This window comes from Hyla sarda, chromosome 5, assembly GCF_029499605.1.
Source record: "Hyla sarda isolate aHylSar1 chromosome 5, aHylSar1.hap1, whole genome shotgun sequence".
NCBI classification, from domain to species: domain Eukaryota; kingdom Metazoa; phylum Chordata; class Amphibia; order Anura; family Hylidae; genus Hyla; species Hyla sarda.
In genome coordinates this window covers 219,660,080-219,804,258 of record NC_079193.1, presented here as the reverse complement: position 1 = coordinate 219,804,258, position 144,179 = coordinate 219,660,080, and the positions used below count along the sequence as shown (strand labels likewise).

Here is a 144,179-nt window from a genome sequence, read left to right as displayed (position 1 = left end):
GCCCATGATGTGGCCTGCCATTGACAGCCAGCTACTGTTGCCTTTGTTTACAGTGGTATCCTAAACAACAAACCTTCACTGCCATGGACCGGAACCATAGGGTCTTTAGTGAGAAATCCAGGTTCTGTTTGCGTTTTGAGTATGAAAGCCTCAGGATGAGGCATCAATACTTCCTTTGCTATGGAGCGAAACAATGCCCCAGCTGCTGGTGTGGTGATCTGGGGAGCCATCACATACGACAGTCAGTCACCTATAGTAGTAAAAATAGGGACACTAACAACTTAGCGATACATGCGGGATATCCTGCAGCCATATGTGTTGCCTTTGACAGCAAGGCTTCCGTCTGGCATTTTTCAAAATAATGCTCGCCCACACACAGCCATAGTGTCCCATGAATGTCTCCACCAGATTGCAACACTTCCTTGGACTTGCCCAGCTCCATATTTATTGAAATCAAGCATTTATGGGACCAGGTGGGATACAAGCTTCAGCAACCTACAAATGTGCAACCTACAAAAAAAATACACCACTAGGGGTCCCCATACAATCCAGAATATCCTGTCCAGCATCATCTTTGTTCAAGCTTTAGAACAGGCAGGGACAAAGTCCAGTAAGTTAGGGTGAGTGTAGCACTCCTCTGCTCACTCCTTGTTACGCCTAGCGCTCCGGGTCCCCGCTCCTCCCCGGAGCGCTCACGGCGTCTCTCTCCCCGCAGCGCCCCGGTCAGTCCCGCTGACCGGGAGCGCTGCACTGTCATGGCCGTCGGGGATGCGATTCGCACAGCGGGACGCGCCCGCTCGCGAGTCGCATCCCAGGTCACTTACCCGTCCCGGTCCCCTGCTGTCATCTGCTGGCGCGCGCGGCTCCGCTCTCTAGGGCGCGCGCGCGCCAGCTCTCTGCGACTTAAAGGGCCAGCGCACCAATGATTGGTGTCTGGCCCAATTAGCTTAATTGGCTCCCATCTGCTCCCTGCCTTTATCTGACCTCCTCCCATGCACTCCCTTGCCGGATCTTGTTGCCTTGTGCCAGTGAAAGCGTTTAGTGTGTCCAAAGCCTGTGTACCTGAACTTCTGCTACCCATCCTGACTACGAACCTTGCCGCCTGCCCCCGACCTTCTGCTACGTCTGACCTTGCCTCTGCCTAGTCCTTCTGTCCCACGCCTTCTCAGCAGTCAGCGAGGTAGAGCCGTTGCTAGTGGATACGACCTGGTTGCTACTGCCGCAGCAAGACCATCCCGCTTTGCGGCGGGCTCTGGTGAAAACCAGTAGCCTCTTAGAACCGGTCCACTAGCACGGTCCACGCCAATCCCTCGCTGACACAGCGGATCCACAACCCGTAAGCCGAATCGTGACAGTAGATCCGGCCATGGATCCCGCTGAGGTGCCGCTGCCAAGTCTCGCTGATCTTCCCACGGTGGTCGCTCAGCAATCGCAGCAGATTGCCCAACAAGGACAGCAGCTGTCGCAGTTGACCGCCATGTTACAGCAAATTCTGCCTCTGCTACAGCAGCAACCATCTCCTCCGCCAGCTCCTGCACCTCCTCCGCAGCGAGTGGCCGCTCCTAACCTCCGCTTGTCCCTGCCGGACAAATTTGATGGGGACTCCAGACTCTGCCGTGGATTTTTGTCTCAGTGTTCCCTGCATATGGAGATGTTGTCAGACTTGTTTCCTACAGAACGGTCTAAGGTGGCGTTCGTAGTAAGCCTTCTTTCAGGAAAGGCCTTGTCTTGGGCCACACCGCTCTGGGACCGCAATGATCCTGCCACAGCCACAGTCCAGTCCTTCTTTGCTGAAGTCCGAAGTGTCTTTGAGGAACCTGCCCGAGCCTCTTCTGCTGAGACTGCCCTGCTGAACCTGGTCCAGGGTAATTCTTCCGTTGGCGAGTACGCCATACAATTCCGTATTTTTGCTTCTGAACTATCCTGGAATAATGAGGCTCTCTGCGCGACCTTTAAAAAAGGCCTATCCAGTCGCATCAAGGATGTGCTGGCCGCACGAGAGATTCCTGCCAACCTCCAAGAACTCATCCATTTGGCTACCCGCATTGACATGCGTTTTTCTGAGCGACACCAAGAGCTCCGCCAGGAAAAAGACTTAGATCTCTGGGCACCTCTCCCACAGCATCCTTTGCAGTCTATGCCTGGGCCTCCCGCCGAGGAGGCCATGCAAGTGGATCGGTCTCGCCTGACCCAGGAAGAGAGGAATCGCCGTAGAGAAGAAAATCTCTGTCTGTATTGTGCCAGTACCGAGCATTTCTTGGTGGATTGCCCTATCCGTCCTCCACGCCTGGGAAACGCACGCACGCACCCAGCTCACGTGGGTGTGGCATCTCTTGGTTCTAAGTCTTCTTCTCCACGTCTCACGGTGCCCGTGCGGATTTCTCCTACAGCCAACTCCTCCCTCTCAGCCGTGGCCTGCTTGGACTCTGGTGCCTCCGGGAATTTTATTTTGGAGTCCTTTGTTAATAAATTCAGCATCCCGGTGACCCGTCTCGCCAAACCGCTCTACATTTCCGCGGTCAACGGAGCCAGATTGGACTGCACCGTGCGTTACCGCACTGAACCCCTCCTGATGTCTATCGGACCCCACCACGAAAGGATTGAGTTCTTCATTCTCCCCAGTTGTACCTCTGAGGTCCTCCTCGGTCTGACATGGCTCCGGCTTCATTCCCCCACCCTTGATTGGACCACCGGGGAGATAAAGAACTGGGACTCTGCCTGCCATAGGAAGTGCCTCTCCCCCCCTCCCAGTCCCGTCAGGCAAACCTCTGTGCCTCCTCATGGCCCCCGTCCTGGTGTCACACTGCCCCGTGCCAGGCTTCGCCCTCTGCCCTCCCTCCCCATTCCCACTCCTGCTGTACTGCCTGCCGTTGAGGAAACCCTCCATTCTTTCCCGGTGTCCTCATCCCAGGGGAGGCAGTTGCCGGTCAAAGAAAAGGGGAGACCTAAGGGGGGGGGGTACTGTTACGCCTAGCGCTCCGGGTCCCCGCTCCTCCCCGGAGCGCTCACGGCGTCTCTCTCCCCGCAGCGCCCCGGTCAGTCCCGCTGACCGGGAGCGCTGCACTGTCATGGCCGTCGGGGATGCGATTCGCACAGCGGGACGCGCCCGCTCGCGAGTCGCATCCCAGGTCACTTACCCGTCCCGGTCCCCTGCTGTCATCTGCTGGCGCGCGCGGCTCCGCTCTCTAGGGCGCGCGCGCGCCAGCTCTCTGCGACTTAAAGGGCCAGCGCACCAATGATTGGTGCCTGGCCCAATTAGCTTAATTGGCTCCCATCTGCTTCCTGCCTTTATCTGACCTCCTCCCATGCACTCCCTTGCCGGATCTTGTTGCCTTGTGCCAGTGAAAGCGTTTAGTGTGTCCAAAGCCTGTGTACCTGAACTTCTGCTACCCATCCTGACTACGAACCTTGCCGCCTGCCCCCGACCTTCTGCTACGTCTGACCTTGCCTCTGCCTAGTCCTTCTGTCCCACGCCTTCTCAGCAGTCAGCGAGGTAGAGCCGTTGCTAGTGGATACGACCTGGTTGCTACTGCCGCAGCAAGACCATCCCGCTTTGCGGCGGGCTCTTAGAACCGGTCCACTAGCACGGTCCACGCCAATCCCTCGCTGACACAGCGGATCCACAACCCGTAAGCCGAATCGTGACACTCCTGTCCTATCAGACTCCTGTCTGAAAATAGAGAGGACAGGATTACAGAGAAGCCTGCAGTAATCGGATAAAGAGATCACAACATGGCAGACTCAGGGAGAAAGATGAGTCATGCAGAGTGAGGACACACTGCCTTCAAAGCACAGAATGACAAACCAAGTGAGCAACAGATAGAAGGTATTTGTAAGAGAAATATAGGTGCTATACACATAAAAAAATTATATATGCGTGATCAAGATTATGTACTGAGTAACAAAACTTTTTGGGGGGATATAACAGGTTTAAGCTCATGAGGTGTTTTGAAATTCTTGTTTTCACACATCGTATGTGTATGTATGTAAGGTTGCAGGAAACGTAAGTAATACTATAGATGGCATTCTCCACACTGCCTTTAGTTAAAGACATGACAAGGAACTTGCACAATTTACTTAGGTTAAAATGTTTTTAGTTAGGTAAGTTTATTTCCTTCTCTAAGGCCTCCTTTACATATATTCGACATTCAGCATCTTTTCACTGTAGAAAATGCTCCTGAGGGAAACTGATTCTAGAACAGATCCTATTCATTTGAATGGGACAGTTCATATTCATCCGGCGTCTCAGTTTGGACGCAAGATGGTTGGACAAACCGGACCAGCATCAGACAGGGGAATGCATCTTGCTGCATTCCCCTGCCTAGCATTTAGAAACAATGGATGCCACATGCTAAACAACTGATGATAACTAATGCTTGTTGTCATCAGTTGTGGCATCAGTTCCGTCGAGATTTGAGCTAAGGTTACATATGCCGGTGTGAAGTGGAAATTTGCGACCCATGCAGACTTGCGTCCGCTCCTCCTCTCAGTTCTGCGAAGGTTTCAGAAGCTAGAGCTGGGTGGAGCGAAGGCAGAGGAGGGGGAGAGAGCAGGTACACGCCCCCCTCATCTCCCCTCCCGGAGGACGCAGGTCTGCACGGGAGAGTCTGCACGGGAGAAAGAAGCCATGCCCCCTCATCTCCCCCTCCCGGAGGACGCAGGTCTGCAGGGGAGAAAGAAGCCTCGCCCCCCTCATCTCCCCCTCCCGGAGGATGCAAGTCTACATGGGAGAAAGAAGACAGAGCAAGGGAGAGAGGACGTACACGGCTCCTCATCTCCCCTCCCCCTGCTCTGCCTTCGGAGGATGCAGGTCTGCACAGGAGAAAAAAGACAGAGCAGGGGAGGATGACAAAGTTCACGGGCTGGGGATTTATAGACTGCAGGGGCTGGGGAATAAATCTTGGACTGGGGATGATTTGTGTGTGTGAAAGGGGGAGGGGGGACAGGACTCCTGAATGACACATGCTGGGAGTTGTAGTCCCTGTTATGTGTGTGTATGCTAGTGTTTCCCAACTAGGGAATGCTGGGAGTTGTAGTTCTGGAACACCTGGAGGCACCCTGGTTGGGAAACGCTGGTGTATGCCCTGTAGAGGTGTGGTGAACTACAACCCCCAGGAGACTACTGAGAGACAATAGAGGTGTTGGTGAACTACAATCCCCAGGAGACTACAGAGGCAGCTGCTGGTGTTATATCACAGACTGAAGACTCCTGACACAACATGCTGGGATTTGTAGTCTCTGTTGTGTATGCCCTATAGAGGTGTGGTGAACTACAACCCCCAGGAGACTACAGAGGCAGCATGCTGATGTTATACCACAGACTGAAGACTCCTGAATGACACATGTTGGGAGTTGTAGTCCCTGTTGTGTGTGTGTGTATGCCAGTGTATCCCAACCAAAGCTGAGTTATTTTGGTTTGATATGTATAACGCAGGTTTCCTCAAGCTGCAAAGGGGAAGACAAAATGCACGGGCTGGTTTCTGCTTTTTCATGGATGTTCATTAGCCCCATAAAGAGGACATAGAAATTCACGGGGTTTGCACAGGACATGACCATCACTGTATGAACCCTGTGCATTTCTATGTCAGCGTTAAGCACAAATGCACTGGGTTTATACAGGGAAGCAGAAATGCAAAGGGCTCATACAGGGACGTAGAAATGCATGGGGTTCATACAGAGAAGAAGAAATGTACGGGGTTCATACAGGGAAGCAGAGATGACTGGAATCAGACAGGGAAGCAGAAATGCACAGGGTTCATACAGGGAAGCAGAGATGCACGGGATTCATACATGGAAGCAGAAATGCACAGGGTTCATACAGGGAAGCAGAGATGCACGGGGTTCATACAGGGAAGCAGAGATGCACGGGGTTCATACAGGGAAGCAGAGATGCACGGGGTTCATACTGGGAAGCAGAGATGCACGGGGTTCATACAGGGAAGCAGAGATGCACGGGGTTCATACAGGGAAGCAGAGATGCACGGGGTTCATACAGGGAAGCAGAAATGTACGGGGTTCATACAGGGAAGCAGAAATACATGGGGATCATACAGGGAAGCAGAGATGACTGGAATCAGACAGGGAAGCAGAAATGCACAGGGTTCATACAGGGAAGCATAAATGCACGGGGTCTATACAGGGAAGCAGAAATGCATGGGGTTCATACAGGGTATCAGAAATGCAATGGGTTCATACAGGGAAGCAGAGATGCCCGGAATCATACAGGGAAGCAGAAATGCACAGGGTTCATATAGGGAAGCAGAGATGAACGGAGTTCATACAGGAAAGCAGAGATGCATAGGGTTCCTACAGGGAAGCAGAAATGCACGGGGTTCATACAGGGAAGCAGAAATGCACAGGGTTCATACAGGGAAGCAGATATGCATGGGGTTCATACAGGGAAGCATAGATGCTCGGGGTCTATACAGGGAAGCAGAAATGCACGGGGTCCATACAGGGAAGCATAAATGCACGGGTTCATACAGGGAAGCAGAAATGCATGGAGTTCATACAGGGAAGCATAAATGCACGGGGTTCATACAGGGAAGCAGAAATGCATTGGGTTCATACAGGGAAGCAGAGATGCCCGGAATCATACAGGGAAGCAGAAATGCACAGGGTTCATACAGGGAAGCAGAGATGAACGGAGTTCATACAGGAAAGCAGAGATGCACGGGGTTCATACAGGGAAGCAGAAATGCACAGAGTTCATACAGGGAAGCATAAATGCACGGGGTCTAAACAGGGAAGCAAAAATGCATGGGGTTCATACAGGTACGCAGAAATGCACTTGGTTCATACAGGAAAGCAGAGATGCCCGGAACCATACAGGGAAGCAGAAATGCACTGGGTACATACAGGGAAGCAGAAATGCACAGGGTTCATACAGGGAAGCAGAGATGCATGGGGTTCATACAGGGAAGCAGAGATGCATCGGGTTCATACAGGGAAGCAGAGATGCACGGGGTTCATACAGGGGAGCAGAGATGCACGAGGTTCATACAGGGAAGCAGAGATGAACAGGGTTCATATGGGGAAGCAGAGATGCACAGGGATCATACAGGGAAGCAGAGATGCACAGGGTTCCTACAGGGAAGCATAAATGCACAGGGTTCATACAGGGAAGCAGAGATGCACGGGGTTCATACAGGGAAGCAGAGATGAACAGGGTTCCTACAGGGAAGCAGAAATGCACGGGGTTCATACAGGGAAGCAGAAATGCACAGGTTCATACAGGGAAGCAGATATGCACGGGGTTCATACAGGGAATCAGAAATGCATGGGGTCCATACAGGGAAGCAGAAATGCACAGGGTTCATACAGGGAAGCAGAAATGTACGGGGTTCATACAGGGAAGAAGAAATGCACGGTGTTCATACAGGGAAGCAGAAATGCACGGGGTTCATACAGGGAAGCAGAGTTGCCCGGAAAAATACAGGAAAGCAGAAATGCACTGGGTTCATAAAGGGAAGCAGAAATGCACGGGGTTCATACAGGGAAGCAGAGATGCACGGGGTTCATACAGGGAAGCAGAGATACACGGGGTTCATGCAGGGAAGCAGAGATGAACGGAGTTCATACAGGAAAGCATAAATGCACTGGGTTCATACAGGGAAGCATAAATGCAACGGGTCTATACAGGGAAGCAGAAATGCACGGGGTTCATACAGGGAAGCAGAAATGCATGGAGTTCATACAGGGAAGCATAAATGCACGGGGTTCATACAGGGAAGCAGAAATGCACTGGGTTCATACAGGGAAGCAGAAATGCACATGGTTCATACAGGGAAGCAGAAATGCACTGGGTTCATACAGGGAAGCAGAGATGCCCGGAACCATAAAGGGTAGCAGAAATGCACTGGGTTCATACAGGGAAGAAGAAATGCACGGGGTTCATACAGGGAAGCAGAAATGCACGGGTTCATACAGGGAAGCAGAGATGCCCGGAATCATACAGGGAAGCAGAAATGCACTGGGTTCATACAAGGAAGCAGAAATGCACAGGGTTCATACAGGGAAGTAGAGATGCACGGGGTTCATACAGAAAAGCAGAAATGCACGGGGTTCATACAGGGAAGCAGAGATGCATGGGGTTCATACAGGGAAGCAGAAATGCACGGGGTCCATACAAGGAAGCAGAAATACACGGGGCTCATACAGGGAAGCAGAGATGCATGGGGTTCCTACAGGGAAGCAGAAATGCATGGGGTTCATACAGAGAAGCAGAGATGCCTGGAATCATAGAGGGAAGCAGAAATGCACAGGGTTCATACAGGGAAGCAAAGATGAACGGGGTTCATACAGGGAAGCAGAGATGCACGAGGTTCATACAGGGAAGCAGAAATGCATGTGGATCATACAGGGAAGCAGAGAGGCACTGGGTTCATACAGGGAAGCAGAGATGCCCAGAATCATACAGGGAAGCAGAAATGCACAAGGTTCATTCAGGGAAGCATAAATGCACGGCGCCTATACAGGGAAGCAGAAATGCAGGGGGTTTATACAGGGAAGCAGAAAAGCACTGGGTTAATACAGGGAAGCAGAAATGCACTTGGTTAATACTGGGAAGCAGAAATGCACAGGGTTCATACAGGGAAGCAGATATGCACGAGGTCCATACAGGGAAGCAGAAATACACGGGGTCCATACAGGCAAGCAGGAATGCACGGAGTTCATACAGGGAAGCAGAAATGCACAGGGTTCATACAGGGAAGAAGAAATGCACGGGGTTCATACAGGGAAGCAGAAATGCACGGGGTTCATACAGGGCAGCAGAAATGCACTGGGTTCATACAGGGAAGCAGAGATGCCCGGAATCATACAGGCAAGCAGAAATGCACAGGGTTCATACAGGGAAGCAGAAATGCACAGGGATTATACAGGGAAGCAGAGATGCACAGGGTTCATACAGGGAAGCAGAGATGCACGGGGTTCATACAGGGAAGCAGACATGCACAGGGTTCATACAGGGAAGCAGAGATGAACGGGGTTCATACAGGGAAGCAGAGATGCATGGGGTTCATACAGGGAAGAGGAGATGCACGGGGTTCATACAGGGAAGCAGAGATGCACGGCGTTCATACAGGGAAGCAGAGATGCACGGGGTTCCTACAGGGAAGCAGAAATATACAATGCACGGGGTTCATTCAGGGAAGAAGAAATGCACAGGGTTCATACAGGGAAGCAGAAATGCACGGGTTCATACAGGGAAGCAGAAATACACTGGGTTCATACAGGGTAGCAGAAATGCACTTGGTTCATACAGGGAAGCAGAGATGCCCGGAATCATACAGGGAAGCAGAAATGCACTGGGTTCATACAGGGAAGCAGAAATGCACGGGGTTCATACAGGGAAGTAGAGATGCACGGGGTTCATACAGGGAAGCAGAAATGCACGGGGTTCATACAGGGAAGCAGAGATGAATGGGGTTCATACAGGGAAGCAGAAATGCACAGGATTCATACAGGGAAGCAGAGATGCATGGGGTTCATACAGGGAAGCGGAAATGCATGGGGTCCATACAAGGAAGCAGAAATGCACGGGGCTCATACAGGGAAGCAGAGATGCACAGGGTTCATACAGGGAAGCAGAGATGCATGGGGTACATACAGGGAAGCAGAAATGCACGGGGTTCATACAGGGAAGCAGAGATGCCTGGAATCATACAGGGAAGCAGAAATGCACAGGGTTCATACAGGGAAGCAGAGATGCATGGGGTTCATACAGGGAAGCAGAGATGCACCAGGTTCATGCAGGGAAGCAGAAATGCATGGGGATCATACAGGGAAGCAGAGATGCACTGGGTTCATACAGCTAAGCAGAAATGCACAGGGTTCATACAGGGAAGAAGAAATGCACAGGGTTCATATAGGGAAGCAGAAATGCACGGGTTCATACAGGAAAGCAGAAATACACTGGGTTCATACAGGGTAGCAGAAATGCACTTGGTTCATACAGGGAAGCAGAGATGCTCGAAATCATACAGGGAAGCAGAGATGCACGAGGTTCATGCAGGGAAGCAGAAATGCATGGGGATCATACAGGGAAGCAGAGATGCACTGGGTTCATACAGGGAAGCAGAGATGCCCAGAATCATACAGGGAAGCAGAAATGCACAAGGTTCATTCAGGGAAGTATAAATGCACGGGGTCTATACAGGGAAGCAGAAATGCAGGGGGTTTATACAGGAAAGCAGAGATGCGCTGGGTTCATACAGGGAAGCAGAAATGCACAGGGTTCATACAGGGAAGCAGAAATGCACAGGGTTCATACAGGGAAGCAGATATGCATGGGGTCCATACAGGGAAGCAGAGATGCTCAGGGTCCATACAGGGAAGCAGAAATACACGGGGTCCATACAGGCAAGCAGGAATGTACGGGGTTCATAGAGGGAAGCAGAAATGCACAGGGTTCATACAGGGAAGCAGAGATGCCCGGAATCATACAGGCAAGCAGAAATGCACTGGGTTCATACAGGGAAGAAGAAATGCATGGGGTTCATACAGGGAAGCAGAGATGCTCGGGGTTCATACAGGGAAGCAAAGATGAACGGGGTTCATACAGGGAAGCAGAGATGCACAGGGTTCATAGAGGGAAGCAGAGATGCACGGGGTTCATACAGGAAAGCAGAGTTGCACAGGGTTCATACAGTTAATCAGAGATGAACGGGGTTCACACAGGGAAGCAGAGATGAACAGGGTTCATACAGGGAAGCAGAGATGCATGGGGTTCATACAGGGAAGCAGAGATGCGCGGGGTTCATACAGGGAAGCAGAGATGCGCGGGGTTCCTACAGGGAAGCAGAAATGTACAATGCACGGGGTTCATTCAGGGAAGCAGAAATGCACAGGGTTCATACAGGGAAGCAGAAATGCATGGGGTTCATACAGGGAAGCAGAAATGCACGGGGCTCATTCAGGGAAGCAGAGATACACGGGGTTCATACAGGGAAGAAGAAATGCACGGGGTCCATACAGGGAAGCAGAAATGCACGGGGCTCATTCAGGGAAGCAGAGATGCACGAGGTTAATACAGGGAAGAAGAAATGCACAAGGTTCATACAGGGAAGCAGAAATGCACTGGGCTCATACAGGGAAGCAGAGATGCACGGGGTTCATACAGGCAAGCAGAAATGCATGGGGTTCATACAGGGAAGCAGAGATGCACGGGGTTCATACAGGGAAGCAGAAATGCATGGGGTTCATACAGGGAAGCAGAGATGCACGGGGTTCATACAGGGAAGCAGAGATGCACGGGATTCATACAGCGAAGCAGAGATGCACGGGATTCATACAGGGAAGCAGAGATGCACGGGATTCATACAGCGAAGCAGAGATGCACGGGATTCATACAGGGAAGCAGAGATGCACAGGGTTTTACAGTGGTCTTCATGTCAGCGTTCATTGCACAGCAGCTTTGAGAGAAAATCATGTCAGGAGGGATGTAGGAGAAATAATACAGTAGCATGTAAATCTTCATCCAGGGGAAATTGAGAAGGACGGGAAAATTGATTTTGGCAGTGGCCGCCAATTGAAATCTACACTTGCAGAATTCTGCAAGTGAAGTTTTAGATTAAATCATTAACCTGTCTAGGACCACCAGTAACTGGGCAGTGAATGGAACGGGGTTCCTGCTGAAATCGTTCAGCAGGCATCCCTTGTCAATGCCTGGGGGGAGATTTGTGGCGATTCCAGGTCATATCGGACTCCGGTCACCCGGCAAATTAGCGTGTTCGGGGCTGTCCAAGACAGCTTCTATCACCCTGTGATAGGAGTGAGGTGGCAGGGGTGCCACCCCTCCTATCTCTGCTATTGGTCGGTCAGAAGCGACCGATCAATAGATTGGGTAGGTGGAGCGAGGTTAGCTCAGTTCATTTCCCCCGCTCTGCCCACCCACGGTAGTCTGGGCAGAGCGGGGGAACTGTGATATAAGCAGCGGTAGAGGTCCCTTACCAATTGCGGACGGCGATCCTCCTCTAGGTGTGGCGGGCAGTGATCGTGCTGTTGACGGGAGCCTGGAGGTGAGAAATTGCCTTGCAACATCTGGAGGGCCACAGTGCAGTGGTCTCTTGCATATCTACAACTTCCAGCATGCCCTTCGGCTATCAGTGTATGCTGGAAGTTGTAGTTTTGCCACAGCTGGAGGCACACTGGTGGGGAAACACCCAGTTAGGTAACAGAATCTAACTCGGTGCTTCCCCACCAGTGTGCCATCAGTGCATGCTGGGAGTTGTAGTTATGCAAGATCTGGATGGCCACAATTTAGAGACCACTGCACAGTGATCTCAAACCTGTGGCCCTCCAGATGTTGCTAGGCAAGATTGCGGCGACGGCTGCGGCTGTTGTAGAAGGGGGCCGGCGGGGGACTGGCCTCAGTCAGCGGGGGACAGGCGGCGGAGATGACCAGCACACTGCAGGCGGCATCGGCGGTGGCAGAGACAGGCAGCAGTGAAGATCTGGTAAGTTATCTTCACTGCTGCCTTGTAGTTTCAAAACTACAAAGGCTGTCTGGGCATGCTGAGAGTTGTAGTTTTGCAACATCTGGAGTGCTTCAGTTTGGATACCACTGTATAGTGGTCTCCAAACTGTGGACCTCCAGATGTTGCAAAACTACAACTCTCAGGATGCCCAGACAGTCCAAGCATGCTGAGCATTGTAGTTCTGCAACATCTGGCCCTTCAGATGCTGGGAGTTGTAGTTTTGCAATGTCTGGAAGTGCACAATTTGGAGACCTTTGTATAGTGGTCTCCAAACTGTAGCCCTCCAGATGTTGAAAAACCACAACTCCCAGCATGCCCAGACAGCCCAGGCATGCCGAGCGTTGTAGTTTGACACCATCTGAAAGGCCAGATGTTGCAGAACTACAACTCCCAGCATGCCTGGGCAGTCTGGGCATGCTTGGAGTTAAAGTTTTGCAACATCTGGAGGGCCACAGTTTTGAAACCACTACACAGTGGTCTTCAAACTGTTCTCCTCCAGTTGTTGCAAAACTACAACTCCCAGCATGCCCTTCGGCTGTCCAGGCATGAGGGAATTTGTAGTTCTGCAACAACTGGTGGCACACTGGTTGGGAATCACTGCCTGTTTCCTAACTCTGTGTTTCCCAACCTCTGTGCCTCCAGCTGGTGCAAAACTACAACTCCCAGCATGCACTGACAGACCATGCATTCTGGGAGTTGTAGTTTTGCAACAGCTGGAGGTACACTGGTGCGGAAACACTGCGGTAGTCTGTTACCTAACTCAGTGTTTTTCAGAACCAGTGTGCCTCCAGCTGTTGCATAACTACAACCCCATACTTACATACATACAAATCCCCCATGGTGCCAGAACAGTGGATTCCCCCCACAAGTGACCCCATTTTGGAAACTACACCCCTCACAGAATGTAATAAGGGGTGCAGTGAGCATTTACACCCCACTGGTGTTTGACAGATTTTTTTGAACAGTGGTCCATGAAAATGAAAAATTTTATTTTTCATTTGCACAGCCCACTGTTCCAAAGATCTGTAAAAAAAATTTAATTCTTAATTTTCACGTCGAAAAGGCTCACTGTACCCCTTGTTACGTACCTTGAGAGGTGTAGTTTTCCAAATAGTATGTCACATATTTTTTTTTCTATTCTGGCACCATGGGGCAGGGCCAGTTTTAGGCTTAGCGTGGCCCTTGGCAAAATCAAAAGTGGGGCCCCAAAAGTCGTAATAGTGCACTAACCAGATTTGCACATTTTTGGTTACTTCAAATACCATAAAAAATATCTAAAAAGCTATTGAAAAGTTCCATCAAAACAAAAATGGTACCGATAAAAACTACAAATCACAGTGCAAAAAATGACCCTCATACATCCCCATATACTGAAAAATAAAAGAGTAATAGGTATCAGAATAGTACAATTTTATATTTTTGTATAGTTCCCCCACATTAGGTTTTCAGCATAGTTCCCTCACATTAGAATGGCAGTATAATTCCCCCACATTATGTTGGCAGTACAGATCCCCCACATTAGGTTGTAGTTCCCCCACATTAGGTTGGCAGCATAGTTTCAACACATTAGGTTGGCAGTATAGTTCCCCCACATTAGGTTGGCAGTATGGTTCCCCCACATTAGGTTGTAGTTCCCCCCCATTAGGTTGGCAGTATAGGTCCCCCCACATTAGGTTGGCAGTATAGTTCCCCCACATTAGGTGCAGTATAGTTCCCCCACATTAGGTGCAGTATAGTTCCCCCACATTAGGTGCAGTATAGTTCCCCCACATTAGGTGCAGCATAGTTCCCCCACATTAGGTGCCCTGGGCAATTGCGCAGATTGCGCAGCCCTGCATGGGGGCTTCCTAAATGCAACATGCCCCCCAAAAACCATTTCAGCAACATTCGGTTGTCGCTCTTTCCCTTCTGACCACTCTAGTGCACCCACAGAGCACTTTACATCCACATATGGGGTATTTCCTTACTCGAGAGAAATGGGGTTACACATTTTTGGGGACATTTTCTCCTGTTACCCCATTGTGAAAATGAAAAATTTGGGGTAACACCAGCATTTTAGTGAAAAAAAAAATCAAATTTTTCATTTTCACGTCCAACTTTAATGAAAGTTCATCAATCACCTGTGGGGGTGTTAAAGCTCACTTTACCCCTTGTTACATTTCTTGAGGGGTGTAATTTCCCAAAAAGTGTGCCATGTGTTTTTTTTTTCTTTCTGTTCTGGTACCATGGGGGCTTTCTAAATGCAATATGCCCCCCAAAATCCATTTCAGCAAAATTCGCTCTCCAAAATCCCAATGTCATTCCTTCCCTTCTGAGCCCTGTAGTGCACTCGCAGAACACTTTAGTCCACATATGAGGTATTTGCTTACTCAAGAGAAATTAGGTTACAAATTTTTGGGGGCTTTTTCTCCTTTACCTCTTGTGAAAATGGAAAAAAAAAACGGTCTACACACGTTGAACATGTTGATGAAGATTTTGAATTTTCTCCTCCACTTTGCTGCTATTCCTGTGAAACCCCTAAAGGGTTAACAAACTTTATGAAGGTCATTTTGAATACTTTGCGGAGGACTGTTTTTATAATGGGGTCCATTATGGGGTATTTCCAACATAAAGACCCTCAAATTCACTTCAAAACTGAACTTGTCCCTGAAAAATTCTGATTTAGAAATTTTTGTAAAAAATGGAAAATTGCTGCTGAACTTTGAAGCCCTCTGATGTCTTCAAAAAGTAAAAACATGTCAACTTTATGATGCAAATATAAAGTAGATATATTGTATATGTGAATCAATACATAATTTATTTGGTATGTCTATTTTACTTACAAGCAGAAAGCTTCAAAGTTAGAAAAATGCTAAATCTTAAAATTTTTCATGAAATTTTGGAATTTTTCACCAAGAAATGATGCAAGTATTGACGAAAATTTACGACTATGTTAAAGTAGAATATGTCACGAAAAAACAATCTCGTCATCAAATTGTTAAGTAAAAGCATCCCAAAGTTATTAATGCTTAAAGTGACAGTGGTCAAATTTGCAAAAAATGCTCTGGTCCTTAAGGTCAAAATGGTCTGAGTCCTTAAGGGGTTAATGTGTATTATGTTTGTAAATTTTAAATATTTGCACATGTTCTGTTGGGGAGTGGCTCATGTGACTTCACTTTCCCTTCACTGTTTAAACAGGTTTTCTATACTGTTTTATAGCCATGAATAAGATCGTGTGTGGCGGTTGAAACGTGTTGGCTTCTGTTGTGTGGAGTAACCACATTGCCTGCATATTGTATCCGAAAAACTTGCTTTTATAATATTACCTTGTTTGACTACCTTCTTTTTCTTGTATTAAGGGCTTTCATGTGTCTTTTACTAAGAATTGGCATCCTTTGGACACTCTGACATAAAGGCCAGATTGGTGGAGTGTGCAGTGATGTTTGACCTTCGAAAAGTTTCTGCAATCTGCACACAGGATCTCAGCCAGAATGATCATTTGTTTCTTGCTAACTTCTCTTACCACCGACCTTCCCCCCCGATTCCTTAGTTTGGTAGGGGAGCTAGCTCTAGGAAGAGTCCTGTTGTTCCATTTCTTCTATTTATGGAGACCACTCCTCCAGATATGTGCCTTTTCACAAACCTGTTTCTGAGCTCTACAGGCAGTACATCCACCTCATGGTATGGTTTTTACTTTAATATGCATTATCACTTGTGATACCCTAAATGGAAAGTTCTGTCTCTTTCCTAACCAACAGAACTTACCACAGGTGACTCCAATCAAGGTGTAGAAACATCTCAATATAATCAAGAGAAATGGAGGCACCAGAGCTAAATGTCAAGTGTCCTAGCAAAGGGTCAGAGTACTGAAGAGTACTGTATGTTTATGTGAAATTTAAGTTTTTCCTTTTAAATAAATTAGCATTGCAATTATGTGGTTTTGATTGCAAAATAATAATGAAAAACATAATTTGTTTAATTTTAAAATATAAACATATAACTACATTTTAAGTAAGAATTTTATTCTCACTAGTGCAGCCTCAATTTATCAGTCTTAATTGTGTAGTCTCAAGCTTTTGGTCCATAAGTTGTAGTTTTTTAAAGGGGTATTCCGGGCAAAAATATCTTATCCCCTATCCAAAGTATAGGGGATAAGATGTCTGATCGCGGGGGACCCGCTGCTGGGACCCCCCCCGCAATCTCACTGTAGCACCCGCATTCTATGCGGGGCTGCGTCTCTAGTTTTGGAAACCTCTGGGCCATCATGCATGGCATTATGTCACGTCTCCAGTCCCGGAAACCCGGAGGTTTCCGAAATTAGAGACACAGCTCTGCATAGTGAGATTGCGGGGGGTCCCAGCAGCAGGCCTCGTGGGATAAGATGTTTTTGCCCGGAATACCCCTTTAAGGCAAGTAAAATATACTAAAGGTATTTTTAAAGGGTAGTCTTAAGTGTTATGAGAAAACAAAATAATTTATGTCAAACGTCAAATTCGGTCCCAGTTCAGTAACAAACTTGATCTGGTACAGCTCCATATAAAAGATAGGCCTAATGGATTTCCTGAGATTAGGTCATACATTACTGTTGTAGGCTGAGACACTGGCAAAAAATTTATCATGTGAATGTAAAATAGCCAGATGATAACCAAAAATGTACAAACTTGTAAAAATAGTTTCTGTTTAAGTGGGTTCACACAATGTTTTTTTTTTCTTTTTTTCTTTTTTTCTTTCTCATAATAAAAATTTTATTACATGTTTGACATACAAAGAAATATAACCGCAAGAAAATATACTTCTCCTTCCACAACTTGTGACAGTAATATGGGAATGGTGTGTTAGGCCTGGAAAAACCCTGGCTGGGGCGGTAGCATGTAATCGCGCTAACAACTTGCTACATCATACATGAGAGCCCCTCAAAATCCTGCTGAAAACAAAGTATCGTAGATCGCAAAAAAGTCAGCCTTGTGGGGGCGTAGCGGTGAGCAGAGAAGGGGGCACGAGTAAGGCTACACTAATCCACATATACATTCCCTAGGACTACGTTCAAAAAGAAAAGAAAAAAAAAGAAAACACTTTCTGATCGGCTAGGCAGAATAATGTTGAGGAAGGAGAGCAAGTGAAGTAGACAGGCGGAAAGAGTGACCGCAAGGAGAAAAGGGAATCACACTATGTTTTTGTCTCCATTACAGCACATTTATTTTTGCTTTATGCATAAACGTTCTCACTTAAGCTTTTATGGACTTTTTTTTTTATTTTACAATAATGTAAGTCAATGGGAAATCGATTCTGCTGTATTGCATATAGCAGCATTTGTTTTAGCATCCATTTTGGTATCCTTTTTTTTTTCTTTTCGAGCGCATGAAATTCAAATGTTAAACAAAACCAAAAACGAGTGTAAACACACCCTTACTGGTAAAACAAGGGTGGCCTAATTAAAATTCATCAATAAATCAATATAACAGACCACTTTGTAACAATTTTGATTATTTATAAAATAGAAGTATATAAACATTACATTTAATACACATAAACACAAATGACTATATAGTAAACAAACTGTAAATTAAATAATCATGGAAACAGATTGTCAACACAATTGACATAAATACCCAGTGATTTCAGCAAAATAAGAGTAATTTACAACAACAAAAGTTGCCACATTTTAATAGATTTCTGTTGCCTTTACAAAGTGCAGAATATTTTTTTTTAAATAGTTACTTTTGAAGCTTATCTGGAAAAGCTTCAACACAAGGAAAACAAGAAGTAGCAGTATAAAGATGTTTTAAAACTATAAAGTAAAAGCATACATATATATATATATATATATATATATATATACATATAATGCTTATATAATAATAGCATTATATATATTTTTGTCACAAACATTTAATTACAGAAAGCTTTAAAAAAACAAAAACACAAAAACTTAAAATGTTAGTTATGGAATGATCCATATGACCTCTTACTGATGCAGAACTCAAATGTCTAATGATAACCTCAATTGAGTTATGATTGATAACATAAGGTCCCACATTAAAAAGTACCTATTATTTTGACAAACTTCTGACATGTTTTAGTGAGATGATCAGTAGTAGTCTGGGGGCTGAGAGCCCTACCACATTAGGCTGTGCCCATAAAATTCTGCCTGGTGGCCTTCTATACACCTGTATACCACACACTCAACTTTCTGAGGAGAGCCAAGCAGAAATGAATGCACAAAATGACCAGGGACTGGTGGAGGTCTCAACATTCGAACCCCCTACAATTAAAAATTATGACATGCCACTTTGACACATCAGATATGTGTCAAAATGATAGAATTGCTTCTGTAAAAGAGTACCTATTACAGTACAAGGGTCCTCAACCCCCTCCAGTCTGCTTGAAGCAGCCAGAGATTGCTGGGAAGCCCAAAACAAGTCCGTGTCTACTGCGGACTTGCTGCTGCAGATTTCATGCTGATAAATCAATACAAATAAAAATCTACAGCAAATCTGCAGCTCATACAGTACTTATAAATGTGTCCTTTGGGTAGCGTCCAGCATACAGTATACGCAGCGTATAGCACGCTATGCAAAATCCACTGCTTGGTGGGAAATACGCTGCGTATTCTTCTAAGAGAAGACACACAGGGCTATCCAGCTGCAGCCCTGTGTGCGCAGTTTGGTTTGGAAATGGTGCCACGCATGACAGTCACTTTGTCTAGTTGGCCCCGACCCCAAACCTCACTGCGCACACAGAGAAATAAGGTTTGGGGTGGAGCCAGCCCTGTTAGATCAGCCCTATTGGATCTGGTTGGCTTATTTTACATTTTACTTTATTCAGGAATAAAGACGCTTTTAAACAATACAATTTCATGACATGTCATCCTGGCATACCGTAAAATGAAATGGTCTGTTAAGCCAAATATGTATGTTAATGAAATTGTCTTAGTAGGACAAACCATGCTCAGGACACAACAACATGGTGCCACTAACAAGCAGCTTATCTGGCAATCTCTGGCACGCCGTGTTTTGAATGGATCTGTACCTGTATGGTTGCTAGCTTGCTATGTAATACTACATTTTTCATACAGCAGCCACAACAGCAACTGCTGGCAGACAAAATCAGTTGTGGTTGTTGGGGGGGTCTGAGGCAACCCCTTTACAGACAGTAGGCAGACTACAGACTGTCATAGATCAGGCTTTTCAATATCACATGTCTTGAGATTGGCTTATGGCTTTATAAATAAAAAAAAATATACAAATCTATATCTCTTAACTTGGAATATTTTGCATAATCACAGCTATGTTTATACACACACACATACACGTTTTTCACGAATGAAGAGAAATGCATATAAATAAATCTATTTTGATAGTTCGCCTTCATAACACGTTAGTAAGTTGTTTCTGTCACAGTTGTAAGTTTATTCATTAGAGTTATATAAATATAAAACTAACAATTCACAGCCATAAAAGTAAGGTATGGAATCATATTGTGGGGAATTTGCCATTCATGCTACAATTTTGGGTTACTTAGTGCAATAATAGAACGGACAATAAAAAGACTAAGGGCCCATTCAGACTACAAACTCAATCAGTCAGCGCTAGGACCTCTTGGAAATGTGCTGTCTCCATTGACGGCAATGCAATGTATGCCCAGCTTATTCCGCTAGAAGAATAAGCACATTCATTTTTTCAGTGAAGTAAGGAATCCCATAAAATAACAATGAAAAGTTGCTGCACCAGAATATTAGGGCTGATTTATTTCTACTGGATTCCGCTGTGTGAATGGGGCCTAAGTTGTAGAGCACTGGACTTAGAGCTCTGAATTGTTTTGAACCAACCCAAAGTCCCCCAATAAAATGGTAATAGGCATTATCACTATGCCAGGTCTCTTCCTCAAAAGATAGACATGTGCTGACAGCAGGGGATTAGTTATAGACCTCTAGACATTCATTCACTACACTGAATTCCAGTTCCAGAAATAATGGCTGATCAGGTTAAAAATCTCCCAGGTCAGTGGAGGACATGATGGACTATTATTATTGTGGGCATGTTTTTTGAGAGTGCTATACTATGTTAGTTATGTAATAATAGACAGGGTCATATTTAGACTCAGTGGGGCCATAGGCACATATAGTATCCACGCACCATAAGTGAGTCAGGTTTAAGCTGCCCATACACTTTAGACATATCATACATTAAATTTTGAGCAGCGTGGAATACACTGCATATGCGTTACGTGTAACACTACAATAAATGTGAATGTATTCTGGTGGTTTTTCAAGTCCTAAAGAGAAGCTAATGAGCATAGAGCATGCTGCGTTTTAAAGAAAACGCCATGGACCCAGAAAATGCACCAAAAGTGAAGAGCAATGCCACAAAAAGCACTGCTTGTAGATTGTTTGTAGATATTGTTTTATATTTCACAATGGCTTTGAACAAATACTTGCCCTTAATAAAAATAAAAAAAAAGCCTTAAAGTAAAAGAAAGCATTTGTTTTCAAAATTACACAGTGACACAAGCAGTTTTTTTTCTTTATAAGGGATATATACATATACATATATATGTATACATAAAAGGGATGAGTATTTATCTCAGGCCTCTTACCCCAGCCAAGCCAGATACCCTGCTCTGTACTGACGAGTGGCAAAAACCATGAAACAGCTGTCTGCAGATGGGTAGAAACTTTCCTTTTGGGAAGTAGACTGGCTTGGCATAAATCCTGATTAGCTTTTCATATTCCTTAACAGGAGCTAAGCTGATACCAGGGAACACTACCTGAATAAGGTGGTGTAATGAGCTGCTTTGCATATTCCTATAAATATATACCGTATTTATTGGGGTATACCACGCACCGGCCTATAACACGCACCCTCATTTTACCAAGGATATTTGGGTAAAAAAAAGTTTTTTACCCAAATATCCATGATAAAATGAGGGTGCGTGTGTGCGTGTATACCCCGATATACCCCCAGGAAAGGCAGGGGGAGAGAGGCCGTCGCTGCCCGCTTCTCTCCCCCTGCCTTTCCTTGGGTCTAGAGCGCTGCTGTCGGCCCTTTTCACCCCCTGGTTATCGGCACCGTTCAGCGCATAGCAATGACGCCGGGGACGCACGACGGAGCCCTGGAGCAGCGCGGACCCGACTCAGGTAATTATGCCACCGGGGATGGGGGGAGGCAACGGGGCAGTGGCGCCGGCAATGGGTGCCGCTGCCCCTTCTCTCCCCCTGGCTGTCGGCGCCGCTTCTCTCTCCCTGGCTATCGGCGCCGGCACCGATAGTCAGGGGGACAGAACGGGCAGCGGCGCCGATAACCAGTGGGTGAAAAGGGCCGACAGCAGCGCTCTAGACCCCAGGAAAGGCAGGGGGAGAGAAGCGGGCAGCTACAGCCTCTCTCCCCCTGCCTTTCCTGGGGGTATATCGGCGTATAACACGCACACAGACTTTAGGCAAAAAATTTTAGCCTAAAAAGTGCGTGTTATACGCCGATAAATACGGTATATATATATATATATATATATATATATATATATATATATATATATATATATATATAGTGTGTAGATTATGGAATTGTTTTAACCATTTATTTTGTCATGGGGCCATTACTGATTTCCTCCTTACCTGGCAGCCTCTGGCTGCTTTGAGCTGAGGGCCGCTACTAATAACTGGCACAGAGCAATTTCTGATGCTGCTATTTAACCTTTTAAATGTAATTGTCAAAGTTGACAGCAACATTTAAACAACCTAAGTGTGCACAAGGTTATGTGTTACAAGCCCATTAGGGAAACTAAAACAGTGTAAAAAACAAAAAATCCAAAATATTTTTTTTAAATAAATCCTTCTTGAAATTCTAATTACATCCTTTAACTTTTCTACAAATATAAACATATAAAACAGAAACATATTTAGCATTGCCGTATGCCGAATTGTCTGAACTATCAAACTATAATGTTATTGGTTCTGCATGGCACATGGCATAAACAAAAAAAACAAAAAACATCACAATTGTGGTTTTATGGTCACATCACATCCCCTAATAAAATGGAATAAAATCAATCAAAAAGTCCTATCTACCCCAAAAATTTACAATTAAAAATACAGAACACGGCACAAAAATTTAAGCTCCATCGATGAAAAGCTTAAAAAGTCATAAGGGTCAGAATATGTTGATTTTTTTTTTTTTTACATCTGTCATTTTTCCCAAATGCAGTAAAACATAACAAAAACAATACAAATTGAGTAATGTTGTAATTGTACTGACAGATACAGATAACAGGTCAATTTTACTTCATAGCGAATGTCTTAAAAACAAACCCTCCCACATCACAGACAATTTTTGCAGTATATTTTAGGGTAAAATGAAGGGTGTCGCTACGAAGTAAAATTAATCTCACGAAAAACAAGCCCCCTATGGATCAGTAAAAATAAAAAGCATTATTGCTCTTAGAAGGAGAGGAGGAAAAAAGGAAAATTCAAAAATAAAAATTTTCTTGATTGTTAAGGGGTTAATTTGTGTACATGCAGATGATATTATGCAGAGAATATAAGAGCTATACTAATGATCATATATTTGCTGCTCTTCACAGAAATGCTATGAAGCTCTTGTTTGCACACTCACCTCTACTCTAGTTTGCACCATTTAAGGGGTTGTGCTCTGCCCTTACTTTCGGAGCTCCGCTCACAGCGTCCGGAAGTTCATTTCTCCGAACGCTGTGTGCGGCCTTCAGTGTTCGCGGCCGCTGGGTGTGACGTCACGCCCGGCCCCTCGTGACGTCTCGCCCGCCCCTTCGTGACATCTCGCCCGCCCCTCAATGAAAATCTATGGGAAGGGGGCGCGACCGCTGTCACGCCCCCTTCCCATAGACTTTCGTAGAGGGGGCGGGCATGATGTCACGAGGGGCCGGGCGTGACATCACGCCCGGCGGCCGTGAACACGGAAGCCCGCACACAGCGTTTGGAGTAATGAACTTCCGGACGCTGTGAGCAGAGCTCCGAAAGTCAGGGCAGGGCACAACCCCTTTAAGCTCAAGTTCACACATCGTTTTTTCAGCCACTTTATGTGACTGTTGCTTTTCATAGTTTTTTGAGGTACAAAAGACAGACAATAAAACAGAAGTATTTTTTCAGTTAATGGGGTACTCCACTGGAAAACTTTTTTTTTTTATTTCCTATATCAACTGGTGCCAGAAAGTTAAACAGATTTGTAAATTACTTCTATTAAAAAATCTTAATCCTTCCTGTACTTATTAGCTGCTGAATACTACAGAGGAAATTCTTTTCTTTTTGGAACACAGAGCTCTCATGCTGACATCATGAGCACAGTGTTCTCTGCTGACATCTCTGTCCATTTTAGGAACTGTCCAGAGCAGCATATGTTTGCTATGGGGATTTTCTCCTACCCAGGACAGTTCCTAAAATGGACAGAGATGTCAGCAGAGAGCACTGTCCTCGTGATTCAGCAGAGAGCTCTATGTTCCAAAAGGAAAAGAATTTCCTCTGTAGTATTCAGCAGCTAATAAGTACTGGAAGGATTAATATTTTTTTTTATAGAAGTAATTTACAAATCTGTTTAACTTTCTGGCACCAGTTGATAAAAAAAAATGTTTTCCACTGGAGTACCCCTTTAATATGTTCAATGCACACATTGTATTATTTAATAGTTGCTTATTTAGAAAAAGATGGCTGCCAAAAATGTAATTCTTTTTTGAGGATAAACAAGACTGAAAACTGTGTGTGAACATGGCTTGAACTGGAACATTAATTTACAAGCAATTTCTTCTTGCTTCTTTGTTGTGTCATTCCTAATATTGATTTGAAAACCTGAATTGTGACACTCATTTCTGCTTCTAAACTTGACCTTGTGGTGCAGAGGTCACATTTATAGCTAACAAAAACCACTGGAATTCTGACTATGAGGCTATATATACACACAGTATTTTTGGCCCTCATTTTGGTCTTTTTTTTTTTTTTTTACCATAACCAGCAGTGGGTCCAAACCACAGATAAAGGTGCCAACCTTTCAATTATATTTTTTGTGTTATTTTCTTCTGGTTTTGGTAATAATACTGACCAAAAAGGGGGATAAAATACTGGGTGTGCACCTAACTTATGGCCTAACTTCATCAAGGCTCTGTTCACATCACTGTCATAGCTCGTTTATCATGGAGTCATGACAACTATGCTCGATCCATTTTTAAACAGATACTGGTAAGTTTTGCCAGACACCTTAGACCTTAATGGGGGCTGTCAAAGTTCTGGTTTTGATGTCAAGAATTCCCCTGCCAGCTGCACTAGTCCCGCTATCAAGGTGGCAGAAAGTTTGACCTAGAAAGAATGTGAGATGTGTATTAAGTGTGTCTGTAGGAATGAATTAGGTTGCATCTATTTATAATACTGATTGTAGTCTGATACCAGGACACTACTCATTTCTATGTTGATGATAAAGACCACTGTTTACACATGGTGTCCACCACAATTCGGTCAGATGACACTCACTTCCTTTACATGTCAGATTAAATGAAACTAAAAGCATTTGTTACAGGCAACTGATGAGATTAGAATGATAATGTAACATGACAAATTGTAGCATGCAAACCACCATAAGATTCTCTGATACTGTCATTTTGTCATAATATATAGCATTTGTAGGTAAAGCTCTAATTTAATAAACATTGCAGAAGACTACAGAATACTTAAACTGTTAACTTGCTATTGTAGTTGTTTTACCTCGTAGTATAAAGAACATCTATCACAAGATTATATGCTTTATGTTAGGACACCTATAAGATATAGAAAATGTATCATCTTTTTAGGCTAATGCAGACAAGGACTCCTCTCGACAGTTCTTACTGGCAAAAAGAAGGTCATAATATGGCTCCTTTCATGTTTGGCCACATGAGCATTCAGCTGCATTTGGCCTAAATAAAGCACTAATTGGCTGATTTCACTTACAACATCGAGTGGCCATTTCCTTTCATACTTCAGTCACATGCTGCCGATTTCTTATGCGGGCACTTCTTTCTGGGTACAGTTGCACGTAATAATTTCTTTTTAACAGGGCATCTTCGAGAAATTAAGTAAGAACTGTACTACATGGCCCAAGCCTATTACATGGTATGATCTTTAGATCTTGTGGCCCTAATACATGAGCCAATGGCCAGTCATTTTTTTAGGTCAATATCAGCCCCTGTTTAATAGGGCATGAAAAAGTTGTGCCTTGTGATAGATACACTTTCTAAAAGCAGCAGTATCAGTGCATACAGTGCTCCATATTTGAGCACAACAGTGAAATTAATTTATGCAAATATATACAGTACAGTGCGTTCACTATATATGTACAAACCATAACATAACAGATTTATTTTGCCTAGATAGATGTTGACCTTCATGCTTGGTGATATTGCATTAAATACATTTGTATCAAAATATCTAGCAAGTAACAATTTTCATGTTACTGTACTTCCCCTTGTTTTACATGTTCTCATAGCACAATAAAGAAACTTTCCATGTAACCTCATGTTTCCTTTTGCCTCATGTTTCTTTTTAATATCTCTGCTTGCAGTCATTATAGGGGTTGTCCGACAAAATAAAAAGTGTATGTCTGGGTTGGCATTGGACTAAACATGGAAAAGAACACACCTCAGGAGGAATCAGCAGGATCTAACAGGCGTTCTTAGAACAAAGGAACTTTATTACCCATAATGCAACGTGTTTCGCGGGACATCCACTTCATCAGGCAGCAGGATGCTGTTCCTGACGTTATCACACTATGGAGCGCTGTGTCTCTTTTGTTTTAGTAAGCATGGAAAAGACAAATATCAGTGCCAAATATTTAAGGTAGCTTCCTATAGTAGACGGTAGAGGTTCTACCTATGTTGCATATTTTTCCTCAAGAGAGCATTGTCTGGCCTTTAGGGCTCTCTTTGATGACTTTGCAGTCTCCCCCAAGGAGACACATGATCTCCTCAGACTCATGGTCTAACAGATAAATAAAATTTTTAAAGACAGGACAACCCCTTTAAGCTTCTAAAAATCCCCCTGTAGTTTAGCCTTCAGATATAGTTAGCGTGTTTCACAGCGTTACTAGAATTACGGTCTGAGTGATTCTCAATAGACACTTCTTTGACCACAGTGTAAGGAGGACACAGATTGATGTACTATTTCCTTTACAATAATTTCACCTTAAATGGATCTTCCTTGCTCACCAGCAATGGCTTAATTTTTCTGTTCAAAAGGAAACGGTCACATAGAAATCTGCTATATAACTGCTAGCACAGTTAAGTAGCACCGATAACAAAAGAGTAAAGGTACTTGTAAGTAGCTTGTCTGTAGCCCCAATAGTGAAAAAAAATGTAATTGTCCATCTAAAGAGTCAAAGAGGCGTGTCAATGTCCAGGGCTCTCAAAGCTCTTGCAAAGTCCTGCGCATGCGCCATCAATCCATATTGCGGCGCACACTCGGTTAGCTTGTTGGCTGCCGCCGTGGCTGCACTGCACATGCGCGGTCTGAGAGCCTTGGCTGTCAATCAAAGATGTAGAGGGCAATGAAAGCAGGTGGGGAGAGGTGTTGCTCTGGACATGACTCTTCAGACAGCAAATTAAAGCATTTTTTCCATTATTGGGGTCACGGACAATCTAATTACAGGCATACATGCCTTTGATATATGCATTTAGGCTATGGTTTCACTCATGTCTGAAGGAAGTTGCTTGAAGATATCTGCTTCTTGCCCTCAAATTGCCTTTTAAGGACAGTTGTTAAAATAAAGATGTTTACTTTTTCATTGCCTTTCCATATCTATCAATTCTTCATGGTGTTTTTGTGTGCACAGTGTTCTGCTTACAAGTACCAGTCAGGCAGTGCGGTGACCTCACTCTGATTTAGAGCTCGCTCTCTGATCTTCAGTTCTAGGCATTCCACTGTCGGTGGGTAAGATTTCAATTGAAACTTGTTAGCAAATATGCTATTGGAATTCATTAACCACTGCAGGTCCCCTGTTCCATAGATGCAGATATCTCGTACATATTGGCCTAGGAGAGACAGTTAAAGATGTGGGTGAATATAAACATTTATTAGTAAATTCTTCAATTGTTACAAGTTGTACCCCCAGTTTTATGATCCCAGCATACTAAAAGTATATTTATCTGGCATAGAATTAAACATAATCCAATAATGTAGAGCTTATTTAGGCTGTGTTCACTTATTGCGTGTAATTAGTGGTACTGCAGCTAATTACCGTGTGCGCTTTTTGCCACGAATAGCTAAAATCACTGTAAAAATTGTGCCTAATCATAGTAAAATGTGCCATTTTAACAGCAATTTTGGTAATTCACAGCAAATAAAAATATGGTAATTATCTGCAGTACCATTTATAAGCCACAAAGTGTAAACACAGCCAGCTGGATGAGTTCACTGCCTGAAAGTCTGCATGTTATTGGTGAGAAAAATCTTTCCTATCCTTGCCAATTGAAATATATATTTTTTTAAATTATAGAAGATTTTTCAGCATTTTTTTCATGAAAAACATTCAGATTGTACCTGCAAAACTCTTTAACACATTGTTCTAACAAAGGAATTCCCCTACAAGGTAGAAAACGCCTGCAAAATGCTTTCCTAGAGGACCGCTACTCTTATTTCTACCTCAAAGCTTGGTCTATGTGAAGAGTAAGCATTTTATACATTTTTATTTTGGCTGATTTGTTGAGTGCTTTAACAATGTCCAGCATCTGTGTGCAGACACAGCAGAGTTCTGGCCATAAAATAAAGCTGGAGTTCTGCCAGGTTTTTCATTATTTTTGCATTGTTCTTCAGCATTTTTATAGCATTTTGTCCAGTGGCAAAGTGTTGTTTTGAAGTCTACAATACATTATGGAAGTTACAATAGTCAAAAAAAAATTTCCATGAGGCAATTTTGCTTGTGTTTTGATATTTTTAACACTTTAAGGAAGCACAGCATACATGTATACCTTACGCCTGCTCCCAGGCTATGAAACACACTCAGGAATTGAGAATGCATCATAGCGGGCTAGTCCTGGCTTCCATCAGCAGCTGGGACCCGTGGGTAATGTCAGACATCACTGATCAGGTTGCGGCATCTAAAAAGTAAAAAAAATCTGATCCAGGCAGCTCAGCAGAGCTGATCGGGACACCTGCAGTGAATTTGTGAGGACTCGATCAACTGAGAGGATGGAGGGAGGGTCCCTCCCAGGATGAAGGGAGGGTCCCTCCCGGGAGGGTCCCTCCCTGCCCCCGTCACGTCCGATCGATGCCTTAATGCTTCAGGAAGCCATGGCAGGCTGGAGCAATGGAGTGCCAATAACAATGATAAATGCTCTGCTATGGCATAGCATCGTTCAGTGTATGCAATCTAAAGATTGCACGTAATAGTCCACTATGGGTACTAAAAAATTTTGAAAAAAAGGTTGAAAAATGTTAATAAATGGGAATGAACCCCTTTCCTTAATAATAGTTTGCATCATCCCCCTTTTCCCATTTTTTTAAAATAAAAATTATGTAAACAAAAATATATGGTATTGCCATGTGCGTAAATGCCTGAACTATTAAAATATAATGTTAATTAAATGGCATTTACGTCAAAAGTCTATAAATGCATATTTAAGGTCAATTTATATATCATAAAAAAATTCATAAAAAGTGATCAAAAAGTCCTATTAAAACAAAAATGGTATCAATAAAAACTACAGATCATGGCACAAAGAATCCTCATTGGAAAAATAAAAGCTTTATAGGAGTCAAAAGAGGACAATTTTATACATACAAATTTTTGTATAAAACTGTTATAATTTTTTTTATAGTTGTAGAACAAAATAAAACCTATATAACTTGGGTATCGTTGCAATCGTATGGACCCACAAAATAAAGATAAAGAAGCTCCCAAAATTTACTAAATGGCATTTTTTTCCCAGTTTAATAATTTTTTCAATAGATTGGGTGGAAAATGAGTGATGTCTCAAAAAAAAGCCCTTGTATAGCTATTAGAATGCGAGAAGTAAAAAACAAAAGTGCGAAAATTAAAAATCCCTGCTTCCTAAACATCTTATCACCTATCCAAAGCATAGGGGAAAAGATGTCTGATCGTGGGTGTCCCGCCTCTGGGAACCCCTGCGATCTCTCCTGCAGCACCTCGTGTCATCTGCTGCACAGAGCGAACTTCGCTTCATGCCTGATGACTGGTGATGCAGGGGCCGGTGCATTGTGACGCCGCGGCCCCGGCCCCTCGGGACATCAAGCTCCCCCACCCCTCAATACAAGTTTATGGGCGTGGGCATGACGGCCACCACGCTTCCTCCCATAGAATTGTAATGAGGGGGCGGGGCATAATGTCATGAGGAGGCGGGGCCAGGATGTCACCATACCCCGGCCCCTGTATCGTCCATGATCAGGCATGGAGCAAAGTTTTCTCCATACAGCAGATGAGATGGAGTTCTGCAGGAGAGATCACGGGGTTTCCCAGCAGCGGGACCCCCGCAATTTAGATATAAGATGTCAAGGAGTGGAGTACCCCTTTAAGCTTCTCTGAAAACAATGCACATACAAATCTCTGCATGATAGAAAAATTACATATTAAATGTAGCAAATAGTAATAGCTGTATTCATGATGTTCTAGATCTTTCCAGGCAGTGGGATGCTTGTTAGACCTGTTTCTCTTTTCTGCATTATTGTCTTGTATGGCTGGGGGCAAATAATATAAGTGTTGTACCTGGGATATTGTTTTGTTTGTTCTATGCTAAGATGACTACAGGATGTATGAAATAAGACTCAGATCTTATCCCCATGATACAGGCTGACTATAAACACATCCGTAAGGTCTGTCATGAAGATACATTTGATAATTCCCTTGATGTCTACGCTGCTATGGAGATACAACAGCGCAATCTCAGCTGACGAAATACAATTTTCCCATTATTCATATTGTTTGGTTTCTCTCATTGTTTGTAAGCACAAGTGTTATACCTGTATATAAGCAGAAAATGTACAAGAGCTAAACTCTGCTGTGTTCAGAAGTTTTATCACAGTGATTTCTGTTTTTTTTTCTCTCACTCTAAAAAAGTCTATAGACCGATCTCCAGGTTATTTTTGATAAATTAAAATTAATGGACACCAGATAAAAATATAAAACACGTCAATTTATTGGTAGTAGATAAAATAAAATAGGCCTTAATCCTATAGGAGGTTTCCCAAATGCCTGAATATAGTAGCTATTTAAACACACACATAACGATAGCTGCCCATAAGAGATGCAAATAATGAATGCTTTTCAAAACCTATTTTTATATTGTAGAAATGTTTGACAATATGACTCTCTAATGATCTATTTGACCGTCTGATATACTGTTTATCTCAGGGACATATTATGATGGAGATAACTGATTTACTGTTGTGGTGCTTGTTTATGTTATTGACATTGTTTTTATATTGAAAGTTAGTAGTTCTCCAATTGTTTCATTTATGGCATCTACAAAAAACTCATTTAAAGGGGTACTACTGTGCTGACAACTTATCCCCTATCTAAAGGATAGGGGATAAGTTGCCTGATCGCGTGGAGTCCCGCCGCTGGGGACCCTTGCTCGCACGCAGTACCCTGCTCTCATCAGACCCCAGAGTGAACATCGCTCCGAATCTGATGACTGCAGATCACGAGGCTGGAGTATCATGACGTCACGGCTCCGCCCCATGTGACATCACGCCCCGCCCCCTCAATGTAAGTCTATGGCAAGCTGTCTCGCCCCTGCAATAGACTTGTATTGAGGGGGCGGAGCGTGATGTCACACTGGGGCGGAGCTGTGACATCACGATCACCGGTCCCATCATCAGACCAGGAGCGGATGTTCGCTCCAAGGCCTGATGAGAGTGGGGTGCTGCGTGCGAGAACGCGGGGGTCCCCAGCGGCAGGATCCCGCACGATCTGGCAACTTATCCCCTATCCTTTAGATAGGGGATAAGTTGTCAGCACGGTAGTACCCCTTTAAATCCATCCAGTCAGTACATTAATGAGCCATCCTGGTAGATGGTAAGTGGAGTAGTTATACCAATCATAACAACATCTACAAGGTTTGATTCCAAAATGATAGTCTATTCATCTTTCTAGGAACCGTGAGAAAATCCAAGAATGAAATGGTGTTTGGAGAATCAATAATACTTTATTACTTTACCATAATAGAAAGAACATACATTTAAAAACCATAAAATGCATATAGGGGGAGAATGGGACTAGTGGAAATCCAAACAGAAAGTGGGAGCATGAGTACAAAATGTGACCACAGTGGTAACAACTGTAATACAGTAAATCCAAGTACCATATACAGGGTATAGGTTGCATGCTGAAAAGTATAGGTAAATACGTACCAAAGGTAACGGCAAAATAATGCCCATGTCACGATGCCGGCTGGCAGGAGGTGGATCCTCTGTGCCAGAGAGGGATTGGCGTGGACCGTGCTAGTGGACCGGTTCTAAGTCACTACTGGTTTTCACCAGAGCCCGCCGCAAAGCGGGATGGTCTTGCTGCGGCGGTAGTGACCAGGTCGTATCCACTAGCAACGGCTCAACCTCTCTGACTGCTGAAGATAGGCGCGGTACAAGGGAGTAGACAGAAGCAAGGTCGGACGTAGCAGAAGGTCGGGGCAGGCAGCAAGGATCGTAGTCAGGGGCAACGGCAGGAGGTCTGGAACACAGGCTAGGAACACACAAGGAAACGCTTTCACTGGCACAATGGCAACAAGATCCGGCGAGGGAGTGCAGGGGAAGTGAGGTATACATAGGGAGTGCACAGGTGAACACACTGATTAGAACCACTGCGCCAATCAGCGGCGCAGTGGCCCTTTAAATCGCAGAGACCCGGCGCGCGCGCGCCCTAGGGAGCGGGGCCGCGCGTGCCGGGACAGGACCGACGGAGAGCGAGTCAGGTACGGGAGCCGGGGTGCGCATCGCGAGCGGGCGCCACCCGCATCGCGAATCGCATCCCGGCTGGAGGCGGTATCGCAGCGCACCCGGTCAGTGGATCTGACCGGGGCGCTGAGGGAGCGAGAGTGTAGCGAGCGCTCCGGGGAGGAGCGGGAACCCGGAGCGCTCGGCGTAACAGTACCCCCCCCTTGGGTCTCCCCCTCTTCTTGGAGCCTGAGAACCTGAGGACCAGATTTTTATCTAGGATATTGTCCTCAGGTTCCCAGGATCTCTCTTCAGGACCACAGCCCTCCCAGTCAACCAAAAAGAAGGTTTTTCCTCTGACCTTTTTGGAGGCCAGTATCTCCTTTACGGGAAAGATGTCTGAAGAACCGGAGACAGGAGTGGGAGAGATAAGTTTAGGAGAGAAACGGTTGATGATGAGTGGTTTAAGAAGAGAAACGTGAAAGGCATTAGGAATACGAAGAGAAGGAGGGAGAAGAAGTTTATAAGAGACAGGATTAATCTGGCACAACATTTTGAAAGGACCAAGATAGCGTGGTCCCAATTTGTAGCTGGGAACACGGAAGCGGACATATTTAGCGGAGAGCCATACCTTGTCTCCGGGAGAAAAAATGGGGGGAGCTCTTCTTCTCTTATCAGCAAACTTCTTCATGCGTGATGAAGCCTGTAAGAGAGAATTTTGGGTCTCTTTCCATATGGTGGAAAGATCACGAGATATTTCATCCACAGCGGGTACACCAGAGGGCAAGGGAGTAGGGAGGGGGGGAAGAGGGTGACGGCCGTACACCACGAAAAATGGGGATTTGGAAGAAGATTCAGAAACTCTGAAGTTATACGAGAATTCGGCCCATGGTAGAAGATCTGCCCAGTCATCCTGGCGGGAGGAAACAAAATGCCGTAAATAATCACCCAGGACCTGGTTAATTCTTTCTACTTGCCCATTGGATTGAGGATGATAAGCAGAAGAAAAGTTTAATTTAATCTTGAGTTGTTTACAGAGAGCCCTCCAGAATTTAGACACGAATTGGACGCCTCTATCCGAGACGATCTGCGTGGGCAACCCGTGAAGACGAAAAATGTGTACAAAAAATTGTTTTGCCAACTGAGGCGCAGAAGGAAGACCAGGAAGAGGGATGAAATGTGCCATCTTGGAGAATCGATCAACGACCACCCAAACAACAGTGTTGCCACGGGATGAGGGTAAGTCTGTAATAAAGTCCATACCAATCAGAGACCAAGGCTGTTCGGGAACAGGCAGAGGATGAAGAAGACCAGCGGGCTTCTGGCGAGGAGTCTTATCCCGGGCACAGACAGTGCAGGCTCGCACAAAATCCACAACATCCGTCTCCAGAGTCGGCCACCAATAGAAACGAGAGATGAGTTGCACGGATTTCTTGATGCCCGCATGACCTGCGAGATGGGAGGAGTGACCCCATTTGAGGATTCCGAGGCGTTGGCGTGGGGAGACGAAGGTCTTCCCTGGAGGAGTTTGCCTAATGGAGGCTGGAGAAGTGGAGATCAGGCAGTCAGGAGGAATGATGTGTTGCGGAGAGAGCTCTACTTCCGAGGCATCCGAGGAACGAGAGAGAGCATCGGCCCTAATGTTCTTATCGGCAGGCCGAAAGTGAATTTCAAAATTAAATCGGGCAAAGAACAGAGACCACCTGGCCTGGCGAGGATTCAGCCGTTGGGCAGACTGGAGATAGGAGAGGTTCTTGTGATCGGTGTAAATAATAACTGGAAATCTTGATCCCTCCAGCAGATGCCTCCATTCCTCAAGTGCTAATTTAATGGCTAGTAGCTCTCGATCCCCGATGGAGTAGTTCCTCTCCGCCGGAGAGAAGGTCTTAGAAAAAAAACCACAAGTAACAGCATGCCTGGAAGAATTTTTTTGTAGAAGGACCGCTCCAGCTCCTACTGAGGAGGCATCAACCTCCAATAGGAAGGGTTTAGATGGGTCAGGTCTGGAGAGCACGGGAGCTGAAGAAAAGGCAGACTTGAGCTGTTTAAAGGCATCTTCCGCTTGAGGAGACCATGACTTAGGATTGGCATTCTTTTTGGTTAAAGCCACGATAGGAGCCACAATGGTAGAAAAATGTGGAATAAATTGTCTGTAATAATTGGCGAACCCCAAAAAACGTTGGATAGCACGGAGTCCGGAGGGGCGTGGCCAATCTAAGACGGCAGAGAGTTTGTCTGGATCCATTTGTAGTCCCTGGCCAGAGACCAAGTATCCTAGGAAAGGAAGAGATTGACATTAAAACAGACATTTCTCCATTTTGGCATAAAGTTGATTGTCACGAAGTCTCTGAAGAACCATGCGGACATGCTGGCGGTGTTCTTCTAGGTTGGCAGAAAAAATCAGGATATCGTCCAGATACACAACAACACAGGAATATAAGAGATCACGAAAAATTTCATTAACAAAGTCTTGGAAGACGGCAGGGGCGTTGCACAGGCCAAAGGGCATGACCAGATACTCAAAGTGTCCATCTCTAGTGTTAAATGCCGTTTTCCATTCATCCCCCTCTCTGATGCGGATGAGATTATAAGCACCTCTTAAGTCCAGTTTGGTAAAGATGTGGGCACCTTGGAGGCGATCAAAGAGTTCAGAGATGAGAGGTAGAGGGTAGCGGTTCTTTACCGTGATTTTATTAAGACCGCGGTAGTCAATGCAAGGACGTAGGGAGCCATCTTTTTTGGACACAAAGAAAAATCCGGCTCCGGCAGGAGAGGAGGATTTGCGGATAAAGCCCTTTTTTAAATTTTCCTGGATGTACTCAGACATAGCAAGAGTCTCTGGGGCAGAGAGAGGATAAATTCTGCCCCGGGGTGGAGTAGTGCCCGGGAGGAGGTCAATAGGACAGTCATAAGGCCTGTGAGGAGGTAGAGTCTCAGCTTGTTTTTTGCAAAAAACATCCGCAAAGTCCATATAGGCCTTAGGGAGACCGGTTACAGGGGGAACCACAGGGTCACGGCAAGGAGTACTGGTAACCCTTTTAAGGCAGTCCTTGAAACAAGAGGGACCCCAACTCTTGATCTCCCCTGTGGACCAATCCAGGGTTGGGGAATGGTGTTGAAGCCAGGGTAGTCCAAGGAGAATTTCGGAAGTGCAATTGGAGAGGACCAAAAACTAAATTTTTTCGTGGTGAGGTCCGATGCACATTAGGAGGGGTTCCGTGCGGTAACGCACGGCACAGTCCAATCTTTCATTGTTAACGCAATTGATGTAGAGAGGTCTGGCGAGACTGGTCACTGGGATGTTGAACCTGTTGATGAGAGAGGCCAAAATAAAGTTTCCTGCAGATCCGGAGTCCAAGAAGGCCTTAGTGGAGAAGGAGAAGGTAGAGGCAGATATCCGCACAGGCACAGTAAGACGTGGAGAAGCAGAGTTGACATCAAGGACTGTTTCACCTTTGTGCGGAGTCAGCGTACGTCTTTCCAGGCGGGGAGGACGGATAGGACAATCCTTCAGGAAGTGTTCGGTACCGGCACAGTACAGGCAGAGATTCTCCATGCGGCGTCGTGTCCTCTCTTGAGGTGTCAGGCGAGACCGGTCAACTTGCATAGCCTCCACGGCGGAAGGCACAGGAACGGATTGCAGAGGACCAGAGGAGAGAGGAGCCGGGGAGAAAAAACGCCTCGTGCGAACAAAGTCCATATCCTGGCGGAGCTCCTGACGCCTTTCGGAAAAACGCATGTCAATGCGAGTGGCTAGATGAATGAGTTCATGTAGGTTAGCAGGAATTTCTCGTGCGGCCAGAACATCTTTAATGTTGCTGGATAGGCCTTTTTTAAAGGTCGCGCAGAGGGCCTCATTATTCCAGGAAAGTTCTGAAGCAAGAGTACGGAATTGCACGGCGTACTCGCCAACGGAAGAATTACCCTGGACCAGGTTCAGCAGGGCAGTCTCAGCAGAAGAGGCTCGGGCAGGTTCCTCAAAGACACTTCGAATTTCCGAGAAGAAGGAGTGTACAGAGGCAGTGACGGGGTCATTGCGGTCCCAGAGCGGTGTGGCCCATGACAGAGCTTTTCCAGACAGAAGGCTGACTACGAAAGCCACCTTAGACCTTTCAGTAGGAAACTGGTCCGACATCATCTCCAAGTGCAGGGAACATTGTGAAAGAAAGCCACGGCAAAACTTAGAGTCCCCATCAAATTTATCCGGCAAGGATAGTCGTAGGCCTGAGGCGGCCACTCGCTGCGGAGGAGGTGCAGGAGCTGGCGGAGGAGATGATTGCTGAAGCTGTGGTAGTAGCTGCTGTAGCATCACGGTCAGTTGAGACAGCTGGTGGCCTTGTTGCGCTATCTGTTGTGACTGCTGGGCGACCACCGTGGTGAGGTCGGCGACAACTGGCAGAGGAACTTCAGCGGGATCCATGGCCGGATCTACTGTCACGATGCCGGCTGGCAGGAGGTGGATCCTCTGTGCCAGAGAGGGATTGGCGTGGACCGTGCTAGTGGACCGGTTCTAAGTCACTACTGGTTTTCACCAGAGCCCGCCGCAAAGCGGGATGGTCTTGCTGCGGCGGTAGTGACCAGGTCGTATCCACTAGCAACGGCTCAACCTCTCTGACTGCTGAAGATAGGCGCGGTACAAGGGAGTAGACAGAAGCAAGGTCGGACGTAGCAGAAGGTCGGGGCAGGCAGCAAGGATCGTAGTCAGGGGCAACGGCAGGAGGTCTGGAACACAGGCTAGGAACACACAAGGAAACGCTTTCACTGGCACAATGGCAACAAGATCCGGCGAGGGAGTGCAGGGGAAGTGAGGTATACATAGGGAGTGCACAGGTGAACACACTGATTAGAACCACTGCGCCAATCAGCGGCGCAGTGGCCCTTTAAATCGCAGAGACCCGGCGCGCGCGCGCCCTAGGGAGCGGGGCCGCGCGCGCCGGGACAGGACCGACGGAGAGCGAGTCAGGTACGGGAGCCGGGGTGCGCATCGCGAGCGGGCGCCACCCGCATCGCGAATCGCATCCCGGCTGGAGGCGGTATCGCAGCGCACCCGGTCAGTGGATCTGACCGGGGCGCTGCGGGAGCGAGAGTGTAGCGAGCGCTCCGGGGAGGAGCGGGAACCCGGAGCGCTCGGCGTAACAGCCCAGAAGTGGAAAACAGAATAAATGGCAGACAGAGAGTATGTGCTTCACGTCTGAGCATGCAACCACACAATATAGTAAAGCGCACAGAGTAAAAAAATTTTTTGTTATTACTAAGTGGAACAGGTACAGATGGTGTGCTCCCACCACCCAACGTTTCGCTCACGGCTTCTTCCGGGGGTGTGGTCAAAATCGGGTATAGCCCTCATGTTTATGTAACTGAATAACCAATGATACTGCAGGATAATCATCAGCTGAAAAATAGAGGTACTTCCCTATGTATGTCACATGACCGGAACTGGAAGTGACCTCAGAGATCTATTTCACCTGAACATAGCTTTAAAATACAGGGTGGGCCATTTATATGGATACACCTTAATAAAATGGGAATGGTTGGTGACATTAACTTCCTGTTTGTGGCACATTAGTATTTGTGAGGGGGGAAACTTTTCAAGATGGGTGGTGACCATGGCGGCCATTTTGAAGTCGGCCATTTTGAATCCAACTTTTGTTTTTTCAGTAGGAAGAGGGTCATGTGACATATTCATAACTTTATTCATTCATGAGTTATTTACAAGTTTCTGACCACTTATCAAATGTGTTCAATGTGCTGCCCATTGTGTTGGATTGTCAATGCAACCATCTTCTCCCACTTGTTACGCCGAGCGCTCCGGGTCCCCGCTCGTCCCCGGAGCACATGCAGCGTTTACCTCCCTAGGGCACGCGCAGCCCCGCTCCCTAGGGCACGCGCGCGCCGGCTCTCTGCGATTTAAAGGGCCAGTGCGCCGCTGATTGGCGCCTGGCCCAAATTAGTGAAATCACATAGTTACATAGTTACATAGTTACATAGTTAGTATGGTTGAAAAAAGACATACGTCCATCAAGTCCAACCAATCACCTGTGCACTGCTCTATATCACCTCACTTCCCCTTCCCTGTATTGCCGAATCTTGTTGCCATTGTGCCAGTGAAAGCGTTCTTTGTTTGTCCCAAGCCAGTGTTCCAGACCTCCTGCCGTTGCCCCTGACTACGATCCTTGCTGCCTGCCCTGACCTTCTGCTACGTCCGACCTTGCTCTTGCCTAATCCCTTGTACCGCGCCTATCTCAGCAGTCAGTTGGGGTTGAGTCGCTATCGGGTGGAACGACCTGGGGGTTACCTGCCGCAGCAAGTCTATCCCGCTTTGCGGCGGGTTCTGGTGAATACCAGTAACCCCTTAGACTCCATTCCCCAGGTACGGCCCACGTCATCACCCCACTGACACAGAGGATCCACCACCAGTATCCTCACAGTACCCGGATCCTGACAGTAGATCCGGCCATGGATCCCGCTGAGGTCCCGCTGCCAGTTGTCGCTGACCTTACCACGGTGGTCGCCCAGCAGTCGCAACAGATAGTGCAACAAGGCCATCAGCTGTCTCAACTGACTGTTATGCTACAACAGCTTTTACCACAGCTACAGCAACCATCTCCTCCGCCGGCTCCTGCACCTCCTCCGCAGCGAGTGGCCGCTTCCAGCCTCCGCTTGTCCCTGCCGGACAAATTTGATGGGGACTCTAAACTATGCCGTGGTTTTCTCTCACAATGTTCCCTGTATTTGGAGATGATGTCGGACCAATTTCCCACTGAACGGTCAAAGGTGGCTTTCGTGGTTAGTCTCCTGTCTGGGAAGGCCTTGTCATGGGCCACACCGCTCTGAGACCGCAATGATCCTGTCACTGCCACTGTTCAGTCCTTCTTCGCTGTGGTTCGTAGTGTCTTCGAGGAACCAGCCCGAGCCTCTTTTGCCGAAACTGCCTTGCTGAACCTGGTCCAAGGAAATTCTTCTGTAGGCGAATACGCCATCCAATTTCGTACCCTCGCCTCTGAATTATCTTGGAACAACGAGGCCCTCTGCGCGACCTTTAAAAAAGGCCTATCCAGTAACATCAAGGATCCAGTAACATCAAGGACGAGAAATTACTGCCAACCTGCATGAACTTATCCATTTGGCCACCCGCATTGACATGCGTTTTTCCGAAAGATGCCAGGAGCTCCTTCAGGATATGGACTTTGTTCGCACTAGGCGATTTCTCTCCCTGGCTCCTCTCTTCTCTGGTCCACTGCAATCTGTTCCTGTGCCTTCTGCCGTGGAGGCTATGCAAGTAGACCGGTCTCGCCTGACCCTACAAGAGAGGACACGCCGCCGTAATGAGAACCTATGCCTGTACTGTGCCAGTACCGAACATTTCCTGAAGGATTGTCCTATCTGTCCTCCACGTCAGGAAAGACGCACTCCTATTCCACACAAAGGCGAGACACCTCTAGGTGTGAACTCTGCTTCTCCACGTCTTACTGTGCCTGTGCGGATTTCTTCTTCTGCTAACTCCTCCTTCTCAGCTGTGGCCTTCTTGGATTCAGGCTCTGCAGGAAATTTTATTTTGGCCTCTTTCGTTAACAGGTTCAACATCCCAGTGAATAGTCTCGCCAGACCTCTCTACATCGCTTCAGTTAATGGAGAAAAATTGGACTGTACTGTGCGTTACCGCACAGAACCCCTGTTAATGTGCATTGGACCTCATCACGAGAAAATTGAATTTCTGGTCCTCTCTAACTGCACTTCTGAAATTCTCCTCGGCCTGCCTTGGCTCCAACGCCATTCTCCTACCCTTGACTGGACCACCGGGGAGATCAAGAGCTGGGGTCCTTCTTGCCACAAAAAATGCCTCACGTCTGCTCCCAGTCCCGTCAGTCAAACATCAGTGACTCCTCCCATACCAGGTCTCCCCAAGGCCTATCAGGACTATGTCGATGTTTTTTGCAAAAAACAAGCAGAGACTTTGCCTCCTCACAGGCCTTATGACTGCCCTATTGATCTCCTTCCTGGCACTACTCCACCCCGGGGCAGGATCTACCCGCTTTCTGCTCCTGAGACTCAAGCCATGTCGGACTACATCCAAGAAAATTTAAAGAGGGGATTCATCCGCCTGTCTTCATCCCCTGCCGGAGCGGGGTTCTTCTTTGTCTCCAAAAAGGACGGTTCCTTACGCCCGTGCATCGATTACCGTGGTTTAAATAAGATCACTATATAAAAACGCTATCCCCTGCCTCTTATCTCGGAAATCTTTGACTGCCTACGTGGCGCTAACATCTTCACCAAATTGGATTTAAGAGGCGCATATAATCTCATCCGCATCAGGAAAGGGGATGAGTGGAAGACCGCATTTAATACCAGAGACGGACATTTTGAATATCTGGTTATGCCCTTTGGGCTCTGTAACGCCCATGCTGTCTTCCAGGACTTTGTGAATGAAATATTTCGGGATCTGTTATATACCTGTGTTGTGGTTTACTTGGACGACATTTTGATTTTTTCTTCTAGTCTCGAAGAACACCACCGCCATGTAAGTCTAGTGCTCCAGAGACTCTGTGACAATCAATTATTTGCCAAGATAGAGAAATGTCTCTTTGAATGCCAATCTCTCCCCTTTCTAGGTTTATTAGTCTCTGGCCAGGGACTTCAAATGGACCCAGACAAACTGTCAGCCGTGTTAGATTGGCCACGCCCCTCCGGACTCCAAGCTATCCAACGCTTCTTGGGCTTTGCCAATTACTACCGACAGTTTATTCCGCATTTTTCCACTATTGTGGCTCCAATTGTGGTCCTAACCAAGAAAAACGCCAACCCTAAGTCCTGGCCTCCCCAAGCGGATGAGGCATTCAATCGTCTCAAAACTGCCTTTTCTTCTGCTCCTGTACTCTCCAGACCTGATCCATCTAAACCCTTCTTGCTGGAGGTAGACGCCTCCTCGGTTGGAGCAGGAGCTCTACTCCTACAAAAAAACTCTTCTGGACATAACATTACTTGTGGTTTCTTTTCTAAGACCTTCTCTCCGGGGGAGAAAAATTACTGTCACGATGCCGGCTGGCAGGTAGTGGACCCTCTGTGCCAGAGAGGGATTGGCGTGGACCGTGCTAGTGGACCGGTTCTAAGCCACTACTGGTTTTCACCAGAGCCCGCCGCAAAGCGGGATGGTCTTGCTGCGGCGGTAGTGACCAGGTCGTATCCACTAGCAACGGCTCACCTCTCTGGCTGCTGAAGATAGGCGCGGTACAAGGGAGTAGGCAGAAGCAAGGTCGGACGTAGCAGAAGGTCGGGGCAGGCAGCAAGGATCGTAGTCAGGGGCAACGGCAGAAGGTCTGGAAACACAGGCAAGGAACACACAAGGAACGCTTTCACTGGCACTAAGGCAACAAGATCCGGCAAGGGAGTGCAAGGGAAGTGAGGTAATATAGGGAAGTGCACAGGTGAAAACCCTAATTGGAACCACTGCGCCAATCAGCGGCGCAGTGGCCCTTTAAATCGCAGAGACCCGGCGCGCGCGCGCCCTAGGGAGCGGGGCCGCGCGCGCCGGGACAGAACAGACGGGGAGCGAGTCAGGTAGGGGAGCCGGGGTGCGCATCGCGAGCGGGCGCTACCCGCATCGCGAATCGCATCCCGGCTGGCAGCGGGATCGCAGCGCCCCGGGTCAGAGGACGTGACCGGAGCGCTGCAGCGGAGGGAGTGAAGCGAGCGCTCCGGGGAGGAGCGGGGACCCGGAGCGCTCGGCGTAACAGTACCCCCCCCCTTGGGTCTCCCCCTCTTCTTGGAGCCTGAGAACCTGAGGAGCAGACTTTTGTCAAGGATGTTGTCCTCAGGTTCCCAGGATCTCTCTTCAGGACCACAACCCTCCCAGTCTACTAAAAAAAAATTTTTCCCTCTGACCTTTTTGGCAGCCAAAATTTCCTTGACCGAGAAGACGTCCGAGGAGCCGGAAACAGGAGTGGGAGGAACAGATTTGGGAGAAAAACGGTTGAGGATGAGTGGTTTGAGAAGAGAGACGTGAAAGGCATTAGGGATACGAAGAGAAGGAGGAAGAAGAAGTTTATAAGAGACAGGATTAATTTGACACAAAATTTTGAAAGGACCAAGATAGCGTGGTCCCAACTTGTAGCTAGGGACACGGAAGCGGACATATTTAGCGGAGAGCCATACCTTGTCTCCAGGGGAAAAAACGGGGGGAGCTCTTCTTTTCTTATCCGCGAACCTCTTCATGCGTGAAGAAGCCTGTAAGAGAGAATTTTGGGTCTCTCTCCATATAATGGAAAGGTCACGAGAAATTTCATCCACAGCGGGCAGACCAGAGGGCAAGGGGGTAGGGAGGGGGGGAAGAGGGTGACGGCCGTACACCACGAAAAATGGGGATTTGGAGGAAGATTCAGAGACCCTGAAGTTATACGAGAATTCGGCCCATGGAAGGAGATCTGCCCAGTCATCCTGGCGGGAGGAAACAAAATGTCGCAAATAATCACCCAGGATCTGGTTAATTCTTTCTACTTGTCCATTGGACTGGGGATGATATGCAGAGGAAAAATTTAATTTAATCTTGAGTTGTTTACAGAGAGCCCTCCAGAATTTAGACACGAATTGGACCCCTCTATCCGAGACAATCTGCGTAGGCAACCCGTGAAGACGAAAAATGTGTACAAAAAATTGTTTAGCCAACTGAGGCGCAGAAGGAAGACCAGGAAGAGGGATGAAATGTGCCATTTTGGAGAATCGATCAACGACCACCCAAATAACGGTGTTGCCACGGGAAGGGGGTAAATCAGTAATAAAATCCATACCAATCAGAGACCAAGGCTGTTCGGGGACAGGCAGAGGATGAAGAAAACCAGCGGGCTTCTGGCGAGGAGTCTTATCCCGGGCACAGATAGTGCAGGCTCGCACAAAGTCCCCAACATCCGTCTCCAGAGTCGGCCACCAATAGAAGCGGGAGATGAGTTGCACAGATTTCTTGATGCCCGCATGACCTGCGAGATGGGAGGAGTGACCCCATTTGAGGATTCCGAGGCGTTGGCGTGGAGAAACAAAGGTCTTTCCTGGAGGAGTCTGCCTGATGGAGGCAGGAGAAGTGGAGATCAGGCAGTCAGGTGGAATGATGTGTTGCGGAGGGAGATCAACTTCTGAGGCATCCGAGGAACGAGAGAGAGCATCGGCCCTAATGTTCTTATCGGCAGGACGAAAGTGAATCTCAAAATTAAATCGGGCAAAGAACAGAGACCACCGGGCCTGGCGAGGATTCAGCCGTTGGGCAGACTGGAGGTAGGAGAGGTTCTTGTGGTCGGTGTAGATAATAACAGGAAATCTTGATCCCTCCAGCAGATGCCTCCATTCCTCAAGTGCTAATTTAATGGCTAGAAGCTCTCGATCCCCGATGGAGTAGTTCCTCTCCGCTGGAGAGAAGGTCCTAGAGAAAAAACCACAAGTGACAGCATGCCCGGAAGAATTTTTTTGTAGAAGAACAGCTCCAGCTCCCACTGAGGAGGCATCAACCTCCAATAGGAAGGGTTTGGAAGGGTCAGGTCTGGAGAGCACGGGAGCCGAAGAAAAGGCAGACTTGAGTCGTTTAAAGGAGTCTTCTGCTTGAGGAGGCCAGGACTTGGGATCAGCATTTTTTTTGGTTAAAGCCACGATAGGAGCCACAATGGTAGAAAAATGTGGAATAAATTGCCTGTAATAATTGGCGAACCCCAAAAAGCGTTGGATAGCACGGAGTCCGGAGGGGCGTGGCCAATCTAAGACGGCAGAGAGTTTGTCTGGATCCATCTGTAGTCCCTGGCCAGAGACCAAATATCCTAGAAAAGGAAGAGATTGGCATTCAAACAGACATTTCTCAATTTTGGCATAGAGTTGGTTGTCACGAAGTCTCTGAAGAACCATACGGACATGCTGGCGGTGTTCTTCTAGATTGGCAGAAAAAATTAGGATATCGTCCAGATATACAACAACACAGGAGTATAACAGATCACGAAAAATTTCATTATTTACACAATTGATGTAGAGGGGTCTGGCGAGACTGGTCACCGGGATGTTGAACCTGTTGACGAGAGAGGCCAAAATAAAATTTCCTGCAGATCCAGAGTCCAAGAAGGCCACTGTAGAGAAGGAGAAGGCAGAGGCAGACATCCGCACAGGCACAGTAAGACGTGGAGAAGCAGAGTAGACATCAAGGACTGTCTCACCTTTGTGCGGAGTCAGCGTACGTCTTTCCAGGCGGGGAGGACGGATAGGACAATCCCTCAGGAAGTGTTCGGTACTAGCACAGTACAGGCAGAGGTTCTCCATACGGCGTCGTGTCCTCTCTTGAGGTGTCAGGCGAGACCGGTCGACCTGCATAGCCTCCACGGCGGGAGGCACAGGAACAGATTGCAGGGGACCAGAGGAGAGAGGAGCCGAGGAGACGAAACGCCTCGTGCGAACAGAGTCCATATCTTGGCGGAGTTCCTGACGCCTTTCAGAAAAACGCATGTCAATGCGAGTGGCTAGGTGAATAAGTTCATGTAGATTAGCAGGAATTTCTCGTGCGGCCAGAACATCTTTAATGTTGCTGGATAGGCCTTTTTTGAAGGTCGCGCAGAGGGCCTCATTATTCCAGGACAATTCTGAAGCAAGTGTACGGAATTGTACGGCATACTCGCCAACGGAAGAATTACCCTGGACCAGGTTCAACAGGGCAGTCTCAGCAGAAGAGGCTCGGGCAGGTTCCTCAAAGACACTTCGGATTTCCGAGAAGAAGGAGTGTACAGAGGCAGTGACGGGGTCATTGCGGTCCCAGAGCGGTGTGGCCCATGACAGGGCTTTTCCGGACAGAAGACTGACTACGAAAGCCACCTTAGACCTTTCAGTGGGAAACAGGTCCGACATCATCTCCAGATGCAGGGAACATTGGGAAAGAAAGCCACGGCAAAACTTAGAGTCCCCATCAAATTTATCCGGCAAGGATAAGCGTATCCCAGGAGCGGCCACTCGCTGCGGAGGAGGTGCAGGAGCTGGCGGAGGAGATGACTGCTGAAGCTGTGGTAGCAACTGTTGTAGCATAACGGTCAGTTGAGACAGCTGTTGGCCTTGTTGCGCTATCTGTTGTGACTGCTGGGCGACCACCGTGGTGAGGTCAGCGACAACTGGCAGAGGAACTTCAGCGGGATCCATGGCCGGATCTACTGTCACGATGCCGGCTGGCAGGTAGTGGACCCTCTGTGCCAGAGAGGGATTGGCGTGGACCGTGCTAGTGGACCGGTTCTAAGCCACTACTGGTTTTCACCAGAGCCCGCCGCAAAGCGGGATGGTCTTGCTGCGGCGGTAGTGACCAGGTCGTATCCACTAGCAACGGCTCACCTCTCTGGCTGCTGAAGATAGGCGCGGTACAAGGGAGTAGGCAGAAGCAAGGTCGGACGTAGCAGAAGGTCGGGGCAGGCAGCAAGGATCGTAGTCAGGGGCAACGGCAGAAGGTCTGGAAACACAGGCAAGGAACACACAAGGAACGCTTTCACTGGCACTAAGGCAACAAGATCCGGCAAGGGAGTGCAAGGGAAGTGAGGTAATATAGGGAAGTGCACAGGTGAAAACCCTAATTGGAACCACTGCGCCAATCAGCGGCGCAGTGGCCCTTTAAATCGCAGAGACCCGGCGCGCGCGCGCCCTAGGGAGCGGGGCCGCGCGCGCCGGGACAGAACAGACGGGGAGCGAGTCAGGTAGGGGAGCCGGGGTGCGCATCGCGAGCGGGCGCTACCCGCATCGCGAATCGCATCCCGGCTGGCAGCGGGATCGCAGCGCCCCGGGTCAGAGGACGTGACCGGAGCGCTGCAGCGGAGGGAGTGAAGCGAGCGCTCCGGGGAGGAGCGGGGACCCGGAGCGCTCGGCGTAACAATTACTCACTATTGGTGATCGAAAACTGCTGGCCATTAAACTAGCCCTCGAAGAATGGAGGCACCTGCTGGAGGGTTCCAAATACCCAATTATCATCTACACGGATCACAAGAATCTCTCGTATCTTCAGTCTGCCCAACGGCTGAACCCACACCAGGCTAGGTGGTCGTTTTTTTTTGCCCGTTTTAACTTTGAGATTCATTTTCGCCCTGCTGACAAAAACATCAGGGCTGACACCTCTCTCGTTCCATTGATGCTTCTGAAACGGAAGCCCCCCTGCAACACATTGTTCCTCCTGAGTGTCTGATCTCCTCTTCTCCAGCTTCTATCAGACAAACACCTCCAGGAAAGACTTTCGTCCCCCCACGCCAGCGCCTCAAGATCCTCAGGTGGGGACATTCCTCGCACCTCGCTGGCCATGCTGGCGTCAAGAAGTCCATCCAACTCATCTCTCGTTTATATTGGTGGCCTACCCTGGAAGCAGATGTTGCTGATTTCGTTCGGGCCTGTACAGTCTGTGCCCGTGACAAGACTCCTCGCCAGAAGCCTGCCGGCCTCCTTCATCCTCTGCCTGTCCCTGAGCTACCATGGTCTCAGATTGCCATGGATTTTATAACGGACCTGCCTTTATCCCATGGCAACACAGTCATTTGGGTGGTCGTTGATCGTTTCTCCAAGATGGCACATTTTATTCCAATTCCAGGCCTTCCTTCTGCACCACAGTTGGCGAAACAATTTTTTGTGCACATTTTTCACCTTCATGGGCTTCCCACACATATCGTCTCGGATAGAGGCGTTCAATTTGTGTCGAAATTCTGGAGAGCCCTCTGTAATCAACTAAAAATCAAATTAAATTTCTTGTCTTCCTATCATCCCCAATCCAATGGGCAAGTAGAGAGAGTTAACCAGGTCCTTGGTGACTATTTGCGACATTTTGTTTCCTCCCGCCAGGATGATTGGGCCGATCTTCTACCCTGGGCTCAATTCCCTGGGTGGAATTCTCGTACAATTTCAAAGACTCTGAATCCTCCGCCAAATCCCCGTTCTTTGTGGTGTACGGCCGTCACCCTCTTCCCCCCCTCCCCACTCCCACACCATCTGGTTTGCCTGCTGTTGACAAAGTTACCCGGGACTTCTCCACCATCTGGAAGGAGACTCAAAAATCCCTCCTACAGGCCTCATCCTGGATGAAGAAGCATGCCGACAAAAAGAGAAGAACTCCTCCTGTCTTTGCTCTTGGAGACAAAGTGTGGCTCTCCGCCAAGTATATCCGCTTCCGTGTCCACAGTTATAAACTGGGACCATGTTATCTTGGACCCTTTAAAATCAAGTGCCAAATCAATCCTGTCTCCTACAAACTCCTTCTTCCCCCTTCTCTCCGTATTGCTAACGCTTTTCATGTTTCTCTCCTTAAACCGCTTATCCTTAACCGCTTCTCTCCCAAGGTTGTCGCTCCAGCTCCTGTCTCCTGTTCCTCCGATGTCTTCTCGGTTAAAGAAATTCTCGCGTCTAAGACGGTCAGAGGTAAAAAAAAAATTCTCGTAGATTGGGAGAATTGCGGCCCTGAGGAGAGGTCGTGGGAACCCGAGGATAACATCCTCGACAAGGACCTCATTCACAAATTTTCGGGTTCCAAAAAGAGGGGGAGACCCAAGGGGGGGGGGGGGTACTGTTACGCCGAGCACTCCGGGTCCCCGCTCCTCCCCGGAGCACATGTAACATTTACCTGCTCGCAGCGCCCCGGTCAGACCCGCTGACCGGGAGCGCTGCGATAGTGTCTGTTACGCCGAGCGCTCCGGGTCCCCGCTCCTCCCCAGAGCGCTCGCTACACTCTCGCTTCCGCGGCGCCCCGGTCGGATCCACTGACCGGGTGCGCTGCGATACCGCCTCCAGCCGGGATGCGATTCGCGATGCGGGTGGCGCCTGCTCGCGATGCGCACCCCGGCTCCCGTACCTGACTCGCTCTCCGTCGGTCCTGTCCCGGCGCGCGCGGCCCCGCTCCCTAGGGCGCGCGCGCGCCGGGTCTCTGCGATTTAAAGGGCCACTGCGCCGCTGATTGGCGCAGTGGTTCTAATCAGTGTGTTCACCTGTGCACTCCCTATGTATACCTCACTTCCCCTGCACTCCCTCGCCGGATCTTGTTGCCATTGTGCCAGTGAAAGCGTTCCCTTGTGTGTTCCTAGCCTGTGTTCCAGACCTCCTGCCGTTGCCCCTGACTACGATCCTTGCTGCCTGCCCCGACCTTCTGCTACGTCCGACCTTGCTTCTGTCTACTCCCTTGTACCGCGCCTATCTTCAGCAGTCAGAGAGGTTGAGCCGTTGCTAGTGGATACGACCTGGTCACTACCGCCGCAGCAAGACCATCCCGCTTTGCGGCGGGCTCTGGTGAATACCAGTAGTGACTTAGAACCGGTCCACTAGCACGGTCCACGCCAATCCCTCTCTGGCACAGAGGATCCACCTCCTGCCAGCCGGCATCGTGACAGTAGATCCGGCCATGGATCCCGCTGAAGTTCCTCTGCCAGTTGTCGCCGACCTCACCACGGTGGTCGCCCAGCAGTCTCAACAGATAGCGCAACAAGGCCACCAGCTGTCTCAACTGACCGTGATGCTACAGCAGCTACTACCACAGCTTCAGCAATCATCTCCTCCGCCAGCTCCTGCACCTCCTCCGCAGCGAGTGGCCGCCTCAGGCCTACGACTATCCTTGCCGGATAAATTTGATGGGGACTCTAAGTTTTGCCGTGGCTTTCTTTCACAATGTTCCCTGCACTTGGAGATGATGTCGGACCAGTTTCCTACTGAAAGGTCTAAGGTGGCTTTCGTAGTCAGCCTTCTGTCTGGAAAAGCTCTGTCATGGGCCACACCGCTCTGGGACCGCAATGACCCCGTCACTGCCTCTGTACACTCCTTCTTCTCGGAAATTCGAAGTGTCTTTGAGGAACCTGCCCGAGCCTCTTCTGCTGAGACTGCCCTGCTGAACCTGGTCCAGGGTAATTCTTCCGTTGGCGAGTACGCCGTGCAATTCCGTACTCTTGCTTCAGAACTTTCCTGGAATAATGAGGCCCTCTGCGCGACCTTTAAAAAAGGCCTATCCAGCAACATTAAAGATGTTCTGGCCGCACGAGAAATTCCTGCTAACCTACATGAACTCATTCATCTAGCCACTCGCATTGACATGCGTTTTTCCGAAAGGCGTCAGGAGCTCCGCCAGGATATGGACTTTGTTCGCACGAGGCGTTTTTTCTCCCCGGCTCCTCTCTCCTCTGGTCCTCTGCAATCCGTTCCTGTGCCTCCCGCCGTGGAGGCTATGCAAGTTGACCGGTCTCGCCTGACACCTCAAGAGAGGACACGACGCCGCATGGAGAATCTCTGCCTGTACTGTGCCGGTACCGAACACTTCCTGAAGGATTGTCCTATCCGTCCTCCCCGCCTGGAAAGACGTACGCTGACTCCGCACAAAGGTGAAACAGTCCTTGATGTCAACTCTGCTTCTCCACGTCTTACTGTGCCTGTGCGGATATCTGCCTCTACCTTCTCCTTCTCCACTAAGGCCTTCTTGGACTCCGGATCTGCAGGAAACTTTATTTTGGCCTCTCTCATCAACAGGTTCAACATCCCAGTGACCAGTCTCGCCAGACCTCTCTACATCAATTGCGTTAACAATGAAAGATTGGACTGTGCCGTGCGTTACCGCACGGAACCCCTCCTAATGTTAATCGGACCTCACCACGAAAAAATTTAGTTTTTGGTCCTCTCCAATTGCACTTCCGAAATTCTCCTTGGACTACCCTGGCTTCAACACCATTCCCCAACCCTGGATTGGTCCACAGGGGAGATCAAGAGTTGGGGTCCCTCTTGTTTCAAGGACTGCCTTAAAAGGGTTACCAGTACTCCTTGCCGTGACCCTGTGGTTCCCCCTGTAACCGGTCTCCCTAAGGCCTATATGGACTTTGCGGATGTTTTTTGCAAAAAACAAGCTGAGACTCTACCTCCTCACAGGCCTTATGACTGTCCTATTGACCTCCTCCCGGGCACTACTCCACCCCGGGGCAGAATTTATCCTCTCTCTGCCCCAGAGACTCTTGCTATGTCTGAGTACATCCAGGAAAATTTAAAAAAGGGCTTTATCCGCAAATCCTCCTCTCCTGCCGGAGCCGGATTTTTCTTTGTGTCCAAAAAAGATGGCTCCCTACGTCCTTGCATTGACTACCGCGGTCTTAATAAAATCACGGTAAAGAACCGCTACCCTCTACCTCTCATCTCTGAACTCTTTGATCGCCTCCAAGGTGCCCACATCTTTACCAAACTGGACTTAAGAGGTGCTTATAATCTCATCCGCATCAGAGAGGGGGATGAATGGAAAACGGCATTTAACACTAGAGATGGACACTTTGAGTATCTGGTCATGCCCTTTGGCCTGTGCAACGCCCCTGCCGTCTTCCAAGACTTTGTTAATGAAATTTTTCGTGATCTCTTATATTCCTGTGTTGTTGTGTATCTGGACGATATCCTGATTTTTTCTGCCAACCTAGAAGAACACCGCCAGCATGTCCGCATGGTTCTTCAGAGACTTCGTGACAATCAACTTTATGCCAAAATGGAGAAATGTCTGTTTGAATGTCAATCTCTTCCTTTCCTAGGATACTTGGTCTCTGGCCAGGGACTACAAATGGATCCAGACAAACTCTCTGCCGTCTTAGATTGGCCACGCCCCTCCGGACTCCGTGCTATCCAACGTTTTTTGGGGTTCGCCAATTATTACAGACAATTTATTCCACATTTTTCCACCATTGTGGCTCCTATCGTGGCTTTAACCAAAAAAAATGCCAATCCTAAGTCATGGCCTCCTCAAGCGGAAGACGCCTTTAAACAGCTCAAGTCTGCCTTTTCTTCAGCTCCCGTGCTCTCCAGACCTGACCCATCTAAACCCTTCCTATTGGAGGTTGATGCCTCCTCAGTAGGAGCTGGAGCGGTCCTTCTACAAAAAAATTCTTCCGGGCATGCTGTTACTTGTGGTTTTTTTTCTAAGACCTTCTCTCCGGCGGAGAGGAACTACTCCATCGGGGATCGAGAGCTACTAGCCATTAAATTAGCACTTGAGGAATGGAGGCATCTGCTGGAGGGATCAAGATTTCCAGTTATTATTTACACCGATCACAAGAACCTCTCCTATCTCCAGTCTGCCCAACGGCTGAATCCTCGCCAGGCCAGGTGGTCTCTGTTCTTTGCCCGATTTAATTTTGAAATTCACTTTCGGCCTGCCGATAAGAACATTAGGGCCGATGCTCTCTCTCGTTCCTCGGATGCCTCGGAAGTAGAGCTCTCTCCGCAACACATCATTCCTCCTGACTGCCTGATCTCCACTTCTCCAGCCTCCATCAGGCAAACTCCTCCAGGGAAGACCTTCGTCTCTCCACGCCAACGCCTCGGAATCCTCAAATGGGGTCACTCCTCCCATCTCGCAGGTCATGCGGGCATCAAGAAATCCGTGCAACTCATCTCTCGTTTCTATTGGTGGCCGACTCTGGAGACGGATGTTGTGGATTTTGTGCGAGCCTGCACTGTCTGTGCCCGGGATAAGACTCCTCGCCAGAAGCCCGCTGGTCTTCTTCATCCTCTGCCTGTTCCCGAACAGCCTTGGTCTCTGATTGGTATGGACTTTATTACAGACTTACCCTCATCCCGTGGCAACACTGTTGTTTGGGTGGTCGTTGATCGATTCTCCAAGATGGCACATTTCATCCCTCTTCCTGGTCTTCCTTCTGCGCCTCAGTTGGCAAAACAATTTTTTGTACACATTTTTCGTCTTCACGGGTTGCCCACGCAGATCGTCTCGGATAGAGGCGTCCAATTCGTGTCTAAATTCTGGAGGGCTCTCTGTAAACAACTCAAGATTAAATTAAACTTTTCTTCTGCTTATCATCCTCAATCCAATGGGCAAGTAGAAAGAATTAACCAGGTCCTGGGTGATTATTTACGGCATTTTGTTTCCTCCCGCCAGGATGACTGGGCAGATCTTCTACCATGGGCCGAGTTCTCGTATAACTTCAGAGTTTCTGAATCTTCTTCCAAATCCCCATTTTTCGTGGTGTACGGCCGTCACCCTCTTCCCCCCCTCCCTACTCCCTTGCCCTCTGGTGTACCCGCTGTGGATGAAATAACTCGTGATCTTTCCACCATATGGAAAGAGACCCAAAATTCTCTCTTACAGGCTTCATCACGCATGAAGAAGTTTGCTGATAAGAAAAGAAGAGCTCCCCCCATTTTTTCTCCCGGAGACAAGGTATGGCTCTCCGCTAAATATGTCCGCTTCCGTGTTCCCAGCTACAAATTGGGACCACGCTATCTTGGTCCTTTCAAAATTTTGTGCCAGATTAATCCTGTCTCTTATAAACTTCTTCTCCCTCCTTCTCTTCGTATTCCTAATGCCTTTCACGTTTCTCTTCTTAAACCACTCATCATCAACCGTTTCTCTCCTAAACTTATCTCTCCCACTCCTGTCTCCGGTTCTTCTGACATCTTTCCTGTAAAGGAGATACTGGCCTCCAAAAAGGTCAGAGGAAAAACCTTCTCTTTGGTTGACTGGGAGGGCTGTGGTCCTGAAGAGAGATCCTGGGAACCTGAGGACAATATCCTAGATAAAAATCTGGTCCTCAGGTTCTCAGGCTCCAAGAAGAGGGGGAGACCCAAGGGGGGGGTACTGTTACGCCGAGCGCTCCGGGTCCCCGCTCCTCCCCGGAGCGCTCGCTACACTCTCGCTTCCGCGGCGCCCCGGTCGGATCCACTGACCGGGTGCGCTGCGATACCGCCTCCAGCCGGGATGCGATTTGCGATGCGGGTGGCGCCCGCTCGCGATGCGCACCCCGGCTCCCGTACCTGACTCGCTCTCCGTCGGTCCTGTCCCGGCGCGCGCGGCCCCGCTCCCTAGGGCGCGCGCGCGCCGGGTCTCTGCGATTTAAAGGGCCACTGCGCCGCTGATTGGCGCAGTGGTTCTAATCAGTGTGTTCACCTGTGCACTCCCTATGTATACCTCACTTCCCCTGCACTCCCTCGCCGGATCTTGTTGCCATTGTGCCAGTGAAAGCGTTCCCTTGTGTGTTCCTAGCCTGTGTTCCAGACCTCCTGCCGTTGCCCCTGACTACGATCCTTGCTGCCTGCCCCGACCTTCTGCTACGTCCGACCTTGCTTCTGTCTACTCCCTTGTACCACGCCTATCTTCAGCAGTCAGAGAGGTTGAGCCGTTGCTAGTGGATACGACCTGGTCACTACCGCCGCAGCAAGACCATCCCGCTTTGCGGCGGGCTCTGGTGAATACCAGTAGTGACTTAGAACCGGTCCACTAGCACGGTCCACGCCAATCCCTCTCTGGCACAGAGGATCCACCTCCTGCCAGCCGGCATCGTGACAGTGTCCCTAGCAGGGATGCGATCTGCGATGCGGGACGTGCCCGCTCGCGGTTCGCATCCCAGCCTGCTTACCAGACCCGTTCCCAGTCTGTACAGTCCCGGCGTGTGCGGCCCCGCTCCCTAGGGCGCGCGCGCCGGCTCTCTGCGATTTAAAGGGCCAGTGCCAAATTAGTGAAATCACCTGTGCACTGCTCTATATCACCTCACTTCCCCTTCCCTGTATTGCCGGATCTTGTTGCCATTGTGCCAGTGAAAGCGTTCTTTGTATGTCCCAAGCCAGTATTCCAGACCTCCTGCCGTTGCCCCTGACTACGATCCTTGCTGCCTGCCCTGACCTTCTGCTACGTCCGACCTTGCTCTTGCCTAATCCCTTGTACCGCGCCTATCTCAGCAGTCAGTTGGGATTGAGTCGCTATCGGGTGGAACGACCTGGTGGTTACCTGCCGCAGCAAGTCCATCCCGCTTTGCGTAAGTCTCTGGTGAATACCAGTAACCCCTTAGACTCCGTTCCCCTGGTACGGCCCACGTCATCACCCCACTGACACAGAGGATCCACCACCAGTATTCTCACAGTACCCGGATCCTGACACCACTCTTCACACACTGATAGCAACACCGCTGGAGAAATGCTAGCACAGGCTTCTAGTATCCGTAGTTTCAGGTGCTGAAGAATGAGCAAAACAAAAGTTGGAACAGGACCCTCAGTTTACGCAAAAGATTTTGTTCAGTGATGAGGCAAACTTTTATGTGAATGGTGAAGTTAACAAACAAAACCACCACTATTGGTCTGACACTAACCCACATTGGAAAGATCCCTCCAAGACTGTTGGAACACAAAAATTGATGGTATGGTTTGGTATACGGAGTACAAAGATAGTGGGGCCATTCTTCATCAATGGAAACCTCAAGGCCACTGGATATGTGAAATTGCTACATGATGATGTGTTTCCCTATTTATGCACTGAAGCTGGCATGTTCCCTGAGTTTTTCCAGCAAGATGGTGCACCACCACATTATCGGTGTCAGGTCCGAGCATTCCTAGATGAACAGTTTCCTGGAAAGTGGATTGGTCGTCGTTGACAGTTGAATGGCCCCCAAGGTCTCTTGATCTGACCCCCTTAGACTTTTATCTTTGGGGTCATCTGAAGGCAATTGTCTATGCTGTGAATATACGATATGTGCAGCACCTGAAACTACGGATACTAGAAGCCTGTGCTTGCATTTCTCCTGCGGTGTTGCTATCAGTGTGTGAAGAGTGGGAGAAGAGGGTTGCATTGACAATCCAACACAATGGGCTGCACATTGAACACATTTTATAAGTGGTCAGAAACTTGTAAATAACTGATGAAAGAATAAAGTTACGTTAAAACCAAGCACATCATTGTTTTTCCGGTGAAATTCCCAATAAGTTTGATGTGTCACATGACCCTCTTCCTATTGAAAAAACAAAAGTTGGATTCAAAATGGCCCACTTCAAAATGGCCACCATGGTCACCACCCATCTTGAAAAGTTTCCCCCCTCACATATACTAATGTGCCATAAACAGAAAGTTAATATCACCAACCATTCCCATTTTATTAAGGTGTATCCATATAAATGGCCCACCCTGTATATTATTATATGTAGACAAGCAAATCATCTGGCATCAAATTGCTAATAAATGATGCAGCAATAACAACTCCACAAGTATGAAAACGCCCATTCCGCCATTCCCCCGGTGCTTGCATAGCGTCAGAGGAAGGGCGGAAGCGTTGTGTCGCCATGGCGACCAGAGTAACAAATTGCAGAGGCGACACTGGAAACACTCCGATGCTGCTTCTAGCCACATGCACAGACCGCGGGGATCCCCCGAACCCCGTCCACCGCCTGACGCCAATGTGACGACGAGAGGGGGCAGAGACGGGGAATCCCCACAGCCACACAGCAGCCCTGGAGCGGCAAAGAATAATAGCATGTTAGAAGGTGTGTTTAACAGCCAGTGCGGCTGGGAGTCAAAGTACAATATACAATATTAGCAGCATATAGTTAGAATGTGAATGGGGTATAAAATGTAATATATGAGGGGGCAAAGGACAACAGTGACAATAATAAGTGCATGATAATGATCCTGAAATAGGTGCATGAACATGGATGAATAATAATGTGCATGATGACAGTGAACATAAAAAGGGAAATAAATTAGATATAAATATGTAACTATAAATACAAGTAATATATATATATATATATATATATATATATATATATATATATATATACACACACACAAATAATGATAGGGCCAATCATATGGAAAGGCAAAAGATGTATAGAAGACATGAAAAAGCATGATGTGATACCATAAAAATCCCCCCAAAAATCATATACATACATGGATAATAAAGCTGTGAAAACCATTCAAATAAATTTGCTATCAATTAATAAATAAACAAATAAATGAGTGAAGTGGGGAGGGGGGGAAGGGGATGGGAAATGATGGGGGAGGGGAGGGGAAAGAGGGAGAAGGAAGAGAAAGAGTGGAAAAGGGGGGGGGAGAAAGAAGGGGAGGGAAAGGAAGGAGGAGGGAGGGGGAAAGGGATGGGGGGGGAGGGAGGGGGAAAGGGATGGGGGGGATGAGGGGGGGGAAGGGAAGGGGAAGAGGGGGAAGAGGAGGGAGGAAGGGTGCAAGGGCACGGTAGCAGGCTCAAAGCACATACTACCGCGAGTTGCTATGTGCAAACATGGTGATGATCAAAACATATAGGGGCCGAGGTGAGGGCCAGTTCACCCCGGTCCTAGCACACACAAAAGTGACCAACGTGCAAAAAAAAGGGGGGAACATGCAGTGAAAGTGAGGGGTGAGGGGAGTGAAAGTGTGTCGAAGAGTGAAAGTGCCATGCATTACCTCGGAGTCCTATTGATGCCCCTCTTCCATAAAGATCCCAGTTAGCGGATAAAAAAAAGGAGGTGAACATATATGCAACATCTGTGTAATGGTGCCTAAAGAGCTGCTGTCACGATGCCGGCTGGCAGGAGGTGGATCCTCTGTGCCAGAGAGGGATTGGCGTGGACCGTGCTAGTGGACCGGTTCTAAGTCACTATTGGTTTTCACCAGAGCCCGCCGCAAAGCGGGATGGACTTGCTGCGGCGGTAGTGACCAGGTCGTATCCACTAGCAACGGCTCAACCTCTCTGGCTGCTGAAGATAGGCGCGGTACAAGGGAGTAGACAGAAGCAAGGTCGGACGTAGCAGAAGGTCGGGGGCAGGCGGCAAGGTTCGTAGTCAGGGTGGATAGCAGAAGTACTGGTACACAGGCTTTTGGACACACAAAACGCTTTCACTGGCACAAGGCAACAAGATCCGGCAAGGGAGTGCATGGGAGGAGGTCAGATAAAGGCAGGGAGCAGATGGAAGCCAATTAAGCTAATTGGGCCAGGCACCAATCATTGGTGCACTGGCCCTTTAAGTCTCAGGGAGCTGGCGCGCGCGCGCCCTAGAGAGCGGAGCCGCGCGCGCCAGCACATGACAGCAGGGGACGGGAACGGGTAAGTGACCTGGGATGCGATTCGCGAGCGGGCGCGTCCCGCTGTGCGAATCGCATCCCCAACGGCCATGACAGTGCAGCGCTCCTGGTCAGCGGGACTGACCGGGGAGCTGCAGGGAGAAAGACGCCGTGAGCGCTCCGGGGAGGAGCGGGGACCCGGAGCGCTAGGCGTAACAGTACCCCCCCCCTTAGGTCTCCCCTTTTTTTTGTCCGGTGACTGCCTCCCCTGGGATGAGGACACCGGGAAGGAATGGATGGTTTCCTCAATGGCAGGCAGTACAGCAGGAGTGGGAATGGGGAGGGAGGGCAGAGGGCGAGGCCTGGCACGGGGCAGTGTGACACCAGGACGAGGGCCATGAGGAGGCACCGAGGCTTGCCTGAGTGGACTGGGAGGGGGGGAGAGGCATTTTCTGTGGCAGGCAGAGTCCCTAACGACCTTAGGGGGACCGGATACAGGAGGAACCACAGGGTCACGGCAGGGAGTACTGGGAACCGGTTTAAGGCAGTCCTTGGAACAAGAGGGACCCCAACTCTTGATCTCCCCAGTGGACCAGTCCAGGGTTGGGGAATGGTGTAGAAGCCAGGGTAGTCCAAGGAGAATTTCGGAAGTGCAATTGGGAAGGACCAAAAATTCAATTTTCTCGTGATGAGGTCCGATGCACATTAGGAGGGGCTCCGTGCGGTAACGCACGGTGCAATCCAACCTGGCTCCGTTGACCGCGGAAATGTGGAGTGGCTTGACAAGACGGGTCACCGGAATGCGGAATTTATTCACCAAGGACTCCCGAATAAAATTCCCAGAGGCACCAGAATCCAGGCAGGCCACGGCTGAGAGGGAAGAGCTGGCTGAAGTAGAAATCCGTACAGGCACCGTGAGACGTGGAGAAGCCGACTTAGCATCAAGAGACGCCACACCCACGAGAGCTGGGTGCGAGCGTGCGTTTCCCAGACGTGGAGGACGGATAGGGCAATCCACCAAAAAATGTTCGGTACTGGCACAGTACAGACAAAGATTCTCTTCCTTACGGCGATTCCTCTCTTCCAGGGTCAGGCGAGACCGATCCACTTGCATGGCTTCCTCGGCGGGAGGCCTAGGCGCAGATTGCAGTGGAGACTGTGGGAGAGGTGTCCAGAGATCTAAGTCTTTTTCCTGGCGGAGCTCTTGATGTCTCTCAGAAAAACGCATGTCAATGCGAGTGGCTAGATGAATGAGTTCATGCAGGTTAGCAGGAGTTTCTCGTGCGGCCAGAACATCTTTAATGTTGCTGGATAGGCCTTTTTTAAAGGTCGCGCAGAGGGCCTCATTATTCCAGGATAGTTCAGAAGCAAGAGTACGGAATTGTATGGCGTACTCGCCAACGGAAGAATTACCCTGGACCAGGTTCAGCAGGGCAGTCTCAGCAGAAGAGGCTCGGGCAGGTTCCTCAAAGACACTTCGAATTTCCGAGAAGAAGGAGTGTACAGAGGCAGTGACGGGGTCATTGCGGTCCCAGAGCGGTGTGGCCCACGACAGGGCTTTTCCAGACAGAAGGCTGACTACGAAAGCCACCTTAGACCTTTCAGTAGGAAACTGATCCGACATCATCTCCAAATGCAGGGAACATTGCGAAAGAAAGCCACGGCAAAACTTAGAGTCCCCATTAAATTTGTCCGGCAAGGACAGGCGGAGGCTAGGAGTGGCCACTCGCTGCGGAAGAGGTGCAGGAGCTGGCGGAGGAGATGGTTGCTGCTGCTGTAGCTGAGACTGAATCTGCTGTAGCTGCGACTGGAGTTGCTGAGTCATGGTGGTCAAGTACGACAGCTGGTGATCTTGTTGGGCAATCTGTCGGGCTTGCTGGGCGACCAGTGTGGGGAGGTCGGCGACAACAGGCAGAGGAACTTCAGCGGGATCCAGTGCCGGATCTACTGTCACGATGCCGGCTGGCAGGAGGTGGATCCTCTGTGCCAGAGAGGGATTGGCGTGGACCGTGCTAGTGGACCGGTTCTAAGTCATTACTGGTTTTCACCAGAGCCCGCCGCAAAGCGGGATGGACTTGCTGCGGCGGTAGTGACCAGGTCGTATCCACTAGCAACGGCTCAACCTCTCTGGCTGCTGAAGATAGGCGCGGTACAAGGGAGTAGACAGAAGCAAGGTCGGACGTAGCAGAAGGTCGGGGGCAGGCGGCAAGGTTCGTAGTCAGGGTGGATAGCAGAAGTACTGGTACACAGGCTTTTGGACACACAAAACGCTTTCACTGGCACAAGGCAACAAGATCCGGCAAGGGAGTGCATGGGAGGAGGTCAGATAAAGGCAGGGAGCAGATGGAAGCCAATTAAGCTAATTGGGCCAGGCACCAATCATTGGTGCACTGGCCCTTTAAGTCTCAGGGAGCTGGCGCGCGCGCGCCCTAGAGAGCGGAGCCGCGCGCGCCAGCACATGACAGCAGGGGACGGGAACGGGTAAGTGACCTGGGATGCGATTCGCGAGCGGGCGCGTCCCGCTGTGCGAATCGCATCCCCAACGGCCATGACAGTGCAGCGCTCCCGGTCAGCGGGACTGACCGGGGAGCTGCAGGGAGAAAGACGCCGTGAGCGCTCCGGGGAGGAGCGGGGACCCGGAGCGCTAGGCGTAACAGCTGCTCAAATAAAAAATGTACGTATATAAAATAGTTAGTATAAAAGTTTGGTGAAATACATACACAGTAAAGAGAGATGAAAGGGTATAATCCCATGAATTACATATAAGGACCAAAATTAAGTACATAATGACAAGTGAGTGGAAGTAGCAACACTGTGGTCACAATAACCATGCAATGAGGGTAGACGTTAGGAAGAGTAGTTCCATAAAGTAGTGGGATGGTCCATATTCAGATCTCGTAGGGCCATAGCTGATGTTGATCAGTTGGATTATTCATATTCCCTTTGATTTATTCCCCACAGTAAAAGACCTCCAGTTATTTGCCCGGAAATTGGTCCTAAAGAAACTTTTTCCCAGATGCAATGAGATCACAACAGAACACCATACCACCTTGGGGAAGATGTCAGACGTGGAGAAGAATGTATTAAGGGACCTATAAGCACTACTAATGGAACAGGAACATCCAACAGACAGGTATCCCACGCAATTGTTGCCTAAAAGTACCAAATTTCCCCCTTTAGCAATGTTCCTGGAAATAGATCTGTTTCTGAAAACAGTGACTCATGAATTAAGCTCATTGGCTACCAGACGTAGTAATGATAATCTAACGAAATCTCAACTTATCGCTGTACGGGAGCTACAGTCAAGGAAGGATGTTGTAATAAAGTCCTCAGACAAAGGGGGGAATGTCTCCATGTACAAAAGGGAAATGTTTAGGCAGCTGCGTGATACTACCTGCTATCTGCATCTTACATTTAACCCTCTAACCAAATACAGGATGGAGCTAATACAAATCTTGGGATCTGCACAAAAAAAGGGAATTCTATCTCAGAAATAGGTGGATGGACTGGTGATGCAGTACCCGACGATACCAACCATCTATTTGCTGCCAAAAATTCATAAGAACCAGAAATCTCCCCCTGGACGACCAATTGTTTCCTGGTCTAACTCTATTTCTGAGTCAACAAATAAGTTGATTGATTATTATTTAAAACCAATTGTAGAGGCATTACCCTCATATATTAAAGATTCCAATGATGTGTTGAAGAGATTAGAGGGGCTACACCTGGATGAGAACATGCTATTGGTGACGTGTGATGTAGAGTCACTCTATACCTCGATAAGACATAAAGATGGTATAGCAGCAGTGGGATTTTTCCTGGCTACAAGTGACTTAAATCCGGACCTATGTACCCTATTGGTGGAATTATTGACATTCCTACTGACTCATAATTTTTTCATTTTTAAGGGTGTCCTCTACCTGCAGCTCCAGGGGACCGCAATGGGGGCGGCTTGTGCACCCTCATACACAAATCTCCACCTGGGGCTGTGGGAGAGGAACCATTTTGCATCAGATACCGCCCCTACTTAGACAAAGTTGTCTCACTGGGGCGGTACATAGATGATATACTTATCATCTAGCAGAGGACCCCCGGAGAACTGGATGCTTTCATGGAATATCTTAATATCAATTACTTAAATATACGGCTAACCTACAAGTCTAATAAAACTGTCAATGATTTTCTCGACATACAGATCCTTGCGGACACTGACGGCCGCATCCAGACTGATCTATATCGAAAAACACTGTTCTCCACGCATCATCAGCCCATCCAGTACAAAAATAACATCCCAGTTGGTCAGTTTTTAAGGGCGTGACGACTGTGCCCCACAGATGAGAGATTTGAAGTCCAAGCAGCTGACCTCAAAAAGAGATTTCAAGAGAGAGGATACAGCAACAGGTCCATAAAACGAGCATACTGGAGAGCAAAAAATAATGAACGTACCTCCATACTACATCCAAGTGGAACGATGGAGTCAAAAATGGAACAGGTAAAATGTATACTCTATTTCTCATCCAGTAGCAAACAGGTGGTAGATATCATGGAACAGCACTGGCCCATCCTTCTTACTGATCCTGTTCTAACTCAGATTATATCCCCTAGGCCTGCAGTCACATATAGGCGAGCAAAAAATCTCAAAGACATGTTGGTACACAGCTACTATACACCTCCCGAGGCGACTCCGATCTTTGATGGTGCCAAGCGGAGATGGGGTAACTCTACCTGTGGGAAGTCTGTGGCATGCTGCAATATGGAGAAAACCACACATTTCTCTGATGCGTTGAAAACTAGGAGCTATAAAATTAGATACACATTCAATTGCATTACAAAAATTGTCTTTTATGCTGCCACTTCTCCCTGTGACCTTATGTACATAGGGAATTCAGACATTGTATCCGTAAACATGTCCGTGACATCGAAAATGTGAAGGACGATGTGGACATACAACGGCTGAAGACCCTTCCTCACCATTTCAAGCACCAACATAACTGTGACACATCTCTTCTACGATTCTATGGAATCGACCATGTCTCTATTAGCCCATGGAAAGGTAATTGGCCAAAGTCCCTTGCCCAGCATGAAACCCACTGGATTTTCAAATTAGGCACAATCAGACCTCAGGGACTTAATGAAGTCAACAGCTACACACCTTTTTGTAACCAAACTAGGAGATAGGATATCCTCAGTATCCTTTTACATACTTATCCCTTGTAAATATTTTAAGTGATTTTAATTCCCTTTTCTTGTTTTTTTCTATTTTGCCTCCGCGTTATTACAGGTAGGACCAAAAACATGGTCCCCCCTTTTTTTCTCTTTGGGAATATGAATAATCCAACTGATCAACATCAGCTATGGCCCTACGAGATCTGAATATGGACCGTCCCACTACTTTATGGAACTACTCTTCCTAACGTCTACCCTCATTGCATGGTTAATGTGACCACAGTGTTGCTAGTGTTGCTACTTCCACTCACTTGTCATTATGTACTTAATTTTGGTCCTTATATGTAATTCATGGGATTTTCACTTAAATTTTATACTAACTTTTTTTTATATGTCAATTTTTTATTTGAGCAGCTCTCTAGGCACCATTACACCCATAGTGCATATATGTTCACCTCCTTTTTTTATTAGCTAACTGGGGATCTTTATGGAAGAGGGGCATCAATAGGACTCCGAGGTAATGTATGGCACTTTCACTCTTCGACACACTTTCACTCCCCTCACCCCTCACTTTCACTGCATGTTCCCCCTTTTTTTTGCACATTGGTCACTTTTGTGTGTGCTGGGACTGGGGTGAACTGGCCCCTCAATTCAGCCCCTATATGTTTTGATCATCACCATGTTTTCACATTACACCTTGCGGTAGTACGTGCTTTGAGCCTCCTACCGTGCCCTTGCACCCTTTTCCCTTCCACCCTCCTCTTCCCTCCCCTCCCCCTCCCATTCCCCCTTTTTCCCCTTCCCATTCCTTCCTTTCCCTCCCCTTCTCCCCCCTTCCCCCTTTTCCCTTTGACCCTCCTCCCCCTTTTCCGCTCTGTCCCTCCCTTCTCCCTCTTTCCCAGTGTATGGCTGGAGGCTGTATGCCTGTTTACTGCCCCAGTGTTCCGACCACCACTCCTCCGGTCCGGGGTCACGATCTACTGCTATGGCCTATGGGCCACAGCAGTAGGTCCAGGGACCGGAGAGGAGCAGTGTTCGTAACACTGAAGATGATGTGCTGGTGAGTGGTGACTTACCATGCGCGCGTCCTCCTCACTGCTCCGCTCTGCTCTTCTATGGGCGCACGCACGGGACGTCCCTGCGTGCACTACCTCCCGGCAGCCCCTGCATTTTTAAAGTTAACGCGGGGCCACAGAGAGGTAACGGGAACATCCTTGTGTCCTGAAAAGATTTTTCGGGACACAGGGATGTCCCGAATGTGACGGGGGCCCCCTGCGCTCACGGGGCCCGGAGCAGGCGGTCCATGAGCACTAAAGATGATCTGGTCCTGCTCATGCTCCCACTTTCTCTTCTAATTTCCACTAGTCCCATTCTCCCCCTATATGCATTTTATGGTTTTTAAATGTATGTTCTTTTTATTATGGTAAACTAATAAAGTATTATTGATTCTCCAAACGCCATTTCGTTCTCGGTTTTTCTAATTGCTAGGCGTGGATCAGTCCCACATGAGAACTCATGAGAAAAGTACCATACTAAGCATTGCAATCCCATGCAAACCTTTAAATTAGTATCACATGAATAAAGATGAGCTTGTCAAACCTGGCAAACCCGGTCTCGCTCAGAGCTTTGGGTTGACAGCAGTTTGCCAAGCTTTCGAACTTTGCCAGGCTCAGTTTGCACAAGCCTAACAAATGTGATAATAATAGCAGAAGGGATGATGACCACCTGGGCAACTGAATAAAAGGAAGTACTGGGAACACTGGGAAAACATCAGGGTAGCCCAGCATACTTGTCTGCTTGCATCAAAATCACATGACCAAAGGTTATTCAATCATTACTTGCATTTCTGTGACATACAGCTCCCAGGTCATTCAGGAGAAAACTTAGTAGTGAGTTTAAGAGGCTGTTAAAGCCGTATGTTCTGCGTATGTTCATCTTGGAAAGAGAAAGCTGAGAGAGAGCATTGTACAGGAACTACTGATCCCAGAAAGCCTTCACAAATCCAATAGAATTTGAAAACAAGCTGAGTAAAGCATTGAGCAGTGGGCTGACCTCAGACAGTGACCTGTCACCTGAATTACTTTGTGTAGAAGTAGAAAATGAAAAGTCCCAGGAAAGGTGCCTTGTGCATTACCCTAATAAAAAGAAAAAGTCAGACCCCACAGTAGAGTGGGGAGAGTCGTGGCCACTCACCTTGAGTGTATAGTAAAATACGCATATAACCTCATACAGAGGTAAAATAGAATAGGGGAGGATCCCGTGCAGGCCCAGAGGTCAAAGGAAATAACCGGTGGAAATCCTGTGGCAAGACATTGTAGGAAGAAATAAAAAATGAACCAGGAAAATAGCACAATCGGGTCAAGGATGTGAAAGTAAGGTTTCTTGTTTATTTGATACAGCAATAACACTTGCTTTTTTATAGAAGTAATTTACAAATCTGTTCAACTTTCTGGAGCCAGTTGATATATATTTAAAAAAAAAAAGTTTTTTCCTGGAATACCCCTTTAACAGAATTTCTCAATATTTTGCTAAAATTTATTTAATTTGACTACTATTACTGGAAAAAAAGTAGCGATAAAATTACAACACCTCTTGTATTGAGGTTCCTCTGCAGTGAAGTTGTTTTTGGTGGATTTGGTTAGACATTCTGCTTGTTCTGTTGCTTGCAGATTCAATAAGGTTCATGGGATATATAATGTCCTGAGAAAGCGTGAGAATGTTTGGATCTATAAACTCTGAACCTTACAACCCTCAGGCCTCAATGAATATATTGAGAGCAATCTTTAGGAGATAACCCATTTTTAACCGTTACCGTCACTCTATTTTTTATATATTCATTTCAATATGATATATATTATTTGATCTTATCCTATTTATTTATTTATTTAAATATATATACTATTTATTGTTCTCATATCACTTCCCATTTTATGATTACCATCTCCACACTATTTTAGCGCTTTCCGCTACGTTGTAACACGTTATACACTTATAATTAATATTATTATTCACTTGATTATTATTTCCTTATTTAAAGTTTATACCATCAGATTATGAACTACCTTAATATTCTCCATACACCTTAATTTGTGTATTTTATGCCTCCTTTTTATTTCTATTTTTGAAATAACCAACTTTTCCTGTGTCTTCATTATTTAATCATCTTTTCATGCCCTTTTTTACGCTATATTTATATGTTTTGTTCCACTTTATTTACCAAAAAATACATATCTGCTCCTATAGCACGGCATTTAGTGTTTTCAGAACTCCGCTTTATGACCGCTCAATTTCAGCTTTTGAGCACCTTAGGAACCAAATGATATTCCATTATTTCAGTTGCTTCCAACTACTATCCAACCTCTGATTTTGTATTAATTCTACCTTTTAAGTTTCATTTCAGGTACTTCTATTATTTGCTAAAACACTCATTTGTCCTTCCTTATGCACCGTTTCCCTATCAATGCACTGAGTGCTCCACGCTCCGTGCCTGTTTGTTCCTGACCACGAGCGAATCAGGAACAGACTCTCTACAAGCAAGAGACCCACTCCTTAGCGATGTGTCTCTCGCAACCAGTCACTGCGCTTCTCGCAGCATGCTGGTTCTGTCCGTGTGTGTGTTTTTTCTACTAACCAAGCCTCTCTCCCAGTTCACATCAGATGCAAAAATAGATTAAGCTATCGTTTATTCTGATCATATGTACTTATATTTGTTTCATTTATTAAATGTAATGCTCCCTGTCTGGTTCCAGCTAATATATACTTACTTTGCATGTAAATCTATCTTTATACGTCCATTTCCTTCTGTTATGCAAGTTTGATCCTTGACCCTGCCACCATCTTGTTTTTATTAGCAAGCATATATAAAGCCCTCGTTTGTTGTATTGTATGTACTCTATCAATCTGAAGAAGGTGCTTGTTCACACCGAAACGCCTTATTACTGTATCAAATAAACAAGAAACTTTACTTTCACATCCTTGACCCGGGCGAGGGCTGAATGCCTGAGCGCCTGTTCGAAGGTCATTTTTTATTTCTGCCTACAAAGACCTGAATTATTTGTCCAGTTGGTGCACTATACATCCCTGCCAGCCCAGCATTGTCACAGAACGTGGCCAAAAAAGTATTTGAACATAAATACATATTAAAAAGCATTGTGAATGTGGAATATGCATTTTAAGCCAAGTTGCCTGTAGTTTCTGGGTTTATCAACCTTGAGAGGAAAAATATGAATTGGGTGACTGCACAGATATTGAGTTGCACTATTTCCAAAAGTGCTACAAAAAATTAAATAATGGATGATGTAAAAGTTATAGTATAATAGCACACTGTCCCGTTACCGGGACGTGGCCTTTAGCAGAGGGTATGTGTACAGAGTGCCTGTTTCCAGATGCAGATCGTAGCTAGAGGTGTCCTTACGGTGAGCTGGCTCCACGAACTGCAGGGGGATGCCGACTTCTCCTGCTGCTAGGTGGCATGGCACTGCTGGCCCATGCCACCCTGTATCGCATACCCTCCGCTAAAGGCCACGTCCCGATAACGGGACAGTGTGCAATTATACTATAACTTTTACATCATTCAGCGCTCACATCGCAACTCTGCTTAGTTTAATCACTGGCACACAAGATCATTTTTTTTTATTCTTTTTGTATAGACTACATCATTGGATCTAATCATATGTGTCTATAAGGATCTATAAATGAGACACAATACAAACGTGGCATACTGTGAAACTTTAATTGCTATTATGATTATTACAAATACTTGCATGTTTTAATGTTATTTTAACTAATTTTACTGGATCTGTAGCAAGGGCCCTTCACAGATACCAAACTAAGTGTATATTAAAGGGGCATTCCAGGAAAAAAAACACTTTTTTTTTACTTATCAACTGGCTCCAGAAAGTTAAACAGATTTGTAAATTACTTCTATTAAAACATCTTAATCCTTCCAGTACTAATGAGTTGTTCTTTTCTGTCTAAGTGCTCTCTGATGACACCTGTCTCGGGAACTGTCCAGAGTAGAAGCAAATCCCCATAGCAAACCTCTTCTGCTCTGTGCAGTTCCCGAGACAAGCAGAGATGTCAGCAGAGAGCACTGTTGCCAGACAGAAAAGAACAACTCAACTTCAGCAGCTGATAATTGTTAGAAGGTTTAAGGTTTTTTTAATAGAAGTAATTTGCAAATCTGTTTAACTTTCTGGAGCCAGTTGATATAAAAAAAAATATTTAATGATATTTATTTAATAAATTACATATTTTATTTAAACCAGCTACATCTTATTTCTATACATTTCCATAATTGGATGGTTACATTTTAATAAGTAATAAGTTTACACTTTGAGGTCTGAATTCCCTCTGTTTTGATATTGTTTATCTACCTTGGTTTTAACTTAAATGCACATTGAAAGTGTTGAGAGTGAACATGCAATACCCATCTTGTTACAGTGTGCACTCCGGTCCCCGCTCCTGGACCGGAGCGCTCACTGTCCCTGTCCCAGTCCGCTACGTCCCTGCGCGTCCCGGTCAGACACGCTGACCGGGAACGCAGAGTGATTCCCGACGGGGATGCAGTTAGCATGGCGGGAGGTTCCCGCTCACGTGCCCCATCCCGACACTGTCCCCTACCTTCTGCGGCTCCTCGTATCCCCTCTGTGTCCCGGCGCGCGCGGCCCCGCTCTCTAGGGCACGCACGTGCCGGCTTCATGAAATTTGAAGGGCCAGCGCACCATTAATTGATGCCTGGCCCAAAGTCCCCTATAAATTGTTCCTGCCCCTTCCTGCCCTTGCCGTATCTTTGTGCCTTGTGCCTAGAGAAAGGGTTCCTTGTTATTAAAGTGTTCCCTGCCTGTTGCCGACCCTTGCCCGTGACCTCCGTCTCTGAACCCGTGCTGCCTGCCTAGACATGTTGCTAGTGACTACCGCTTCTGATCCTGTGCCACCTGCCCTGACCTTTGCTACGTCTGACTATGCTTCTGCATGTTCCTCCTGTACCATGCCTATCTCAGCAACCAGAGGGGTTGAGTCGCTATCTGGTGGAACGACCTGGGTGCTACCTGCCGCAGCAAGACCATCCCGCTTTGCGGGGGCTCTGGTGAAGACCAGTAGCTCCTAAGATTCCGTTCCCTGGGTACGGTCCACGCCATCACTCCTCTGGTCCAGTGGATCCACCTCCAGTCATCTGTCCGGGCCGTTACACATCTAAAGCCAAGTGACGTGTATTTTCTGGGTTTAATCAAACAGGAAAATTTGGGGAATGCTTGAAAAAAATATATTTCATCTTTACTTGCCAGACTCAAAACCTGTTGCCAATTTAAAAAAAGGATATATATTTTTTTAATGTTTGGAAAAAGCCAATGCCCCTGTGTGCATTATAACACTAGTAGGCATCTGCTAACAAACAGGTATACTTTATGCACCTTTAGTGTTAAAAAGCATACAAAATCAGCTTGTGCAGTGTGTTTTAAAGAAGCTGTTAGTTACCATGGGTTACCGTATGTTGCAGTAAATTTGACATTAACTTTGCCTTAAAGAGAACCAATCACCTAGGTGGAGCTGAAAATTTTTATCGTTTAGATGAATTGCTTGTATAAAAATAAAAAGCACCTAAATATAGGTAATTAAAAAAAAAACTTAGGGATTTCAATAAAACAGCACATAATTGCTTGTGCACATGCCAACTCTTTCAGAAAAGTACTGTGCGAGGCAGCCTCCCCAGAAGTTCCAGGCTTGCCTCTAGAAACACAGCTCTGCCCCCTCCCCTGAACACAGAGCATCTCTGTCAGTAAGGTAGAACAGCTAATGCCTCCGACAGGGCACCCTGTGTGTGGGTATTCTGCTTTGAATGTCAGTAGATCATCCCGTACTGCAAGGCCTGGAGCTGCTCCCAATAAGTATGATGTCACCAGAAGGATCTTTTTGGGAAGGGGGCGGAGCCTCTCAGATCCCAGTGCTAGGATAGAAACCTGAGCTCCACTGCCTGTGTATGCCTGGGAGCAGAGGTAAATGAGTTGCTGGGTGAGAGACCATGGGGGGGGGGGGGGGGGGTGTATTGGTATGCTTCTCTATGTTGGAGGGAGGAGAATAATGATATTTACATGAGACTGTTTGTTGGGGGCTCAGGGAAGAAGAATGATGCTTTTTACATGGGACTGTATGTTGAGAGCTTAGGGAAGAAGAATGATGCTATTAACAAAGGACTGTATGTTGGATGCTCAGGGGAGAGATGCTCTTTACATGGGTCTGTATGCTGAAGGGTGACAGAAGGGGACTGAGATTATTTACATGGGACTGATTAGGCTGACATTAGGAGAGTGATGCTATTTACATGCCCTGCCTGCTATGCCCCTGTGTAACTCTATGGTAGTAGTGTGCCTTGTTCTCACTAGCATGGTACACTACCACCCTATTACAGAGGTTCTCCATCTCCCATTTCATCTCCAGGCAGCACTGGTCCCGCTCTAGTTTGGGAAGGTAGGACATTATTGCTTGATTGGCAATATTACCGGGAACGTAAGTGTCCATCGTTCCAGTGCCAGGGCAGTGAGTGGGGTGGCAAGATTGTAAGAGCTTCTGATGTTGCTATAAGTGGTTTGCATAGAAGCATTGGGAACGCACACTTTCAGGCTCCCAATGCTGCCAATCAAGTAAGAATGTCCCACCCTCCCAAACCAAGAAGTGAAAGCGAGGCAGGCGCCGGAAGCTGTATCAGGCTGGGTTTCCACTTTGGCAAAAACTCCAAAGAAACCTACCACATTTGCAGCACAGCGTTTTTTTGTGCAAATAAGGCAGCGGTTAGATGTATGCTGGGACTGTGGTGCACATAAGCTTGAAATCCTTCAGCATGCATGTTTGAAATCTGGGGACGTGTCTTATGTATACAGTTGACAACCTCAAGATGGCTGCTCTCATGAGCTGTTTCCATGGATGTTTTCTCACAATATAACAACCAAATTTAGAGCCCTGATGCTTCCAAAGGGGATTTATTAGATTTCTTGTTATATCTACCACCTCCCTACAGGTCCTCTTTAAAACCGCTTTAAAACTACTTGAATTCATTCCTAGATGACCCTAGCAGTGTTATAGTTGGCTTTGGAGCTCTTAGGCTCTTAGGTGTTTAATACATGTTTTGAGGTAAGTTCGGGAGGTCACCAAGCCAATCTTTTGAAAAGTTCGCTCAACTCTACACATGAACTATTTGATGCTGATATGACAGACAACTGGATCATATAATATAGGAAAATGGGGACACAAGGAAGAAATAAATAAATAAATGGTAATATGTTAGAACCATTGTAACTAATTATAAACAGCCTTTGCATAGCATAAGAAAGGTACTGTAGTTCTAAAAAAAAACAAAAAACATGGGGAGATATTTATCAAAACCTGTGCAGAGGAAAACTTGCCCAGTTGCCCATAGCAACCAATCAGCTTGCTTCTTTCAGTTTTATGAAGGCCTGTGAAAAATGAAAGAAGCAATCTGATTGGTTGCTATGGGCAACTGGGCAAGTTTTCCTCTGCACAGGTTTTGATAAATCTCCCCCATGGTGCACAGGCAAATATAGAGCCACTCGTGAGAATAGGTGATAATGATACTTGAATGAACTAATCATTACTTCTGACTGCTATCTATTTTGCTTGTTTTTTGGAACTAATTCCCCATAACACACATATAATAATACTAGCTGCCCATATTAAATTAGTAACACCTACAGTAGCTACGTCCAACATTTTTGCCCAATTGAAAAATTTGCAACTTTTGTATTCCAAAACCTGTGAAAAAACCTTGTTACATTTTCCCCGCATAAGGACAAGACATTTTTAATACTTTCTAAAAAAAAAAATATAGAAAGCATCCCTGTCCACTTCAATATGATAATTTGCAATAATGATAACAATACCAATTATATTACCATGGCAGCCTCCATGATCAGTCATGTCTCTCCACTTAATTGCTCTGAGGTCACCTTCCCATTGTGCATCTGGCATAGATCCTGGTACATCTACAGATCAAAACATGAGATCATCATTTGTAAATTAGGTTTTCAAAACAACTGGACATAATCAATACATTAGAGAAGGTTTATTTTTACAATTTATTATACAGTGTAAGTGGACATTTAACATGCAACAAAGATTATCCTCAAAATAGGATTAGTAAGTTCATTGCCATCAAAGTGTACCTATAACTTCAGGGAACTTTGGACAAGTCATAATGATGGGTTTTAAATGGGAGGAGGGGGGGTGGGGGGGTGCTGCCACTGATTGCTGAATTGACAGGGCAGAAGCACTCTGCTGAGCACTACTGGGCCCTTTTTGGCTGTGACTGTGCAAACCAAATGGTGTACTGTGTCACACAAAGTCTGTGAGTCTTTATACTAGTAAGCCCACCATTCTGAAGAGGTTCAAGGAAACCCATCTGGATCACATTACATCTGGATAGGTGCTCTGCTCAGCACTTCTGCCTCTTCATTTTAGTGACTGGTGGGAGTCTCAGCAGCATCTGGCCCCTCACTGAACAAGACTCCTGACACGTCCCTATGACATGTGAAAAGCTGTATGAAATGATAGTTACACTTAAAGGTACTCCATTGGAAAACATTTATTTTGTTTTTAAATCAACTGGTGCCAGAAAGTTAAACAGATTTGTAAATTACTTTTATTTAAAAATCTTAATCCTTCCAGTACTTATCAGCTGCTGTATACTACAGAGGAAGTTCTTTTCTTTTTGAATTCCTTTTCTGTCTGACCACAGTGCTCTCTGCTGACACCTCTGTCCATGTCAGGAACTGTCCAAAGCAGGAGCAAATCCTCATAGCAAACCTATCCTGCTCCAGACAGTTCCTGACATGGACAGAGGTGTCAGCAGAGAGCATTGTGGTCAGACGGAAAAGAAATTCAAAAAGAAAAGAACTTCCTGTGGAGAATACACAGCCAGGCATCTAGGCCTCTCTAATCCACTTTAGAAATCAACTGGTCCCTTTCATGAAGATTTGCTGCAAAGTTTCTAAGCCATCTGTTGATCCCAAGAAGTTAACGGGCAATTACAAATTGATGCCAAGATAATGTAGACATATTGTTAATTTATGTGAAATGACTATCTTTCTTAGAAGCAGAGAATGTCAAATTTAGAAAAATTCTAATCTTTACAAATGTTCACTAAAAGTATTAATTAAAATGTATTACCAACATAAAGTACAATGTATCATGAAAAAACTATCTCAGAATCAGGGCAAAAAAAATAATGGCTGCCTAATTAATGGGTTAATATTTTCTGCCTGTAGATTGGACTACATTTTCCATGTGACAGGTTCCTTTTAGTACCTTCCCTTCAAATCTCTATGGATGTATGAGGTTTAAAATATCTGCTATGCCAGTTTTTTTCCAATGTTTAAGATGTGTAATAAAATTACATTGATGGTCTGCAAACTCATTAGATATCGAGAAGACAAAACACAACATGTAATAGGATACAATGGGTAAGATCTATGGGGGAGATTTATCAGAACCTGTCTAGAGGAAGAGTGGTGCAGTTTCCCATAGCAACCAGATTGCTTCTTTTATTTTTTCCAGGCCTCTTTAAAAATGAAAGAAGCGATCTGATTGGTTGTTATGGGCACCTGCACCACTCTTCCTCTGCACAGGTTTTGATAAAGCTCCTCCTATAGACTTACTAAACAAGAACACTTTATTTATTTAGTTAGATAGTTAGTTAGTTAGTTAGTTATTTCTACTTTACTGTAATGTTTTCCATTTAGTGGTTAGTGCTGTTATCTTGCAGTCATGGGTTCTTACCCAACCAAGGTGAACATCTGAATGGAGTATCTATGACCATTATTTTGAAAACATTTTTTAATCATATGGGTTGGGATGACCTGAACAGCCATATAAAAGGTTGTTTATTGGATTTTCATCGATTTTATTTAATAAGAATAACATGGCCTTATGGTAAAGAATCCCCTTCAATATTGGTGTGGATACCTTCTTTTCTCTTGACCAAGGGTAGTTAACTATTTTTAATAAGGGTCTGCTTATGAAGGTCTGCCATCCAAGCTGAACGCTAAGGCCTGGTTCACACTTAGTGGCTGCACTATCATGCCCTAATAATTACCCAAATAATAAGTCTCAGGATAAGACAATGCTCCTGAATATAATACTGCAACACACTGTGCCCCTGAGTATAATTATTCTACACACTGTGCCCCTGAGTATAATACTACCACAAACACACTGTGCCCCTGAGTATAAAACTACCACACACTGTGCCCCTGAATATAATACTACCACACACTGTGCCCCTGAATATAATAATACACACACTATGCCCCTGACTATAATACTACCACACACTGTGCCCCTGAGTATAATAATACACACACTGTGCCCCTGACTATAATACTACCACACACTATGCCCCTGAGTATAATAACACACACTGTGCCCCTGACTATAATACTACCACACACTGTGCCCCTGAGTATAATAATACACACACTGTGCCCCTGAATATAATACTACCACACACTGTGCCCCTGAGTATAATAATACTGTGTGCTACACACCATGCCCCTGAGTATAATTGGTTTGAGTCCATCTGTAGTTTATTGGACAGGATTTGAAAAGACACACTCATGTCTATATTAGATCTCACAGCTGACAATGAGCATAAACCAAGTCATAAAAGTGGAAAGAACTGCCTGTAGCGCTCAGATACAGTATTGTCTGGAGGCACAGATCTGAAGAAGTGTACAACAAAATTTCTGTTACACTGGTATTGGGTGTTCCAAACTTCTTCTATTTAAGAATTATGGAGATCAGTGGCCTCCATAATTCTTTAATAGAAGAAGTTTGAAACAAGGACTCTTTTTAGAGCTGGCCACCCCACCGAGCGAATTAACAGACAGAAGGGCCTTGGCAAGAGAGGTGACCAAGAACCAAATGGTCAAGTGCAGATTAGAGAAACTTCCAGAAGGTCAACCATCACTGCAGAACTCCACCAATCTGGGCTTTATAAAAGAGTGGGCTATAAAAAAACTCTCCTCAGTAAAAAAGACACAAAAAAGCTTCTTGGAGTTTGTAAAATATCACCTAAAGGACAATCGGCCTGTGAGTGAAAAAAGATTCTGCAAATCAAGATTTCATTTTTGTCCTCAATTCTAAGCGTCATGTCTTGTGGAAACCAGACACTGCTTATCAACTGCCCAATACCATCCCTAGAGTGAAGCATGGTGGTAGCAGCATCATGCTGTGGATGTATTTTTCAGCTGATGGGACAGAGAGTCTGATCAGGGTTGAGGGAAAGCTGAGGGAAAGGAATTTTCTTTACTAAAATCTGCACATAAAATACTATAAAAGCACTTTAAAATAAATATCAATGTACAATAATTTATTACAATTCGAGTGTTTAACACATGGATAATACTTTTACATACATTTTGTAACGGGTCACAGCAGGTGGTGGATCCTCTGGGCCTGTGTAGATGATCATGTGAGCCATGCCAGGGAGCAGAGTCTAAGGTGCCGCTGTTTTTCAGGCGGCACCCAGGTCGCTACCCCTGGCACGACTCGTCCACACAGGTAGCTGGGAGGTGGCGTGACACAGAAGGAGACTGGCAAGATGTGGCAAGATGGCAGTAGGTCAGGGAAGGTAACACAGGTGCAGGGGAGGTAAGATAGCATGGAACAGGTACACGGTAACAAGGACACTGGACTTTCACTATGCCACAAGGTAACCAAAGATCCGGCAGGGAAACAAGGAAGGAGCTGACATTTAAGGACAGGATGCAGGTGTAGACACTTGATTAAATGAGCACTGGCCCTTTAAGAGTAAGAGCTCAAGCGCTCACGCACCCTAGGAGCCGGGGCTGCGAGGACACGGAGAGGCAGAAGATGAGGGAGGCGAGTGACGGGCTGGGATTCGCATGCGGGAGTGTCCCGCGGTGAGAATCCCAGCCCTGCCGGCAGCGGGGACATAAGCAGAGAGTGCTCACATCCGACTTGTCCGGCCGGAACGCAGGTGTTACACATTTATCCCAAATCCCACCCTCCTTCCCCAACCCAAAAATTAACCCAGCAGCTTCACCCCAGTACAACATACACCAGCTCTCTGTACATAAAAGATACAATGATGTTTACAACCACATACCTGTAAATGACAGACTGAGATATTTGTAACCTCAGGCAAACTCAGACTGGGCCAAAGGTTCACCTTTCAACAAGGCAATAACCCTAGGCACACAGCCAAGACAACATAGGAGTGACTTATGGACAACTCTGTAAATATCCTTAAGTTGCTCAGCCAGATGTCTGACATGAACCCAATGAAACATTTCTGGAGAGACCTGAAAATGGCTTCCACCAATGGTACCCATCCAACCTGGCAGAGCTTAAAGGAGAACTTAGTGAAAAATTTACTTATCCCCTATGAATAGGGGATAAGTAGCTAATCGTGGGGGTGGGGGGTGGGGGGGTTGCGCAACCAAGCGCTATGGGAGTGCTGAAAAGACCTGAGGACAACTCTCAGGTATCTCCAGTGTTCCCATAGAAATCAATGGAACATCAGCCATCTACTGGTATATGACGAGCACTCCTCTTTGAGAGATTGTGGGGGTAGGGGGTGGATGTTTAGGATTCCCCGCAGATGAACTCTCTGGAATCAGCTACTTATCCCATATCCTGTGAATAGGCAATAAGTTAATATTTGCTGGAATTCTCCCCAAATCCAGGTGTCAACCTTGTAACATCACACTCAAGAAGACCAGAGGCTGGAGTAAAGTGTCTGAATACTTATGTCAATGTAATATTTATTTATTTATTTATTTCAAGGTATTAAGTGTAGTATGATGAAGGAAAACTTAACTTTTTGTTTATTTTAGCACAAAGCTGTAACATAAGAAAATATGAAAAAAGTAGAAGGGTATATCAGACACTGCAGTGTTCTATGAGACTGTGTAAGTCTCAGGGAACCTCAGTGTAGCTTTTGGAATCTTTTCAGACTGAATCATATCTTTTTGTGTGGTTGAGATACTGACATAATGTCCAACGGTTCAGCTTTCTTAGGGTTTAACTACAGGAAGTAGTTCAGACCCTGAGAAAGCCCAACCATTGTTGGATGATTTTTTAGCTAATCTGATAATACCAATCAATGGTTAATATACAGTAGTTAATTGAGGATTTTGCCTTTACTGGGAGCCACATGTGAAACAACGGCAGCTTCAAAGTCAGCTAATAATGCAGGCATCGTGTATGTATCACATGACATGGATAAACATCCTATACTGTATATATTTAGAATTTTCACATGGAGATATGTTTACTGCCTTGGGGAATTATTAGCCGCACGCCAAATGCAGTAAACTATTAAAAGTATCTGTGTTCAGTCTTTCTATTTCTTGAGTGCTGTGATATTCTTTCTTCTACAGAGATCCAGATGCAATGACTCAAATTAGTCTGGGAAATTACAGAATCAACTATGGACCCAACACGTCCAACAGATGCCACTACTGCAGTGTTACATTGTTACTATTATTGTCAATGCATTATTCAGTTTATACAATCCAGGGTTCATTGTGCTGTTGTGTATAATGCTGTATAATGCCAATATGTAGTCCAAATTCACAATAATACTCATAGAGCTAGTAATATGTAGTGCATGGGGCCCCCACACTTAAAGGGGTACTCTGCCACTAGACATCTTATCCCCTATCCAAAGTTTGGTTACTCAGATTCTTATCTTTGTGTGCAGTAATAATAATCTCTACTTATCACCAACATATTCCGAAGAACCTTACAGAGGGTAGTAAGTGTAGAGGTGCAAAGAACAAGCTAATAATTCAAACAAGTGGAGTGACAGCTCTGCTCAAAAGAGCTTACAATCTATAAGGAAAAAAGGGTGACGCAAGAGAAATGCTGCACTCATTTTCATCCTGTCTCTAACTGTGGTCTTTTACCTTTGTCTGCACATCTTTTTTTTTATAATTATTACTATACGTGATTACCCAACCGATGCTTTGAAATCAGCACGAGAGAAGGTGGAGGGTATTCCAAGGTCCCATTTATTGAAAAACAACAATCAAAAGTAAAAAAATCAAGGTAGATTCACGTTCACCTTTAAAAATACCCCAATGAATAATTTAATAAAACGTTTTCTAATAACTGATATATGCTCCAACAGGATGCTGATTTGGAAAAAGCTATGGGACAAAACCCAATCATCACATATAGGAAGAATACCACTATCCAAGATCATATAAAACAGAAGAGAAAAAAATCAACAAAAATAAAATTGGCTTACCAATACCCGTCCATCAGGTAATTTTGCCTGTGGTTCTTGCAATTTTTGTAAATACAATAGTAAATCTAGCTCACTAAATGTGAGGCATAGGGGCATCCCGATTTATTTCCCACATGCAGAGTTGTCATAACAGTGATCCTAACACATTCACAGCTATAGAAAGAACTGAGTATCCAGAGCGCGTCTTAAATAAACATCAACAGCTACTAAGGAATGAAGCCAGATGGATAATCCGTACAAAAGCCACGGGCCCACTTGGCCTCAGCGATAGGAATGAATTGGGGGCTCTCTTAGGCTAGGATGCCACTGAGGTTTTTGTATTGCATTTTTTTAGGCTTAAAAACGGCAGACAAAAAAGCCAGAAAAACTGCAACTTTTTTTCCCTGCATTTTGGCATTTTTTCTTGTGTTTTTCTTGCGTTTTTACCTTTGTGTGGAATTTGCCTTTTTTGGCCCCTTTGGTGTCTTTTTCAAAATTTGTTGGCTATTAAAAAAAATAAAATAAAAAGGGATGGAAAAAATTTATTTAACAAAATTTTTCTTTTTATAACGAAATTTTTATAAATTTTTAAAAAGGTGTGTGTGTGTGTGTGTGTGTCACTGTTTTTTTCTCTATTTTTCCATTTTTTTTTGGTAGTACTACTACTCCCAGTATGGAACACACTGTTCCATGATGGGAGTAGAAGTACCTGTTCTAATAGACATATCGCCACTAGTGTCACTCCTGGCACCCGATGCGATCGTCCTATCTATTGCAGAGATGCGGGACAGCGGCTCTATACAACGCTCGCATTCCGGCCGGCCAGTGATGTGCATAGAAATTCACCTCACTCATTCATATTTTCCGCCCAGAGTGGGGATTGGCCGGATGGTGGCAGCAAATCCCCGCTCTCAGTGGGAAATATGAACCAGGCATGTTCTAATCATATCACTGGCTGGCCGGAGTATAGTGCAGAGATGAAAGCGCTGTATAGAGCCTCTCCACATTTCTGCAATAGATAGGACAATCGCATCAGGTGTCCGGAGTGACACCCGCTGTGATCTGTCCTTAACTGCAGGTACTACTACTCCCAACATGGAGCACACTCTGCTCCATGCTGGGAGCTGTAGTACCTGCATTAATAGACAGATCGCACAGAGTACCTGCAGGTAAGGAAAGATCGCAACAAATGTCACTCCTGACACCCTCTGTGATCCTCCTGTATAATGTATAGATGCGGCCGGCCACTCTTCTATGGTCCCCTGCACTCACATATATTTTCACCTATTAATATTTCCCACAGAGAGTTGTGATTGGCTGGAACCATCCAGCCAATCACAGCTCTCTGCAGGAAATATGAATAGGTGTATATATACATCAGTGCAGGGGACCATAGAATAGCGTCCGGCCGCATCTATTAATTATACAGAAGGATCACAACGGACCCGGGGCAATCTGCCAATTAGTACAGGTACTACTACTCCCATCATGGAACAGTGTGTTCCATGCTGGGAGAAGTACTACCTAAAAAATGACAAAAAAAAAAGAAAAAAGTAAAAAAAAAAACACATACACACTACATTTTTATTATTGTCGGATACATTTTTTGTGCCCTGCCCGCTCGCATAAATTGATCCCTGTTTAAAAAGATAAATTTCATTATTAAAAAAGATAAATTTCATTAAATACAATATTTTCCACTGTATCTTTTTTATTATTATTTTTTTAATGGTACCCAAAGTCCAAAAAAGAATAAAAACCGCCAGCAAAAACGCCAAAGTTAAAACCCGCATGGTGTCTTTCTTGGCATTTTTTCACTCCCATAGACTATGGGAGGAAAAAAACAAGATATTCCCGATAAAAACGCCAAACTAGGATTTTGAGGCTGAAAACCAGCCTCTGAGCCCAAAATAGCTGAAAAACGCCAAAGGATAAAAAAAAAATGCCAAAATGAAAACGGCCAAGTGGATCTTGCATTTTGCAGTTGACTATTGACTTGCAGCTAACATCTGGCCATGGTGTTTTTATTGACGTTTTTGCCTGAAAAACCTCAGTGGAATTCTAGCTTTATAACTGCCCACCTGTCTTTCCTACAGTGACTCTATGAATGAGGTTGTTTTTAACAATGATGTCACGTGAATGAATCACTATGGTATGTGTTTTAGTAAATTTTTTATTTTAATTTTTTTTTGCATTTTTTTTGCGTGACATTTTCTGAAATCTCACTCTTCACGTACACCAAAAAGCTACGCTAGGTCTGTAGAATTGCGCCTTATTGGGGGGGGGGTTGCAACTTTTTTGCAAAAGTCGCAGTTGATAAATTCATTACCACTGCACAAGACTAACCCTTAACATCTGGTCTGTATGCTCTTTTAAAAATAGGTGTAAATTGAAAGGGTGCAAAAAATAAACTGAGGCGCAACACTGCGCCTAAATAGAGACAAATCTACGCACAAAAACAGCACTTGAGACAATGATAAATGCCCCCATATGTCTTTTTGTTTACCTCAGTGTCCATAGTAACCTGTCTATGTTAAAAACACCCCCCTTCCTGCACATCACCATACCTGGCCTGATGAAGCACTTTGGCGCGCAACAGTCTGTCGCCAGAACCATACCCTCTTCCATACGCTTCTTCCAATTGCTCCCCTGTCTGTTCAACCCTGAATGTTCATGTGAACAATAAAGAAGTTACAGTAAGCAATTCCTGGTGAGTGCTACGTATTTCTTCCATATCTATCTACTATTTGGGACTGTACTTGTTATTCCACGTGTCAGCACTTGACAGACGCAGGGTAGCTTCTAGGGGCCATTTGCTGCAATACCTCCAGTCTCCACACCTAGAGCCGAGTACACACTGGGTGGTGCCGATTATATCCCTACTTGAAGTTTTCCTCTGGGCAGGTTTTGATAAATCTCCCCATAGTGTATATGTCGTTCACAGGATCAACACACTATTGAATGATCCCGGTCTTTGTGACAGATTGCCCTGTCTGCCCCCCTAACACAATAACTGTTATTCACTTTACTGGTCTGGGGTTGTATTGTTGTATCTGGGCATCACAAACAATATAAAGGTTATAAAACTTTATAAATATGCCAGTTTAGAATTGGTTACTCAGATTCCTATCTTCGTGTGCAGTAATAATAATCTTTACTTATCACCAACATATTCCGAAGAACCTTACAGAGGGTAGTAAGTGTAGAGATGCAAAGAACAAGCTAATAATTCAAACTAGTGGAGTGACAGCTCTGCTTAAAAGAGCTTACAATCTATAAGGAAAAAAGGGTGACACAAGAGAAATGCTGCAAAGGACTAATTTTTATCCCCTCTCTAACTGTGGTCTTTTACCTTTCTCTGCACATTTGTTTAAAATAATTATAGCTTTTTAATGTAGATATCTGACATAAATGCAACATCACTAAGAATGTGTTCCAAGTCTTTTTACAGTACAGCCCAAGCCAAACAGTATATTTACAGTATGTTCTTACAGCATATAATATATAAAGACAATATTTAATAGTTAAGTCAATAAAATAAAAGGTTGTATATGAAAAAGTCTTGCTCTCATTCTTTTAAGATAAGGGCCGACATTGGAGCAGCTCACTGAGAGCTAGTATGAGGTGGCCAACATGCTCAGAGGGTACATTCGTTCACATCTGCTGTTACGGGAGAGTTATTTTGAGATATTGTGCTGTCCTACAGGCTCAGATTAAATATACCCCATTACAGCGTACTCGTCACTGCAAATCTGTTCCAAGTAGGCAGCAAAACCCCTATGTATTTCATGCCAATTTTGCTGCATCATAGATTTCACTCCCATATACTGAAAGTGGTGAAATCATTTACGAATCAGTAAAATTAGCAGCATTTCTGATGGGTCAAGCTGGCCCTTCTGTCATTTCTGTTATGCCCTATAATCTTACGACGCCCTCTGCTTTACCACATTTCCCTTTGTAACTCTGTTTGACCCTATCACTCTATGTCGCACATTCCGTTACACCCTCCTGTGATCCTCCTGTTGTACCTTATCACCCAAATGTTTTACCCTATCATCCTTATATTGATTACATTGATTGCTTGTTCTTAGAATATACCAAAATATTCAATTAGTGGGGGTCCAAAGCCCAACACACTTGTCAATCAGTTGATTGGGCTGTAACACTAATGCAAGTGCTGCTGCCTTTTCACTTTCTACCAAGCACAGCCAGGTATATTAAGAAGCAGCTGTACCTGGTATTACATATTTTCCCAAAAGTGAATGCATTACTAGGTACAGTTACCTATGTATGTCAATGTGATTGGTAGGAAGTGAAGAGGCCACAGTGCTTACATGAGCAGCCTTCAATCAGGTAATCGGCAAGGGTCCTGTGGGTTAAACCCCCAAAGATTAGTCAGTGAAAAAGGGGTACACATATTTTAATAGTGAAACTGTCATCTAAGCTCCTCTATGCTACTATCTTTTATAACAAAGTCTAGAATAATACCCATATTAATATAACGCCCACATGTTCCACGGCACCTAAGTATTGAGGAAACAACAAACAGGTAAAATTAATATTTAAAAGAAAAAGATAAATAACATGCATAACGAAAGACCTTCCCCATAAAAGAGTACAATCTGAGTTTAATAGGAAAGGACAAGCCCCTTGTGTTGGCTAGTGTTGCTCGCGAATATTCGCAATGCAAATTTTATTTGCGAATATCTCATATTCGCGAATTCGCGAATATTCACGAATATAGCACTACATATTCGCAATAACGAATATTCTTTTTTTTTACAGTACACATCACAATGATCATCCCTCTCTGCTTCCAGCTTGTGTGGTGTAAAGAAGGCTCTAATACTACTGTGTGAGACTGCAGTGCGAATTTTCGCATATGCGAAAATTTGCATATGCTAATTTTCGCATATGCAAATTTTCGTATATGCGAAAATAAAACGCCAATATTACGAATATGCGAATTTAGCGAATATATGATGAATATTCCTCCAAATATTGCGAATTCGAATATGGCCTATGCCGCTCAACACTAGTTTTGGCTACAGAAATATTATTAAGGTTGCACAAATTAGTCACCCAACGAGTAACTTGACCAATTGCAATGTAAAGTAAAGGGATATCAGAATGTAGTAAAGGCATCAGGGTGTTAAATACCATGGACTATAGCTGTAGTCAAATTAATTAGTCAAATTAATATATGGGTTGCATGTCTCTTAGAAACATTTTATGAAAAGAGGCAAAGTCCGGCTACTACGGGATATGTTAAAGCCCACTATGGACAAGTGGAAAAAGTGAAGAATGAAGACTTGTGAAGATAGGTAGGTGGTGCTCTGGCTTCGTGATGTACAGTTCCAATAACACAGTCCATAGAGAGAATAAAAGTCGGCAACTCACCAGTCTTCTTCTGAATTTTATTAAATACTCACATAATAGTTACAGGAGAGGGACGAAGTTTAGGGGGGTACAGCAGGCACTGCCTGCTGTACCCCCCTACACTTCGTTCCTCTCCAGTAACTATTATGTGAGTATTTAATAAAATTCTGAAGAAGACTGGTGAGTTACCGACTTTTATTCTCTCTATGGACTGTCTTAGAAAAATTTGTTTCACGGCATGCTTGGAGCAAGTTTATTGGTCTTAGGCCGTCAATTCCATAGAATGGATATAGCTTGGGAGCGTGCCTGCAGAAAGAATTTAGTGGAGGTGATAGGGGAGGTTGTGAGCTGTAAGTCATTGGCTGAGTTATAGCTTAAGTGAGTTAATAGATGGAGATTTGATATATATTAATACAGCATTATGTTCTGCCAAAGAATATATAAATATAAGCCTTTGTTAGGCTATGGTCACAGTGGTGTCATGGCTCACATATTCATACACACACACACACACACACACACACGTATATATGCATACATACACCTTCTCTGAGGGTTGCCTTTAATGATTACAGGGGTAGAGCCTGGCACAGCAGGAAAGGACTGCCCCATTTACCAGTAATGTGGAGTTGCTGGAACCTTGCTGGAACCTTCCTGTGTTTTTACCTTCTAATGACCCTATTAGACAGCCTAATCTAAGTCTCCCCTATTAGGGTGCATTCACACCATGTTTTTGCAATACAGTTCCCGTATTAGGTTTTTGATGAAAAACAGATTCCTCTAAACGGGTCTAAACAGTATCAAAACATGTGTACAAATTTTAATGCGTATACGATTAAAAACCGTATACAGTTTGAAAAATGATGTCCGGTTGCATCCATTTTTTTTAAAGAAAAAAACATATACGTTTTTAACTTTTCACTCCATTATGAATAAAGTTTCACTTGTTTGATTGAAATTCCAAGAAAAAAAACTGTGCAAAGTCAAAAACCATATGGTGAAAACCAGATGGAACCGTACGCCCATACGGTTCTGTACGGTTCCCATTGACTTCCATGGTAAAAAAAAAAAAAAAAGGTATACGGTTTAATACGTTTTTTTACCCGGACCAAAAACCGTGGTAGGCTACGGTTTTGGGTACGGGACAAAACTGTACAAGACTCATAACGGATGCAACCGGATGCATTGTTTGGAATACGGTTTGCAATGGAGAGTCAATGCACACGGTTTTCAATATGGTTCCGTACGGTTTTCACATTGAAAACGTATACAGGAATTGTATTGCAAGAACATGGTGTGAATGCACCCTTACATGGGGACATGTGAGGCCAAATAATGATTTTTTGATGGATCGAAACAACCCAATCAGGGCCCTAAGATTTTCCTGCACCTTGACTAGGAGCATTGTTCATCAGCTACATACAGGGTACAAGACACAAGATTAAACATGCACCGTGACCTCTTCATTCGTAGGATCGGTGAGGTTTCCAGACGTCAACCCCCACTTATCATAAATTAAGGGCATATCTTAAGAATAAATTGTAACTTTAGAAGATGGCACAAAACTTTGATGGCCTTTCTAGAAATAAAGTAGATGCAAATCAAAAAATGTTGCAGTATCTTGTAATACCTTTTTTATTGGACTAACAGAATTTTGTAGAGACAAGCTTTCGGGATTCCTCCCTTTATCAAGTCCAAAGCAATTCCGAAAGGAACCCCGAAAGCTTGTCTCTACAAAATGCTGTTAGTCCAATAAAAAAGGTATTACAAGATACTGCAACATTTTTTGATTTGCATCTGCATCACTGGACTAATATGGCTACTCAGATGTACTAGAAATAATGTTGAAGTTATTTACTTTGGTTTTAAAACAAATTTACTTTCTAAAGAGTTATAGTTATTTAATAGACACTTTGGATAATTTCTATTCATTAAAAAAGTGCCTTAAACAAATGTTCCATTGTAAGGAGAGATTTTATCATACAAAAGAACAATGTGATTTGAGGGAATTCAGCATTCTGTGAGGCATACAAAAAGTGTATATGCTAGTCCCATGGACGCAGCACATGCCTCTCACATGCCCTGCTCTCTAATACACTGTAGTGCTTCTTAAGACTAGCCAAACAAATGTATGCTGTGGTAAATATAGACATACACATAACAATGGTACAGACAAAGAAAGCAAGATTACTCGGGTCGGGTCAGCAAGAAGAGTTTTAGTTTGTATATGGCACACGTATAACTGTACAATAATATGGATAGCAAAGCCATATTATATAAAACACTCCATGGATACACACAGTACAGAACGCATCTCTATAGAAGCCCTACAATAGCTTGGTATGGCAAAGTGTGGCCTAATACAGCTGTCTGAATGACCCATTGAAGTTATTTGCTCTAAAGTAATTGAAATTTCAGATCAGAATAATGACCACTACCTCTAATGCAACCCATTATTGTTACATGTTCCTTTACATGAAAAGTATACAGTAGGTAGTCTTCTAGTCTACAGTAGGTAGATAACTAGTCTAATTTGTACTAAAGTAGCCTAATACTGTAGTTGATGAAACCAGTCACAACCAAGTGTTTATAGAAAACATACCATAGGATAATAACCACTGCTCCATTCACTTAACATTAGGGTTGGGAGTCTGAAGTCAGGTCACTAATGATGGATCCTCTCTAATTCTTCCCAGTACTCCCAATATGGTTACTAAAAGGGTACTCTGCCGGAAAACATCTTATCCCCTTTCCAAAGGATAGGGCATAAGATGTCTGATCACGGGGGTCCCACCGCTGGGATGGCAACAGCGGTGTCCGGAACACGGAAGCTTGGAGCTTCCGTGCTCGAGACGTCACGCCATGCCCCATCCATTCATGTCCAAGGGAGAGGGCGTAACGGCTAGCACGTATCCAATGCATCCTCCCATAGACATGAATGGAGGGGGTGTGGCGGCCATAGTTCCCTTCGTGCACTGGATGACTGGGGTGCCGCAGAGGTGGGACACCCGCGATTAGACATCTTATCCCCTATCCTCTAGATTGGGGATAAGATGTTTTACTGCAGAGTACCCCTTTAAATACACAGCCAGCTACAAGTTCAACATGGTGACAGAAATGCACTGAAACAAGAGAACTTTTTTTTTTGGTTCCTTAGTGTAAATCATCTTTTTGTCTTTATTATGGCCCTATGTGTGGCACGATCATGTTTTGGAGAGTACTTATTTGTAATCAGGGGCACATGTGACAGAGTTTTCTAGGAACACTATGTGTGGCACTCTTATGTTCAGGGGTACCAGTGCATGGCGCTATTACATTCACAGGGAAATGTGTCTCCTTATTATATTCACTGGGCACAGTATGTGGCATTATAATATTAAGAGGACACAAGATAGTTTTTGGCATATTATTATGTTCAGGGGGCAGGTGTATAGCATTGTTAGATTTGAGAGCGCAGTGTATGGCATTATTACAGGGGCACAGTGTGTGGAGCTATTATAAGTAGAGGGCACAGTGTGTGACACAGTGAGTCGTGTTACCATGCCAGATGTATAGCCCTTTAATGACCAAGCAATTTTCTGTTATTTTCATTGTCACATTCCAAGAGCTATACATTTTTTTTTTCCTGTCGACATAGTGAGATAAGAGCTTGTTTTTTGTGGGACGCCATTTTACATATAAATTATTTACAGTGTTAACGGGAATCTGTCTGCTCCATTTGCTGCTCAGAGCTGCAGACACTGTTGGATAGCTGTTAGGGTATAAAAGCAAACTGTACCTTTCCTGGAAATTTCTTAGCCAAGTGCCAAGGAGGCAGAGCCAAGCTGCTCAAGGGCTACAGAATGCCCAGAATGCCCCTTACCCTCACCTTCCAGCAGCTGGGTTCCTCCATCTTGACACTTGGCTGAAAGGTAAAGTTCACTCGTATATCTTAAGGCTATGTTTACATTGTGGATTCTCCAGATGTAAATATTCTGGCAAGAAAATCCGAGGGTGCCCTGCGCTGACCAAATCAGTCCATTTTCATATGTATATCACATGATGGGATGTAGATTTTAACAGCGAATAAAACCTGCAGATTTTGTTTAACTTTTATAAACTTTTTTTAAGTGAGTAATGGAAAAGACATATTGTGGTCACTTGGATGGACATTTATCAAGGGGTTTAGTCAGGTTTTTTTTACTATAATTGTCGCAAAATTGTCGCAACTGCGACTACGTGTGTTTTTGTGCGACAATTTGCATGAAGAACAAGAAAAGCAAGAGAATTCAAACTTGCTTACGTAGTAAATTTTTCAAAATGGATTTGCTTTAGTCGGGTATTTATCAACTGCGACAGTCGCAACTGCGCCAAAAAAGTTGCAACAAGGTTAAAAATGGACTAAATTTACTCCAGCTCCAACATGGAGCAGAAAAAGCTACTACCAAAGTAAAAAAAGGAAAAATTGCTTCCGTGAAAGAAAATTATCAACAGGCTGAAACCAGTTGATAAATAATTCACACATAAACAAAAAAAAAGTAAGGGAAAAAATTACAAAAAAAAAAAAGAATATATAAGCAAACATTGATAAATGTCCCTCTATGGGGATAGTTTTTTTTAGATAAGTTCCAGAATAACTTGTCATGTATGTATTTGAATCTCTGAGGTTATTAGTCAAGTGATTGGTCCTAGTCAGTGATTGAAAGCTATCTCTGTATGCAAACTCGTGCAATAAGGGCTGTTAATAACTAATCCGCCCAGATTAAGCTTGAATTTAAAGGCTATCTGCAAAGTTGAACTCCTGTCTATTATGCAGATCACATGGAGTAATGCAGTTCACACTGGGCAGTTGGTATGCTGAGACAACTGTACAGCATCAAGCAAGCCTGATAAATTGGAAAGTGTCTTGTGCACAGAAATACGTGTAGCTGGGTGTTGTGCAATTGGCTTGGCAACTAGACTGCCTAGCATGGGGCTGTTGTTTTTATGCCTATCTGAAGAACCAACAGGATTTCAAGTTTGCAGGTACACTTTAAATACAGAAAATAAAATGGGAATTACTAAACAAAATGGTATGTCAGTCTTTCCTTCTGCTATACTGCAAATTGGACTACATTTTAACGTGGGAAGTCATACTGGGGGGTGTTTCACATGGTAGAAGCATAAATAGCAGGGGATTGCTTGATTTTGCAAGTGATCTATTTACTTCCATTGGTTCTAATACTGTACAGGATATAGGAATTGAACATGTTACTGGTTCCATATCCAGCTTGGTACTGGTTAAATTGTTTGCACTGTATTTTTGCTTCTGGTACCATATTAATATACTGAGCTTAGGACTGTTAACACATTTATGTACTGCGTTGGTTCTGGTGAATTGTAATAAGCTTGGTTTATGTACAGTACTTATGTTATGACCTTGGTACTTGAACTCTATTTATGTAGTTATCTGATTTCTGGTAATGCTGCTCTAATATTGGTCTTGACCTTCCCCTTGAAGGGACAAGTTCTGGTTACAAACATCTTAAAAGGATTGAGTTATTATATATTGGTAACATATTTGTATGTGCCTTAGTAATAAGTGACACATTTACAGTTAATGCAGTTAATAAGAAAGGAACCATTTAACACAGACATACTAGACTCAATGTGTTATCAAGTTATAAAACCATTTCCAGGTTTTCTATTTTCAGGTTACTTTATAACTTTAAAACAGTGGTCATGTACAGACAATATTGATTAAATATTACAGTATATTACAAGTATACAAATATACCTTACCTTGTAACCATAAGCATATGTTATGACATTAGATCAGCTTGGGTAGTAGCTGTATTTTAATGTATGACTTATGGAAAGATCAAAGTATAAAATAGGGTTGAAACATTTTTCAGATGGAATGATTACACTTCGTAATCTATATATATATATAAAACTCAATGTGTGTGTTTATGTGTGTGTGTGTGTTCCAGCATCACGTCCAAACAGCTAAAGATATTAACATGATACCTGGTATAGGTCGGGATAGGAGGTCGAGATAGGAGGTCGAGATATGAGGACGGGAAAGGAGGATGGGATAGGAGGTCAGGATAGGAGGTCAAGATAGGAGGTCGGGATAGGAGGACGGGATACGAGGAAGGGATACAAGGATGGGATAGGAGATCGAGATAGGAGGTCAAGATAGGACGGGATAGGAGGTCGGGATAGGAGGTCGGGATAGGAGGTTGGGATAGGAGGTCGACATAGGAGGGCAGGATAGGAGGTAGCGATAGGAGGTTGAGATAGGAGGTTGAGATAGGAGGACGGAATAGGAGGACAGGATAGGAGGACGGGATAGGAGGAAGGGATAGGAGGACGGGATAGGAGGTATGGATAGGAGGACAGGATAGGAGTTCGAGATAGGAGGTCGAGATAGGAGGTTGAGATAGGAGGACGGGATATAAGGATTGGATAGGAAGTCGGGATAGAAGGTCAAGATAGGAGGTCAAGATAGAAGGACGGGATAGGAGGACGGGATAGGAGGACGGGATAGGAAGTCGGAATAGGAAGTCGAGATAGGAGGTCGGGATAGGAGGACGGGATAGGAGGACGGGATAGGAGGACGGGATAGAAGGACGGGATAGAAGAACGGGATAGGAGGACGGGATATGAGGTCGGGATATGAGGACGAGATATGGGGTTGGGATATGACAACAATATATGAGGACGGGATATGAAGTCAAAAGCTTGCTCTGTTGATTTTCCTCCACAACAAGGATTAGGAAGGAAAAACTGGGCAACGCCGTGTACTAAGCTGGTATATACATAAATTAGAATTCTAATCTTGCCATTGAGAATCACTATATAGCAGATATTTTGAGATGTAGTATACCAAACTTTGCTCATGTAAATACCTCTACGAATGATCATACTTACATACATATAAGCAGAATAGAAGGGTAAAGGTAATTAAATTGTGTTCTCAACTGGAAAAGTGAATCCTCTTATACACAGTTAGTTTGGTATTGGTTAGACCCAGCTGTGGAATCTAAAAGGGATTCCCCGATTTGTTACGCTTAACCCCAGTGGGTGCACTGTAGCAAAGCAAAGTCTTGAAGAACTTGAAGCAAGAACTTAGTCAGCAATGTACCTTGTGTAATCACTGCAGACAATCTGGAGTTAGCCAGTGGGAGGGAGAACCATAGTCAGGAGATAGGCCAGGAGTTGATATCAGGAGCCTGCTGCGCCCCCTTGCAGCAACCTCTGCACAGAAACAGAAGACTGCTGTTTAAACAGCAGTCTCCTGTCCCTGTATATACATTATGTGAATACAATACATCATGTGCATACAGGAGTGTAGCCTTATGCTGCAGGCGGCTTGATGACGTTATTTCATCACTTGGTCTGCCAGAGAAGTCCTGTGCTGCTTCGGAGGATACAGATGGCCTAGACCCTGCACAAAAGCTGCAAAAAAGGTGAGCAAGATTTTTGTTTTTTTAAAGGACCTATTGGTGACATTACCCACTTGGGGGCATTACACGCTACCTATTTACTGGGAGCATAACCTTCCTAGGGGCCATACCTACCTACCTACCTACTAGGGACATTACTTATCTAACTACCTACTGGGGTGCATTACCTTCCTACCTGGGGGCACTGCCTAATACCTACTTATTTGAAGGCATTACCTACTGCCTACCTACTGGAGGGTATTACTTACCTCACTACTTTGGGGCATTACCTACTACCTCCCTCTTATGGCATTACCTACCTACTGGGGGCACTACCTACCTACCCACCTATGGGGGCATTACCTACCCACCTATGGGGGCATTACCTTTCTACCTACCAGGGGGCATTACCCATTACCTACCTACTGGAAGCATTACCTACCTTCCTACTGGGGGGCATTACCTACCTACCAACTTCATGTGGGCATTCCCTACATCTTATCTACTGGAGACATTGCCTACAACCTACCTACTGTGGTGCATTACCTGCCTACCTAACTTGGGGCATTACCTACCTATCTTACCTGCCTACTTTGGGGATTGTAAATATACTATAGTTCTAAAAAAAATGTGTGCCAATCAATAATAATAATCAATGTTAAATTAATCATGATAATGGCTGCACACTAATAGAGATCCTATCACTGTGTATTAAATGGGCACTGTCAGATACAAAAACTTTTGATCTGTTGTAAAGCATCTGTTGTAAAGCATGCAAAACCAATAGGTTTTGCAATTGCTTTCATTAGAAAATGTTCTGTATTTCATACAGAAAAAGCAAGTCAAACAACTGCCCCCCCCCCTCCCCGCCTGCTTGGACACATAAGTCCTGCTGTGTCCATGCGTCATCACCTATGTCATGGACACTTCCTTAATTGACAGCTGTGAGCGCAGGGCTCACAGATGAAGGAAAAATCCTCCCACTGTCAGCTTGTGTCCTGCTACTGTCAGTGAGGACAAGCTGGGAGTTGTAGTTTTGCTAATGCTAGGGGAGATGTGAGCAGACAGCATACTAAGGGAGGGGGCGGAGACCTGCACAGTGAGGCCACGCCCCCTCCCTTTGAGAGGAATTCAGACTAGTGCACTAAATTAAAAGTGTAATAAAAAATAAATAATGGTGCTAGACACATAAAAATTAGACGTACATGGTCAGGATAAGTTACTGAGTGATATATTTTTAACTGACGGGTACGCTTAAAGCAAAAATCTGTAATATATACTATACCAGAGAAATTGAGTTCACACACTGCCTACCAATAAAAAATGTAAGTTTATTATCAATTTAAAACATGATTACATTAACTATATTTTATATGCATGATTTAGGTGCTCAAATGATGACATCAAAAATACAACAAAAACAGTGCAGAGAGGAAAAAGTGCAACTGACTGTAAAATATGTATCCCTTATAATAGATCACAGTGGGTAAAAACCCTCTCACATGCTGCTCTCAGTTAACTATTAGTGTAATGACTCCAAATAAAGCGTATCATTGTCTCATACAAAGATCCCCATACTCTCAGTCAATACCACATATAATTACTAACAATCTAAACGGCAACTACTGTGACCTTTTAAGTATAGTAAAATGTCTTACCTATGATAAGGAACAGCCAGTGGACTCCTCCAACCTCAATACACATGTTGTGATCTTTATCAAGAGGCTGTGCATATGGCTGTTCCCTGTGGCCTATTAGATTTGGCTATACTTAAATTAGGTCACAGTAGTTGCCGTTGTTATGGGGATCTCTGCATGAGACAATGATACGCTTTATTTGGAGTCAGTACACTAATAGTTAACTGAGAGCAGCATGTGATAGGGTTTTTACCCACTGTGATCTATTATAAGGGATACATATTCCATGGTCAGTTGCACTTTTTTCAGTCAGTTTGTGCACTATTTTTGTTGTATTTTGAATATCATCATTTAAGCACCTTAATCATGCATATAAAACATAGTTAATGTGATCATGTTTTAAATTGATGATAAACTGATAATTTTTTATTGGTAAACAGTGTGTGAACTTAATTTCTCTGGTATAGTACTACTTTGGGGATTACCTACATCCTGGGGGTATTACCAACTACTTACCTTCCTGGGGGCATTATCTACTACTTACATTCCTGGGAGCATTACCTATTAACTACCTACGGGGGGAATTACATACCTACCTACTGTGGGCATTACTTACCAACCTACTGGGGACATTACCTACTACCTACCTACTCGGAGCATTACCTACTATCTACCTAATGGGGTGCATTACCTACTGCCTACCTACTGCTTACCTACTTCTACCTAATAGGCGGGATTCCCTACATACCTACCGGGAGCTTCTACCTAATAGGGGGGATTCCCTACCAACTTACTGGGGTCATTATCTAACAGGGAAGGGGAAATGACCTACCTACTTATGGCTGCTACCTAATGGAGGGTAATTACCCACCCAGCCTCACCCAATCCCCTAGTTCTTCACTTAACACACTTAACTATTCCCTCATACTATGCAGGACACCAAGGAAGGCATTATTTGAAGCACTAGGAAAAATGTGGAAACATGTGGGGAATGCACTGGAAAAGTGCAGAGCCTAATTTACATTTTTTTCTTCTAGAAGATTCTGTGGTGATGAGTCATGGTTTGAAGAAGACAGAGAAGAAAAGGAAAGAGAACAATTGCGCTCCGATCCTGACAGTTAATCCCTTCAGTGCTGGGGTCAGTGGGACCGCAGAACCGAACGTGGTGAAAGAGGGAGGAAGCTCCCTCTGTTCTCCATGGGGACTACACAATACGATGGCCCTTATGGTAGCCATGGCAACCAGAGACCTCTGAACGGTCTCTACTTACCTGACTATGGAAGCAGATCAGGCTCTGCTGATGTTAGCTGTAAATCAATGAAAAAACACAAAATGATTTTTCCACTTTGCGTTTTTCAGTTTGCCATTTTTTTTTTCTATCTTTTTGGCATTTTTTCCCCCACTCTTTTTCAGCTCCTTGGTGGTTTTGCAAAATCGCAGCATGTTGAGCCTATGGCATTTTTTCCCCTGAAATCGTTTTTCTCCCATAGATGTCTATGGGAGTAAAAAAAAAAAATGCCTAGAAAAACGCCATGTGGGTTTTAACTTTGGCGTTTTTTATTCTATTCGTAGGGTACCATTAAAAAAATAATAATAATAAAAATACAGTAGTGATGGAAAAAAAATTGTATTTAACGAAATGTATCTTTTTTATCACAAAATTTTTTATACATTTTTAAACAGGGATCAATTTATGTGTGCGGGCAGGGCATTAAAAATGTAGTCGACAATTGTATCAATGTAGTGTGTATGTGTGTTTTTCACTTTTTATTCTTAATTCTTTTACATTTTTTAGGTAGTACTACTACTCCCAGCATGGAACACACTGTTCCATGATGGGAGTAGTAGTACCTGTACTAATTGACTGATCGCCCCGGGTCCGTTGCGATCCTTCTGTATAATTTATAGATGCGTCCGGCCGCTCTTCTATGGTCCCCTGCACTTACGTATATATAAACACCTATTCAAATTTCCCGCATAGAGCAGTGATTGGCCAGATGGTTCCAGTCAATCACAACTCTCTATGGGAAATATGAGTAGGTGTATATATACGTCAGTGCAGGGGACCATAGAAGAGCGGCCTGCCACCTGCATTTATTCATTATACAGGAGGATCACATCGGGTGTAAGGAGTGACATCTGCTGTGATCTTTCCTTAACTGCAGGTACTACTGCTCCCAACATGGAGCACACTCTGCTCCATGCTGGGAGCTGTAATACCTGCATTAATAGACAGATCGCAACAGGTGTCAGAAGGGACACTCGTTGCGATCTGTCTATTAGTACAGAGTGTGCTCCATGTTGGGAGTAGTAGTACCTGCAGCTAAGGAAAGATCACAGCGGGTATCACTCCAGACACTCGATGCGATCATCCTATCTATTGCAAAGATGCGGAGCAACTTTCTCCTGCACGCCACATCTCTGCACTATACTCGGGCCAGTGATGTGAATAGAACATCACTCATTCATATTTCCCTCTGAGAGCGGTGATTGGCTGCAACCACCCGGCCAATCCCCACTCTGGGCAGAAAATATAAATGAGTGTTCTATTCACATCACTGGCCAGCCGGAGTATAGTGCAGAGATGTGAGCGCTGTATAGAGCCGCACCGCATCTCTGCTATATTATGGATGATTGCATCAGGCGATATGTATGTTTGTACAGGCACTACTACTCCCATCATGGAACAGTCTGTTCCATGTTAGGAGGAGTAGTACTATCTAAAAAAAATTTAAAAATAGAGAAAAAAAAAGGCAAACACACTTTATTAAAAATGAATGTTAAATACATGTTTTACCATCCCTACTGCATCCTTTTTTTTTTTTTTTTGATACCCAACAAATTTTGAAAAAAACGCCAAAGGGGCCAAAAATGCAATTTCCACTTAAATGCAAAAATGCCAGAAAAAACATCAGAGGATGGTAAAAAAAAAAAAAAACTGGTGCTTTTCCATTAGAGTTTTTTGATGGGAATACAGACCTCCTCCGTAACATCTGCATTCAAGGTCTTCCTCTTTTCTTCTGACAGAGTGCGTAAGCACAAGTGATCTAAGAAGTACCTACCCTCCCCACATCCCAATAGGAAGTAAAGTTACAAGTAGAACTTGCCTAGTGTGGGTCCCTATGTTCAATCCCTGTGGCATTCCATAGGACCAGGAACTGGGCCAATGGAAGTCTTCCCTTCACCATCCGACCCAGAAAGAGATCAGCCTCGAAAATAGATCTATACATTCGTTCCCTCCTCTGCAACCACAATGCAAATGATGCTCTTGCCTCCTGCAATTTAGATTAAGTTGTTGGAAGGGGGAACTCACAAAACAGGAGTAAATGTCCAACAGAGTCTCACTAGCTGCCTTATAGCCCTCCAGAGTTTTGTGCTTCATTGTGGCACAGGGTGCGATCAATCTACCTCTAAGAACCACCTTTGCTGTCTCTCAATAAAGTGTGGGGTCATCTGTATAAGCTTTTTCATGCTCGAACACTCGTCACTATCCACTGAGAAGTTCTCAAAAAGGACTCATCCTTTGTTAGGTATGTCAGAAATCGCCAAAGGATATCCATTTTAGTTTTTTTATGGAGTGATAAGGAAATTCCATATCCATGTTCTGCCATACATTTTTACAAGATCAAGTATTTTCGTTATCCTTATGTACAGTTTGAAAACAGGTCTTATGTTATGTCCACATATGTTAAAAATAAAAGAAACATGGTGTCATGCAAAACACAGCTGTCAGATCTGGATCCATCTGACAGATAACAACCCTGAGCTAGAATGGGAGAAGAATAACAGGAACCAATGGAATCTAAGAACAAATGTACAAAGTATATATATATATATACACAGTATATCTATCTATCTATCTATATATATATATATATATATATATACACACAATATATATATATATATATATATATATATATATATATATATATATCTATCCAAGAGGTAGGCAGCACAACCACAAAAGTAGTGACAAAGTCCCGGGGTGCAGGCAGATACTTGCAGTCCCAGTCGCAGACTGCTCAGATAATGCAATCAAAGAATTTTCAGCAGCACACCCGTATATTCCAGTGAAGCAGTGGGTTTTTTATTTACCCATATCAGATACAACATTTCAACTACATCTCGCAGTCTTTTTCAAGCATAGTGCACAGATTACAACACTCACAATATATCAGGTATCCAATTAACAATCCAATTATTATAAAAGTCATCATAAAAACGATCAAATACAAAATACATAACAATCAAAGTGCATATCCCATTGTGCAAACCGCAATATACATCATACATTAGGATGATCCTTCAATAATATACAAAACACCATTATATTCTATATATGCATTATCCCATGTGTTAAAGTTTCAGGTGTAAGGTGTCTTGTGCTGATTAAAAACAAATTAAAAGCAAATCTCTACCTGGAGACAGATCCACCTTCTACTATGTGCTCTGTAGTCGTCATTACAGCGTCTCATACTTCCTGGTCGGCATCTCGGAGTCATGTGACTGTCATGTGATTGCCAGGCGTCACATGATCACAGCTCTCCGGCCGGTGAGCTCAGCGCATGCGCACATGACACCTGACTGCCGACCCTAATGTAAATCTCATATTTTCAAGTAGAATAAAGTAACAACCCATATATTATATATACTATTGGGGGGGGGGGGTAAGAAATCATTTATAGGCTGTGTGATTGACGCTATACAAGATATAAGCTAGCGACTTATGTGTATATTTACATCACACGCTCTAGATACTATTGTATAATTCAACATTTAAAACTATATACTAATAGGATATTAGTGTATTCAAATATGTGAATGTAATAAAACAAATGTGTATGCTAAAAATAACACAGTTTACAAAAGCGCATCAATAACGCGTCAGAATCGCATCTAATGTGAATGGTGTTGTATAACCAATTATGTGATGAGAGACATATGCCTCTCTCTCACAACCTTAGTGCTATGTGGCTATAATATATAGACTATGTGTCATCATTTATATGTAATGTGTAACAACGTGTACAAGTGTAACAATAAAATCAACATAAAATGAAATAATAAAATGAAAAAATGAAAAATTTATGCAAGATGTGAAAAAAAAACCTAAGTATCCGTGCACTGTGTACCGTCTAAGTATCCGTGCACTGTTTTCTACATGAGGACAAAAAGGTTTAGGCCTTGTGAATAGAAAAAGTTACCACAAAATCAACATTCAAACCCTTAGGGCGTAGGGTACCTAACTTATAAATCCAAAATAATTCCCTCTTTTTCAAATGACTTATTCTGTCCCCTCCACGTTTTGATGTCGGAATGTGGTCTATTAATGTAGAGTGTAGAACATTTTCCGTATGCCCCGCCTCAACGAAATGTTTTGACACCGGTAAATTCATCCTGGCTTTCCTGATGGAGTACCGGTGTTGGTTGAGGCGGGTACGGAAATCAAGGGTTGTTTCGCCCACGTACATGAAGTGACAAGGGCAAGTTAGTACATAGATAACATAACTTGAAGTACATGTTAAATAGTATTTACTCCTGTACTCACAATTGGTTTTGGGATGGATAAATGTTGGACCCTTTTTCATGCAGGCGCAGTTAATACAGCCTCTGCATGGAAACAAGCCTGTTTGTTTAACAGTCAGATACCTCTGATGATCAGCCGGTTTCAAAGATACATCGGTCTTCATCAACTTGTCCCTTAAGCTAGGTGACTTTCGATATGACATTAGGGGCATTATCTGAAATTCTGGGACCATCAGATGACAGTCCTTAATAATGGACCAGTGCCTGCGAATCACATTAGCAATTTTCCCAGAGCAAGAATTGTACGTAGAGATAAAAGATACTCTAGATGGCCTATTTTCCTTCTGTGTCTGGTGTATAAGTTTTTTTCTTTCCATTACAATTACTTTCTGCTTACTCCTGTTCAAAAGATATAGGGGATAACCCCTCTTTGAAAAATTAGAAATAATTTTGTCCAAGGCCGGTTCCAGTTTTTCATCAATCCCCACCACACGGCGGACCCTCATCATCTGACTAGATGGGAGGGACCGAACCATGGGGCAGGGGTGCTGACTGTCATCCCTTAAAATTGAGTTGCTGTCGGTTGGTTTCACATACAGATCAGTAGTTAAGTGGTCACCCTCGATGATAACTAATGTATCTAAAAATTGTACCGATACTGGGGAAAAAGTTAAAGTAAATTTAATGTAATTATTATCCTGGTTTAAATAACAAAAAAATTCCTGAAGTTGCATTTCGGTACCTGACCAGATGAGGAAGATGTCGTCAATGTAGCGCCACCACCCCAGCACGTGGCTGAAGTGGTGGCACCCATAGACGACATCTTCCTCCAGGGCCACCATGAACACGTTGGCGTACGTGGGCACCACGTTCGTGCCCATGGCGGTCCCTGTCAACTGTAAATAAAAATTGTCATTGAACATAAAGCAGTTATTATACACACACACACACACACACACACACAGTAGCATATTGTTATTTTATTGCATGTCTTATGTCACACAGTCTTTTGTATAGAATTGAATATGCATCTTTCTATTTTATTCCATTTTCTTTAAATGCAATTGACCTGCACATTTCTGTACAAAGTTCAAGGTTCTCTTATATGAATGTTGTCAATTGTTCTACCAGTATGATAGAACAATGAACCTCTTTTCTACCTTTCCATTATAGTTAACTACAACTTATCACTAGTACAAAGTCATACATTTATTACTGTTTTTAGGTACAAGGCTAAATATTTATGAACCCCTTGCGCCTCTTTTTCCTGGGCTGTCAGCATTCAGAGTCATTGTGACAAGCAGTTACTCAGCTGCATAGAAAAGTGGTGGAAAACTAAGCCTGACCCAACAACACATCTTTCAAACACTGCATGCTTAGGGGAACTAATACTGGTTTACATTGTGCACCAACATTAGTAAATTTTCATTTTGTTTGAAGTCAAGAGTAACTGCTACAAAATTACAGATATGGCTGTGGCAATTATTTTATTGTGCACTAAAATAGAAGAAAGACTGCAAATAATAACCTTTTCTGCGATCAGAATGGTATGGTTCCTACCATAACACTCTCAATGCTCCTATTTCTGTTATTTTATCATCCTATTATTTTGGCATACTTTTAGATATATTGGTCAACTCATTGTTAGAGATCTCTAAAGTTCAGATACACAATTACAGCCTAACGTGATATCAACATCAAATTAAAAAAGAAAAACAAAGTTTATAAAAAGTCTCAGGGCACACCAAATTATACAACAACCCTTTAGGGGAAAACCCTGTGGGAAAACCCTAAACTAAAGAACCCCTTCCAAAATCACTTTTATTAATACACTTTTAAAATACCTATTCTCTAGATGCCAAAATAATAAGGATAAAAAACCCACTGATTCGGTTTAGTACTGCCAATATAAGAATCGGTGCTGTATATATATATATATATATATATTTGCTGAGTACCCGGCATTGCCCGGTTTTTCCTTCCTAATCCTTGTTGGGGAGGAAAATAAAAAAAGGAGGAAGCTTTTGATTTCATATCCGATCCTCATATATTGTTGTTAATATCCCAACCCCATATCCCGTTCTCATATCTCAACCTCATATCCCTACCTCATATCCCATCCTTATATTCCGTCCTCATATCTTGACCTCATATCCCACCCTCATATCCGCCCTAATATCCCGTCCTCCTATCCCGACCCCCTATCCCGTCCTCATATCCCGTCCTATCCAGACCTCCTATCCCGTCCTCTTTTCCTGACCTCATATCCCGTCCTCATATCCCATCCTCCTATCCTGTCCTCCTATCTCGACCTCCTATCCCGTCCTCATATCCCCAACTCATGTCCCGTCCTCATATCCCGTTCTCATATCCTGTCCTCATATCCTGTTCTCATATGCTATCCTCAAATCTTTAGTTTTTATAGAAATGTCGAAGGGGGCTCTTTCTCATTTTTAACATGATATAATTAAAGTCTTGCGTTTACATTTTCTCTGCTGTTGGAGCCGGATAGACCTCTCTACTTTTCTCATTAGTCTACAAGGCTAGGTTCAGACTACGGAATCTGCAGGCAGAAAATTTCCGCCCGGAGATTCCGAGTGCGGCCAGCGCCGGCTGAATCAGTCGGCGCTAGGACCGCGCGGACACTGCAGTCTCCAATAGACTGCAATGTGTTCCGCACGGATTTCCGCCTAAAGAAAGAGCAACGCCTTTCTTCATGCGGAAATTTCTAAGCGGATTTTCAAAGCGGATTTTCCGCTTCACAAATTCCGAAGTCTGAATTTGTGAACAGAAACCCATTCACTACACTAGACATTTTAGCAAGCGGAATTTATGACGAAAATTTTACGACTGAATTTCTGTCGGAAATTCCGTAGTCTGAACCTAGCCTAACACTTTGCTTTGTAAAGTGCCCACATTGGGAATGTAGGGATGTCTGTTGTTCCACTGGGTGCAACTGATGGAATGTTGCTAATCATCTAGGGGGAGATTTATCAAATACTGTGCAGTGAAAAAGTGGTGCAGTTGCCCATAGCAACCAATCAGATGGTTTCTTTAATTTTGAAAAGCCTCTGCAAAGTAAAATAAGTAATCTGATTGGTTGTTATGGGCAACTGGAAAACTTTTCCTCTAAACAGGTTTTAAAAAATCCCCCTCCCCTTATTGTTTCATTAAATTAAATCACTGAAGGAGGGGTCTCCAGGAGTTAAAACATAATAATACAGACTAGTAAAACTAATAGAAAACCCCTTTAATATTTTATGCTGTAGATTTTGTGCTGCAGATTTCAGTGTAAATTAAATGATTGAACACAGCTTCAAATTCCTGTAGTAGATATAGATGTGTCATCAAAAAACTCTTGATCTAGTTTTTGTTAAACACATTTTAACATCTTAGATTTTTTTATTATTTTCACATTACATTACTACTATTAAATAAGGAACATTCAATACTGTAGTTTTTACGTTGACCAAAGAGCCTCACAACATGATGACACTTTGTGTTCTTTTGAGATAACTTCTCAGAGTCAGCAGTCATCACATTATCAGCACAAGGTTAAAGTGATTTGTGGTTCCCGGTTGTGTGGCAAAAACTTCCACACATCCTTCACCCTTAAAGGAGTACCCCTTTAAATCATTGAAAAACTGTTAACACTGTGCACACAGAGCACACACACATAGACAGTCCAAGGGAGGTCAATGAGCCTTCCCCAGACCCTAGTTTCCTATGCCTATATGGCTGCTGTAAAGAAAACACGAAGAAAATAGAATTAAAAATCTACAACCAAAAAATAAAAATAGAAAAGAAACCAAGAATTACTACCCTGTTTTAATAAGTAAACAAATATAAATATTTACATAGGTGATACATTCTCTTTCAAATTGTAACAGATGTAGCATAAATCATGACAACTGGATAACCATGGATTAGTCATTTGCAGATATATTCATTTAATTAATGAAACCTAATAACGGAAAATGTTTCCTATAACTAAACAAAATAGAAATAAAAAAAATGAGCTGAGCATTGGAACGCTGTTCATCTGACCTGTCAGGCTCTGCTAATCACTTGTAACCAATTACTAGATTTTTTTTCAGATCTCCAGATAACACATAATGAATATATTTTTTAACCCTCAAGAATATTCCTGCAAATTGCTATAGCTTTCTCATAAAATGAATCTGTGGTGGGTTACTTCTTTACATGGCATACTATTAGTAATATGTTAATTGCTGACTGCACTGTTCTTCTAACACTGGTGTGTGGTGGTGTGAGTTTGCATTGTGCTTTTGCCCTGTGTGAATACTAATGTGGGAGTAAGATCTGCTGCATTGCACTTTTATTTTTCCATTGTGGCCTTTCAAGATAAATTGATTCTCATGCTGCTGCTAGCATCACTGCAGTTACATTCTCATTCAGCTGCAACCACAGAGCATATGATGCGTATTGCTGTGGGGCTCTGTCAACTGGAACTTTTAGTTAAGATCGGAAACCTTAAAGGGGTATTCCAGGAAAAAAACTTTTTTTTATATATCAACTGGCTCCAGAAAGTTAAACAGATTTGTAAATTACTTCTATTAAAAAATATTAATCCTTTCAGTACTTATGAGCTTCTGAAGTTAAGATTGTTCTCTTCTGTCTAAGTGCTCTCTTATGACACCCAGTTTAGAAGAGGTTTGCTATGGGGATTTGCTTCTAAACTGGGCAGTTCCGGAGACACGTGTCATAAGAGAGCACTTAGACAAGAACAACCTTAACTTCAGAAGTTCATAAGTACTGAAAGTATTAAGAATTTTTAATAGAAGTAATTTAAAAATCTGTTTAACTTTTTGGAGCCAGTTGATATATAAAAAAAAGTTTTTTCCTGGATAGCCCCTTTAAGTAGTAACAACAAAGTTCATACAACGTAGTATTATATATGCTTAGTAATTCCCCAATAATTTTTTATTGAGCCTTTCTAACAATTTTTTACCAATTGTCTTATATAAGTACTACGGTGATAAAACTGATTTTATTTATTTATTTATTTGAACAATAGAATTAATAAGCCAGATACCTAGGAGTCATCATCCTAATACATAATATATGTTTATTGCTTGATAACTAAATCATATATTTTCGTTTGTTTGTGGTACTCAAGTGGCCGTACTTTTAGGTGACTTGTCAGAAGAAGCTGCCAAGAAGAAGTATGGGTTACTACGCAAAGTATTAAGCCTGTCAGGGCAGTTTTTGCGGTTGTGCCGAATAAATTGTATGAATGAAAATTTCTTGATACAAGCTGGGGAACTGAAGGAGAGATTGATCGTGAGGGGTTATCCTAATGAGACTCTGGACAGGGCTCTGGACAGAGCTTTTTCACAAGACAGAAGTAGGTTGCTTGGTAAAAGAGATTACAAGCAAAATACTGCTTCTGGTAGGAATGAACATTTTTCCTTCTCCTTCAAGTTCAGCCCGATGGTGGATCGGATAAGGAAATAATTCAGAAAAACTGGTTTCTAATAAAAAATGATGCTGAACTAAATAAAATTGTTCCTGCAAGACCGATGGTCACTTTTTGTAGGCGTAGCAACCTTAAAGGGGTACTCCAGTGCTTGGACATCTTATCCCCTATCCAAAGGATAGGGGATAAGATTCCTGATCGCGGGAGTCCCGCCGCTGGGGACCCCCGGGATCTTGCACGCGGCACCCCGTTTGTAATCAGTCCCCGGAGTGTGTTGGCTCCGGGTCTGATTACCGGCGACCATACGGCCGGCGGCGTGTGACGTCACGCCTCCACCCCCGTGTGATGTCATGCTCCGCCCCTCAATGCAAGCCTACGGGAGGGGGCGTGATAGCTGTCACGCCCCCTCCCGTAGGGTTGCATTGAGGGGCAGAGCGTTACGTCACACGGGGGCGGAGGCGTGACGTCACATGCCGCCGGCCATGTGGTCAACGGTAATCAGACCCGGAGCGAACACGCTCCGGGGACTGATCACAAACGGGGTGCCGCGTGCAAGATCCGGGGGGTCCCCAGTGGCAGGACTCCCGCGATAAGGCATCTTATCCCCTATCCTTTGGATAGGGGAAAAGATGTGTAAGCACCGGAGTACCCCTTTAAAGATCAGGTAACAAGAAGCAGTTTCTGCTCTGAAGTAAAACCTAATACAGACTGGCTCAAAATATTGGGTCCGGACGGGAATCACCGGTGCAGCTCTTGTTCTTGGTGTCCATATTTGAAATCTGGTAAATATGTTAAGGTTGGAGGTGTGGACATAATGGTAAAAACTTTGATTACCTACAGAACTCCCTGGGTAGTATATGTTATTACCTGCAGTTGCGGAAGATTCCATGTGGGCAGCACGAAGAGACCTGTTCACACTAGATTTCGTGAGCATGTCTATTCTGTGCGCTCCAAGAAAGGATCACCAAGATTCCTTGAAAATATGAATACAGTGCACAGTGGGGACTGTAGTGATCTAATGTTCCAAGGTTTAGAATAGGTTTCTAAGAGGGGTGTGATTTAAGTTAAATCCTCCTACAAACAGAAGCCCGATGGATAATTAGAACTAATGCACAAGGTAACCTAGGTTTAAATGAGAGACTGCATTTTAGTATCTTTAGTGTAGCCGAAATGTTTTGCATTGCATAACATTAGTTATGTTTTTATAGTGTGTCTATTATTAAATATGTTTTATTCTGTAAACCTTTTAGTCCCTCCTTCATGTACGTCACCAGGTGAGTGTATTTTAGGGTGAGGTGCATGGAAGAGGGCAGGGTCTGATGAAGCGTGCATGAGCACACGCAACAGCTGTCACCCATTCCATATACCGAAGAGCTTTGAATCGTACTGCAATGTGATGTGATTTTCTGCTCCGTTGAAATAAAGAAATAGCACTGCTTTGCACCATGAGGACTGGTGGGTGCTACCCATTCATTCTCCTATTATTGTATTCATGGGATATCTACCCTTTCCTGGGCTTTTTAGCACCACGGCAGGTGCACTGCATGTGGACCACGATCCCTGTTTGTATGACTGCGAGTGCTGGCTCAATGTTCGGTCAGAGCGAGATAAGGGGTTTGAGTGCCGACTTCTGTTCCTTTTGGATTACTACTAATACTCTTTCCAATCCTCCCAAATATTTTAACTTTACTTCTTTGTTTAGGCTTACGCCTTGAACTCAAAAATTCATAGTTCTTCCATTTTTTTTTTTTTTTAACAAACTCCTCCATTCTGAACTACTAGGACTCTCATCTGACATCCAAAGAAGCAAAATTAGAAGCTTAGCACAGAATAATAATTTAGAGACCAGTATGCGATGACTCCCAAATTCCCTTGATTCCACCAATATAGCCTCACGGCCCCTAAATTCAAATTGAACCCCAAGATTTCTATTAATGAAATCAAATACCTCATTCCAGTACTTATTATGGAACACCTCCACATTATAAGTAAAAAATCTGCTCCTTTCATTGAGCACCTGGGGCACTGTAATTTCGCCCAATATCCAAACTCTGCCATCTGCTTAGGTGATGTCACGATGCCGGCTGGCAGGTAGTGGATCCTCTGTGCCAGAGAGGGATGGCGAGGACCGCGCTAGTGGACCAGTTCTAAGCCACTACAGGTTTTCACCAGAGCCCGCCGCAAAGCGGGATGGTCTTGCTGCGGCGGTAGTGACCAGGTCGTATCCACTAGCAACGGCTCACCTCTCTGGCTGCTGAAGATAGGCGAGGTACAAGGGAGTAGGCAGAAGCAAAGTCGGACGTAGCAGAAGGTCGGGGGCAGGCGGCAAGATTCGTAGTCAGGGGAGATAGCAGAAGTTCTGGTACACAGGCTTTAAACACACAAAACGCTTTCACTAGGCACAAGGGCAACAAGATCCGGCAAGGGAGTGCAAGGGAGGAGACTAGATATAGCCAGGGAACAGGTGGGAGCCAATTAAGCTAATTGGGCCAGGCACCAATCATTGGTGCACTGGCCCTTTAAGTCTCAGGGAGCTGGCGCGCGCGCGCCCTAGAGAGCGGAGCCGCGCGCGCCAGCACATGACAGCAGGAGACGGGAACGGGTAAGTGACCTGGGATGCGATTCGCGAGCGGGCGCGTCCCGCTGTGCGAATCGCATCCCCAACGGCCATGACAGGGCAGCGCTCCCGGTCAGCGGGACCGACCGGGGCGCTGCGGAGAGAGAGACGCCGTACGCACTCCGGGGAGGAGCGGGGACCCGGAGCGCTAGGCGTAACAGTACCCCCCCCCTTAGGTCTCCCCTTCTCTTTGTCCGGAAACTGCCTCCCCTGGGATGAGGACACCGGGAAAGGATGGAGGGATTCCTCAACGGCAGGCAGAACAGCAGGAGTAGGAATGGGGAGGGAGGGCAGAGGGCGAGGCTTGGCACGGGGCAGTGTGACACCAGGACGTGAGGGGACACAGAGGCTTGCCTGATGGGACTGGGAGGGGGGGAGAGGCATTTCTTGTGGCAGGCAGAGTCCTTAATGACCTTAGGGGGACCGGATACCGGAGGAACCACAGGGTCACGGCAGGGAGTACTGGGGACCGGTTGAAGGCAGTCCTTGGAACAAGAGGGACCCCAACTCTTGATCTCCCCAGTGGACCAATCCAGGGTTGGGGAATGGTGTTGAAGCCAGGGTAGTCCAAGGAGAACTTCAGAAGTGCAATTAGGAAGGACAAAAAATACAATTTCCTCGTGATGAGGTCCGATGCACATTAGGAGGGGCTCCGTGCGATAACGCACGGTGCAGTCCAATCTGGCTCCGTTGACCGCGGAAATGTGGAGTGGCTTGACAAGACGGGTCACCGGAATGCGGAATTTATTCACTAAGGACTCCCGAATAAAATTCCCAGAAGCTCCAGAGTCCAGGCAGGCCACGGCTGAGAGGGGAGAGCTGGCTGACGTAGAAATCCGAACAGGCACCGTGAGACGTGGAGAAGTCGACTTAGCATCAAGAGACGCCACACCCACGAGAGCTGGGTGCGAGCGTGCGTTTCCCAGACGTGGAGGACGGATTGGGCACTCCACCAAAAAATGTTCAGTACTGGCACAGTACAGACAAAGATTCTCTTCCTTACGGCGATTCCTCTCTTCCAAGGTCAGGCGAGACCGATCCACTTGCATGGCCTCCTCGGCGGGAGGCCTAGGCGCAGATTGCAGTGGAGACTGTGGGAGAGGTGTCCAGAGATCTAAGTCTTTTTCCTGGCGGAGCTCTTGATGCCTCTCAGAAAAACGCATGTCAATGCGTGTGGCTAGATGAATGAGTTCATGCAGGTTAGCAGGAGTCTCTCGTGCGGCCAGAACATCTTTAATGTTGCTGGATAGGCCTTTTTTAAAGGTCGCGCAGAGAGCCTCATTATTCCAGGAAAGTTCAGAAGCAAGGGTACGGAATTGTATGGCGTACTCGCCAACGGAGGAATTACCCTGGACCAGGTTCAGCAGGGCAGTCTCAGCAGAAGAGGCTCGGGCAGGTTCCTCAAAGACACTTCGAATTTCCGAGAAGAAGGAGTGTACAGAGGCGGTGACGGGGTCATTGCGGTCCCAGAGCGGTGTGGCCCATGACAGGGCTTTTCCAGAGAGAAGGCTGACTACGAAAGCCACCTTAGACCTTTCAGTGGGAAACTGGTCCGACATCATCTCCAAGTGCAGGGAACATTGCGAAAGAAAGCCACGGCAAAACTTAGAGTCCCCATTAAATTTGTCCGGCAAGGACAGGCGGAGGCTAGGAGTGGCCACTCGCTGCGGAGGGGGTGCAGGAGCTGGCGGAGGAGATGATTGCTGCTGAAGTTGCGACTGAAGTTGGCGCACAATGGTGGACATTTCCGACAGCTGGTGGGATAGATGGGCGATCTGTCGGGATTGCTGGGCGATCACCGTGGTGATATCCGAGATATAAGGCAGAGGGACCTCAGCGGGATCCATGGCCGGATCTACTGTCACGATGCCGGCTGGCAGGTAGTGGATCCTCTGTGCCAGAGAGGGATGGCGAGGACCGCGCTAGTGGACCGGTTCTAAGCCACTACAGGTTTTCACCAGAGCCCGCCGCAAAGCGGGATGGTCTTGCTGCGGCGGTAGTGACCAGGTCGTATCCACTAGCAACGGCTCACCTCTCTGGCTGCTGAAGATAGGCGAGGTACAAGGGAGTAGGCAGAAGCAAAGTCGGACGTAGCAGAAGGTCGGGGGCAGGCGGCAAGATTCGTAGTCAGGGGAGATAGCAGAAGTTCTGGTACACAGGCTTTAAACACACAAAACGCTTTCACTAGGCACAAGGGCAACAAGATCCGGCAAGGGAGTGCAAGGGAGGAGACTAGATATAGCCAGGGAACAGGTGGGAGCCAATTAAGCTAATTGGGCCAGGCACCAATCATTGGTGCACTGGCCCTTTAAGTCTCAGGGAGCTGGCGCGCGCGCGCCCTAGAGAGCGGAGCCGCGCGCGCCAGCACATGACAGCAGGAGACGGGAACGGGTAAGTGACCTGGGATGCGATTCGCGAGCGGGCGCGTCCCGCTGTGCGAATCGCATCCCCAACGGCCATGACAGGGCAGCGCTCCCGGTCAGCGGGACCGACCGGGGCGCTGCGGAGAGAGAGACGCCGTACGCGCTCCGGGGAGGAGCGGGGACCCGGAGCGCTAGGCGTAACAGGTGACAAGTATAAATTATATATTACCTTTAATTGTATAATTTGATAGCTACTATTCACCAAAATGCTGTTCATATTATTTACAATATCTTCCCATTGACTTTCTGTCAGTTCACCCACTTCTCTTGACCAATGCCTTCTAAATTTGGAGGTATATCTATGAAAGTCAGAGTGTATAGGGCTCAGTGCAGGGGTGTGAGTATTTAAGGCTCCCTGCATCTCAAGGCGGGGCATACGTGTCGTTTTTGCGGAATCCTTCCATTCCTCCCTTATTTTATTAAATTATCCACAGGGTATGTTCTCTATAGCAAGTATATTTCAGATAAATTGGAGTATATATATATATATGTGTATCTCAAAAGTCAAATACCAGTACACTGCTTGGTCCCCAATGGTAAAGATGCTATGTGATCTCCCAAATTACATAAATACTTAAGAAAGTGGAGTCGTTTACAGGAGGTATAATTTCATATAATAATCTTTATTTAGACACATAAGTTAAAAATAGGAAGGATGGGAGCGGGGGAAAGAAGACACTGGTGTCACTCAGGTAGCCATTGAATGTCTATGCAGGAAATTTCTGATTACACAATAAGTTAAATGTACTTAAGAGCTTAGTCACAGTGCAAAAACTGCATCATACATTAAATCATCAGTGTGAGACATGAGACACTACACATTACCGCAGAAAGTAACAAGACAGGCACCGGAGCGACACCACCCCAACGCTGGCATTTCGGCAAATGCCTTTGTCAAGGGGTGTTCTCTATAGGTGGGCCCTATAGGCTTATGGCACACATCTGACTGCTTTGTTAAGGTTATTGTATTTCATACAGGTATGTATGCAATGTTTGTAGCCATCAGTACGAGTGTAAGCCACGAGCACAAACATCTTTAACCTGCTTATGCATAATCCAATGCCGCTGAGTGTACAGCTCTATTGTGCACCATTTAGAAATAAATGGCATGTGAACTGCAGTTGGAAAGTGCTGCTTATCTTAAAATTTTTCGTTCGGACTGCTAGTTTATTTCTGCTGAGCGGAGCACCCCTATGGCCATATCTACCACTGTGCTTCTACCTATGACCTAGTTACAATACTGCTTTAGGTTGTACTGGTTGCTGCGTCTCTAGGTATTATGTTTGAAACTAACATAGAATGTGGTTTAGTAGGTAAGGTTTGCAGATGACGAAAAAATGCGCAATAGAGTGGAAGTTTCTGGAGATGTATGTAATATGGAAAAATTATTTAGTTTATTAGATAAATGTTCATAACAATGGAAAATGCAGTTTAATTTTTCCAAATGTAAGCATTGGCTCCCTCGCACTGCAGGTTGTACCTATATTGTGTACACAGATCCCGGACTTCATAACAGTGAATAGCAGCACTCGGTCCTCTTTCCCCACTAAGGTTATCTATATGCCCCTTTTCTTTTTAGGTGTAGGACAGACATCTGTTTCGGCTTGCATCTCCCAATCTATGGATTACTATTTGTCTCCCTGACTCACTGGCAGCAGCGATAGTATCTGAATGGGGATTTTTCTTGCCTTTCCTATGGCTGCTCATTGCTGTATATCAAGCATGGTATAGTGATTGACTTTTCAGATGAATGTTTTACTTATTTTTTGAATATTTCATACTTGTCACGTATGGGCAGGGAAGAGTGAAGCCCTGAACTCACCAGCTCCCACTTGCCCTGCCTACTTGCGTACCCGCCCTAGGCAACGGGTCCACAACCACAGTGACAGCCCCTGCCTGAATAAGTGCAGGGAGTAAAACGTCAACAAAATAAACTTACAATACAGACGGAGGTCGGGACACTATATGGAATCACATACACTAACAGAAATAACAACTAAACATACACACAATATGTCACAGTCCACAAGCCGAGTCAGTAACAAGAGATAACAGAAAAGCCAAATCGCATAAACAGGAGAGGAGTCAGAGAGCGGAGCCAATTGGTCAAATATGCCAGAAATACAAGACACAGTACAAACGCTAGCTAGAAGTATGAGCTTTTTGCAGGCAAGGTGTGAGAGCAGACTGCCAGCTTATATAGGAGCCAAAACAGGTGCTCCAATCAAGGTCAGCTGACCAGTCTCAGAAGACAGGCATAACCACAGTAACAAGAATAAACAAAAGCAGATTAACCCATCGGGTTCTTACAATACTGCATTGTATGCTGCAAATGCATCTATGTGTTACATTCTATGTACTGTTAGGATACTCATAGCTATTTTTCCATCTATAGACCCATACGAGGGCTTTATACTATTGTTTATGCTTTCGTATAGGAGTTCGTTTTTATAACATTTTCTTGTGTTTCTTTTATCTGTATAAGCTTAAAGTGATATTATTATTGAGAATATGTATATCATATAATATTTATTATATATTAAAACATAAGTTATTATTATAGTTTTAATAATAAGTAACTTGATACTGAATTTAAAAAGTCAGTGGTGGTCAGGCATGGTGAGAAATGAATACTTCTAACATTTTCTATCAATTCCATAATCTTTCATTCAGACTGACTAGTTAATGAACAACTATGTTAGAGAGTGAAGGTCTTTCTGAGACCAAATTTTCCATAAGGCCTTGCACACATATAGACTAAAATTACCATATAACTAACTCGTAACTTTGAATCAAGAGTTCATTATATATATATATATATATATATATATATATATATATATATTAAATTGACACTGTCAGATTCAAAAACTTTTTATATGTTATATATTTTGATAAAACTTTCTAATATACTTCATAAAAAATTTGATCTCCTTTTTATAGAATAAATGGCTTATAAAAGAGACCACTAGGGGTCCCAATACCATCCAGAATATAATCCCGTTCAGCTGCAGCATCATCTTTGTCCCAGCTAAAGCACAGGCAGGGAAGAAGTCCATTAACCCCTTGCCGCATAACGCCGTTTATAAACGGCCCTGCAGCACGGCAGCGTTATGAAGCAAGCTCAGGAGTTGAGCATGTATCATACCCGCACGGTCCTGGCTGCTACCAGCAGCCAGGACCGGTGGCTAATGCCATACATTGCCGGACAATTTTGTTCGCCGGGTCGAAAGTGAAAGCTTCCTGGCAACTCAGACGGGCTGATAAGGACCACCACGGTGAAACCGCAGTGTCCTGATCAGTATGGACGCATGAGGAGGGTCCCTTACCTGCCTCCTCCGCGTCCGATCGACGAATGACTACTCCATGCCTGAGATCCAGGAAGGAGCAGTCAAGCGGCGATAACACTGATCAATGCTATGCTATGGCAATGCATTCATCAGTGCCTGCAATCTGTATAATGCATGTTATAGTCCCCTATGGGGGCTATAACATTGCAAAAAAAAAAAGTGTAAAAAATAAAAAGTTTATAAAGATGATTACGTCCCTCCCCTAATAAAAGTTTGAATCACCCCCCTTTTCCTATTTAAAAAAAAACTGTGTGAATAAAAATAAAAATGAAAATATGTAGTATCGCTGCATGCGTAAATGTCCAAACTATAAAAATATATAGTTAACTAAACCGCATGTTTAATGGTGCACACACAAAAATAGTCCAAAATAGCATATTTTTGGTCACTTTTTATACCATAAAAAAATGAAGAAAAACTTCAGATCACGACACCAAAAAAATTAGCCCTCATACCACCCCATACATGGAAAAATAAAAAAGTTATAGAGGTCATAGGAATTTTAAACGTTTTCATTTTCATGCATGTTGTTATGATTTTTTCCAGAAGTCCGACAAAATCAAACCTATATAAGTAGGGTATAATTTTAATTGTATAGACAGAATAAAGGTAAGGTGTCATTTTTACCGAAAATGTACTCCCTAGAAACGGAAGCCCTCAAAAGTTACAAAATGGCATTTTTTCTTACAGTTCTGCTGCAAGTTTGAGATGTGGCAAATTTTCAGCTGCAACTCAGACTCCCAGCGAGAAACTCACTGTAAACCTCCGCCCGTGTGAATGTACCCTAAAAACACTACACTACACAAAATAAAAAGTAAAACCCTACATACCCCTAGACAGTCCCCCCAATAAATAAAAAATAAATAAAAAAAGTCTTGTACGGCACTGTTTCCAAAACGGAGCCTCCAGCTGTTGTAAAACAAGAACTCAGAGTATTACCGGACAGCCGTTGACTGTCAAGGCATGCTGGGTGTTTTGCAACAGGTGGAGACACCTCGTTTGGGAAGCACTGCCGTAGGGTATTTTTGTGGCAGATTCAAATCCCCAATTTAGGCCTCAAATGCGCATGGTGCTCTCTCGCTTCGGAGTATTTCAAGGCAACAGTTTAGGGCCACATATGGGGTATCTCCGTACTTGGGAGAAATTGTGTTACAAATTTTGGGGGGATTTTTCTCCTTTTACCCCTTATGAAAAGGTAAAGTTGGGGTCTACACCAGCCTGTTAGTGTAAAAAAAAAATGTTTTTACACTAACATGCTGGTGTTGCCCCATACTTTTAATTTTCACAAGCGGTAAAAGGAAAAAAAGACCCCCAAAATTTGTAACCCAATTTCTCCTGAGTACAGAAATACCCCATATGTGGGCGTAAAGTGCTCTGTGGGCGCACAACAAGGCTCAGGAGTGAGGGTGCACTATGTACATTTGAGGCCTAAATTGGTGATTTGGACAGGGGTGACTGATTTTACAGCGGTCCTGACATAAACGCAAAACAATAAATACCCACATTTTGGAAACTACACCCCTCACGGAATGTAACAAGGGGTATAGTGAGCCTTAACACCCCACAGGTGTTTGAAATTTTTCATTAAAGTTGGATGTGAAAATAAAAAAAATAAAACATTTTTCATTTTCACAAGGGAGAATAGGAAAAAAGCCCCCCAAAATTTGTAAACCCATTTCTTCTGAGTAAGAACATACCCCATATGTGGATGTAAAGTGCTCTTCGGGCACACTACAATGCTCAGAAGAGAAGGAGCGACATGGCAAGAGAAGGTGTCTGAAAAAATTGAAGGCCACGTGTGTTTACAAAGCCCCCGATGTCCCGCCTCGGCCAGTGATAGGCTGAAGCTCCGTGTGACTTGCCGGGCTAACCGGAAGTAAGAAGAATACAGCCCGGGGACCGAACACCTGTACCAGAGCTTCGGGGGCTCATTGGCAGGTAAGATAAATAGTGTTGCTCGCGAATATTCGCAATTCGAATATTATTCGCGAATATCGCATATTCGCGAATTCGCGAATTTCGCGAATATAGCGCTATATATTCGTAATTACGAATATTCGTTTTTATTTTTTTATTTTTTTCTTCACAGTACACATCATCACAGTGATCACCCCTCTCTGCTTCCAGCTTGTGTGGTGTAAAGAAGGCTGTATTACTACTGTGTGAGACTGGCGTGCGAAAATTCGCATATACAAAAATTCGCATATGCTAATTTTCGCATATGCGAATTTACGCGTATGCTAATTTTGTATATGCTAATATTCACATATGTTAATTTTCGCATACGCGAATATTCGCATATGCGAAAATAAATCGAGAATATAACGAATATGCGAATATTCGCGAATATATGACGAATATTCGTCCATATATTCGCGAATATTCACGAATTCGAATATGGCCTATGCCGCTCAACACTAAAGATAAAGTGTGTTTTCTTTTATTTTGCAGCCCGGATGGGATAACATGAAAAAAGTGTGCACCGGAGTACTCCTTTAAGGGGTTAAGTGGTTAAAAAAGGGCATGACGGTGCTCACTCCTGTCCTATCAGACTGGAGCATGAGACATTTGTTATTACTTTTTAATTCTTATTGAGCACTAAAGATCAATTTACACTAGGGGAAGAAATTTGAGAACATGTATAGCTGCAATATCCCTGCTGTGATTAAGCTGTAGTTGTCCTAGCATTATCTCTTGCCATTTGGCACTAAAAATACATGTTGGATTATAATTTATTTTTATATGGTTTAGCCAAATACTATTTGATTTGTCTTATTTGATTTGCTAAAAACAATTGCTTATATACTATAGAATGGGTCACTGCTTTGCCTAAGGCAATGCTTCTTAAAGGGTTACTCCGCTCCCCAGCGTCCAATTCTGCGGATGCATTTTTACAAATGAAATATGACTGAAAAAACACCTTGTGAACATAGCCCACACTGTCTTTTATTGGGCTTTATGGAAGTGGTATCACATCCATTGTGATCATTATAGTCTCACTGAATATTTAGGCCAGGGCTTTTCTATGCCTATAGGGGCCTAATTATTCAGAACACTGTGATGCCTTGTCCTTACCACTCATTGTGGAAGTCCATGGCAAAATTAATCCTGAACCCAACATAACATTAAACAATGTTGCTAAATCAAACATTAGTGCAGCCAGATAAAGATCTGTGCTGCTTATAATTACTGCCTCCCAAGCTGTGCCCCACCAACCACTAGGGCATGGGTGTTAAACATACGGCCCACGGGCCGCATGCGTCCCACGATTAATATATTTGCGGCCCAGACATCCCTGTGTCCCGAAAGATGTTTTTGGGACACAGGGATGCTCCCATCAACTCTCAGCGGCCCAGCGTTAAGTTTAAAAACGCAGGGGCTGCTAGGAGATAGCGCACAACGGGACTTCACTGACATCCCGTGCATGCGCCCATAGCAACGGAGGCACGAAACATGGAGGTGGAAGACACGCGCTGGCCAGCATGGTAAGTGACCATTGGCACATCAGCTTTGGTGCTCAGACCACTGCTCCTACGGTCCCGGGACCTACTGCTATGGCCGGAACGGAGGAGTGGTGCTCAGAGCACTGAAGTGAGCAGTTCACAGGCATACAGCCTCCAGCCATACACTGTATATGGCTGGAGGCTGTATTTCTGTGGGGGAACATACTGCACCTAATGTGGGGAACTAAACTGCACCTAATGTGGGGAACTATACTGCACCTAATGTGGGGGAACTGTTCTGCACCTAATTTGGGGTAACATACTGCACCTAATGTGGGGAACTATACTGCACCTAATGTGGAGGAACTGTATTGCACCTAGTGTGGGGGAACTGTACTGCCAAACTAATATGGGGGAACTGTACTGCCAACCTAATGTGGGGGAACTGTACTGCCAACCTAATGTGGGGGAACTGTACTGCACACCTAATGTGGGGGAACTGTACTGCACACCTAATGTGGGGGAACTGTACTGCACACCTAATGTGGGGGAACTGTACTGCACACCTAATGTGGGGGAACTGTACTGCACACCTAATGTGGGGGAACTGTACTGCACACCTAATGTGGGGGAACTGTACTGCACACCTAATGTGGGGGAACTGTAGTGCACACCTAATGTGGGGGAACTGTACTGCACACCTAATGTGGAGGAACTGTACAGCACACCTAATGTGGGGGAACTGTACTGCACACCTAATGTGGGGGAACTGTACTGCCAACCTCATGTGGGGGCCTCGTATTGACATTCACTCACGTCACGCTCCAAGAATTCAAGGGCTGGCGTTACTACGTCCTTTTTTGGATGCGGCCCACATAAACTTAAACCTTGTTTTTTTGGCCCATGTTATCCTTTGAGTTTGACATGCTTGCACTAGGGGGTAATTGCTGTGGCTCATCTCAGACAGTTTAAAGGGTTACTCCACTAAACCAGCTTCCGGAACATTGAGTTCCGAAGGCTGTGCGCGGGCTTCCGTGTTCACTCCCGCCCCCTCATGACGTCACGTCCCGCCCCTTCAATGAAAGTCTACGGGAAGACTTGCATTTAGGAGGTAGGACGTGACGTCACGTCCCGCCCCCTCAATGAAAGTCTACGGGAAAACTTGCATTTAGGGGGTAGGACGTGACGTCACGAGGGGGCGGGCGTGAACACGGAAGCCTGCACACAATGTTCGGAACTCAATGTTCCGAACGCTGGGTAGTGGAGTAACCCTTTAAACTGTCTGAGATGAGCTGCAGCAATTTCCCCCTAGTGGTTGGTGAGGCACAGCTGGGGAGGCAGTAATTATATGCAGCACAGATCTTTATCTGGCTGCACTAATGTTTGATTTAGCAACATTGTTTAATGTCATGTTGGGTTCAGGATTAATTTTGCCATGGACTTCCACAATGAGTGGTAAGGACAAGGCATCACCATGTTCTGGATAATGAGGCCCCTGTAGGCATAGATAAACCCTGGCCTAAATATTCAGTGAGACTATAATGATTACAATGGATGTGATACCACTTCCATAAAACCCAATAAAAGACAGTGTGGGCTTTGCTCACAAGGTGTTTTTTCAGACATAATTCATTTGTAAAAATGCATCCGCGTTTGGATCCCCATTTGGTAGCATTAAAGGGTTACTCCGGGGAACTAAAACTTATCCCGGATCAACAACATAGGGGATTAGTGTCTGATGACAGGCGGTCTGATTACTGGGACCCCCTGCATTCTCCTTTACGGGGCCCTGCTATATACCCATCTATTGTGTGCTCCGGCCCCCACCCTTGGAGACAAATGCAAGTGAAGGTCACTTATTTATGCAGCTGTAAAAAATATGTCCGTATTTTTACATATTGGGGATGATTTATCAAATCCTGTGCAGAGGAAAAGTTGACCAGTTGCTCATAGCAACCAATCAGATCACTTCTTTCATTTTTTAAAAGGCCTATTAAAAATGAAAGAAGCAATCTGATTGGTTGCCATGGGTACCTGGTCAACTTTTCCTCTGCACAGGTTTTGATAAATCTCCCCCATTGTGTGCACAGACAGCTACTTTCCCATGGACTTACATAAAGCATATTAATGTTAAAAATGCGGACGCAATTTGTCCATGTGTTATGTTATGCGCTCCGGCCGCACACGCTGGCGCATGGTCCCCTTACCTGCTGTAGCCCCAGTCCGTCACTCTCCGGGTGTTTCTCCTGCCTCCGCCTCTACTTCTCTACTCCAGCGTCCCCTAGGGCGCACCGGAGCTTTAAGATTTAAAGGACCAGTACACTCATCAGTGTAATCTGTGGCTCATTTATAAATTCCTCCACCCTCCTCAGTTTCCTGGCAGATCTTTGTTGCCTTTAGCCTGAGGGAAAGCATTCCTGTTATTGCCTTGCTGTGTATCTGATCTCTTGCTTTGTGACTCGAACTTGCTCCTCTGCCACCTGCCTACTGACCTCCTGCTACGTCTAGACTACGCTACTGTGCCGCATGCCCTGACCTTCTGCTATCCAGACTACGAACTGCCTTATCCCTCCTGTGCCTCTGTGTGGTCGAGCCGTGCCAGGGGTAGCGACCTGGGTGTGGGTGTCGCCATCCCGCTTTGCAACAGGCTCTGGTGAAAACCAGTGGCACCTTAGACTCCGCTCCCTGGTATGGTCTGAGTCATCTGCCACACAGGTCCAGCGGATCCACATCCACCGGAGTTCCTGCCTTCAGAAACGTGAGTGGTACACCATGATTTTGCGGACACATTTTTACAAATGAAATACACCTTAAGAAAAAACTCTATGGCTGGCATTTATCATTGTTAGTGTTCTGTAGATGTTTTTTTTTTACACTTTTTTACCCGGCCTTTTCCTGTGGTTGTGCCAAATTTATAAAAAAAAAAAGGCGCACGCTTATTGATAAATTTGGCACAGTCAGGTATTTCCACACAAACCTCTACCTCATACTTTTCTGATACACGCTTCTGTTTGTGCATATCTGACCAGCTTCCGAGTTAGTGAATTTGGCAGGAAAGTGTACAGGACTGTGAGGTGAAGCCAGCTAGAGCAGTAATGGCGTACTCCCGCTCAGTTGAATTAAGAAATTTCTTAGAACCTGCAACGGAAATTATCGTGGATGAGGTAAGTTTATCTTGAATTGTGTTGTAGTGTCTTTTTTAGAAAAGGGGCAGTTGGTAAAATACTGTCAACAGCACATGTAGAGTTGAAATCAGTGGATTGCAACTCAAAATCATCAAAAATGTGTACTCACTTGGGTGCTTAAAAGGCGTAAAAAAAGACACTAGCACCAAAATAGTTACAAATGTAGACTAAAAGAAAGGTGTCCACACAATGATAAATGCCAGCCTATAAACCTAGCCTTAGGCAAAAAGTAAACAGTAGCCCTCTGAAACATTCAGGTAAGAAGTCCATAGCTTCCAACATTTATTGCTCCAATAGAATACATCACTATATAAGCAATAACATTTGGAAGTGCTGCCTGAATCTTTCAGAGAACCTGTGGTCTTTCTGGACTGAGCGCCATGACTAGCTTGTTGGTCTACCTACACTAATTTCCCTCCTGTGCAAGTACTTGTTTTTCAGGACTGGGTGGTGCTGATCTACAAGTCTTTTTGCTGTAGTTATATTTAACAGTTTATATGCCTGACCAAAAGTTAAGATTCAGCAGAGGATACTAAATGACAAATCCCTTGGAGGTTAAAGGTAGGTGCTATCATGGCATTGTAGTACTAAAACGTACCTTTTAATTGGTATACAATAAAAGTTTATAGATATAATTTACATCAAAACCATTGATCCAGTATAATTAAAAAATAAATTGGCATGGATATTGGATCAAACAGTATTATGACTGCCCAAAAGAAGCTACTGTTTTGGCACATACTTGCATGTAATATACCTAGATACACAGGAACAAGTGACTAGATGAAATGGTCTCTAAGGATGATGATACTATGATAATACCCAGACTCCATGTCGATCCAGTCACTCATGAGCTTAGAGATGGAACGATAAAGCTAAAAATTAGTAGTATTTCTCCTGTACTTGTTCACTAGTAACAACTATAAAAAACAAGACAGATTACATAGGTTTCAGGTACACATGCATGCTCAGCCAAGCTTACATGTGAGATGTATACCGTATATACTCGAGTATAAGCCGACCCGAGTATAAGCCGAGGCCCCTAATTTCAACCCAAAATCCCAGGAAAAGTTATTGACTCGAGTATAAGCCTAGGGTGGGAAATACATCATCCCCCCCTGTCATCATCCAGACCCCCGTCATTAACATCCTCATCATCATCACCGCCTGTCATCATCCAGACCCTCATCATCATCACCTGTCATCATCCCCTTGTCATCATCCCACACCCCCCCTTCATCATCCCCTTGTCATCATCCCCACCCCCCTTCATCATCCCCTTGTAATCATCCCACACCCCCCCTTCATCATCCCCTTTTCATCATCCCACACCCCCCCTTCATCATCCTCTTGTCATCATCCGCCCTCAGTGGTCTTCAACCTGCGGACCTCCAGAGGTTTCAAAACTACAACTCCCAGCAAGCCCGGGCAGCCAGCGGCTTTCCGGGCATGCTGGGAGTTGTAGTTTTGAAACCTCCGGAGGTCCGCAGGTTGAAGACCACTGCGGCCTTCGACATCATCCAGCCCCCTCTCACCCCCTTTAGTTCTGTACAGTACTCGCCTCCGCTCGGCGCTGGTCCGGTGCTGCAGGGCTGTCCGGTGAGTAGGTCGTCCGGTGCGATAGTGGTTCCGGGCTGCTATCTTCACTGGGGGGCGCCTCTTCTCTGCGCTTCGGGCCCAGAATAGAGGCGTTGCCTTGACAATGACGCAGAAGTACGTTGGTAATGAACGTACCTCTGCGTCGTCGTCAAGGCAACGTGACTATTCTGGGGCCGGGGCCGAAGCGCTTAGAAGAGGCCTCCCCGGTGAAGATAGAAGCCCGGAACCACTATCCCACCGGACGACCTCCTCTCCGGACCAGCGCCGAGCGGAGGCGAGTACTGTACAGAACTAAAGGGGGTGAGAGGGGGCTGGATGATGTCGAAGGCCACAGTGGTCTTCAACCTGCGGACCTCCGGAGGTTTCAAAACTACCACTCCCAGCAAGCTTGCTGGGAGTTGTAGTTTTGAAACCTCTGGAGGTCCGCAGGTTGAAGACCACTGCGGGTGGAGAGTTCACTCGAGTATAAGCCGAGGGGGGGGGTGTTTTCAGCACGAAAAATCGTGCTGAAAAACTCGGCTTATATTCGAGTATATACGGTAAATTGCTGCTAGACTCACCTAGCAGTGACTTAAAGGGGTACTCCGGTGAAAACCTTTTTTCTTTTAAATCAACTGGTGGCAGAAAGTTAAACATATTTGTAAATTACTTCTATTAAAAAATCTTAATCCTTCCAGTACTTATTAGCTGCTGAATGCTACAGAGGAAATTCCTTTCTTTTTGGAACACTGATGACATCACGAGCACAGTGCTCTCTGCTGACATCTCTGTCCATTTTAGCAACCATGCATAGCAGCTGTATGCTAAGGGCAGCATGGTGGCTCAGTGGTTAGCACTGCTGCCTTGCAGTGCTGGAGACTTGGGTTCAAATCCCACTAAAGACAACAATAATTAAAGCGTTATTATTATTATAATCACGTCAGCAGAGAGAACTGTACTCGTGATGTCATCAGAGAGCATTCCAAAAAGAAAAGAAAATACAGGAAGGATTAAGATTTTTTAATAGAAGTAATCTACAAATATGTTTAACTTTCTGCCACCAGTTGATTTAAAAGAAAAAAGGTTTTCACCGGAGTACCCCTTTAATTCCATGTTGCCATCCAATACCCCAGAGCTATTTGCTATTGAGGAGAGTCTGGAACCCCATACAAGTCAGACTAATCATTCTACATCACCAGCCAGAAAGGCGTTCAGCTTATGTGTATGGTCACATAAAATGACACATACAAATGACACATACAAATGAAAGCTACAGAGTCACCATGACATATACAATCACATGTGAAGCACTAAAGATCCAGGAGCTTTAAAGGGGTACTCTGGCCCAAGACATCTTATCCCCTATGCAAAGGATAGGGGATAAGATGTCTGATCGCGGGGTCCCCCCACTAGGGACCCCCGCAATCTTTCCTGCAGCACCCACTTGTCATCAGCCGTCACGCCCCCTCCCATAGGCTTGCATTGAGGGGGTTGGACGTGACATCACGAGGCGGCGGAGCCGTTACATCACAATACTCCGGCCCCTGTATCGTGAGTCATCAGACATGGAGCGATCTTCCTTCCATGAGGCTGATGTCAAGTGGGTGCTGCAGGAGAGATTGCTCAACCACTCCCTACTCCTCTCTGTGGCCAGGCTGGGATCAGCTTTTTCCTCTTCGGACCTGGGTACAGACAGAAGCAGGAAATGTGTGAGTATTTTTTATTTTACCTAATTTTGACCGGTAGGAGGAGTCTGGAGTCCCAGATATATGGTCTATAGTAAGCAGCATTGTCCTATGCACTGCCTTAGGGTATGTTCACACTACATATTAAACAGAATCTCCGCTCACAGAATTCCGCAAGTGGATATTTCATCTGGCGGCTGCGCTGTCACCATTGACGGCTATGCGGTGCTCACTTTTTCCGCGTAAAGAATGAAAATGTTCTTTCTTTGTGTGGATCAATTTTAGTGGTGGAATTGTCTGCCGCTGAAATTCCGCAGTTTGAACGGGTCCACAGAAAAAAAAACATTCACACTAATGTTAGCAGTTCCCACCGCAGAATTCCGACCCGCAATTCAGCGCATGGAATTCCGCACTAATTACATAGTGTGAACATACCCTTACTGCTTTACTGCTCTTACAAGGAGGTAATATGTGATGCTATGGATTGATTGCTCTGCGCCCAGCCCTGCTCAATACATACAGTAGTTTCCACGGAGCCCTGGCATAGAGTGGCACAGAAACTACATAGAGAGCACTTGTCATTTAGACAGGAGTCCCTGCTCCACTACAGTAAGCAGTGATGTGGGATAGGGGATAAGATGTCTAGGGACGGAGTACCCCTTTAAGCTTTGTCTCTAGGCTTTATCGTTAACTACATTAATATTCTATCTATTCTTTGCATTACATATGTGGTCAGCTCTGAAATACTGTACCGCATTTCCTTGTTGCAAAACATATTTAGTAACCCAACGTATGTTTTTTAGATCTCTGTAAGGAGTACAGGAAGGTTGTAAGAAAGTCTACACCTCCGAACATCAGCAACCAAAAGAGAAGACAACAGGGCCAGACATTGGAGCAATAGAAAGATTTTTTTAATGTCCAGGAAGAAATAGGTAGCCTGGTACTGCTGCTTCACACACCTGTGTAATTACTCTTAGGTGGACACCATGCTGCAGTGGCTCTGTTCGTGCACAGGTAGTGGTGGTGCTATACTTGTATTAGCGTAGGAATATACCACAAATATCTAGCAAGGAAAAGAAGTCAAGCACATTCACCACAAATCTTGCTTCATCTGTGCTCCTTATTGAAGTCCATACGAATTCAGAGACAAGGTGCAGGGGGAACGACATGGGAGGGAGGTGCTCGTGGGCTACAGAACAGTCTCGCGCTACAAGCGCTTCATAAGTAACAAGTAACAAGGTGTGTTTAAAAAGGACCCTACCAGAAGAGTATCCTAGGAAACATATAAAACACAACCACATTCAAATAGAAGTCTATTTCACAGAGTGAGAGAACATCTCCGTTCTCTAAGAACAGGGATAGGGGCCTCAAGATTTATCAGTCATATGAATGACGTTCATGGAGGCCACCCTGTCAAATTAAGATTTGGAGCCCTAGAGAGGGTAGATGAATCAATTAGGTTCGGGGAAAAAGATTGTCAACTATTACAGAAAGAGGCTTTCTGGATTATGCAAGTAAATGCAACAGGTGCATTAGGTCTAAACAACCGAAACGAGATGAGTGCTTTTTTTGCACTAAATGCTGCTATCAAATGCGTTCGTACAAATCCAGATAACCCTACCTTACATATCTTGTGTCTCCTAGGTTGGTAAACGAGTGTTGTTTTAAGTAGAAGTTGGTTTTATTCTGGTATCGGTTTTATATTCTATCTTTTCACTTCGGCCACATTTGAATGTGGTTGTGTTTATATGTTTCCTAGGATACATTTCCGGTAGGGTCCTTTTTAAACACATCTTGTTACCTGTTACATCAGTAAGTGGCCTTATGAAGCGCTTCTAGCGTGAGACTGTTACGTAGCCCACGAGCACCTCCCTCCTCTGTCGTCCCCCTGCACTTTGTCTCTTTATTTGTATGGACTTCAATAAAGAGCACAGATGAAGCAAGATTTTTGGTGTGTTCGCTTGACTTCTTTTCCTTGCTGGATATTTGTGAAAGATTTTTTTAGCTGCCTCCTCTGCCACCAATGCAAAGAATGCTGATACTTTTACTTTGCAGTCAAAGTGAACAAAGAGAAGTTGTGTGTTATTAATATTACTATCTTTTATTGCTTTCTCTATTGCCTGTTTAGAATAGTTTGAATATTTTTTTAAATACTTTACCAAAACTATTTAAATGTTCTCTCTATGGTTCTCCCTATGTTGTTTTATCTACCCTTTAGTTATCTTTGCCTTTTTTTGTCTTAAAAAGGGACACCTATGTCAGCACTGGGGAAACGTTCATTCAATACAAACAAATGTAGAAGTCATGCAATTCATAGCCAAAACCTCATAGAACAAGTTCATAGTGTTTTTGTTGTTGCTGGATTTAAACTTCCTAAAAGCATATCTATAGTAGCCAAGCAGCAATAGAACAAATGACCATAATGTTTGTGTATTTTTGAGAGCAGAATGGGACTTTTGTTTTCATAAGGCTAAATTGAATTGTCTAGTGCATGGGTGTCAAACATGCAGCCCACAATGAATATTTTTGCGGCCCAAGCAGAGCCGGTGCTTGCCCTGCAGTGGCGGATCCGCCCATCACTATTAAGGACATCCCTGTGTCCTGAAATGGATACCCCTGTCAACTCTCAACGGCCCCGCGTTAAGTTTAAAAATGCAGGGGCCGCCAGGAGATGCCGGGATGTCGGGATGTCACTGACGACCCGTGCGTGTGACCATAGCAATGGAGGTGCGGAGGTGGAAGACGCATGCTTTGGTGCTCAGACCACCGCTCCTCTAGTCCCAGGAACTACTGCTATCCCTGGATCGGAGGAGTGGTGATCAGAGCACTGAAGTGGGGCAGTACACAGGCATACAGCCTCCAGTCATACACTGTATATGGCTGGAGGCTATATGTTTGTGGGGGAACTATACTGCACCTAATGTGGGGAACTATACTGCACCTAATGTGGGGAACTATACTGCACCTAATGTGGGGAACTATATTGCACCTAATGTGGGGGAACTGTACTGCACCAAATGTGGGGGAACTGTACTGCACCTAATGTGGGGGAACTGTACTGCACCTAATGTGGGGAACTATACTGCATCTAATGTGGGGAACTATACTGCACCTAATGTGGGGAACTATACTGCACCTAATGTGGGGAACTATACTGCACCTAATGTGGGGGAACTATACTGCACCTAATGTGGGGAACTATACTGCACCTAATGTGGGGAACTATACTGCACCTAATGTGGGGGAACTATACTGCACCTAATGTGGGGGAACTATACTGCACCTAATGTGGGGGAACTATACTGCACCTAATGTGGGGGAACTATACTGCATCTAATGTGGGGGAACTATACTGCACCTAATGTGGGGAACTATACTGCACCTAATGTGGGGAACTATACTGCACCTGATGTGGGGAACTATACTGCACATAATGTGGGGGAACTGTACTGCTCCTAATGTGGGGGAACTATACTGCACCTAATGTGGGGAACTATACTGCACCTGATGTGGGGAACTATACTGCACATAATGTGGGGGAACTGTACTGCTCCTAATGTGGGGGAACTATACTGCACCTAATGTGGGAGAACTATACTGCCAACCTAATGTGGGGGAACTATACTGCACCTAATGTGGGGGCCTCGTATTGACGTTCGCTCACGTCACGCTCCCAGAATTCAAGGGCCGGCTTTACTACATTATTTTTTGGATGTGGCCCACATAAACCAAAACCTTTTTTTTTTGGCCCATGTTAGCCTTTGAGTTTGACATGCTTGGTCGAGTGCATCAACAACAAATACAAACCTAAGCACTCAAAGACATATGCCACTCTTTTAATTTAAGTTCCCACAGCATAAAAAAAATATATATAAGTGCATTTATGTTCATATTGTCAGAATTTATTGGCCAATTTCTCTGTGTAAAATAAAATACTCTCTTACTTTTAATGCTGTAGCTTTACACTTTTTATGCTGTAGCTTTATATAACTATTGGTACCAGGCTGAGTATATAGGCTACCTGCCTACTGTAGTTCCATTACCATAAATATATTAGGTCTTAGAATGATTAAGCCAAGTCACACAATGCTAATCAGAACATGTCTTCCAAAAGTTAATGATTTCTATGATACAGAGTGCACTGTGTAACACTTAACCAATTTATCATTGCTTCATTTTTCTGAGCTTTCCAGTGTTACATTCCATTAAACATGTGACTTCAGATTATTGATAAATGTACTAGAAATGACAAATACCAAGTTCCTCTGATTGATCCATTACAGCAAAGATAGGGCTTTTGTTTACAACCTCCATATCCCGTGATATGAATTGTCCATATCCCGTGATATGAATTGGAAACTCATTTTATCCACTTACATTTAAACAAAAGTGTGCCACCAGTTATACCAAAGCCAAAACCATACCTTTTACATTCCATTGAATCTTTTGTTTACATGGCAGAAGTGATGGCAGTAAATATTACATTTCTGGTTAATAGCGGCAGATAGGGACTTCAATATTATTCAGGCTGGACATTCATTCCATGATTTGGATTTGTGATAAATGCCAATCACTACAATGGGTATCATGAGCCTCTTGTGTCTTCTCACTTTATAGCCATATTTTAAAGATCTTTATATGGAGCAGCGATCAAGCTTGTACCACCTGCTCCATTAAAAGTCTGTATGACTGAAGGAGACAGCTGGCTTGTCATCCTCATAGCCACTGAATAGAACTGCACTGTGAAAACTGAACCCGAACTCTGTACAAGGTTTTCTTCACTGTTTTAGTGATTGGTGGAGGTCCCAACTAAGTATCAGATATTTATCTTCTATCCCGCAGATAGTTAATAAACATTTAGGGGAAAGTCAACCGTGCTGTATTTTGCTGTGTTTTTTTTTTGCTGCGTATTTTCCTATCCATTGACTTCAATGGGTCGGAAAATAGGCAACAGAAAAAACGCAGCAAAATTCGCTGCTGATTTTGCGATCCATTGACTTCAATGGGTAGGAAAATATGGAACAGCAAATGCACTACAAAATATGGCACGTGTCCCTACCCTTATTGTGGAAAACCCTTTTATCCCCAAAAGCATACAACCTACTTTGAACTTTAGAATGCAGCTGTTTTTTTTTTACATTTTGCTTGCTGCACTAACTGAATTAGTTTTTACTTATGTAATATGAGGGATTGTTTTTTTGCAAGACAAGTTATAATTTTCAATTCACGTATAAATTATTAATTATCTTTTATTAACTTGTTTTGGCAGTCATGAAAAGAAGCAGTAATTCTATTATTTTTATTTACTTTTTAATTTGGCACCATTTGCCATATAGCATAACTAACCGTACTTTTTTTTTTTTTTTAGGTTAGCTCGTTTATGGCCGTACAGAGATTTTTCTTTTGTTTTTGCAGGACAAGGTTTAGTTTTTAGTGCTACCCTTTTGAAATACATAGACTTTTGATCAGACTTTTTCTGAGGCAAGATAAACAAAAAGCAGCAATTCTTTATTTTTTCTTTGATAAAGGGGTTCTCCAGCGCTAAGACATCTTATCCCCGTCCAAAGGATAGGGGATAAGATGCCTGGTCGCGAGGGTTCCACCACTGGGGACCCCCATGATCTTGCACTCAGCCCCCCTTTACAATCAGTCCCCAGAGCACGTTCGCTCCGGGTCTGATTACTGGTGATCACTGGGGCCGAGCATTGTGACATCACGGCCCTGCCCCCGTGTGACATCACGCTCCGCCCCCTCAATGCAAGCCTATGGATAGGAGATAAGATGTCTTAGTGCCGGAGGACCCCTTTAAAGCCTTCTACATGAGGCAAAATGTAAAAAAAATTTTAATGTTTTTTTAAGCTTTTGCAAAAGTAAATTTTTTGTTTTTTCCCCAAATTTTTATTGCCCCATAACATTCTCAGGGCATTAACTTTTTTCATTTTTCATAGATAGAGCTATGTGAGGAGCAATCTGTAGTTTTCAATCTTCTTGCAGGACTTTCTACAGTTTACAGTGGTACCTTAAGACTGGTTCACACACTTCTGTACCACAAGTAGTATGCCAGGAGATATATTTAAAGGGGTACTCCGGTGAAAAACAAATGTTTTCAAATCAACTGATGCAAGAAAGTTAAACAGATTTGTAAAAATTTAAAAATATTAAGCCTTCCAGTACATATCAGCTGGTGTATGCTCCAGAGGAAGTTGTGTAGTTCTTTCCAGTCTGACCACAGTGCTCTCTGCTGACAACTCTGTCGGTGTCAGGAACTGCCCAGAGTAGAAGCAAATCTCTCATGCTCTGGACAGTTCCTGACACGGACAGAGGTGTCAGAAGAGAGCACTGTGGTCAGACTGGAAAGGTCCACATAACTCTGTAGTATAATGCAGTTGATAAGTACTGAAAGGCTTAAGATTTTTTTATAGAAGTAGTTTCCCTTTAAACAGTACCTAAATCTATGCTTGCGCTATACCCATAGGACAAGATATATCAAACTGTGTGAAAGAAAAAATTAAGGGATTTTTCCACAGTAACCAATCACAGCTCACATAATAAACTTCTTTTATGTAAAAGTTGCCAAAGTTATGTCAGTCCGGACCTTTTTTTTATCCACTATGCGTTTTTTGTGAGATAGAAAAGTTCTACATGCACAACTTTTCTGTACCACGATTGTATGCTGTGGTAAATGTTTTTCCATAGACATATATTAATGGTGTATTGTGCAATTTTTGGAGGGTTTCAATTATACGTGGTGCACTTTATGGTAAAATTGACAAGTTCTCTTAATTCTGTGGGTCAATACAATTAAAATCATACCTGGGGTTACATGCTTGTTACCAGTGGGGTACGTCATCTGTACTGAGACCGATTTTGTTTAATATCTTTATCAGTGATATTGTAGAAGGGCTTGATGGTAACGTATGTCTTTTTTGCTGAGGATGAAAAACTTTGCACCAGGGTTGATATCCCTGAAGGAATACACCAAAAGGACTCTGGAGAGGGGGCATTAACTAATGAGAGATATGGACAGATTCATGGTAAAAAGTCCATTATAGCCATGCCCTTACTTTACATCCTTATAACCTGCTGACAGGTCCACTTTAAAGTTTAGGACATTGTCCTACACTTGTCCCCCACCAAAAGAGTTTGCACTTTTATTTTTTTTATCATATAGGTTTTTATGTTCAGCATTTAATTTCCTTCTTCTGATGAAAGTGCGGTTTATGTATTTAGGAAGTGGTGTGTGTCTGTGGGGGGAAGGGGTGATATTGAATGTATGCTGGTGGGCTTTGTCTGCAAGGACTGCTTTTAGGTCCCAGTTTGGCCCTACATTGTATTCCAATAGAAAGTGCACTTAACAGATCAGTCATAAAGTCCGCTGCTCAGCTTTGGTACCCAGTTGAAAGTAAATGTTTTTGAGCTACAACCCAGGAGATTTTTGTATGTTGAGAATTATTTTTGCTGTGACAAACCTGTTATTTAGAGCTCATTCATATTGTGGACTTTGGTGCAGTTTTTAGCCAAAACTGATGCAAGATCCTAAAAACAATGGGGGAGATTTATCAAAACCTGTGCAGAGGATAACTTGCCCAGTTGCCCATAGCAACCAATCAGCTCACTTCTTTCATTTTTAAAAAGGCCTGTGAAAAATGAAAGAAGCGATCTGATTGGTTGCTATGGGCAACTGGACACGTTTTCCTCTGCACAGGTTTTGATTAATCTCCCCCATATTCTTTAATCATATGAAATAATTACACTGGAAGTAGACCATGGCGGAGATTTATCAAAACCTGAGCAGAGGAAAAGTGTCCCAGTTGCCCATAGCAACCAATCAGATTGCTTCTTTCATTTTTAACAAGGCCTCTGCAAAATGAAAGAAGCGATCTGATTGGTTGCTATGGGCAACTAGGCAACTTTTCCTCTGGACGGGTTTTGATAAATCTTCCCCTATAATTTTCTGGTTTTGGCTCTCATCCTAAATTTCAGTGGTGCTGCCTGCCTGATGCCACGAGTCATCAGGCTGGTCCTTTTCAGATTGGTCCTTTTGTATGCCCGGCTGGCCATGATTGATAAATCTATCCCTATACCGAAACAGAGAGAGTGATCTTTCATTCAAGGCTGATAAAGCGGGGAGAAGATGCCATGGGTAGCCTGGTAAATTCTTCAGGCAGCAGAAGGGGTTGACTCGACACTATAGCTTTGCTCGCTTCTTATGCTTTATTGGTTATATGATATATCTCCCCTCTCTAGCTCATTTCTCTCTATCTCATCTTTATCTCCTCTATATATCTTCTCTATCTACATAACGTACTCGCCCTATGGTATTTATTTGCTGAAAGTTTGACTTTTCACACATGCAGGCTTTTGCAACTTTTGTCTTGCACAAAAACTGTCATAAATAATATTTACATTATAGTCAATGTAAGTTCTTTATAATAGTTCTCACAGTGATGGAAAATCGTGTCTTATAAAAAGTGCATAACTTCTGATTTTATTTTTTCAAAGGATCACTAAGGCTAAGTTTTCACTTGGGTTTTTTTCTGGCAGTTTTTGGATATCTGCCACTGCAGTTTTTGAGCCAAAGTCAGAAGTGGATCCATAAGGGAGGAGAAGTATAAGTCCTTCCTTTATATGTCTTATTCCTTTTGAATACACTTCTGGCTTTGGCTCAAAAACTGCAGTGGCAGATATCCAAAAACTGCCAGAAAAAAAACTAAGAGGAGATTTAGCCTAAGGGCACTTTACTGACACACAATGGAGGTGTGACTTGGTTTCTATATTGTATTGGTTATTTTGAGTGTATATCGAGGTGTTGTTGCCTCTTTGACAACGTGCCTATGGCCATTGGGGTGTAGTTCTAGTGACCAGCACCCTATTTAACTTTACCATGTGTTTATATAACACCAGTTTTATATAGAAGAAAGGTATTGTCCAGCGCAAGGCTTGCGGATAAAAGCTTGTTCTTTATTGGAAAATTCACAGAGATCACTCGACAGAGGACATTGTCCTCTGTCGAGTGATCTCTGTGAATTTTCCAATAAAGAACAAGGTTTTATCCGCAAGCCTTGCGCTGGACAATACCTTTCTTCTACATTACCTTGGGCCGAGGGCGGGACCGGCATGTCCGTGCGCAGGTGTGGCGGATTAGATCGGTGTAGTGAGCGACACTGAAGTTTGCTATTACCAGTTTTATATACTAATAACACATTTATACAGTTACATTTCCAACCATAAAGGAATATCTTTATAAATGCGGAATCAAATATGTAAACTTGTAAATATTTGACTGCTAAGGACCCCTGTTCCTTGCATATCAATCAAACTAAATAAAGCGTACTAAATAACACATTTCATGTAATTTTACAGAAACATTGTGTAAATAATAGACATCATGTTTTTTTTAGACTTATGGCTGGTCTGTACAGACTGTTTCATCTACTTTAAAGTGACAGTACAGCCCAATGTCAGCTTTTTGTATTTTTGAACAATCCTATATTATTTAAAATAAGCCATGTAACACTATTGAACTGGATGAGACCTGAGTATAGACTTTCCATTGTCTTAGCTGTGTATATAACTGAAAGCATACACTATTTTGCAAGACAGATTTACTGTAACGGGGAAAATCGAAACAATAAAAAGCTAAATAAAACAGGTGTAATAGAGGAATGCTGCCCTACTATCAGAAGTCATAGACTTCATATCTTTAAGAGAAGCCTAGTATTTTAGGCAAAACAATGGTAGCCAGTAGCTACATTCTTATTAGTAATATTATATAGTATACAACATAAGTATTTTCTAAAAGAATGTTATTTTGTGTATATTCCTGTAACACAAAGCAAAACAACTACATCTAACCAGTCTTGACATGAAACTACTGTACATACCTGGTATTCTGTTCAGTGTCACCCAGTAATGTTCATCTGGACTATAGGTGTCCTTAGACCATTTTAGTAGATCCAAGGCTCTCTGATCTTCAAGAATAAATTTAGTAAACTCCCTTGTTAAGGCAACATATGCAGACCCAAAGAATATGGTGATATTGTGAGGAGGAGGGGGCTTTAAAATGTTGGTCCTCAGCACATAAGAATGTACTATATCCTCACGATGGACATATTTGGTGCGGGGGATGGCATGATCTGGAGGAAGGACCCCCGGAGTGATATTTTTTCCATTAAATTTTTTTAAATGTTGCATAATCTCCCTGTTTGTCTTTAAAGGGAAATCCTGTCCACACGTATTGATCACATACTTCCACTGCACCTCTGATCTCAGCAGATCTTTCATGCAGTTCAGATCAGCCTGTAGTCTTGATATTCCAGCGTAAACCACAGGCTCCATTTTCGAGGCCAGAAAAGCATTAGGAAAGCAATTTACTAAATCCTCTACTGCCTGAAAGTAATCTGCACTTGCCTTCTCATCCACATGGATGCAGTAAATATTTTGGGGCATGTAGATGGCTCTGAACAATCTCTCAAAGGTATCAAATTCCTTGTGCACTGTCATCATGTAAGCAAGAGAAAAATCTGCCTCTTCTTCTGAAAGGGGAGCTGTGATGTAATGACTGTGCTTTACATAATCCTGACAGTTATACTTTTCATAGGCGTTAGTCGCTGTAGGTACAAATAGAGATTTTCGTCCATTCATAAGAGCATCACAAGCTTCCAGTAAAATGATTCTTTCTTCAGTTGCGTTAAACCTATGGAAAGCTTTCCACTTGATGAGGCTGTTGTTATAATATAACAACAGCAGGGTTACACTTAATACAGGAATAGGAAATATGCATCGCATCCAAGAAGTCATTATTAAATAAGAAGATAAATCTTATACCTCCATCTAAATGTGCCTTTCATCTACCGCACACTCCGGGATCGCTGAATGGGGCATTGTCTTTTGTTTGTGGAAGCCTTTTCTCTGGTAATGTGTTTGTGTCATCTCTGTTCGGTGTGGAGCAGCACCAGTCTACGTTCTCTCCCTTTCTTCATATGATTTTCTAAAAGCTGCATGAGGCTGTGATGACCTTCTGTTCACTTTAAACATTTGCATATGAAAACAGTGAGTGCGCTCATTGGTTAAGGCTCTGGCACCCAGCAGCATGTCACTGACTGGAATCTGTCCTTTCCCTGCATATGTTTCCCCAGCACACACTGCTACTAGATCTGCTCTGGGTTTAGAAATACAGTAACATCAGATTAACAACCAATTATGCTTGCAGACACTTTGCAGCAATTGGGTAACTGGGGTCTGGTCTACAAGAATTTAAATCTACAAATAGAATAATTATTATTTTTTTCTAAATTATTTGCTTTTACTATTTCAAACCAATTTTTATATTGGGGTTCAGTCTTCAGGATGGCTCTGTGATCCTTTTTACTCTGTCTTCTTCAGTTCCCATCTGACTGCAGAAATGGCACAGATAAGGACAGTCAGGCCGGGTTCACACTATGGAATTCTGCTTTGGAATTTCTGTGGGAAATTCCACAGCATGAAGCTTAACATGCAGGTGAGAGAGCACTGTATTCCAAAAAGAAAATAATTTTATCTGTAGTATTCAGCAGCTAATAAGTACTGAAAGGATTACGATTTTTTAATAGAAGTAATTTACAAATCTGTTTAACTTTCTGGCACCAGTTGATTTAAAAAAAAAAAAAAAAGTTTTCCATCGGAGAACCCGTTTAACCCCTTCATGACTCAGCTAGTTCGGCCTTCATGACCCAGTCCGTTTTTTTCAAATCTGACATGTGTCTCTTTCAGTGGTAATAACTTTGAACTGCTTTTACCTGGCAAAGTGATTCAGAGATTTTTTTTTTCGAGACATATTGTACTTTACGGTATTAGCGGTAAATTTTTGTTGATACATGAAACGATTTTTGTGAAAAACTCTAAAATATTGTGAAAAATTGGAAATATTTTAATTTCTCTATGTTTGAAACTCTCTTCTTGTAAGAGAAATAGTCATGCCAAATAAATTTAGTTATTAATTCACATCCACAACATGTCTACTTTATGCTGGCATCATTTGTTAAACATTCTTTTACTGTTTTACGACATTAGAAGGCTTGTATTATTATCAGCATTTCTTCAAATTTTCTACAAAAGTTTTAAATCACATTTTTGGGGGGGAACAATAAAATTTTGAATATATATATATATATATATATATATATATATACATACATATTTATAATATATATATAGTAGCTGAGTACCCGGCATTGCCCGGTTTTTCCTTCCTCATCCTTGTTGGGGAGGAAAATCAACAGAGGAGGAAGCTTTTGACTTCACATCCCATCCCCATATATTGTTGTCATATCCCAACCCCATATCCAGTCCTCATACCCTGACCTCCTGTCCTGACCTCCTATCCCGTCCTCTTATCTGGACCTCCTATCCCGTCCTCATATCCCGACCTCCTATCCCGTCCTTCTATCCCGTCCTCCTATCTCTACCTCCTATCTCCACCTCATATCCTGACCTCCTAACTCAACCTCTTATCCCATCCTCCTATCCCCTCCTCCTATCCCGACCTCCTATCCCGACCTCCTATCCCCTCCTCCTATCTCGACCTCCTATCCCAACCTCCTATCCCGTCCTCCTATCTCGACCTCCTATCCCGACCTCCTATCCCGTCCTCCTATCCCGTCCTCCTATCTCCACCTCCTATCCCGTCCTCATATCCCGACCTCCTATCCCGTTCCTCCTATCTCCACCTCCTATCCTGTCCTCATATCCTGACCTCCTTACTCGACCTCTTATCCCATCCTCCTATCCCGACCTTCTATCCCGTTCCTCCTATCTCTACCTCCTATCCTGTCCTCATATCCTGACCTCCTAACTCGACCTCCTATCCCAACCTCCTTTCTTGACCTCCTATCCCGACCTCCTATCCCGACCTCCTATCCCGACCTCCTATCCCGACCTCCTATCCCGACCTCCTATCCCGTCCTCTTATCCTGTCCTCTTATCCCGACCTCCTAACTCAACCTCCTATCTCGACCTCCTATCTCGTCCTCCTATCCCGTCCACCTATCTCATCCTCCTATCCCGACCTCCTAACTCAACCTCCTATCCCAACCTCCTATCTCAACCTCCTATCTCAACCTCCTATCCCGACCTCCTATCCTGACCTCCTATGCCGACCTCCTATCTCGACCTCCTATCCCGTCCTCAAATCCCATCCTCACATCCCGACCTCCTAACTCGACCTCCTATCCCGACCCATAATATGTGCACCAGGTATTGAAATATCTCCAGCCGTACAGAAGTTATGTGAGAACATACATTTCCCATTGCTTTTCATGGGACTTTAAACAAAGACCCCAACCCTCACAAATGGGGGTGGTTAAGGGTTAAATTAACTATCTTATATTTTAAGTGGACATATAAGTAACATGTGACCAAGTATTATCGAAATATCTCCAGCCCTTTGGAAGTTATGCAGTAACATATATTTCCATTGACTTGTATGGGACTTTAAACATAAGCCCCGCCCCTGGCAAATGGGGGTGAGTAAGGGTTAAATCACCTATCCTATGTTTGTTGCTGACATATAAGTAACATGTGTGCCAAGTTTCATGTTAATATCTTTTGCCGTTTGGAAGTTTTTGTGGAACATACACACACACACACACATTGAGTTATATATATATATATATATATATATATATATAGAGAGATATATATGTATATATATAAACACACACACATATATATAAATATGTATATATACACATGTACAGCAACAGGAGAATACAGCAGCACACTGCTAGCACAAAGTTATAGATGAAACATGAGTATATAGATAAAACTTGAGTATATAGATAGAACATGAAAAGCTATACATCTGTAATGCAATAAATGAAGATATGAAACTATGAAATTATGAGGTACTTAGCTTGCAAATTTGGTGCCAAATAGCGTGGACCGTCCCACCACAGTAAGGTGACCTCATTCTGGGACGGACCCTACACTATGAATATGTCTCTGTGTGAACAGTACAGCAGGCATTGCAAGGTCTGAAACATCCAAGGCACCTAATATACACCTAATAGAGGTGGGTGGGGTGCAGGATCCAACATGGAGGTAGCCACTCCCCCGTATGTGTAATACAACCAAAGAATAAGTCGGCCAGCACTATTAATTCCAAACTATTTAAAAAACCTGGCTTGCAGGTGCAGGCTGCTGGGATAAATATACAGCAACAGGAGAATACCGCAGCACACTGCTAGTAGTGATGAGCGAACTTACAGTAAATTGGATTCGTCACAAACTTCTCGCCTCGGCAGTTGATGACTTTTCCTGCATAAATTAGTTCAGCTTTCAGGTGCTCCGGTGCGCTGGAAAAGGTGGATACAGTCCTAGGAGACTCTTTCCTAGGAATGTATCCACCTTTTCAAGCCCACCGGAGCACCTGAAGGCTGAACTAATTTACGCAGGATAAGTAATCAACTGCCGAGCCGAGAAGTTCGTGACGAATCAAATTTACTGTAAGTTCGCTCATCTTTAACTGCTAGCACAAAGATATAGATGAAACATGAGTATATAGATAAAACATGAGTATATAGATAGAACATGAAAAGCTATGCAGCTCCTGCACCCCACCCACCTCTATTAGGTGTATATTAGGTGCCTTGGATGTTTCAGACCTTGCAATGCCTGCTGTACTGTTCACACAGAGGCATATTCATAGTGTAGGGTCCGTCCCAGAATGAAGTCACCTTACCGTGGTGGGATGGTCCAAGCTATTTGGCGCCAAATTTGCAAGCTAAGTACCTCATAATTTCATAGTTTCATATCTTCATTTATTGCATTACAGCTGTATAGCTTTTCATGTTCTATCTATATACTCATGTTTTATCTATATACTCATGTTTCATCTATATCTTTGTGCTAGCAGTGTGCTGCTGTATTCTCCTGTTGCTGTATATTTAGCCCAGCAGCCTGCACCTGCAAGCCAGGTATTTACAATAGTTTGGAATTAATAGTGCTGGCCAACTTATTCTTTGGTTATATATACATGCATATATACACATATATATATATATATATATATATATATATATATATATATATATACCGTATTTATCGGCGTATAACACACACTTTTTATGCAAAAATTTTTAGCCTAAAGTCAACCTGCGTGTTATACGCCGATAAGCCGCTGCAGTTCAATGATTTAAAGCGGGTGCCGGCTTCTCTGCCCCTGCCTGTCCTGGGGTCTAGAGCCCTGCTGCCGGACCTTCTCTCCCCCTGGCTATCGGTGCCGCTGCCCATTCTCTCCCCCTGCGGCACCGGCAATGGGGCAGCGGCGCCGACAGACAGGGGGAGAGAAGGGGCAGCGGCAATGGGGCGCCGGCACCCATGGGTGCCGCTGCCCCGTTGCCTCCCCAATCCCCGGTTGTATAATTACCTGTTGCCGGGGTCGGGTCCGCGCTGCTTCAGGCCTCCGGTGTGCGTCCCCTGCGTCGTTGCTATGCGCTGCAAGAGGCAATGACGTCAATTGTCATTGCGCCGCGCCGTGCAGTGCATAGCAACGACGCATGGGACGCACACCGGAGGCCTGAAGCAGCGCGGACCCGACCCCGGCAACAGGTAATTATACAACCGGGGATGGGGGAGGCAACGGGGCAGCAGCGCCTGCAATGGGTGCCGCTGCCCCTTCTCTCCCCCTGGCTATCGGCGCCGCTGCCGCATTGCCGGCGCCGCTTCTCTCCCCCTGGCTATCGGCGCAGGCAATGGGGCGCTGGCACCGATAGTCAGGGGGAGAGAACAGGCAGCGGCGCAGATAGCCAGCGGGAGAGAAGCGGTGGCAGCAGGGCTCTAAACCCCAGGAAAGGCAGGGGGAGAGAAGCGGGCAGCGACGGCCTCTCTCCCCCTACCTTTCCTGGGGGTGTATCGGGGTATACGCATGCACACACACGCACCCTCATTTTACCAAGGATATTTGGGTAAAAAACTTATTTTTTTACCCAAATATCCTTGGTAAAATGAGGGTGCGTGTTAAAGGCCGGTGCGTGGCATACCCCGATAAATATGGTATATATATATATATATATATGAATATATACGTGTGTATATGTATGTGTGTATATATGTGTATATATATATATATATATATATTTATTTTATTATTACTTTTTTTTTTTACTACTGTACAACAGCTCTCGCCTATTGTCTAGAGCACAAAACATGCAACAACAGGTTTAGTACACTAGGGGGAGCTGTTGTACAACAAAACAGTTCCTTTGTAAAAAAAAAAAAAAAAGGGAAAGTGAAACTAAAGCATGCTGGCGGGCACAGCGTCGGCAGCTCGGGACTGGTAAGGGACACCGGGGGAAGGGGGGGCAGGTAAGGGACACTGGGGTCTCCTAGCAGAGCAATGTGTGTGTCCCGGTCCCCGTGATCGGGACACACACATTGCGCTGCTCAGGATTTTTCTGTGCGAAACGCTGCCATCAGCTAGTCAGATTTGACTAGCTGATAGGCGCGATCGCTGTGAGGGGGGGGGGACCAAACCCCCCCTAGGTCCTGAGGCAAGATGGCTGTCTATCCGTGATAGCCACCATCTTACCGGGTGCGGCGGGATGACGCAAGTAGCGTCCAGTATCTGCATGACGTACATGTATGTCATAGGTCGGGAAAACCTTCTAGGTCATAATGTAGATGAATGTCATGGGTCGGAAAGGGGTTAACTTGTTCAGGACCCAGGGTGTACGGGTATGTCCTGACACCCTGTACATGGACACTTGTGGGAATTTCGGTCCCCACCGCGCGCTGGGTGGGGACCGGACCGGGGTGACTGCTGATATCGATCAGCAGGCATTCCGCGCAAATGCCCAGGGGGGTCATCAGACCCTCCCATGTCGGCAATGGTGGCAAATCTCAGGTGAATTCACACCTGCGATTTGCGCAATTCCGGATCATACGGGTCTATGGTGACCCGGTGACCCGGAAAATAAGGGGGATCGGAGTTTTCCAAGACACCCCTGGTCCCCCTGAAGGGATAGGAGTGAGGTGGTAGGGGTGCCACCCCTCCTATCTCTGCTATTGGTCGTATAGACGCGACGACCAATAGCAGATCGGGGGGGGGGGGGAGTTGTAGTTAAGTACCTTAGCACAATTTCTCCTGAGTAGGGAAATAACCCATATGTGGGCGTAAAATGCTCTGCGGGCACACAACAAGGCTCGGAAGTGAGAGCGCACTATGTAGAGTTGAGGCCTAAATTGGTGATTTGCACAGGGGTGGCTGATTTTACAGCGGTTCTGACATAATCACAAAAAAAAAATACCCACATGTGACCCCATTTTGGAAACTAAACCCCTCGCGGAACATAACAAGGGGTATAGTGAGCCTTAACACCCCACAGGTGGAATTTTCGTTAAAGTTGGATGGAAAAATGATTTTCACTAAAATGCTGGTGTTACCCTAAATTTTCACAAGGAAAAATAGTAAAAAAGCCCCCCAAAATTTGTAACCCCATTTTTTCTGAGTAAGAACATACCCCATATGTGGATGTAAAGTGCACTGCTAGCAAACTACAATGCTCAGAACAGAGGGAGCACCATTGGGATTTTGAATAGAAAATTTGTCCGAAATTGAAGGCCACGTGTGTTTACAAAGCCCCTGTTACGCCGAGCGCTCCGGGTCCCCGCTCCTCCCCGGAGCGCTCGCTACACTCTCTCCGCTGCAGCGCTCCGGTCAGATCCACTGACCCGGGGCGCTGCGATTCTGCTGCCAGCCGGGATGCGATTCGCGATGCGGGTAGCGCCCGCTCGCGATGCGCACCCCGGCTCCCGTACCTGACTCGCTCTCCCTCGGTCCTGTCCCGGCGCGCGCGGCCCCGCTCCCTAGGGCGCGCGCGCGCCGGGTCTTTGCGATTTAAAGGGCCACTGCGCCGCTGATTGGCGCAGTGATTCCAATTAGTGTCTTCACCTGTGCACTTCCCTATATCACCTCACTTCCCCTGCACTTCCCTGCCGGATCTTGTTGCCATTGTGCCAGTGAAAGCGTTCCTTGTATGTTCCTAGCCTGTGTTCCAGACCTCCTGCCGTTGCCCCTGACTACGATCCTTGCTGCCTGCCCCGACCTTCTGCTACGTCCGACCTTGCTTCTGTCTACTCCCTTGTACCGCGCCTATCTTCAGCAGCCAGAGAGGTTGAGCCGTTGCTAGTGGATACGACCTGGTCACTACCGCCGCAGCAAGACCATCCCGCTTTGCGGCGGGCTCTGGTGAAAACCAGTAGTGACTTAGAACCGATCCACTAGCACGGTCCACGCCAATCCCTCTCTGGCACAGAGGATCCACTACCTGCCAGCCGGCATCGTGACAGTAGATCCGGCCATGGATCCCGCTGAAGTTCCTCTGCCAGTTGTCGCTGACCTCACCACGGTGGTCGCCCAGCAGTCACAACAGATAGCGCAACAAGGCCAACAGCTGTCTCAACTGACCGTTATGCTACAACAGTTACTACCACAGCTTCAGCAGTCATCTCCTCCGCCAGCTCCTGCACCTCCTCCGCAGCGAGTGGCCGCTCCTGGGCTACGCCTATCCTTGCCGGATAAATTTGATGGGGACTCTAAGTTTTGCCGTGGCTTTCTTTCCCAATGTTCCCTGCATCTGGAGATGATGTCGGACCTGTTTCCCACTGAAAGGTCTAAGGTGGCTTTCGTAGTCAGCCTTCTGTCCGGAAAAGCCCTGTCATGGGCCACACCGCTCTGGGACCGCAATGACCCTGTCACTGCCTCTGTACACTCCTTCTTCTCGGAAGTCCGAAGTGTCTTTGAGGAACCTGCCCGAGCCTCTTCTGCTGAGACTGCCCTGTTGAACCTGGTCCAGGGTAATTCTTCCGTTGGCGAGTATGCCGTACAATTCCGTACTCTTGCTTCAGAATTGTCCTGGAATAATGAGGCCCTCTGCGCGACCTTTAAAAAAGGCCTATCCAGCAACATTAAAGATGTTCTGGCCGCACGAGAAATTCCTGCTAATCTACATGAACTTATTCACCTAGCCACTCGCATTGACATGCGTTTTTCCGAAAGGCGTCAGGAGCTCCGCCAAGATATGGACTCTGTTCGCACGAGGCGTTTCTTCTCCTCGGCTCCTCTCTCCTCTGGTCCCCTGCAATCTGTTCCTGTGCCTCCCGCCGTGGAGGCTATGCAGGTCGACCGGTCTCACCTGACCCTTCCAAACCCTTCCTATTGGAGGTTGATGCCTCCTCAGTGGGAGCTGGAGCTGTTCTTTTACAAAAAAATTCTTCCGGGCATGCTGTCACTTGTGGTTTTTTTTCTAGGACCTTCTCTCCGGCGGAGAGGAACTACTCCATCGGGGATCGAGAGCTTCTAGCCATTAAATTAGCACTTGAGGAATGGAGGCATCTGCTGGAGGGATCAAGATTTCCAGTTATTATTTACACCGACCACAAGAACCTCTCCTACCTCCAGTCTGCCCAACGGCTGAATCCTCGCCAGGCCCGGTGGTCTCTGTTCTTTGCCCGATTTAATTTTGAGATTCACTTTCGTCCTGCCGATAAGAACATTAGGGCCGATGCTCTCTCTCGTTCCTCGGATGCCTCAGAAGTTGAACTCTCTCCGCAACACATCATTCCACCTGACTGCCTGATCTCCACTTCTCCAGCCTCCATCAGGCAAACTCCTCCAGGAAAGACCTTTGTTTCTCCACGCCAACGCCTCGGAATCCTCAAATGGGGTCACTCCTCCCATCTCGCTGGTCATGGGGGCATCAAGAAATCTGTGCAACTCATCTCCCGCTTCTATTGGTGGCCGACTCTGGAGACGGATGTTGTGGACTTTGTGCGAGCCTGCACTATCTGTGCCCGGGATAAGACTCCTCGCCAGAAGCCCGCTGGTTTTCTTCATCCCCTGCCTGTCCCCGAACAGCCTTGGTCTCTGATTGGTATGGATTTTATTACTGATTTACCCCCTTCCCGTGGCAACACTGTTATTTGGGTGGTCGTTGATCGATTCTCCAAAATGGCACATTTCATCCCTCTTCCTGGTCTTCCTTCAGCGCCTCAGTTGGCTAAACAATTTTTTGTACACATTTTTCGTCTTCACGGGTTGCCTACGCAGATCGTCTCGGATAGAGGCGTCCAATTCGTGTCTAAATTCTGGAGGGCTCTCTGTAAACAACTCAAGATTAAATTAAATTTTTCTTCTGCATATCATCCCCAGTCCAATGGACAAGTAGAAAGAATTAACCAAGTCTTGGGTGATTATTTGCAACATTTTGTTTCCTCCCGCCAGGATGACTGGGCAGATCTCCTTCCATGGGCCGAATTCTCGTATAACTTCAGAGTCTCTGAATCTTCCTCCAAATCCCCATTTTTCGTGGTGTACGGCCGTCACCCTCTTCCCCCCCTCCCTACCCCCTTGCCCTCTGGTCTGCCCGCTGTGGATGAAATTTCTCGTGACCTTTCCATTATATGGAGAGAGACCCAAAATTCTCTCTTACAGGCTTCTTCACGCATGAAGAGGTTCGCGGATAAGAAAAGAAGAGCTCCTCCCGTTTTTTCCCCTGGAGACAAGGTATGGCTCTCCGCTAAATATGTCCGCTTCCGTGTCCCTAGCTACAAGTTGGGACCACGCTATCTTGGTCCTTTCAAAATTTTGTGTCAAATTAATCCTGTCTCTTACAAACTTCTTCTTCCTCCTTCTCTTCGTATCCCTAATGCCTTTCACGTCTCTCTTCTTAAACCACTCATCCTCAACCGTTTTTCTCCCAAATCTGTTCCTCCCACTCCTGTTTCCGGCTCCTCGGACATCTTCTCTGTCAAAGAGATCTTAGCCTCTAAAAAGGTCAGAGGGAAAACTTTTTTTTTAGTGGACTGGGAGGGTTGTGGTCCTGAAGAGAGATCCTGGGAACCTGAGGACAACATCCTAGATAAAAGTCTGCTCCTCAGGTTCTCAGGCCCTAAAAAGAGGGGGAGACCCAAGGGGGGGGGTACTGTTACGCCGAGCGCTCCGGGTCCCCGCTCCTCCCCGGAGCGCTCGCTACACTCTCTCCGCTGCAGCGCTCCGGTCAGATCCACTGACCCGGGGCGCTGCGATTCTGCTGCCAGCCGGGATGCGATTCACGATGCGGGTAGCGCCCGCTCGCGATGCGCACCCCGGCTCCCGTACCTGACTCGCTCTCCCTCGGTCCTGTCCCGGCGCGCGCGGCCCCGCTCCCTAGGGCGCGCGCGCGCCGGGTCTTTGCGATTTAAAGGGCCACTGCGCCGCTGATTGGCGCAGTGATTCCAATTAGTGTCTTCACCTGTGCACTTCCCTATATCACCTCACTTCCCCTGCACTTCCCTGCCGGATCTTGTTGCCATTGTGCCAGTGAAAGCGTTCCTTGTATGTTCCTAGCCTGTGTTCCAGACCTCCTGCCGTTGCCCCTGACTACGATCCTTGCTGCCTGCCCCGACCTTCTGCTACGTCCGACCTTGCTTCTGTCTACTCCCTTGTACCGCGCCTATCTTCAGCAGCCAGAGAGGTTGAGCCGTTGCTAGTGGATACGACCTGGTCACTACCGCCGCAGCAAGACCATCCCGCTTTGCGGCGGGCTCTGGTGAAAACCAGTAGTGACTTAGAACCGATCCACTAGCACGGTCCACGCCAATCCCTCTCTGGCACAGAGGATCCACTACCTGCCAGCCGGCATCGTGACAGCCCCCATAGTGCCAGAACTATGGACCCCCCCACATGTGACCCCATTTTGGAAACTAGACCCCTCACATAATGTAATAAGGGGTACAGTGAGAATTTACACCTTACAGGTGTCTGGCAGATTATTGGAACAGTGGTCCGTGAAAATGAAAAAAAAAATTTTTCACTTGCACAGCCCACTGTTCCAAAGATCTGTCAAACACCAGTGGGGTGTAAATACTAACTGCACCCCTTATTAAATTCTGTGAGGGGTGTAGTTTCCAAAATGGGGTCACATGTGGGGGGTCCATTGTTCTGGCACCACGGGGAGCTTTGTAAACGCACATGGCCCCTGACTTTCATTCCAAGCAAATTCTGTTTCCAAAAGCTCAATGGCGCTCCTCCTCTTCTGAGCATTGTAGTGCTGTTCTGGCACCATAGAGGCTTCCTAAATGCGACATGCCCCCAAAAAACCATTTCAGCAAAATTCACTCTCTGAAATCCCATTGTTGCTCCTTCCCTTCTGAGCTCTCTATTGCGCCCGCCGAACACTTGACATACACATATGAGGTATTTCCTTACTCGAGAGAAATTGGGTTACACATTTTGGGGGGCTTTTTCTTCTATTACCCCATGAAAAAATTCAAAAACTGGGTCTACAAGAACATGCCAGTGTAAAAAATGAAGATTTTGAATTTTCTCCTTCAATTTGCTGCTATTCCTATGAAACAACTAAAGGGTTAACAAACCTTTAGAATGTCATTTTGAATACTTTTAGGGGTGCAGTTTTTATAATGTGGTCATTTGTGGGGTATTTCTAATATGAAGGCCCTTCAAATCCACTTCAAAACTGAACTGGTCCCTGAAAAATTTTGATTTTGAAAATTTTGTGAAAAATTTGAAAATTGCTGCTATACTTTGAAGCCCTCTGATGTCTTCCAAAAGTAAAAACATGTCAACTTCATGATGCAAACATAAAGTAGACATATTGTATATGTAAATCAATATATAATTTATTTTTAATATCCATTTTCCTTATAAGCAGAGAGCTTCAAAGTTAAAGAAATGCAAAATGTTAAATTTTTTTCATAACATTTTGGAATTTTTCACCAAGAAATGATGGAAGTATCGACAAAATTTGACCACTATTATAAAGTAGAATATGTCACGAAAAAACATTCTCGGAATCATAATGAAAGGTAAAAGCATCCCAGAGTTATTAATGGTTAAAGTGACAGTGGTCAGATGTGCAAAAAATGGCCGGGTCCTACACTGAAAATTGGCTGGGTCCTTAACCACTTAAGGACCTAGCGCATATGGATACGCCTTGACGTCCTGGTACTTAAGG

At 44.9% G+C, this 144,179-nt stretch overlaps 1 protein-coding gene across 1 annotated transcript; it reads right to left on the bottom strand.

The window, feature by feature from the left end:
• Positions 1 to 23,992: 23,992 nt before the first annotated feature.
• Positions 23,993 to 132,173, bottom strand: LOC130273804 (N-acetyllactosaminide beta-1,6-N-acetylglucosaminyl-transferase-like). The gene is made up of 3 exons (XM_056521139.1): positions 131,073 to 132,173; positions 71,155 to 71,244; positions 23,993 to 27,473 (listed from the first exon to the last, which is right to left on the bottom strand). The coding sequence occupies exons 1-3, from the start codon at positions 131,986 to 131,988 to the stop codon at positions 27,283 to 27,285; spliced, it is 1,197 nt and encodes a 398-aa protein (XP_056377114.1). The 5' UTR covers positions 131,989 to 132,173; the 3' UTR covers positions 23,993 to 27,282.
• Positions 132,174 to 144,179: the final 12,006 nt, after the last annotated feature.

Excerpts from the sequence above, each read along its gene's own strand:
- LOC130273804 (XM_056521139.1), bottom strand. The coding sequence starts at position 131,988 with ATGACTTCTTGGATGCGATGCATATTTCCTATTCCTGTATTAAGTGTA. Across the intron at positions 71,245-131,072 it reads GACACTGAACAGAATACCAG|ATGTACCAGGATCTATGCCA; the intron begins GTATGTACAGTA and ends TTTGATCTGTAG. Across the intron at positions 27,474-71,154 it reads TGATCATGGAGGCTGCCATG|GCCAATATGTACGAGATATC; the intron begins GTAATATAATTG and ends TGTCTCTCCTAG.